This window comes from Rhopilema esculentum, chromosome 7, assembly GCF_057945365.1.
Source record: "Rhopilema esculentum isolate cy_ngs chromosome 7, ASM5794536v1, whole genome shotgun sequence".
Classification (NCBI taxonomy): Eukaryota; Metazoa; Cnidaria; class Scyphozoa; order Rhizostomeae; family Rhizostomatidae; genus Rhopilema; species Rhopilema esculentum.
The window spans coordinates 260,133-384,931 of record NC_142821.1 but is presented as its reverse complement, the minus strand read 5'-3'; the positions used below and the strand labels follow the sequence as shown (position 1 = coordinate 384,931).

The following is a 124,799-nucleotide window of genomic DNA, read 5'->3' as shown; positions in this document are numbered from 1 at the left end:
ATGACAAATCTGACCTATTCTATAAAAAAATATTTCTTATAAGCATACCTCTGCCAGAAATTTTCCAAACGCATTTTCAAAATAGCGTGTTTTCCCAAATTCTTAAGGCTGTGGTCAGCAAAAAGTTTCCCCCTTTTTGCCCATCCTATCTTTCAACCCTGTCTACGCCACTGTTTCTTATCTTCTTTACCTTAAAGTTACAATACGAATTTTAGAAATTGGCGTTTCCATCATTTACCAGTGACCTAAAGGGTGTGTACAGAAATCTAATTAGTGTCTAACACCCAATCATTGTTGCTTAAATCCGTCCCTGTTGACTATCTACTATAATTCTTTTGTTCTGTTAAGTTTTTATGTTTTGAGTTTTATCTAACGATTCCTTATATTTTGCGAAATATTTTTCCAGTTGGTCAAATTTTTGAAACACCACAAAATTAAAATCACAACACCATAAATCAAATTTACAACCCTATAAATCGGTAATAAAACCACGTTAGAATAACCCCTGTACTGTAATCTCATCATGGTAAGTCTACTTTTAATCTCGAAATTCGTTTCGATTACTGCTCAGTGTCTTAAGCAGCTTAATCATTAATTTGTTTTTCTTATGTTTTGAATTTGTTTCCATTAGAATTCGGTACGGTACGGTACGGTACGGTACGGTACGGTACGGTACGGTACGGTACGGTACGGTACGGTACGGTACGGTACAGTACGGTACGGTACGGTACGGTACGTTTCGGTACGGTACGGTACGGTACGGTGCGGTATGGTATGGTACGGTACGGTATTTGGTATTGAAACAATTGTGTAATATGATGTACTGAATGGCTCTTTTTGTCGTGATTTTATTGTAAAATCATTTTAAACGGCGCATTCCTATATCCTAGCTCTTTTGAACTATTCTGCTATCATTCCTATTCGAAGTGCCCTTCCAAATGACCAATTTTCTGCTCATATGACCATTCATCTATTTGGCAGCTTAGGCATTCGGCAATAGAGTCATTGAATTGTACCAAGAGTTGCCAGTTACCTGCAGGCGAGGAGCAAACTACTCTTGAAAATGGTGTACGCGATTAATAATCACTAGTGATCACTTTACGATTAAATCAATTTTGTGTGTGATTAATTTGATTTTAAGAGATAAATGTGATTAATTTTTTATCAATTTAGGATTATTTAAAAATTGAATCATAGATCAAAAAGTGCTCTCAAATAATTTCATGTGCAATAAACGTCGTTTGAACACATGACGGTAAACCAATTCATAAGCCAAGATAAACAACAATGTTTCATATGTTAAATGACAAACAATCATGCCAGTTTGGCAACGATTTTGCAACATACTATATGAAATTGAAAAATAAAATTAGCAGTTCCGCACAGGAGAGGACCCAGAGAAAAAATTGACCGTTGCAGATTTGCGAAAGAAAAAAGGTACAAAAGTTTAATAAAATTCAGGGGCGTCGCGACCGGGGGGTGTGGGTTTGTCACACCCCCCCCCCCCCAATAGTATCTCAACAGGAAATTTCAGGTAAAATCCGCTCGGTGGGAGAAAGGTTTTAGGTATTTTAGAGACCTTCATGTCATAAAATCAATAAAGGATCAAGCAAAGGTAGTTGCTCCGTTGGTTAAATATGATATTACTTAATATGAATGAAGGTAAACAAACTAATGATTTGAAGATTTCTTGTTGGCACTAAATCGAAAGATCCAGGCCATCTTTAGGTAAAATTGTGTCTTGTGTCCATTTCCGCGGTTTAAAGTTTCTCGGTAGAAGCGTCAACTACAATTCACTATGAGCTCCAGATTTTTTTTAACCTTCAAAAGGCATGCTAAGATGGAAAGAGGGATCTAAATTGACAACAAGTGCTGCTTGTTACCTAGATTTAGAAGTAACTGACAACATGGTACTTTTCAAGACCACGGCGAAATTGTACCTGTTGTTTTATCTGCTGTTCAATTTGTTTGCAAGAAAAATTATTTTCAATAGGATTAGGAGGATTGCTTTAGTGAAATGAACTTGAAAAATTGCATTTTCCAAGGAACTAGAAGCATCAAAATTCGAAAATTTCCTGCTCTTTCGGCGGCAACCATGGGGTAGTAAATATATAACCTCGGTTAGTAAATATATATCCTTTGCCCGTTCCGATATAGAGATTTAAGAAAATTATTAGGAAAATTCCGTTATTATCAAATTGAAATGAAAGTTGCGAATTATTTACAGAGTTAGATTGACAAAATGCATTGCAGAAATTTATGACAGCAACTAAAGAATTTCAGGCAAAATTCTTTTTATCAGGTAAATTTATAGTCCACCCCCCCACCCCCCCCCCTCAACAAGGCTAGCCTCGCGACGGCCCTGATAACATTGACAACTAAAAACAGAGTTATCTTTTCTGAACAGCAGCATAAGCGAAATATTAAATCGATATGATAGGTTTCCTACATTATGGATGCAGGGTGACAATAGCCTGAAGTGAAAAACAGTGAACAGTTGTTGAACACCTTGTAAGAGACATTAAGACAAATGCATGTGCTCTGTTCAGTGGGCCATCTACTTTCGTCATCAGAATTTAAATATGCATCAATGAAGCTATCTCTCCTGTACAGTAGCATTAATAACATGGATGGAAATAGCCTTGGATGAAAAACAGTGAACAGTTGTTGAACACCTTGCCAAAGACATCAAGGCAAATGCATGTTTTCTGTTGTGTGGGCCATCTACTTTCGTCATCAGAATTTAAATATGCATCAATGAAGCTATCTCTCCTGTACAGTAGCATTAATAACATGGATGGAAATAGCCTTGGATGAAAAACAGTGAACAGTTGTTGAACACCTTGCCAGAGACATTAAGGCAAGTGCATGTTTTCTGTTGTGTGGGCCATCTACTTTCGTCATCAGAATTTAAATATGCATCAATGAAGCTATCTCTCCTGTACAGTAGCATTAATAACACGGATGGAAATAGCCTTGAATGAAAAACAGTGAACAATTGTTGAACACCTTGCCAAAGACATCAAGGCAAATGCATGTTTTCTGTTGTGTGGGCCATCTACTTCAGGCTTTATTGAGACAGTTGTTGAACAACTTGCAAAAGACATTAAGGCACATTTATGTGCTATGTTCTTTGCCCATCGCTATTGGAAAATGAAACTGTCATTCCTGAAACTTTAACCGATAGAAAAAATTCCAAGTTCCGGAAAGATCGAACTTTATTTTGGGAAATTACAAGAATCTGACATAAATCATTTCCCATAAATGTAACAAGTGCAACTGCAACAGCCGGAGCTGTCTGGATCCACCCCTGTAGCAATGGGTGAAAAATGACTGCTATCAGGCGTGGTTTTCGGTCAGATCAACTTCAGTGGCATTTAGGCAACAAAAACAGCAATGGTTGTTTCAGTGACCCTGACATCATAACGTGGCCTCAATTTTTGCTCCATAGCAGGGTACTTAGAAAAACTTGTTGTTGTTATGTTCATGTTCCTTAGCGTGCGTTTGCAGATTTTCCAAAGTGTTCATGAAAAGTTTGGAAAAGTGCGAAAGGGACATTTTAAATATTGCACTTTTCAATAACATATGCCGATAAACGTGGTCAAAGATTCTAATATTTGTTTTTCAGTAATTTTTGTGAGTAATGTTATACTGTATGATTACTTTGAATTTTTATTAATGTGATTAATTTGTGATTACGTGATTTTAAGCAGTGATTTGCCCCTCGCCTGCAGGTGTCTAACGCTATCCGACTGGGCTCGTCCTATCTGTCACCCCAACACCTGTGCATTGTGTTAACCATGACCACCTTCAGATCACTGGTTGATCATTGGTTTATTGACTCCAGTGTCCTTTATCCAAAACATTCCAATGGAGTTTCAGCAATAAATTGTGGAACTAGACAGGTACAGTTTTGAGTCCTGCAGACTAAAATATTGACTACGCTGGTGAGTATTATGTCACTTGGAGTTCTCCTACGGACTAGGATGAGGCAAGGGAGGGTGAATATATTACGGGTCGGGATACTAAAGCCCTTTTAGCCCCCATCGCCTCCTTAGCCTTCAGGTGGATGACAAGTGCCTCTATTTGGAAGCGGGATTGGATGTAAAAGCACATTGGTGTGGTGATGGACCATTCTTATTAACATTAAAATATGCGCACCTTCCTTAGCTGAGCACAGGTTGTTCTTTCTAGGTTTGTAGTGATGAGATACAATAAAATTAAATTTTGCCAAGAAATACGTTTTCAAGAAGTTCAAAGTCACACAAACCCTTTGTTCAGATTGATTTAGCGAGACCGATACCCCTTGTTCAGATGGTCCCAGCACGCCTGGCCGAAGCGATCAAAATTTTACAAATCTTGTTTCGATCAACAGATTTTTTTTTCTAGACTCTTCTATTAGAAATATAACCGCAACTGACCTGATGACCTGAAATACGACCTTAATTCGACTGATCGAAACGATAAAGTGAAAATATTCCGTGAAAACAAAGTAAAATAAGGAATATGATTGTCTTCTAGACGTTTTACTTGGCTGATCTTTCAGATAATCGTGACTCAGTTTGGTATAATTAGTCTGGCTGAATCATGAGAGTTTTTCTTATGATTCAACGATCGGAACCCGTTAGATGCATGACTGAGGTCCACAGGAGGAAAGAAAAGCCATCTTGCCAAGAACTGTCGAAAAGGATGAAAAAACAAATGAGCTTTGTTTTTAGCTTTAGTCAGACAGATAAAATATAAGTAAAAAGATTCAAGATCCGTTCAAAAAGTCGTTCGAGGGTATGGGGTTAATTACCCCCCCCCCCATTTTTGTCAAAATAAGGTCCACATATAGTTTCTATAAATTGATTAAAAGCGTTAGGTAGGGGTGGATCATATTTTCACCTAAGGAAAATTCTCCTGGCACAAAGCACCGAAGCGAGGCAAAAGGGCTTGGTCTCGCTGGTCACGTCCAATACCCTCCCACTATGCAGTAGCTTCCGCCACCGCTGATTGGTGGTATCGGTGTCTTTTAGCCTACGTCGAATCTTCATTTGAAGGTGTTCTTTGGAGCTTGGTGTGAGATGTTCTTTGGAGCTTGGTGTGGGCACAGAATAGAAATATTCTGTGATGTAGGGTTTACCCCGCTAACCTTACCCCAAGGAAGGCTTTCTTGTGACATTTTAAAACAATTAATCAAACGAATGAGAAACAAATGCGGCATGAATAGCCCAACAAGCCAGTATTGAACAGAAGTAAGACCAAAACTGCTCATCAGCCCCAGTTTCTCATTCAATTCAATAAGATTTTTCATTGAAAGAAGTTTTGTTAGCCTGCGTCACAGACCATCACCACTCTCCTCCCTGGTTTTGTTTGTGGCTAAGTTTTGTTTGAATGTTCAGAGGCACTTTATTATTGTCAATTAATCTCTTTATTCCAGTTTCAAATATAACTTCTGCTAGCCTAAGAGTAAAAATGAGCGTTATAAAAACCACAATAATGAATAAAAGCTATCAAAAGCCGTGCTGTCAGTCGGAGACATAACAAAGTGTTTCCTCCCTTATCTCAGATATAGCCTGGCAAGCGGCCGCATTTTTCCTTTTGCCAATTTCGAAATGCCCTGTTCCTGTGTGTGGCGCGGTCGAACCATTTGGAACCACTGAGATCAGTGTTTAAAATCAAATGTCAAATTGCAATGTCAAATTGCAAGACAGATGGAGCTAAATCCCTCAACTGTTAGATCGAAATCGTTTGTTTTTCACTTTCAACCTCAAGATTCTCTTTTCTTTGAACAGCGAGAATCTAATTCGTAGATTCGTCGAGGAAAAAAACCTAGCAAACATGTTATTTATTGAGCACTCAACCACATACATTCAATAATTAAACTTGGAGCAGCTATGGGGGTTTGGGGCCCGCCTGACTGCTAGAAAGACCGGGGATATACGACCTATTAGCTGCAACCACAACGACTTCTTCTACCCCCTTCCTAAACGGCCTCTTTGGTCCGCAGATTTGCAGGTTTCATAGACATTTGACAAGAATGCCACAAGCTACGGGGTCAATGTTATTGCTGAATTAATCTCGGCTAACTTAATAGAGAAATAACTTATTTAAAAGAATGCTTAGGGTAAAGATTTGCTAATACTACGAGACTTTATTAATGCTTTGAGTGCTTAGATTGTCTGTATTGTTTGAGTTTCTAATGGTGTCTGTTTTTGACTTAATTGAGATTAAATATGCGGATTGAAAGCCTTTTCAAATATATTATGGAATGAAGACAATGTGATTCTGCTTACGTCAAGTATCAACAAAAGTTTCCTGGCAAATTCGCAAAGCCGTGCTAACCACTACAACAGCTATCGCCATAAAAGTGCGAGAAACGGAACGGGAGGTGTGGTTTCAATTCATCTGACAATCCTTAGCTGGCAAATGGAGGATATCGTTCTGAAAGTAGAATTTCTGATGTTTATGTGCTGCTATTTCTAGTTTCATGGAACAGTTTAGAAATGGCAGGCGGACTCGATGTGCTTTGTTGACCTGAACGAACGCCACCAGGCATGGTGAGATATTTGTGGTTAAGCCAGTCTTAACTGCTGTTGCAAGGGTAGATGGACAGAGTCTTTTATTTTTGTTCGTTTTAACTATCTTGATGCAAATAGTTCTAATGGATTCGTACCAACCCGCCGCGAAACCAAAGCTCAGGCATCACAAGGTAACGATCTCACTATATTATCAAAATATTACAGATAGTACAATCATCTCTTTTAGATATTATTTAGTGGAAAGAAATGTTTTTAAAAAGTTTATCATAATAATATTTTCAGAAGAAATTACTTTGGCTAAGATTAACAAAAATGGGAGATAAGGACGTTATCTTCAATTTATTTTAAATTTCTCGGGTTTTTTAGAATTTCATACCCCAGCACCAATGAGCACCTGAAAAGAATTTGAAATGTAAATAATGAAGAAAGGATTTTCAATAGCGCCTTTGTGAAATGAGAGGAGGAAAGGCAAATAAACACTACGATGTGTTGGGCCTGTAGTTGTTTCATGAACAAAAAAGTAGCTAAGCTGCTCTGGAAAACTTATCGTTTACATATCTCTTTATATGAAAGACTATCGTTTACATATCTCTTTATTTGAAACCAAACATAGCATCAAATTGAAATTACCTTTCAAACGAGCTCGCAATTGCAGGTAGTCTTGAAAGTACGCAGTTATTTAATACAGTGCCTATTTAAAGGTGTTTCATGGTGCTTCAGGCTATGGGATCTAAATTCAATAACCCAAATTCATGAATTCTAAAAATAGATTTCTGTGACGTCATGACTTTAGAACTCTATTGCCCAAACTGTTGTTTCCCTTGGAAATGGAGAAGATATTCAGCTGGTTGTAACCTTATTTGTCAGCCATCGCATCCAAAATATATGAAATATTATTTCTATTGTTTGAGAATTGAAGTACGAATTAATAAGAATGCAGGACTGTACCTACTATCTTTCTTCTGGAGAGTAAGGGGCCTCATGCCCCTTAACGGGGGTCATAATCGCTTAAGAATTAGGCCAGCTCTCAGTGCCTTGCTTTCAAGGTATCAAAATTTTTGGAAGTAAAATGACAAATTTCCATTCATCTGCAAATCATCTGCAATCTCTCCAGAAAGTTTAAAGGGCATTTCAAAATTGACAGTATATAAAATTCTTGGAGATTTTGCTATATGAATATAACATAGTCGTCAAAATCATCCCATGTTGAATTGCTTTTCGCTGGGTTATAGAGGATGCATACGCCTCTCCTTCGCTTCTTGACATCTTCAAAGAAGATTCCTTTCAAACATTTTTATTTCAAATAGGGAAAAGAAGAGTTCCCTTTTTTGGACAAAGTTAAAAAAATGATTTTTTCGACGTAAACAGCGATTCCAGTTCTAGAAAAAATTAAATTAAGACTAGAAATGGCATTTTGAAAATCTTTATAGCCAAAGAGCATTTTCAAAGAAGTTGCCTTTTCCAAAGAACAGATACACCTCGCAATGAGGACGGATAGAATTGGAGAAGCACCATTGTTTGAGAACAATAGAAACAAAAGGAATTGTAAATTGAAAACAAAGGACTTCTATTTTCTTAACTTGGGAATCGATGCTTGTCCCTACGCACTGGACTCGGTCGCTTTATGGGTGGTGCTGATGTTGGTCTATTCAAATGGTCGAAACCAATCAAATCACAGAGACTAATCAGCAGTTTTAACGATCGTGCATGCACATGCAACTGCAAACGAACACTGCTTTGAACGCTGCCTGTAAAGTATGCAGTTTTTTCAATAAAAAGCTAAACTATGACAGGACAATATATTGATCATTTCAGCTATTGCTTGAGGCTTAGAATTGAGTCCTTGCCACAAAATGAACTAGAAAATTTCACCTCAGGTTTCATGGGGGCTTCATGTTGCTAAATGGTGTCCTGTTCCCGGCGCGGGTACTCACATTATGGCCATTCAGGGTCAAAGAGGGCCAAAGCTTAAGTGTTAAGAAATAACCCTCAAATGGAAGTCTTTTGGCAATAACCCTCAATTGGTAGCATAAGAATCGAAATTATGCTCTTGGTAGCATCATTTCTTTGTGCTCGCCTGGTCGTACTTTGACAAATTTCTTCGCCATGGACTGTTATTAATTCTGGAAAGAGGGTGATTCGTGAGCATCAAGATCATATTTCATCATATTTCATCTCCATTGGCCCGTCATTCGATTTACGTAAACGGTTGCAAAATCTGGAAGTGGTCACATATTCAAAGATGTTTCGGCACAGATTAGCCATTTTAACGTAGGTGCAAGTCTTGATTCAAATTTCATGCCAAAAAATCAATTGAAAGGAACAAAGTCATGATGACTAGGTGTTCTCTCCTGGGGTTCATCTTCATTCGGCAGTTCGTGTGATCTCGCCAGCAATAAAACCAATACCAAGTGATCACTTTCAGGTCTAACAATCGTGCAATCTTTTATCATGACTCAGTGCCATTAACACGCAGGTGTTACCTTCTTTTATCATGTTTTGGTAAATCGTAACACTCTGGTTTTATAGTAAAGTATGAACTACATAATATGCCGTAACTATGATTTTGTGATTGTTGGAGGCATAAAACAATGTCCTAGACCGATAAAAGTGGCCCATTATAACCGATGTCACTCCATGAAAATCTCGTACGCCTTTGGCAAAAAGTTTTGTTTTGGAGAAAATCCGCCTAAAATCCCTAGAAATCCTATTTTTCTAAAAAATCTCGTACGTTATTTGGGAAGAGTGATACACCCCTCGATTTTAAGTATTCGGGAAAAGAAATGCGAATTAATGGCTGTTCAAAATAATGTTAGAAAGCAGTGTCAGGAGCACAGGCTAATATGACAGTGGCTCTCGACATTTGACGTACATTAAACTAAAACAGAAATTTGCTCGCCTAAGGCGCTTCTCCTACACGAACTTATTTTAGTGTAGCTTGTAAACAATTAATAATAGTTGCAGTGTATTCCTTAATAATTAGTGTAGCGTATTCCTGATTAATAGTTGTTGTAGTTGTTGTAGTCACTAAATATGCGTATTGAAATATGCAATTAAAAAATAAGCTTTGAATTGAATGAGATTAGAAAAGACATAGAATTAGTACGGATCGAAGTTAGGATCTAAACTAGAATTTACGTTATGATCGATCGAAGTTATACAGTCCTCTATTGCAATTAGAATTGGAGCCTAAACAATAAATCTTTGTCTTTTTTATCCTGCATCTGTAGTATTGAACTTGAGCCACCAGCAAATATTTCGCATATAGCTTGCGACTTTTTTGGCTGATTCGAGTTTAAATAGTTTGTCATGGTTGTATGGGCGTAGTGGATGCAAAAAAATTTAGGGGGGGGGGGGGGTGGCTTAGTTGATGAGGGGGTTGGGCTGCAGCCGTCGCAGCCCCTACCTCTCCTACGCCGATGCTTGGTTGCATATCAGTACCAATAAAGTGTTAAATAATAAAGTTGCGTATCTTCTCTTTTCATCGTTTCTAGACATGCTCAGTAATTTTCTATTTTTTAGATTCAAAATTGAAACGTCTTTTACTTCTATATTTTAGATCATGTGTTGTGCGGTCATTCGGGCTTCTTGAGGTGGCTTCGTAGATACCTGTTACCAATAGAACGGCAACTCAAAATGATGAACATCTACGTAAAGGTACTGTTTGGGTCTGCGTTAACATTCGCCGCACTCCAGGTTGTTCATCTAATATTTTCAAACTCACACTATATGAGCGGTCAAGCATCACTTGAGTCTTTCCGCGCGGGAAGCTGGTCATGCGAGCTGGACAAACAGTTGGTCCTACATCTTCGAAAAGAAATTAAAGAGAAGGAAAAACTTCTGAAATATCGCGAGAAAGTTATCAACACGCTGCGGAAAACTGTATCACAGCTTAACAGAACGACACAAAATGAAATGGGACCGTTACCGTTGCCTCAAGTTAAGAGTGTTATACGAAAACGATCCTTCTCGGAAAATTATGAGACCCAAAATACGTCAGAGCATGAATCTAAAATAAGCATTAAAGGAAAAGGAGTGAAGCAGGACAAAAGTCATACACCATTTCCCGATAAGCTGGACGAAGTGGCGAGAAATGGCACAAAGCCATGCTGCATGGCTCTGAAGCGAATGTCGGACATTCTTCGTCAGTACATCGACACCATACGGGACTTGAAGAATCAAGTGGCAATTTACGAGCAAACCAATGTTACTGCAAAACTGCTCCGCTACGGGGAGATAGTAAAGCGACAGACTATTGCGAAAAACTGTTCGACGTACTTTATTCCAAAACGAGTGGAAAAGCAGAAAGATGAGCTCTTCCTGAGTAGCGATTTGCATTCGATATTCGAGGCACAGCCGTTGTACATGGAACCAAAACAGAAAATTGGAAATTTCGGTGCAAAACATCGTAATATTGACTTGAAAACAGCCTGGAGTTGGGCTGTTAAAGAACTGAAAAAATACTCAAAAGATAAATCTGAAAAGACTCTAGAACCCCTTGATATTCTTTTCAATGGAGATCCTCTGAAAGGAAACCAGTATATATTTACAGCTAGGACGAAATCGGGGAAGGTTTTTACTGTGCCTGTTCTAAGGCCGCTTGGTCCGTACATTAGCGATGGGAAAATAATGGAACAGACAGCAAGGCTGAAGGAGCTCATCAATATTATAGTTCCTCTTTCTGGACGGTCTCATTCCTTGGAAAAATTCCTTCATATGTTCCATGAAGTATGTACAAAGAACAAAGAGAATGTCTTTCTCACAATTGTAATATACGGAAATTCAACTACTGCTGCTAAATTGAAACATACGATTAACGCGTTTGCAAAAAAGTCGCGCATTATAGGATACGATATTATGAGACAGGATTTGCCGTTCTCGCGTGGCCGCGCGCTAGATGATGGGGTGAACCGATGGAATGGCAAGCGAAACGTATTGATGTTTTTCTGCGACATTGACGTAACTTTCGATCGTAACTTTTTGCGGAGATGCAGAGCAAATACGAGAGCTGGTAAACAGGTTTACTACCCGATATTGTTCTCGCAATACAACCCGCAGATATCCAATAAGAATAGAACGGACAAGCATACTGTAGAGATTGACTCAGAGTCGGGCACATGGCGGCCGCTGGGTTTTGGTATGGCCTGCATTTACAGGGCTGACTACCTCAAAGTTGGCGGATTCAACTTGAAAATTAAGGGATGGGGAGGCGAAGACAACGATTTATTTAACAGGTAATTTCATGATTACCCAAGTATCTTTACCTTTTTTTACTCACATGTAGTATCATTCATTTCATTGCACGGCTTTTGCTTAGGTTTATCGATTTGAGCAGCATGTACTATTATGACACACTGGCCACACCAACGTATAGTATAAGCCAAGAGCGTCCAACATACGGGCCGCAGGCGATTTGATTTCCTGTGGCCCCTGCTAAATCAAATAATCTTTTAAAATTTAGCCCATGAGCTATGTCGATCTCTGTATCTGTATCTGTATGTTACTTAGCTACTAACTCACTAATGAGTACATACGCTAAGGGTCTGTTGTTGATTCCTGATTTCCACTGAACGCCTCTATTCATGCGAAGCTGTCTCGACCTTCAACATGAGCATAATTACAAAATTTTGCTGCAAAATGAAGTTCGGCCACTTGCAAGAAGCTTGATTTTCACGAAATTAGATTTACAGCTTAATGATGAAGCCAGAACATGGCGGTGGAGTTGCATTATGCTGGCTTCATCATTAATGATGAAGCCAGCATATGTCGATGGTGTGCCATTCCCCTCAAAATGCTTTCTAATCATTGGGGCGTTTTCTCTTATGAAGCTGAACAAATCAAAGCTACCAGTTTAAAATGTGGTATGATAAAGACTCTGCAACCAAAATATATAGCATTTCGCATTCATAATTTTCTAATATATCTATTTGTTTAACTTTTCATATAAAGTTTTCATGTTCAATACAAAATTTGTCGATAGGTTTTGCCCGCCTTTGCAGTAAAGTTTTTTTTTTGGCCCACCTAAAAAATAAGTTGGGCAACCCTGGTATAGGCCCTTAGCAATAGTCACAAAGGGGAAGAATTTGTGACATAGAATGGCTAAATTGCCTGGTGCAGATAGTGGCAACACGCTAATCTTCCGCAAAGGCAGGAAAAACCTGAGGTCTTATTTATGCAGAAAACCCAGTATGCAGACATGGCGTACCTGAAAATGGTATCTGTCAATTTATATACTGAAAAAATTAAAATTACTGGCGCACCTGGCATTTTCAGACGATATTTCCGCATTCACCTAAGGTGTGTCCGCAAGGATGCTGCTGCCGAAGATCTACGTCACGTCAAAATCGGTAATGCTCTGCAAACTGGACCAATAACACTTGACAAGAAAAATGGATCCTTCCATCCTGACCTATTAATTTTATTTCTTCAAGTCATTCATGCTAATAATTTTTGCATAACCAGCTTGACTCGTGGGGAAACAAACTCTCTCTAGAAATTAGACATGGGCGGATCCAGCAAAAAATCTGACTGAGTTCCAGGCCAAGGGTAGGGTCTTTCATATGATGCATTGATAATTGTGCCTAAGACAACATTATTATTCATATTTATGCATTTTGGTATCAGGGGGGAGGGGTAGGTACTATCCACTCACTAACTCTAGATTCTAGATTTCTTTCCGACAGAAAACAGGGCCTCTGTGAAAATTTCTGCAACCCCCACCCTTTCTGAATACCCTCTTGTTTGTCTTGGATGCCACAGCAAAGTTTTCCCTTTTGTTTTGCTCGCAATTTGTTGTTTTGCCTACGTAGACACCAGCCTATTTTTCAAACTATGGTGTTCCGTCTGATAACAGGTATCCCTTGTCATCAACGACTGCAACTTAAAATAAAGGTAGTTAATGCTCCTGGAAAATTAACGATACTTCCTGGTTTTACCTCAAACGCTTAATAATCTGCTAGAATGATGCGAGGGTCGTGAAAATAAGACATCTGCAGTCGCCATTTCGAATTCAACGTTTTGCAGTTCCAGCCACAACAGATCAGAAATAATAGGTACAGCTCTCTACTGGCTATTGTACAGCTCTCTTACAAATATGGTATCATTTCCGAGTTCCAGATGCTGTTTTGACTGAGTTCCATCAGTGTTCCAAACAAAAATTTTATTGTTTCAATTCATTCACTTCCGAGGCACAAAACGTTTATTTCCGAGTTCTAGGATTGACTGCTGTTGTCCTCCACATAATCTGGAAAATCGTTTCAAAATCACGACAGAGAAAAAGGAAGGAAAAGGGCGAATGAATTACATCAAACTGGCAATTTTAGGATTTTGAAGAGACTGCGATAAAACTTATAACTTCTAGGTTTCACTTTTTTAGTTTAACTATTACTTATTTCAGGCAACACTATTTTTAGCTGTATGTTGGAAAACTGACTGAGTTCTGTGCACCAAGGAACTCACTCTGGATCTGCCTCTGGTAGATACCCTTTAAGTAAATGAAGTGTTGTAACTAGGACTGTCGTCCGTCACGATCAGGGGTGTAACACTTCCTTGAGAAAAAACATTCCACTTCAAAGATGACGAGTTTTTCCACTATCTTGGGCAAATAAAGATGGCTCACCCACTTTGACGGCTATTGGGACCTGGAACCCCCACCCCCCCCCCCACCCCACTTGATGAGAACAATATCTAGTGATGTCCCTGGTTTGCAAGAGACAGTTACATGTCGCAAATCTAACTTTTTTACCAAGTAAAGTTTTTGCGAAAATAAGCATTTCAACATGGAATTAATTTGCTTTTATTTTGATTTTAGATTATCAAAAAGTCCAATAAAGACAATACGTGCACCAGACCCAGGACTCTTTCACAAATGGCATTTTAAAGAATGTGATATATCACTGGATAAAGTGAAATACAATCATTGTTTGGGTGCAAAGGCAAGGTATGAAGGATCCCAAAGACAGCTAGGGCTCATTTTATTCAAACAACCTGAAAGGTAGCAAAATAAATTAAGCAATAGTAATATTGGCCATTAAACAGGCCAAAAATAACTGGTAGACCATCAAAAGATCATAAAAACACTCTGTTTTGGAGACAAAGTAACAGCCAAAAAGGTACAGAAACATAATTTTAATTACAAAAGTCTTTGGTTACAAAATAATTCTTCTTGTTGTGAATCTAAAAGGTGCAGGGAATTTTGTTCAGGCTTCTATTTAATTGAGAAAATTTTTTTTATTGATGTATGTATTGAATATCTGAAATTTTAAAATCAAATTTTGATATCAGAAATAACAAACAGATTTTTACAACATGTTTAAAATAATAGTGCTGTCAATTTTAATAATATGCAATAAATGTTACCTCAAAGTAAGACAAAGCCTTTGTTTCTGTCAAAATTACATTTAAATAGTTGTGTGCACTATTTTATTTTACTGCACTTAATTACCTTTTAAATTATTTGGAAATGAGTTTAGGAAATAATATTTATTGCTATCTTTTGGGTCAGGCTTCTGCTCTCCCTGATGGTGACTGATAACAATTATGATAGTTGGGGACAATGACAACTAAAATAATTTTTACCTAGTTTATATAATTGTTTTATAGATCAAATTCCTTGAAGATCCCATGCAAAAGCTTAAAAAAGATTATCTGAAATTAAAAGTATTTCACATTGAGATAAAATATTTCACATTGAAATTGCAAAATATGCTATTGATTATTGTTTTTGGTATATAAAAAAATATTTAGGGCAGATTTGAGTTTTCTTCAAGAGGCACATTTTGAGGGAAGTTATCAAAGTCATAGTATTTGTGATCTATTTTGTCTTCAAAAACACGAACAATTCTCATGCCTGACAAATCATCACCAATTTGGCAGCCTATAGCACTTGTAACAGTCATCTCAAAGTCACCATCTTTTCCCCCTGCATTTCTATGGTAATGACCCGCGAATGCATGAAAGATGTTTGCTTCTTTGAATCTTTTCAGGAGCCCTCTTCTTTTTTCTGGCTCAATGTTGAAATAATCTTCTGCTTCATCTGGGTCATCATGAAACCATGGGATATGTTGCAGCATTATGCAGTGTTTGTACTTCCTTGATTTTGCTATTTGTAGTTGATCACTCAACCAGTTTTCATGGTGTTGAAGGGAATGTGGGACATTACTTGCATCCTTGTAAAATTGATTATTAACAACAATGAAATGAGTACCTAAAATAAAGGTGTACACAATAGTTACAATGTGTTTTCAAAAAGACAGTCAACACTATGTATCTATGAATCTATCCAAATAGTACCACATTTTATATTTGCATCAATTTATAGTAGGGGTCATTTAAAAAGTATCTAGACCATGGAGGAAGAGGAGGTGTCTCAAAATCATACAAAATGAACTCCAGTGTACCTAAAATGATTTTTTCAAGCCTTAATGAATTAAATTAAAGGACAAAAAAATTTCATCAGATAAAATCACGAACAATAAACTTTAGCAAAATATTTTCAGGGGCAGCTGGGAGTAGAAAAATATTGGTTTTAGTCTGATGAAAATGAGGCATAAGAAGCCCCTACCCTCACCCCCCCCCTCCACCCTTGAGGTCACAAAACTATTTTACAGGAGTTACCTTAGAAGGTGGGAGAAAAAACTATTAGATATGATGCTTTGGATTTCAAAGACTTCAAAGAGGTTAAGGAAAGCTTTCATTTAATGAACAAAAAAGTAAAATATAGCTTGGCTATATGAATAGAGCTGGTGATTTTAGGGGAACCAAAGTCTTTTTTTTGAAAATAAAATGGTATTAGAGTAATACCTTCAATACCCAGGCCACCCCTGGACATATTGTTGGCATTTCGGAACAATAAATTTTTGGATAAATGTTGATTTTGAATCTGATTCATGTGCTGTTTCTTGGGAAATAAGGTGTCAAGATAAGGTTGTGGAACAAACAGTGTTTCATGCCCCCTGTGACATATGAAGGGGGTCTGTGATAGCTTTGACTGTTAACTGTACAATATCAGCAAAAAACAAAAGATTAGATTTTGTGGTAAAATAAAATTGTGATAAGTCACTTCTTGAAAGCATTGATACTGTTTAGTCAATTTAGAAGAGAAAGGAGAAGTGACAGTGACATTTTGATAGTCAAAGAGAATGAAGATGTTGCATGCATTATAAAAAAAAGTAGCCCAAAGCCTACAATGCCTACTAAAGTATTGAAACACCCAGCAATTTGTATTCAGTTTTATATCTTTCATTCCTTTTTAAAAAAGAATTACTACTTTTGCCCCCTTCCCCCTAAAACAATGTCGATAGATAAGGCAAATATCACAAGAGAAATGCAAAAAAGATACTTCCTAATCCCTTACCCGTTTTATAGTAAACCAACATTGTTCCGTATGGGAGAGGGGCATGTCTGAATTTGACTTTGTAAACTAGCTTTAGTGTTCCAAGACTTTTGGCAGGCATTGTAGTTCCTAAGACCTAAAGTTTTTGATCTGACCACAGCTTTGCTAACTATTATATACCAATCATTTTGTATTTTGGAATATTTTGCAAATGCTGTCTCACAGTGAAAAAGCCTAATGGACACAAAGATTGAATTTTGCTCATAGCTAGCTTTTGCAAATTTCTGCATCCAGGTTATAAAAATTACACATACTAAATTTCCTAAGGGCTTGGTGCTTGCACAAAATAGAGATTGGTCTTTCAGTTTCAGTTAAAGGTCCTCATAATAAAGAGCAATATGTTATCATACCTTGACAACATGTCATCTCAAACATCAAAGATAACCAGTCAATTGTTATGAGTTTTTCATCGAACTGTTATGAAGTTTTCAGATTAATCATCATTTCTTAACTTTAGATGCCTATATCTCAAAAATTGCAGACGTGACAACAAATAGCAAAGCTTGTCCTAGCTGAGCTCTGCTTTAAAAAGGTTTTGTTTACCTCCAAAAATAAAACTGTAATAGTCATCACCAAAAGTTTCTGTATATTCTTGGATAGTCTCTTGCGTTGGGGCATTACCAATGTCATGATTGCCAGGAAGACACACCAGAGGAATGTCACTCTCAAGTCGATCGAGACATTTGACCAAATCCTTTATTTGTAACCTATGTTTTTCAGTTCCTGGTGCTGCATCAACAAGATCGCCACAAATAGCAACAAATTTTGGCCTTGGTATTAGTCGATTTATACAGTCAATAGCTTTGTTTGTCAACTCTATTTCCTTGTCCCATGTCACTTCCTCCGGGGGAACACCATTCCAGCCATCTATCAGGCCCAATTGTGGGTCCGCAGCTAAAATAAAGTAGAATGAACCTTTCCAAGTGCCATACTGTTCCTCTGTTAGTCCTGGGAAGAATCTTTCATGCGGTTTTCGCATTTTCCAGGCCCCTTCTATAGAGTTTGTGTCTCTACCTTTGGACTCCATCTTGGCAGAATTTTAACTGTTGTTGTAGATGTTGTCATCGTTGCTGCTGCTGCTGGCCGATGAGCTGTAGCCTGTAGCTATAGTCACAGAATAAGAATATCAGTTATGCTTATACTTAACAGTTATTTTTAGCTAGTGGATCCCATACTCTATGTGCTCTCTTGGGTAACTTAACCACAACAAGTTTCATCGCTTAAAATTTTCGGCAGAGAAACTTGCCAATTAAAATTTTGGCCAACTTTTCAGAATTTCGTCATGAAATACATTCGCCGTGGATTTTAGCACAGCAAATATAAGACCATACAACCAATACTCCAAAAGCCATACAATTTTTAAACAGTATTTTTGTGCTTCGCTTGAGAAGAAGACCACAACTTCAAAGTCGTTGGGTGTTTTGTTTACGAAGATACTCGCTCTGAACAGTCTCAGAGGTTACGCAGTCTCTTCCCACGTGTCAGGGTTGCAGCACTCCACAGAAACATCCAGCCCCTTCTGCCCTCTTCCAGGAAGAAAAGGTTAAATCCTAAGAAAAGATTATAGAATCTTGTAGATAATTGATGATTAGTTTAGCCACTCTCATTATGGTAATCTCCTTTTTGCTGTTGGTCTTTGATAAAGGAAAATTCTTTTTCAGCAGAGGATAATAACTTTTGAGGTGGATGCAAGCAATTTAGCACACTTGTAGAGCTTGATATACTGATTACTTTAAAATTCAGACCCACTTTAAAAATTCGACATCATGATGTCACGATGACGTCACATTCAGATGATTTTTTATACATATTTTGCAAGAACATGATTTGTTTGAATAAAAAAGAGCTGTAGTCTAAATTTATAAGCTTTCACTATGTAGTAACAATGGCATAACGATGAAAGTCTATCATAATCTATGCCACACTACAGAACGCTATACACTGTAGCTTTGCTTTAAGGCATTTGCATCAACCCTACATATTATTGTGATACTAATTGTTAGTTATTTTAATTTGTTGTCTTTTTATTCAGTATTTTGTGGGAATATATGTTGTGGAATTTAAAATACAATAAACCTGAATCCATATACATGAAAATTGTTCAATTTGGTTTCTAATTCATCAGTTTCTCGACGTTCCTAAAATAACAAAGATATATTTTTCCAAACGATTGACGTGGATAAAAGGTCAACTAAGTGCCCTTATCGAATGAGCGTGCATGGACATGAGAAATTCACGATTTCTCATAGAATCAGACAAAGACTGAGATACAGTTTTTTTTTGGGGGGGGGGGGGGGTCAGTTCTCATAAATAAGTGGAAAAACAGCGATATTTTACAAAATAAAAGTACATTATTTATACCACTTAAGGTTTTTTGACCCCCAGCCCCCAGGTATCTTGGTCCTTGGAATCAGACAATTAATGAATGAGCGCTCATGATTTCTTCATTTAGCAAATAGAGAAAACCATTGATGTTTTGAAGAAGTCAAAATAGAGTCTTTAATGAGATTTTGAGATGGGTCTGAGTTTTTAACTAATCAGCATGTCAAATTGTATAAGTGTGCCAAATTGCGTGCTTTTACCTCAAAATCCACAATTCTACCATTATTTGACATCATTCTGCTGGGCTAAATGCATTCTTTGTAATGTAATTTGGTTCTTAATACAAGGTTATGGCTTTGTTGTAGTTGCAATTATTTTATTTCATTCAATTAGTGTATATTATAATGAAAGTTTATTATAATGTATCCCATTAAAATCAGCTCTGCTTAAGGGCAAACCTTAAACATAAAATGATATGAAAAAAAACAAATTTATCCAGCAGTGCCTATTATATTATTTCTCACTTCCGCAATTCACCTCAACATGAAAAAAAACATAACTGAACATGTGTAAGTGGCGACTGTCATGTCTGCCATTCCAGCCAAAGGCATGACATTTTGACTTGAGTTTGGTGTTGGCAATGTACCGGAACATCGGTAATCTTCTGCCCAAAATTCTCTATATGGTTTGTGGTGCTTTGCTATGCATGATATACAACGACATTGCTAGGGACAAGGATAGTTCAAATTTATTTCTTTCGAATGCTGGAAAGGAAGAAAAAGGTGCTTGCAACTGCCCAGGTTCGTTGCATGGGATGATGGAGCGGCAGCAGCGAGTATTCGCAGCTGAAAGCAAATTAAGCAAAGAGAAAAGTGACATTGAAGGGCTAGTTCAAAATATTAATGGCGATTTTGATCAGGAAAAGCATGCCCCAGAAAAGACTCATTACTCAAACGAAAAAAGCGAAGTGGACGACACAAGGCTGCCCACATGGGCATTTAATCAAAAAAGCATCTTCCGATCATTTGCTAGTGGTGGTGATCCAAAAGTTAGAATGGACGGGGAGAAAGATAAAACGATGAAAAGACTAATAAGTTCTGCATTTAAAAAAGCATGCATATACGCAAAACAAAGGAAGAAGATTAAAGTTTGTGATCTTTGGCATGGAAGCCTTAGTATTGACATTGAAAAAGGCATTAAAATGTCCTTTATTTTATCTGAAGAGAATAGAACATCGTTAAGGGTTGTTGGCAAATTCAAATTACAAGATTTGTTTACAATTGAGAGTGGCAGAACTGTTAAAAATCAGCAAAGTGAAATTCATGTGATAACAATGATGTCAGACTCGTTGCCCATATCAAGGCTGACAGATTTTCTTGCAATGATAAAAAGTATTCATTTGAAGCAAAAATTGTTTTTCTACTTCTCTCTTTATGGAAAGACACAAAATGTCAGACAATATGAACATCTCATTATTGATGCAAGTAAAAACCTGAAAAATGCAAGATTTAAAGTTTTACATGTGAAGGGCAACTTTGAGAGAGGTGCTGCAAGACATAATGGTGTTTCGATGTTACCTCCAAAGAATGTGCTTATTTTATTTGTAGACATAGATATATCTTTTAATAGTGGCTTTTTGCAAAGATGTCAACTATACACTGAATCAAAGCAAAGTGTTTACTTTCCAATAGTGTTCTCTCAATACAATCCAAAAATTGTTGGACAAAGTAAGAAACCTTGGGTTATTTCATCAAATCATGGAATGTGGAGAGATCAAGGCCATGGCAACTTGTGTGTTTTCAAATCTGATTATTTGGAGGCTGGCGGTTTCAGTTTGAACATCACTGGTTGGGGATCAGAGGATGATGAAATATATCAAAGGTGAATAAACATGGTTGAAGTGTGTTTTTAACTGCCCACATACACCCATCATAAACATGTTTTAATGTGGCACTGAGATAAAAATAAATTAGATGAATGATTCTTTTGGTCATACAAAAACAAAGGGACCCTGGGGACAATACAAGCATAGAAAACATTTGATGCAAAAATTGATGGAGTATACTGCACACTTTGGACATTCCACATCCCATGTTGGTTCCAGAGATTTCATACTACTTTCTTTTTATTTCACATTTTCATTTATCATTTATCATGATAGGATAAGAAACAATACTGCATCACAAATGATATCTTGCTCTCCTTGCATTGCAGGTTTCATGCAAAAAAATATCTCACAGTGCACAGATTTCCTGATCATGGTATCTTCCATCGTTGGCACAAGAAAGAATGTGATATAAAATCATTGGACAGAGTAAGGTATCAAAGATGTCTTTCAACAAAGTTTACATATGAAACCTCTTGTAGGAACTTAGCAATTCTTTACTTTAAGAAAAGCAACAGGCATTGATAATCTCATTCTGGATTCCCATTTAAAAATCAGTGAAAGACCCTTGGGGGGGGAGCAAATATTTTGGAAGGTAATGGTCTTTTGTTCTAAAAATATGGGGAAATGTGATGCCATCTTATCAAAACAATAGGCTTGCCCCCTTCCCCAAATATTTTACCGAGTGTCCACCCCTGTTAAAAATTAAAAAAAGATTTAACAGTCTCCTATAATCTTCATTTCCAATTAGTGAAGGGAGTGGTTAGTTTGTGGTTTTTGTGTAACAAAGGCCCAAATATCAATATGCAAGTTTTGATAGAAAGGAGGATCTGGACTATGCTCCCAATTTATCGAAATAACAAAGAGTTTGTAATAAAAGAATGGCTGGGATAAAAAAACCTCTCATGTTTGCATTGATATAACCTATTGTGTAAGGTGCAAGCTAGTGTAATCCTTTGGGCCCAAGCATATATTTTTTCTTTTCTATTAAAAAAAATTATTTTGAATTTACATTTGTTTGACCTAGAGTGTTCTTAGAGAACGACATTGAATAATAGAAATTTGTATTCTTAGAAAATTTTTGTAGCAGATGAATTTTCAAAATCTATTGGGTGAAAGTATTCTATATTATAAATCATTTCCTAGTTTTGTTTATTGTTTGCTTATTTTTTTACTTTATCAATGAATTGTGATTTTTCCTATTTCTGTTTTCTTCACCTAGCTTTTCTTAATGTCTTTAGAATGAATATATATTTAGTTCTATTTTGTAAGGAGTCTGATTGAAAATTTTCACAATTTAGCCTAGCTATTTTTTCATGCAAACATTCTTGTAAATTTTCTTAGCAGTCAATTCTAATCACATATTTTTTTTATCTTTGTATTTATTTTTCCCAACATCAAAGGGTGATGGCTTTCATTAAAAACTGGGAGAAAATAAACAATTCAAAAGTTCTTCCAGAAATGGAAAGTATGAGGCTGAATAAGGCAACATTACTGCACTTCATGTGAATTATGATTGGATAACCATACAACTGAAAAACAATGCATAGTTCTGATGACTAGGAAACATGTGGTCTTCACTACAGAAAGCATTGCAACTACTAAGAATTCCTAGTCAATTTGATTTCTCCTTTACAACTGAACTGAAATTCATAGTATTGTACATCATTTTATGCTTACTGTTATGCAGTTATGTCAAAAATATATTGTCACAAGAAAAGATTTGAGTCCTAGCAATTTCTGACCCAAAGAAAGGCAGATAAACCTTATTTATTCCAGCAGACAGATAAAGAACTTGCACCTTGGCTTTAAGTTTGCAACTATCATTTCATGTTTTTGCTGCTTTGCAAAATTCTTACAATTCACTTTCAGGTTTTGGATGAAGTATGATAACTCATAATATTTATAAATTCTAGATATCTGTATTGGTCCGATACATCGTTTAGGATTCTTCACCTGGTCAGTCACACTAAACTTAAGCCCTGTTCATCTGTACATGTTGATTCTTTCATCTAAAAGGAACACCTCTTTGATTGTCATTTTGGTCATGAACAAGGAGTCATATTTTTCCTTGGTCCTTGAAATCTCTTGAGCCATTTGCCTCCATTGATTTGACTCACATTATTAAACATAATTTTTTCTGTTCTTTGCCTTTGAGTGTTCTGTGAGTGCAAGTGTGACTATATATCAAGTCCGTGTAATCTCCACATGCTCCATGATTTCCAAACAGAGTGCAGGTCAAGGTATGAAAACAGCATTGATCACCACATTTTGGCATCCTTGCCATTAAATACCAAGCCTAGATAGCAGATCTCTTTCACCATCATCATATGGCAGGCCTGTTAATCCTCAATTTCTATGTGCAATTCCTCATCATTTCCCCAGGTTATATTCTCATCCTCAGCATCAAATAAAGTCAACTCCGTATTTACACCGACTTCAGATGTGGATGGTTCATTAGCGATGTGGGGTTCCAAATGTCTTTTTACTGGCCGATCTATTGCCTCTATTTCTATTGTGCTGCTTTTGTTTGAATATTTTGTCTTACATGAATCTTGAAGAAGTTTTATTTTTGCTTTTAAACATTCTTTGTACTTAACTAGTTTTGCTTTCTCTGACTGACGCATCATATCTTCTTTCCTTAATTTCTGCAAAATTGACATAATAATAAGAAAATCTAGAGGGATCATGTGTGAAGGTTTAAGAATTTTAAAACTGATGAGTTGAGGAAACCCTGCGACTTAAATTCATGTGGGTTCTTTATTTATGTTCATTTTGGACATCATTCAGAACCTCCTTAGTCTTTCAAGTTTATTTCTCTAGAGTTTATAACATATATTGACAATGGGAGAGGACTTTTAAATGAATTTTTCAACAGTTTTTGACAGCATTTGATAGTATTTTTCAAATTGTTAACACAAGGCAATAAAGAAAGAAGATATATTGTATCTGCTTTCATGTAAACACGGAGAGTCAGGACGGTTCTCAAGCTTCCCTGGTAGCACCAGTGGCTGAGTGTCTAAAAATTTTTTAATAGACTGATGAAGTAGCGAAAATTCCAGGAAATATTTTTTGCTAAAAGAGAATTGGAAAAGCTGACTATCAATATTACCAAAATGACATCAGTTGCTTCTTTAAGTATATTCACATTGGATGCTTTCTGACCAGCCAGTGATGGTAGCAGGTCTTGTAACATATTGAAATTACATCTCATTTGAGCTCGTCTGAAACAAAAAACAACTATTTATTTTGTCAATCTATTATTAAATAATACTTTTTTAAAAAAAACATATTGAACCATAGTGATAAATAACTGATATGCTAGAATTTCAGAAGTTGTGTACTAATGTGAAGAAAATGCTAATTTTGAATGTTTTCATTTAAAACTGAAGCAATAGGGTTTTTGGTAAAACTGAAGTAAAATCGACCAAGTTGAAGGCAGTCTGTCCCCTCAATGATTGGCTTATTTGAACAATTGGTCATCCCGGTTTAACAGATTATGCTGCTCGCTTTGGCTGGCCTAGCTGCGGTAGTGGACAACATTTGAAACTTCCAGCAAAAAGGTATCGGAAATGGCAAGAAGATTTAATAACTTGAATTGAATGATGCTAATGGAAGCATTTCCTCTGCTGTTGACATATCTGTCACACAAACCAAACCTGGAACACAATTTTTCTAGCCACAGCTTCACTTGCACAGGAACACAGCCATTTGAATCAAATACTCTGGAATCAAAGTTGTCTCTGTTTGGTTTAAATCGTTTAATTATCAATCAAGCTCAACAGTGCCTGAATTTCACCCCCATGAAAATACAGTTGAGCACAATGGGGGACAGACCGCATTTAAAGGTCAGCTGCAAATAGGTAAATGAAATCAGCTAAAGCCATAGGACCTCACCAAAGGACCCCACTCAAATGGAGTGTATGAAGATTGGGAGGAACAGTGTTTTTCTAAGGTCTTTGAGAAAGCTAGAAAGCCTTGTTATTCAAGAGATCGCCTGTGAGATATGAAGAGTAGAACAACATTACAGATCCTTCCCAAAAAAACATGAATGATATACTTTCATGATTCAAAGTTATGGTCACCAATAGCTTCAAATGCAGCTCTAAATCTGCAAAAACTGTTCCCAAAATTCAAGGGCTAAATAACTTTACAAGAACAATGGCTTAATAGAAATTCAACCCAGTTAAGGTGGTGTTTTGTTCTTTTATGAACCTCTAAGTTATTTTAATACCAAACATTAGCAGTTAAGATGAGTCTCATATACCATTTACATGTAAGCAAGGAACACACTTTTGAGCTTTCCCTATCTTAACATCTAAAGATTTGTTACTGTTACTGTTTGTTACTGTTTTATTTACTATTTATGTTTATCTATGTTTCTTTTGGGTGACAAAATAACCAAAAGAAGCTGATAAAGAGAACCTCTGTCTTTTAGATAAATAAACCATCTCTATGCATTATATCTTTCATTTTCAATGCATTCACCATCTTTGACAATAGGTTTTATCACAGCTACTTGCTGTTCATCCTGTAATCATTTGTTTTACAACTGCAATTATTTTTTCAACTGAACAATTTTTTTCATTATCTAAGTTATTTAATTATATTTAAAAGGGTGGTTCTAAAAATTTCAAAATCCTTAATAAATTCCCAAGAATTTGACTCTAAATTTAGCATGACTTCATTCTCATTTAAAGGGAATATTTCAACTTAATTTACAAGCTTGCAAAGCTTCAAAGTTTTTGTATGCCATTTTGATTTGGATGTTGCAATACGTTCTTCTACTGGTGTATGTTCAGATCAAAAGTTAACACTTTAACTTCAAGTCAAAAGAGACAAACCTGTGTCTTTCTAAAACATTGTGATTCTGTCTGTAGGCACTTCTATGACAAATTGAAATGGAAATATCATACATAAAAAAGCCCTTGATGAACCATGTTATATTTTATTGATCTACCTGTTGTCCTTGAATAAGGAATTAAATTCTTTACAAGTTTGCTGGCTGACTAATTTGTTTAGAAAGAGCTATCAAAAGCAATGTGTTCCTAATAACGCAAAAACAACAAAAATAACAATTATATAACCTATCAGAATCAGAAACAAAACTACAGCAAAGGTAATAAAATAGAATTAAGTGTCACTTTAAATGTGTCACTCCATCTAGGATCCTTATCTTTTAGCTTCCTGTTTCTAAATCTCAAATTTGATTGAATTTCACCTTTTCATTTGCAGAAAGAACCTTTTAAATGAGTTTGTCAAGCATACAAATGCAATGAGTGCCAGTACTGTTGAGTCTTACCCCCTTTTCAATACAATGCACAGATCGTTCAGTTTATTTTTCTAAAGGGTTAATATTTTGTTCAAACAGGTGGAAACTGTCCATAAACAACATATAATAATATTTTTGAACATTGGTTTGATTGATATAACCAATTATATTTCATATTGTCTGGTAATGTTTCATTATGCTTTACAAAATTCAATTTCATCAAAAAATTCATAAACTACATCTTTAATTCCCATGGTTGACAAACAATGTTTTGTTCACTCAGGGATGAATTTATTCGTGTCCTTCAGTAAAATGTGCCTCGGTTCTGTAAAAAGCATTTTTCATTAAGCCATTGTAACAAAATTTGGCCAAAAAATTCACTCTGTTTATCTTCTTATCTTCTTTATCATAAAAATAGAATCTGAATCTTAAAAATGGTCCTTTCCAACCTTTTCCAGTTACCTAAAGTGTGTGGCACAAACATCCAATCAGTATCTAACACCCCCTACCCCCTCAAATCCATTCCATCCATTCCTCCATTCACTTAATCAAACATTGCAGGTTAAAGCAAGCACAGTGCCTTTTGCTGTCTAATAAAAATATGGCATTTTCTTGTGTGTTAAATATTAAACTGAACTCTGAACTTTAACAAGGAGTACTGAGCCCCCAAAGCTCCTTCAAGGACACCCTGAAATCTCTTTGTTGGCAATACAAAATTTGCTTTCAAAATCTGCTAAACAAAATTTGCTGATTGATATAAAATGGTGGCAATGGACATTCTTTTTATAGTGAATAGAGGAGGGTAGGTATTTTCAGGGGCTAAGAGACCCAAGAATGTACTGGACTATCCAAGAGGCAAAATATTGTTCCTAATGAAATGCATTCATATATAACCTGGCCATAAACTTCTCTGGATCCATGTCTGTATTTCGCCAAAGAATATCACAAAAGAATCATAACTTCTCTTTTAGAAGTCATAACTGTGTGTAAACAACTACATTTGTTTGATTTGTTTGGAAGGATTTAGAAACGGTTCAAGCAACAAACTATCATTTGCTGAGTTTTGTAAAAATATTATCTCTGAGCGGGTTGAAGATCCAAAATAGCAAGATCTGAAAGTCAAAAACATTAATTTTACCAGGAAAGGTTGATACATAGAAATCAAGACAAAGGGAAATTTTCGCTTGGAAATTCTAGAATACAAGATGGATTTGAAAATCCCACCCTTATGGCTGCTTCAATGTGAAACAGACCAGCAGCACCATGATTGCATATTTGGGGCATGGTTGCCACACATGTGCAATGCAATGAAACAATTTACTTTGATTTTTCTTTTGGTGTATCTAAAGCTTGTATGGGGTACCAGATATTCTTTGTGATAGTCTGCATGAAGATTTTAGAAGGCAGTACTTGCTGCAAGGGTTAATTGGGTGATACAGCAACGGATACAGCCACCTGCATGCATATTAGCTTTAGGCCTTTGATCTCTCATAATTGCTCAAGTCTTGGCTGGTGAGTTCATGTGAAACAACAACAAAATAAAAATTTCTTATACCAACACTTTCTTCAGTCCCTCTAGATTTCAATTCAAAGCGTTGGGTATGACAGCAACATGTTAGACTAATTTTCATGTTGTTCTCCACTGCGATATTTGCCTCCGCTTCCTCTGCTGTTTGCACAACTGGGGCATTGTTTTTATAAGCATGCATGCTCTTACAACCAACTCCTGTTTTCTCCCCATAATTTTGAGTCCTCTCAGGCTGAGGAAACTTTTGAGCTCTTTCATTTGCAAAAATCTGTTGAGATTCATTGTGCGCTGTTTTTTCAATCAGCGACTTCCCTACCCTGTTAGAGCACAATACTTGACAGAAGCTTTTAAAAAAAGTTGTTTTTGAGATAAAAGACTAAGAAAGATTTTTAAGAATAAAAAACAAAAAGTTTTGAATACTCTTGTAATGTCCATTCAGGTAGTGATTAGTCACCAATAAATGCCATATCTATATGTAAACATAGGCCTATAGCAACTTCTTCACTCAATTTCTTACCCCAGTCTCTTGATGAAATTAAGTGCACCGATATCGAAAAGGTTGTATACCTTACAGACACACACATTTTATTGTTTGCAGCACCTTTATTGCAGTATAGAGTGATTTTCTTCTTGCCAAAAGGTTGCCAGTTCAAGCAAATGGCAATTCAAGCCAAATATTCTAAGAAACAAGATCTTGTATTAATGTAGCAAATATGCACTTGTACAAGATTTCATGCTTAAAATGCACATTTTGTCATTTTTTTAGGTTGAGCAACTGCACTTCTATGTCTTTCATGTATTGAAAATAATTGCACTGAGAGAAAATAAGATTGGGTGACACCACAAAAGCAGGACTCAAACTCGTGACCTGCAACCTGTCACATGCAACCTGTTTCTTTGTTTTTAGTTGCTTGACACCATTCACAATTCAAATCCTAGCCAAAAGCTGTGCCACCAATACACATCAACCCCTCTTTACCAAGTGTGCAGATGATCATTGGCACCTAATTTGCTATAAAGGAGCACTTCTTGAAAACACATTGTTTTTACCTTAAAGAATCAGTTATGGGGCTACCAGGGTTTCCAGATGACTGATCAGCCATTGCTCTTTGAAATATGACATCACTGCTTTGCCCTCCTAGAAATTAACATTGCAGTTGATATGTAAACCAGAAATATATCTGAAAGATTGAGAAATTTAGGATCTTTGAAGATGGGAAGAGAGGGTGACAAGCCAAGCTGAAATGAGATAATGTAGCTGTAAAATTTTTCAAACCTGGAAACAGGATTGACGTATGATGCATATGTTTCACCTGTGAGCAGTATTGTGAGAAAGACAGAAAAAAATAATATGCTGCAATATGCTAGATGCAAAGACTTGTCTTCCTTGCAAACTGCACCAAAAACTGTCTTATGGTTACATACACAAAGATTGAGTACACAATGTGCTGAGTTTAAGGCCACACATGTATTTATAAACATGATTAATTAGGGTGTCCCTTACGTGAAACAAGTGTTATTTTGGTGGCAGTCAAATGGAATATTTTTTTGTTTAAAAATGGAGGATTTTGGTAATTTGCAAACCAAAGGGTCTGAAGGAGAATGCAGAAAGACACTATTGACCTTGCTTTAGTTGTTGACTTCAGTCATTCATAACCAAAAGCAAAATTGTCAAAATCTTTTCAATGCACTACAATTATTTTTTCAACCAAATCTTACTTACATTGCTGCAGAGGATCCACCCCATCCACAAGCATTAACACAACAACATTGTCTCAAAGCCTTACACATGACCAAGCCTTTTAAAATAGAAGTGTTTTCATATACATTGGTCGATGGCAAGGCAACCAAATCTGTCTTGAAATCAGCATTGTAGCATTCATTTAGAAATAGCAATTGCAGGGGCGGACACAGGATAAAAGTTGACTAACACTACCCAGCAGGTGGTCTAGGGAGCCTCCCTCATGGTCAGGGGAGAACAATGACTGGGGCCCAGCCAAACCTCCCCCCCCCCCCCCCCCCCGGAACCAGAGCAACTAGGTCTAATTTTAAAGGCAAAAACCCTAAATCTTGCTATGTCGATTATTCCAACCATTATAAAAAAAGAATAATCTTGCCTTTTTTCAAGAAAGTCACCTTGTTTTTTTATCTAGAATATTGTTTCCATGTCTTGTAAGCATTTACTTTATAACTGCGATTTGTCCTGCTGAGCAAGATTGATCAATGAAACGCCTTAATGGATGCCCTTCTCTTAAGGAGCAGAAGTTGCCTCACCAACGAAGTTCCCAGGTCTTGTAGTAGTTTTGAGGGTGGCGACAGGACTGGGGCCCTGAAACGTTCACATTATTCAGTCAAACACTTTTCCCTTTTAAAGGTTTTCCTAATTTTCCACCAAACCCAACATGCAGTATAAACAAAATATCTTGAGATTCAGAAGTGTGCACTCCCTGTGCACCTCTTCCGTATAGATAAAGAAAATTGGGATTCTTCTCCTTCACAACTTCCAACCTCATCCACTTTCTTCCTTTGCCAGCAGTTGTGCGGCACAGAAATCTAACATAGTGTTTACAGACTTTTTGTGCCCCACAAATATGTGAAAACTTGAATTTTGATTTGTGAGATTTGGTAAAATATTTGCATAACAAAGAGCCCTGCATATTTGTGCGGCACAGGCGACATGCATAAAAATCATACTGTTTACGGTCTAGGATGGTCTTAGAATTTCTTTGATATTGAATTAAATCGTAGCATTGTGTGTGGGATTGATCAACTTCGGTCCTGTGTTTATTGTGTAAAGAGGGATAAATGTATTATCTGTAAGGAGGGAAATAAAAGATTGTGGTAAACGTGATTGCCTTATTTCAATGACTGAAGACTAAAACTAAATTCTGAAAATGTTACGGTCTTCCATGTGACCTGTATGACACTCTGAATCCGCTTCTGGGCAATTGACTTGTTTACAATGCTCTTATAATGATAGATTCAGAAAAAACGCACACAACGCTTTTTAACTTTTTTGTTTCTATAATTACATCAGATCAGTGAGCAACAGAATTGTTTGCAGAAATGCAGAACGGTAGAAGTGAACATTTCAGCATGAATTTCATTGTTTTGCAATACACGATTAAAATTGGGTGTAGTCAGAAAAATATTCCAAAATCGCAAAAGGATTTTTCATTATATAGATCAATTTCAAGTTCAAGACGTCAAACAAAGCACTAGACCAGTGTTTTCAAGCAAACTAAACCGATTTTCAAAAAGCCTCAGCTGTGTGCAAACTGTAAATGAAAGTAAATTTCAAGTGCGCACTTGCACACCTTTAATTTTGGTTTCGCACACTCGAGATCTCATTGAAAAAAACTACACTCTACCGACTGCCTGGTCAAGTTAACAATTGTCGAGGCCCGCGCACACCCCCTGTCCGCCCAAAGGAAAGTTTTCGAAAATGATGTTCTCTGCGTAAAAAAATCAATTCAATATGCAATAAATACATTTTTTTATATTTAGCCATGTGTTTATAATCATAAGTCCGAAAAATGAAAGAGTTGTCGCTAAGCAGCATTGGCCTTACCACGACCCCTCCGGATGCAGCATGGCTAAGAGACCGTCCACGTGCTTAGGCCGTTTGCCCCTAACCAAATCCGTTTTCGTGCAACACCCTTTCGCTCAAGCCTCTACCGCATCATTCCTTTGCCAAATAATCCAAAATTTTCAACAAGAGATTTTGGAAAAATAATGCAAACTTATTTTGCAAACTTTAAAGTTTAAAAATCTTTTTAAATGGATAACAGCGAGGGTGTTTTGGTGACGAAAAGTCAATATTTTGAAATGAAATAAAGAAGGTTGACAAGAAATTATCTACCAGCAAAGGTTTTAAATCACCTCTCGCTTTCTCGATCATATTTGCAGCTTCAACCAGATTGTCCAGGGATCTTTTTGTTGCCATTCCTCATGGGCATTTCCCCGAACTTCATTTCAACAATTTCCACTTCCTGTGATGTGGTTGGAAGGGCAAGATCAAACTACTTTCTCGCGTTGTTGTTGTTGCCTCGTCACTAGTGTCAACACGATTCTCCTTCACAGCGCTCAGGCGGCAAAGTATTGATTGGAATGGAATGTTTGAATATTTGAACTGCTCTCCAAAATGAAGAAAGGAAAATTTGAAAAAGAATAGATAATATGATGTGGGCAGCTAAGGTGACAAAACAACTGAGGTAACTTCACGAAGCTATTTAGATCAGGCTCTAACTGAGCAAGGTCTATCTAACTGAGCAAGGTCAAGCTATTTAGACCAAGAGAGGTAGAAATTCACATGTTTACTAGACCAGTTTTTTGAGCAATCAGAATTTCTTGGATCTAATTCTTCTGTCCATCTGTTATCAACCGCCTCGCCAAGCTGACTTTCAGGCTCCAAAGATGACCGCCATGGATATTCCTCGCCTAGTTGTTTTTCATCTCTAAAGCCCAACTTCTTCATCACCAAGTCTTACATTTTCAATCTTAGTCTTCCTCTTGCTCGCTCCCCGGCCATCTCAGCCTCTATATTCTTGCTTTTCTTCTCAACTCATGTCAAATAAATCCCCATTTCCTCCTCCTGATAATGTTCAACAGTTGTATTTTCATTCCAATCTTTGAAAAACTTCTTCATTTGTCATTTTTTCAATCCATGAGATCAACGTCATTCTTGTTCAAATCCACATTCTATGGTTTCAAACTTGTTCTCCATATTCTGACTTTCTGTCAATGACTCGCATCTTTACACTTTAACAAACGCTTTCTAATATCCAATCATATCTTCCTTGCAATCAAAACATTCCTCATATCCATAAATGCCTTCTTTGACTGACCAATTATGTATTCAATATCCAGATTCGATTTCCCACTGCACGTTATAAAACTGCCTAAATAATCGAATCAACTAACTTGCCCCTATTTGCACTCCATTCACCTTCACATAACATTCTCGTGCCCGTCACTTTTTACTGGCAACCATAACATGCATTTTTTTCACAGTTTACAGGCGCGGATCTAGACTGCCGCATAGAATACACAGGCGACAGTCAGAATTTGAAACATGCCTCAGATGAAATTATGTCATTCTCTGTAGTCCTCTTGTGCGTCAGTCAAAAATATTTCTGCATCCGCGCCTGTAATTTACTTGAAACCAATTTTCTCGCTTTCTGTTGTTACAATGTCCAACTGTCTTTGTAGCTTTCCCCACTGTCTGTAATCAACGCTCTATCATCTGTGCATCTTAACTTATTAAAGTTAGTTCCTTCCAGATTGTTACTGTCATTTATCCTGATTTTACTGAGAGCTTCTTCACTATACAAGTAAAACAAATCTGGTGACAGAACGCAGCCCTGTCGCACTCCTCTCTGTATGTCTACCCATTTACCCAATTCACCCTGCATCCTGATAGCAGCTTTCTGACTATAATACAAGTTTCTTATCAATCTGAATTTTTTTCAATCAATCTCTTACCTTTCTAGCAATTCCATCAGCTGCTCATGTTTCACACAGTCGAATGCTTTCATAGTCGATGTAACATATACAAGTCCTTTTGCTTTTCGGTAGACTTTTCTATAATCGTTATCTGGCACAGAATTGCATTCCTTGCTCCCTTTCCTTTTCAAGGTTTGTATCCAAACTGTTCATGCGTGCGACACCCTTTCCCTGATGGTACTCTTCTTAATACCATTTAACATTACTCGTAAGACTATCTTTGTTACATGACTCATTAGACTAATAGTTATGTGTGTCTTGCAATCTATTGTTCCATGGCGAGGCAATTAAAATTGATTCACGCATTTTATTAGGAATGTCTTCAGAATCATGCACATGATTAGCAATTTCAGTGATCTTGTGAAGCCCGAAATTTTTTAAATCTTCTATCAGCTCAAATGATATCTTTTCATCTTTTTTTTGATCTTCTTCATAACATCTCTAATTTCTTCTTTTGTTATCGGTGACCAAGATATCGTTATCCTTATTGCTGGTTTTTCTTTCCTATCTATATCTGAATATAGACTTTTGATGTACTCCGTTCACTTTCTCTTAACTCGATCTAGCTCTATTAACACACTACCATCTTCATCGCTTATATAACTAGACACAATATGTTCCATCTTGCTTGTCACTACTTTTATTCATCATTTGAGCATCCCTCTTCTCCAGGCCTTCTATCTCCACACACTGCTGCTCAAGATACTTTTGCTGTTCTACTCGTCTTCCGAACACTTCTATTCAGCCTTTTATACTCATCCGCATCTTTCTTCTCTATACGCCTCAACTCCATCTGATCAAGAATTTCTGATGTCATCCACTTCTTCTTAGTTCAAATGTTGAGCGATGTTCAATGGGGGATTGGGGGGGGGGTCTTGGGTGGCTGGAGTCCCCAGTTTTTCAAAAATAGAATTTTTTGACAGTTTTTTAATTGTTTTTTAATTAGAGTATGAAGTAAAATGAGAACTGTATCATTCTGTATCATTCCAACGTCTGCATTTTCGATGTGTGAACATGGCCTACTGAAAATACTTGAGATACAGAAGATGTAAAATTCAGGATGTAAAATTTTCTCATGACCTTTTTTTATATCACATCGATGTGCGTAATCAACGTATCTCACATTTTTCATGGTACATGAACTCTTGCACCAAATGGAAAGTTTTGACAGCTTCAAATTTGGATTTTTCAATAAAACACCTCGGACATAGCCTTCTTTCTATAACCTATAACTATGTTATTTTTTAAGAAGTGCTTTCAGGGCACTTCCACGCTTTGGCATAGATTTTGATTTGGTAATCAAACGAAGACTCCAAAGACTTCGTCCAGCCATCTCTATTATCTGACAAGTTATCGACATCTAAGCCCACTTCTTCAAATTCATCGACATCAATTAGTTTATTTCATCTTCTGGTGTTGCTCCATTGACAGCACTGTCAGTAGGACCTGTGTCCTTGCAAGAGTTTTGAAAAAACTAGGGATGTCCTTTTTCATAAAATCTCCGTTCGTTTCAATATTTCCGTTCATGTTTTCGACACAAATACTTCGATAACCCGGCGATTCAGTGAGAAACAAAATGAACAAGATGGATAGCAACGGTGCGCGTAACTACAACTACCAGAATGCATTGTATGTGGCAACACCTGTGACGTAATAATGGGATCGGTCTATTGAAATAGGCGTGTTCTAGCGTTCTAAAGGGCACACCCTCAAATTATTTTTGGGGTAAGCCCCAGCCTCCGTTTCAACCCCCCCTTTTTGGACTGGCTTGCATTTGATGGGGTAAAGCTGTTATTTCAAACTACCAAAGAAAAGAATAAGAAAATTCCATCATAATTTGTACATCATTGAGCGAAGATATTACTTGCCATCCTCGACCAGGTTCTCGTTAGTACCAAAACTCTTTGAAACAATGATTTAAAAATTTAGAGTATGAAGAATTTCAGAGGGTAATGAAAAAAGTACAGATGAAGATCGGGATGAAAGGGCCCTGGCCCCCCCTCATTTTTTGCGATACAAGTACTTTAGAAGCAGTAGTAAAAGAGGTAAGAAGCCTTGGCCCCCAACTTTTTTAGCCTTTCAAATTCGTGGCGCGGGCCCTGGTAGATTCAAAGATACTGGAATAGTATCTTTGGTAGATCGAGTAGATTCGGATTGCTCATAGTAAAATTCGGATTGCTTTTTTCGAATTTCTACCTCTCCTGGTAACACCTTGCTCAATTAGAGCCATTGGCCTTATGCCCCAAAATCCATCAACCACCAGTGACGCCTCTGCTTAACTTTTCATTGCCTAAATGACCCCCATGTTTTCAAGAGACTGTTGATGATATCAATCATTTACAATGAAAAGCAAACAAATTCAAAAGCTTTTCAAAGCATTATCATGGGCTCCGACAAAGGTTGAAAAGTGGGGGGCCAAGGGAAAATTTAACACCCATAACAAAAGATTTTGAAAAAAACTCTATTGTTTTGCAAAAAGGGGGGCAAGGCCCCCCCGGCCCCCCCTTCGTCGGAAGCCCTGAATATGATTCTCTTTTCAACCAAATATGACTTCAATTGCTGTGGTGGACCCACCCCATCCACAAGCATTAACTCAACAACGTTGCATTCTGTTTCATGATGTAATGTAATGTAATGTATTCATTGCACAGATCCTAAGTATAATATAGGTTTTTCACTGGCAGCAAAATAAATAAAGTCAAAACAATTTATTAAAGTTGGTTAGAATCATTGGCAAGATAAGTGGGGGCGCTTACCCTGGGGCTAACGATACCCGCAGCACTAACACTGCCCCTCCCGCCTTAATCTCTTTCAGGCGTCCCGGGGGGGGGGAGGTAAATGCCACGCTCATTTATGCCCCCTTTCCTGTTTAAAACGAAATTGCATTATGGGTACTCAATCCTATTCAACATCGATACCGAACCAAATCTGTGGTAGGAGATAGAATGAAAATTCGGCGAAAACAAATAGCTGGAGAAGATACGTGCAAAAAAGTTGACTCGATAGATCCAAAGGCCAATTGATATTCCGTCTAGAGTGTGCTGTTCGCACTAACAATTTTACAAAGAGCACTACAAACATGTTTGGTTTGTGCATTCCATGAACCTGCGTGACTTTGAAGACGCTGTGCTGTATCTTCAGTACGAGTATGTCATCACCTGAAAGGAAATCGGTTTATCGCAACTTAGTTGGATTTGTATACACAAGACCGCCATGGGTTATCTTTACCATTTTTCTTGGCGTTTTTGCATTTGGATTCTTTGCACTTGGTTACTACGTACAGCATAGCAATATTGTCGATGCAGATTCTTCAAAGGTTCATGTTGATAATTATTTTTGCTAGTTTAAAAAATACAAGGGACAGTTGTCTACAGATAACGGTAATAATTTTGCTTACCAATGACTGTAGACAACTTTACCTTGCATGATTTGACCATCATGGCCTTCTTTGATTGATTTCACAGTCATTTTTCTGCAGGTATCTGCTTGCAAAAGAAGCTGGGGGTAAGAAGATGTCTTGGAGGAAAGTTTGTAAAAAAATGAAAATGTTTTCTTCATTGTCAAAGGAAAACAGCAAAATAATTTTCTTAAATTTTAGAGGATGGAAAAGCAGTATGCAGAGTGTTGGCAATGTCACACTTGTTTTCCCACATCTAAAATGACGGAGACATGGTAGCCCTGATATGAACCCATAAATTAGATCTATTAAATTATATACTGGAGAAGCTGGCATCTTGACTTTGATTTCTGTACACCCACATATGAGGTGCCTGGGCTGCTGGCACACCCAAGATCTTATCAAAATCGACCTTACCCTGCAAACTGGGTAGAAAATATCTGCTTTCCTTTAGTACGTACTTAGGAGTCATATTTTTATGACATCTGCAAAAACTGATCAAAGTTTGAAGGTCAGAGGAAAGGTTGAACACTGGAAATTGTGAAAGTTGCCAAGCCCCATTCACTTGCAAAATAAAGCAATTAAAAGGCATGGAAAATTTCTAATACTAAGTGGAGGTAAATCTAAAAATTTAAGCAAAGTGTTCTAAAATAATATCAAGTTAAGCAAAGTAGACTTCAACTTCCTTAAAAATAGACTTCAGCTACTATATGAAGATGTTTGTTTTTGAGAGACATTTCTCTTAATGGCACCTGTTGTAATGTTGTCATCATTTTTAGCTTCATCAAAATATTCACCTTCTATGGCAAGCAATCAGCAGCATAGTGAGGGGGAGATTGCAGACACCCCCAATGCTCAGAATCTTGGTTTCTGAGAAAAGTGCAAATCTGCAATAAAATTAGTACCTCAGAGTGGGGAAAAATTGACATTCCAGTAAAATAGAAACTGAAATACTTATACACTTCAATCCTCAAAGAAACTGGATTCTAAAATGCTTGTCAGGATTTTGCAGATTTTGCTCCAAGGAGAACAGACTTAGTTTGAAACTTTTAAATACTGTCTATTATTTTTAATGTTTGCTTATAGTTTTTGAAAATCATTTTTACACATAGAGCTTTCTCACCGTACACAATTCAGAATATAAACATTTGAGGAATTGTGAAGGAAATAGACAGTTGTAGAATGAGGTCAGTCACAAAAAGCTTCGTATGACAGTTATTGTGTTTGATTAGCCAACCATTGCCACATAAAAAAGCCATAGCTTTTCCAAATGCATTTACAAAATGGGGCGTTTTCCCAATTTCTTGAGGGTGTGGCCAGCAGAAGTATTCATGGGGTAAACCCCAGAACCCCTGCTTTCACACTTTCTCATGGCCCCTCCAATCGTCCAACCCTGGCTATGACACTGCAGGCGTCGCAGAAATATGAGTAAATAAAAGCAAGTTAATAAAATACGAAAAAGGAAAAGGTTTTGGATTCTGAGCAAGAAGATCTGAGCGTTGTGTTTTACCCAACTGATAGTCTTTGAAAACTTGTCAAACAACCATTTTTCTGTCTTTTCATGCCTACCACAGAAACTGATTGTGTTAGTTAAAAGAATTCATTCGATCAATTCCTTCTAAGTGCTACATTCTAAGTTTGCTGTTTGTTGAGAAAGTCAATGAAGTAAAGCAGGAAGAGTTGTAAGAAACTGAAATGGCTTCCACACTACCAGCTACAATCAAAAGGAAAGTGTAAATACACTACTGAATCCATCAAATCAAGCATTATATAAACAAACACCTAAAGAATACAGAAATATCTTCATGTCTGTAATCCTGAAAATGTACCCCCCCCCCCACAAACCATCTGCAAACATCTGCAGAAGGGGTAAAAAACATGATATCCCCCTCAAGCAGGGTATCATAAAACTGTGAGCCATAACCTTTTAAAGTAATAGCATTGGACAGAGTACAGTTTGTATGTTTGTGAAATATTGAATTTTGTGCACAAACACTTAGATACTTAATTGAGTAAATTTGTGTTAAAAACTGATGTCTGAAATTGCCAGGATAGTTTTTATAAAGTTCTTTGATTTTGAGTCATATGCATTTTCTCTTTGAGTATTTGCTGTTATCTTCTCAATATCAACACATTTCTTATTCTTGTAGGGTTGGAATAGCCTGTACTCCAACTTGACATCGTTGGTGTTTTGCTTGAATTCCTCATCTACAGCAGACTTGCCTAGTTCTTTGACAGATGATGAATACAACCAAGACTTTGAATTCATCAATATCTCTTTGCCATTTGTGCTAAGAGTCAGGCCTTATCTTGGGTCCTTTGCAACTAACACAAGTGATTTGGTTGGGCTTTTACCAAACACATATTTCAAATTTGGTAGTAAGTCTCTTCCATTATATATAGTCAAACAGATTTTCTTTAAATAGCTGTTCTTTTAAATCAAAACTGCATTATTCTATAATTTGAATAAAATCTTAATTTTAATAAAAAGATATGGAGGAGAAAGATGTGTTTCTAACTCCAAATTTATATATATAAATTCTTCCTTTGAGCTCACCACATTTTTATAACATTTAATTTTTTATTAAAGTTGAATATGGTCTGCTTAAAATTTTCTTTACAAGTATTTTTTGTAAGGGTATGCCCCCCTCTACCAATCTTCCAAAATGCATGGCACAATCAGGCTAACAAGCTAACAACCTTTTCAGGAGGCATTTTCTGTGCTTTCCCTTGGCCTTGGTTATTGATTATTCTTTGTCAGTTGATTAGGACTCTTTCTAAAATAGTGCATTCCTCTGGGTCATGTGGTAACGTATGTTTTGAATTTTTTTTAAACATTTGCTGCCCCAAAATTAAATGTTCTCTAAAAAATCTGCCAATTGCTTATGTGTATGTAAATTTTTGGAATAACATCAGATATTGTTGTTTTCTACTGTATTGTGAATTCTCTTTAAGGGAAGTTTCAACATGAAAGTCAATTTTGGATTTCATTGGATTCCAGTTACTTATTCGGTAAAAGTATAGATATGATCAAATTTTCAATTTGCTTTCTCATGCTTTCTACATTATGCTCCTGTCACACAAACCTGTACATGCCTCTGTTTGGTCACGTTTTAATACACAATTGTTGTCTTATGATGTTTCCTTCTTTCCATCTGTATTTAGGGGTGTAAAATGTAACTTGAACTTGAGAGAGTATTTGCAATTTGTATGTTAAAAGAACGATATGTGAACAACTTGGTTGTTGTTGAAAAATGGGACAATAAGGCATGCAGCAGCCCATGCATTCTTACTATATTACCAATTCTTGGAAATCTGACGAGGCCAGATTCCATTGAAACCTGCATATAGGCCCAATCCCCCCCATTTTGCTTCTGATAGTATTGAGCACCAAATGTGTGGTGTCAATCTTCCTCAAGGGTGATTCAGGCATGCTTGAAAATGAGCTTTGATTTTGTTATCAGCAAAATGAATTTCATTTGTTTCTCATGTACTTTGTTGTGTGAAATAAGAACAGAATGATTTTTAACACTTATAGTGTCATATCTTGATTTGCCTTAATGAAACACATTGTTTTTCTTTCAATTTACTACTGCTAAATTGTTGACCTATGTCTTTTCATGTTTCTGGTTTTACTTTTGCAAACTTTGCCAAGGGCCTTATCAACACCAATTTGTCTTTAAGTGAAGATGCAACAGTTTATTGCATTTTTTATTTCTCATCTATACGAAAAGAGCCAATCTGAGATCTAAAATGCCAGGATTGAAAAGGCCTTGAAGTGTGGAATCATTTAAAAACAAATGGTTTTTATGCATTCTTCATAGAATATATTTGTCTTTATTAAGATTAAAATGCTGATAAATGTATCCTTAAGATATGGCTTCATGAAACAAAAACCTATATAGAAACTTTTTCCTGATTTTGCAAGCCTCTTATCAATGATTTGACCTCTGTAATAGGGCAGCTTACATGTAGGTTTTTAGTTGTAAAAGGCAGATTCCAATCTGTGCAAAACATCAATGTGTTTTCATTCAAGCAGGGCAGACTTTGCACTCATTTCTTACTGCTATAATGAATGATAGGAATTTTAATTTTCCACTGACTTGTTTTTAAGAACAATTTGAAATAATTTGTTTGTATTTCTCCCAAACAGGACACTGTGTTTTGGATGAAGATGAGGGTAGCACGAGGTGCCAGGAAGTCACATACCCTGCATGTGTCACAATATCCCTGCCAAGTGTTATAACACCTCTCATGTGAGTAAAATTCCCAAAGATATTGCTTTTATACAAGGGAACAATGGTTTTAAAGCACAAAAGTTTGAAGGTGATGTGACCACACCTACTAAGGAGCTCCTTTGGTTGGTATGATAAATGACCAGTGATTCTTATTTTGCACATCATTAAAAAACAAAATGACATATTGTGATAACCATGTTTTTGATTTTATTTATAAAATCGCCCCAGGTCAATTTTTCTGCCTGAAATGCAGTATTTGTTTGTTTCTGGATGTCTCAAAGGCAACTGTCATAGCTCATTCTTTTGGCTCCAAATTTCTGTTGCTGTTCAAATTATTGCATTGAGATCAAGTTTACAACAATATTGACTTCATTGAATACTAACCTACAAATCAATACCAATAATACATGTTATTATAATGAATTTTTTATTGTATGAATATGCTGGAAACTTTCAAGAAAAGCATGCATTACTTTTCCATGATTAAGGGAGAAGTTATGAAATCTGAATGTACAAAAAAAGAAATTGCAGGTTTTCCAAACTTGAAATATTTTTTGTTTATTCAGATTTCATTCTCCTTTCCTTTCATCAACTTTTCAAAAGTATGAACTCTCTTGGTTTCTCTGCAACCTAATTTTTAAGTGCTGAGAAAAGAAAAGATATATTAATCTTTTGATATTTTTTCCTTAGGAGACCAAGAAGTTGTAACAACACTATTAACTCAGCTGTTCCTTCAATAGCAGTAGCAGTTGGTAAAAAGAACATGAATGACCGTGATAAAAGGCAAGATGAGTCAGAGAAGTCAATCTGTCATGGGCAGATTGAAGTATCCCTTTCAAAAGAAAGGACATATGATTCTCAAGTGATGCTGAGCCTTGTGAGTTTTTTATTTGAGTAATAAAATGTTTCTTCGTTTTTGTGCTGTGTATAGCTTTGAGACAGCTTTATTTCTGTCACTGGACTTTTGTACTAGAACAAATTTCACATCGCTCTATGTAGTGAAAAACCAATGTTATTTGTTCTGTTGTGTATGCTTGTTGTTGTAAGGTGTTTTTGCAAGAGGCTGAGTGTTGTATATAGAACTACTAATCTTGTGAAGATGGATTTAGAACAAACTGGCTTCAAATGCTTGTAGTTTAGGGAGGCTTGTTTGGCAAAGGGGTCATCCTATTGAGACAAAGGGGTCATCCTATTGCTCATAAGAGGAAGAAAATTCATGCCACACTGAATTCGTCAATTTTATTCTTTTGTTTTGCAGGCTGAGAAGACCCGTCTTAATCTAAAACTTCAGCTAGCAAGCTACTTTCTCTTTGTCATCTTTTTGTCTTTTGTTCTTTTTGCTGCCATCAGAGGGAAACCTGTGAAACAACTAAAAAAGGTTAGCTCCATTAATTTTTTATCTGTTGTTTTAAAAGAGGTGCCATTGACACGCCAGTAGGCAAACAGGGGAAAAAATGCAAGCTGCATAGAAAGACTCTGTTTGTGGAGACAGTTCTTAAGATTAGCTGATTACTTGGTTTATGTTCTTCACATAGTTTGCACAATTATTTAACTAATGTTACTTCTTATCAATGCCTGCCAAACTGGACTTCTCAAATTTCTTCATTTTTTAGATCATCAGCTGACCTCATACTTACAATGATGGGGCTTTCCTTGGATTCATATGCCATTGCAGGCTGCTTGCTCTTTGTTTTTAACATTCCAAAAATTGAAATTTATGTTTGTGTGAGGTACACTTCAAGGCAGAAGCTGGGTGGAAGAGACTAATGATAACTTATGTTGATATGATTTCTCATAAGTAGTAATTGCCTTGTTTAATCAGTTGTTGTGGAACTTAGTAAGGTCCAGCTCGAATATGTTTTAGTTTCAGAAACTGAAGTATTTAAGTTTCATGATGCTGGAGTAATTGAGAACTCAAGTTTAATTTTTTTACATTTATTGCAACGTTTGCAACTTGCTAATCATTTATTAAATAAAACATTTTGATAGACATGATTGTCAGTTTAAACAAAAATGGCTATGAAGACTGGTGTTGCCTGTCTGAAGCCCGAGTTGTGCAACATCAAATTAATAATTATGTGGTAAAGCTACTAATTTCACTTAAAGGTATGAGGTTGTACGGAGCCCCTGAAAGTAGACTGAGGTTTTGAAAACAAAGCCTGTTCACTGCAAAAGATATTTAGTTTTTTCTCGATTTTATTACGGAATAGAATGCTCGTGTTGTTAATATATTTGTAAAACGTCTAAGGCGTAGGTTATGAAATGAAAAAGCTTAATTATGATCTCCTGATCCTTACATATGTTGTATCTAAGCTAACGGAAACAAACTTAGATTTCTTCACCCACCCTTTAAATTGCCACTCCAAAGTACACTAAAAGCTATATAATTCACCCCCTTCAGCATGTCTCTCTGATGCGAGCCCTGTGTTAGGTTGCCCGGTGTAAAATACTGCCAAATTGAAACATATTATGAGACAATTTTCATACTTGAGTTGAGTCACAAATCATTTCAATTACCTTTGATAACGATTCTTAGATATCATGTTGTTGGTGATAATGTCTAAGCTGATAATTACACTGGATTGAGAACTTTGACAACTTAGCTTTAATAAAAGCGTTATTGCTAATGTGTACGACATTTGTCTGTACGTTTTTGCAGAAACTTAGTTTAAAGACGCTTTGTATAGATGTGCAAGCACGAGGGCTAGTGAGACTTAATCGATTAAAAATGTCTTGCAATATAATTCTTGTCTCTGTCTTTTCTCGTGTTTTTTGGTGTTTCTAATATTTGCTACAATAAACTATATAATGTATCAACTAGAACTGCCTTCGTTGTCCATATTTTTATATTTTTGATCCATTAACATCCCAATCATGAATGTTGAAGGTGCTATGATAGTTAATGGAATGCTAGTAGACACAAGGACCAAACAAGTGGCTAATTTGGGGGTCGTGGAAGGATGAAAATTTCAACTTTTCGTAAGATGAAATACTCTCCTTTGATCAAATACTTTTGCTGCAGCTTCTGCAATGTTTTCTGGCTTCTCAGCAGCTTTATTACAGCAATTTATGATCAAGAGTTACGGATGTTATAGGCAAACCTAAAGATGTTGATGAAAATGTGACAACAAATCCAACTGTTATAGCAAATACCTTCAATGATTTTTTGCAAATATAAGCAAAAATGTCACACACAAAACACCTAGGACAATGAAATCACTCATGGACTATCTTGGAAGTAGCAATGAACATTCTTTTTTCATCACCCCCAGCAATTCCAATGGAAATATCTGACATGATAAGCTTGTTAAAAACTGGCAAATCTATTGGTCCTAATAGTGTCCCTACAAAGGTTTTGAAGATCCTCTCTCCCCATATATCAACTCCTCTCTCTCAGATAATTAATGAGTCCTTCCAGTCTGGTACTTTCCCTACAAAATGCAGCTCACTAATTCCTTTATTCAAAAAAGGCTGGCCACTTAACTCCTCCAATCATAGGCCAACATCTCTTTTGTCTAAATTTAGTAAAATTACTGAGAAAATTATGTATAAACGTCTTAATGATTTTTTGGAACTACACAATGTCCTGTACAGCCTTCAGTTTGGTTTTCGTGCTTGTCACTCAATAAATAATGCACTGATAAGTTTAACAGAATCAGTAAAAATTTCTTTAGACAATAAAAAGTTTGGGTGTCGCATTTTTATTGATTTACAATAGGCATTTGACACTGTTTATCATCAAATCCTTACTAAAAAACTTGAGCACTATGGTATTAGAGGGACGGCATTGTCTTGGTTTTGCTCTTATCTTAGCAACAGGGCACAGTGTGTTTCTGTTAACGGCTATAATTCCTGTAATCAAAGAGTTACATGTGGGGTCCTACATGGATCTGTTCTTGGCCCACTCCTTTTTCTCATTTATATCAATGATATTTCCAAGGCTTCATCCAAATTATATTTTTATCTTTTTGCTGATGATACCAACATTTATTATGAGTCAGGAAATTTAGAGCAACTTCAAAAGGTTGTTAACAACGAACTGAAGTATGTAAAGAAGTGGCTTGATGCAAACAAGCTTGCATTGAATGTTGCTAAAACTAGCTTTATTATTTTTCATTCACCACAAAAGCCCCTAAATGCCACTGTTGACATAATATTTGGTAAGCAACATGCGAGGAAGGCAAAATATGTTAAACTTCTCGGTCTTCTCCTTGACGAAAATATTTCTTGGAAGCATCATTTAAATGAACCTGTGGTATATTTTTTTAAGTTGAGACATCTGCTTCCCATAAATGTGTTGGTTTCCTTGTATAACTCCTTATTTGCTTTTCTCCGAATATAGAATTGTTGTTTGGGGTCTTACTTGTGACTCATAGATTAAACCGATTTTTATCCTACAAAAGAAAGATGTAAGAGCTATTGCCTTCGAAAATCGTTTTGCTCCATCTTCTCCTATTTTTACACTCTCCAACTTCTTAAGCTGCAGGATCTATTTGAATTGAAAATGTTGACTTTTGTTTACGAATCTGCAAATAAGATCTCCCCTTCTTGTTTTTATGAGTTTTTTTATTTACTTTCCAATGTTCATCAACATGGTACCAGACAGGCCTGTAAAGGTGACATTTTTCTGACGCGTAAAAGCACTGCAATGTTGCTTAAAATCTTTCAAGTATGCAGGTGCAAGATCTTGGAACGGCATCCCCACCTTGATCAAACAAGCCAATTCTGTAATTTCTTCCGTCGACAAGTTAAACTGCATTTGTTTTTCATCAACTATCAATCGTAAGATCTTTAAAGTAATATTTGACGCTTACAAACAACAGGGGGGCTTAGCATTTTCTAGCATTGAGAAGCCTTGAGAATTTTCTAGTACTAAAAGATTCTTAATTTTTTATTGAATTTCTTAAAAACTCTTATTTTTAAAAAATACCAACTTTATTTTTTTCTGATCAATACTGGGTACTATCATTTCCAAAACTGTAGGCTCTTTACTGATTTTCTTTGGCCTAGTCACAGACTATGACAGATTTCAGATATGACGTCATATCGGAAAACAGTACTTCGTATGTGCGCGCGCATCTGCAGCTAAATTGTCCTAAAGGTCGAGAAGGAAAACAGAAAGCGTAAATTTATTGTGAAACTGTGCGAAGTGCAGGAGTAAAAAGAGTGTTACCGAAGCATATCAAGAAAGATGGGTTGTGTCGCCAGCCTGGCGTGCTGCTTTACATCTGCAGCTTGCAGCTTATGCTGCAGTTGCTGTCCTTCGTGCAGAAACTCGACTGCAGCAAGAATGGGGTATTCGCTCCTTCTGTTTGTGTTCACTGTCGTATCCTGTATCATGCTTTCGCCTGGTATCGACAAGAAGCTTGCTAAAATAGACTGGTTTTGCGACAAGGTATGATCTAGCTAACTCAATCTTTTTCTTCGTATACGAAACCTTTTCCTGCAGATGAGAAGCAAAACTGCTTTTCTGTTCAAGCGTTATTAGAAAAAAAAGTCGAGGAATGATTTGGATGTCCCACTGCGGCCTATTAGCCACTCATGGAAATCAACTAATCAAATAATAAAGAAAAAATTGAAACAGGGTCATATTTTCTAGACTAATGTTAATCAGTGTTTCATATTTCTGCATGCTAAAATATATTATATATACTTCTTCAAAAATGTTTTTGAAAGGAGTAAACATTTTAGAACATAATAATAAAACCAAAAAAACTTCAATTATCAAGATGGAAAATGTAAACCAGAATCAGAATTGAAATTATCTTCGTACTCCAAAACACAAACTCCAAGTAAGACAAGATGACAATAAGGGCAAGTTAGTGACATGTAAAGCATGGATGAAAGGGAATTTTCAAATGAAGGAAAATAATTTAATCAAAGTCCTATCATCGGCCCATTTCCTGCTGATGATCATCTTCCAACTTGTACCAATAACGATATAGTTCAGGCTTTCAACTTGTACCAAAATTATGTGTTATCAGGGACAGCTTGCAATAAAAATATACTGTAACAGTTATTAGTCACCAACCAGCAGAGCATATTTCAAAAATGAGGGACAGATTATGAAAAAAATTAGCCTATAAATCAAGGGTATAGATAGCATTTACATGATTCTATAATATCTAAACATTTGAAAATGTCTAAACAATGAAAAGCATCTTATGCCTTGCAGTAACAAAATTCCTTCCGCTACTTTATGTATATGAAAAAATTTTTCTTCTGGAGGTACTAAACAGCCAACTCACCATTACCATATATTTGAACCATCTCTTTCTGTCCAAATGAAGTTGCAGACACAAACTGTCTTTTGAACAGTATAGGGTATCTTAAAATCTTCCTACTGTTACTTTTTTGTACTTTTACCTTCTGTTAATTTCTGTATTTTAAAATATTTGTAGCTGTTTTAGAGTTATTCACTCTTCAGTTTATAAAAAAATGTTGTCATACAATATAAGGGTAGTCATTTCCCCAAAACTGTGGAATTCCACAATGGTTTCAGTGCTGTGTACCATGTGGCTCTGGCCTTCTAAAGTTTATGAGGCTTGATTTTCCACATTTCATCTTGGCATGTGCTGTTGTCCTATGTGTTTCCCCTTGTTCTTTTTTCTTAATTTCTTTTTTCCTCTACATCAACATAACTTCTTCATGAAGTAGTTGATTAATTGTGTAGAAGTAGAAGTTTCCAAAGGCAGTTATTCCAAAAAGTTTGACACGAAAAACAAGATTACTTAATTTTCATGCCTCAGAATTGGCAAATACAAAAGGGTGATACTTGTGACATATGGTATTATGATAAATTGATTAAGATATTGTTTTGAAGGCTTAAGTACATTTCTTGCAAATATTAACACTATAATGGTTTCAAGTGCTCTCAAATATTTCAGCCAATCTTTGAATATTGCTATTTAAAGATTCTTGACAGCCCTGAAAAATTATATTGTTTAACAAAGGCTTGCACAGATTGTTGAGGAATTTCAACTTTTCCTATAATAAAGCTGTTTGTTAATATGTGCAAGGCATACTGACCTTTGTTAACCTTTCTATCTAATGTTACCCCTTGTTTCATTAAGAACGTTTTTCAGATAAAGTTTGATTTACACAGTATCAGATCATTTGATATTTGTCATAGTTGTGGTATTAAAGTAATAATTCTAAAGTTTTTCACATCTGTTAACATGCATCCTTCTGTTACTTTATTCTATTCCTTCCGTAACTTTAGATGCATGCTACAAACACTTTACTGGTAACTTTCTTTGTGGCTGACATTGGAATTTTGCCACTGATTTAAAAAGAAGGAGTAGCATATTTCATAAACAGTCTAACAGTGGCTATGCTGCAGCATTGAGATAAAATTTTCAATCTCCCATAAAGATTTTATTCTAGGAAATCTATCCCTCCTTCCGTTACCAAATAAATAACCTTTATCCAATTCAAATGACATTAACCTTTTTGCTTCAAAATTTGCCCACTTGTATATTTGTACCTTATGTATATTATCAAAAAGTTTTGTTGTTATTCCTTGCTTTACAGCATTTTTATGACATTAAACATCTATCAGATTCCTTCTGTTACTTCATTTAGACTTTTGAAATATCCCAAGCAGCAGAAATTCCAGCTACCCCACGTTATTAGAAGTTATTTCCCTGCTAATTCCTATAGCTATGGAAAATTACTGTTATTGGACCAATAACACTTTTTTGATGTGGAATAAATTTCCCAAATTTTATATTGGCCTTCATACGATGGTATTTACATCGTAGAAGAAAAATTTATATATCGAAAGGATGTAAAGGTCTTCAACAGCAACAAAAAAGAGGGACAGTTTTACACAATTCCAAACTATAAAGAGCTTAGACAAGAGTATGTTGCATATAGTAGTCAGTATGGATTGAAATATCAAGCTTCATCATGTAAAATCTAATTTAGCTAAAAGATTTAATCATGTTTCTTTTATGTTAAAACCTATTTTAGAACCTAGGCAAGCAATCTAGGCAGAGTGAAAATTGATAGCATCTTCATTTTAAATTTGAAAACAAACAGATGTAAATGCTCCTCCATTACGGACAAACAAAGAAAAGGTTTTCATTAACAGCCCCATAAACTCATTTAAAGGTTATGAAAAATTTGTTTTCAATCATGTTTCTTATAACACTGTAAGCAGCCCTTGGGTATGTCACCACAAAAATATTTAGTGAAAAATGTGGTAATCAGTGAGAGCCATGAACAATCCCAGGCAGGATTCAAGTTTGGGAGAGGGTAACAGTTGGAAAAATATATGCATGCTATCTGGCAGGTCTCTCCAGCTGAATACATGTATACAGATTTTGACACAAATAAATACCAAAACTGGTAAAACTGCACACATGCAGTATGTATAGTTTGTTTCAACTCCTTGCATGAGATCTTTCCAGGACTGCTGTATTTTCCAGACCAGTCACTTAAGGAAAAAGATTTGAATTTCAGGACAAGCACAAGATATAATTACTACCCAAGACAGGACCATGGTTGCCATGGAAAGAAAAGGGAAATTTTTGAATTTTGTTGCTTACAGTTTGCAGGCAAATGCACTTGTTTAACCAATTTTTACAAAAGCAATTTCCCTAATTGAACTAAAAAATTCATTTTGTTTTTGCATGCAAATTGTCTTAAAAGTACAATTTTGCTGTGTTACTTCTCAAGCCAGGTAACAAGCAGCACTAGTTGTCAATTTAGATCTTCTTTCCATCTTAGAATTCAGTTTGCATTAAAAATAAAACTGGTGCTCTTTGTGAATTTCAGTTTACGCTTCTTCTGAGAAACTGGGGAAAAATTGACACCTTTACACGAGAAATGCCTGGTTTTTTGGATTAAGTGCCAACAAGAAATCTTGAAATCATTAATGCTTATTTTTTACCTCCAAGGAAATATCATATCGTATTTTCTCTTGTATTCCTGCTTTGGGGTTATCAATTAAACCTCCTAATTTAATTCAAGATTATATGAGTGGTGGGAATATCAGAGTGGCGGAATTAATTTTTCAACATGCTTTTAGACAGCAGGCTGAAATTTTCAACATGTTTATCTGTGTTTTGGCGTGGAAACTTAACACATAAGTTGCACAAAGGGTTCACAAAAGTTGATTGGCTGAACTGTTTATTTATAATCCCCAAGGTATTTCATAAGTGGTATTTCCTTTTTGTGGCACACAAGGCAGTACATTTTGATGAAACCTATAGTGATACTGAAACAGTTCTTTAGGTGATAACGACTTATAAATATCTCTCCTGTTGCTGTTGATTTCGTATAAAGCACTCCTCTCAATGATGCTTTCAAGAAAATGCTATTTGGAGGTGTGAAAAAAGCATATTCAGTTTCTTAGGAGCTCTTTTTAAGAGTCACAGTAAAGCTGTAACTTTTGACACCCATCATCAGATGATTTGGATCCTAAATATTTACAGTATTTAGGTACATGTGATGAAGTACAGCTGTTTAAAATTTTTAGCTTGAAATTTCATTGAAACATACTAACTTAGAGAATACTCGGCTTTTCAGGCACAGTCACCAAAATAGATCATGTATTAGTCTTTGCAAAAATAAATACAAGAACCATTTTCAAAAAGTACAGCAAAAATAGCTTGAAATGCAGGCCCTGGAATGAGAGGCACTCAATCAAGCAGGAGCGCTTCCTCACTAGCCTCAGAAAACTTACAGGCTTGATTGTTTGAGCACCTAGCTGATTATTACATAATTCCTCTCAGTGATTGGTGAATTTACTTAAGATGAATTTTTAGGCAATGCTTTTAGGCGAGAAGGAGGGTTACGCTGATTGTCCAAGCAAAATGATCCAAGTGAAGAAGGAACACAGAAGAACAGATTATTTGACCTTCATAACAATAGTCTAACAGAATCAAAAAAGAGATATAAACTAGATATTAACAGATCTTTAAAACCTAAGAACTTGAAAACCTGTTTCTTTTTATTTGTTTTCCTCTTTTTTGATAACTCTGTGATAAGACATAAAGAATGAAAAATGTCTTATCAATTTATTTTTATACTTTAATTACAAAATAATCTTTCTTTACTGATCTCAGCTTTTTTTACAGTTTTAATGAAACTAGATGAGTCTTAGGGCCACCTCTCAACTCTGTCCATTGACATAATGGGTGTTGTGTAAGGTTAATTCAATTCAAATTTGTAGCATTTAGCATAAGTGAATTTAAATTCTTCTGTAGTTACATGGAAATTTTTAAAATCTTGAATTATCTTCACTTTGTGTTGAAAAGTTCAAAATGGTAGCCATTATAAAAAGGGATAAATTGTTTTATGAGAACACCAGTAGAATATGTACTGAAGAAGGATGCCACTGCTAACGTAAAGTATTCTTCTTTCTTTCACAGGCAAATGTTGATTGCCATCAAATTGTTGGCTATTTAGCTGTCTACAGAGTGATGTTTGCAGTTGCCTGCTTCTTTGTATTGTTTACACTCATTATGATTGGAGTTAAGAGCAGTAAAGATGGACGTGCTGGTGTTCAAAATGGATTTTGGGGAATAAAGCTCCTACTCATTATTGGTGGCGTGGTTGGTGCTTTTTTCATTCCTGCTGCAAACACATTTTCAACAGGTAAGTTAAGAAAAAATTTCTTGCTAATTATTAAAATCTTTTGGTTGAAGGGCATATTGCACTATTTGTTGATAATATTACAAGCAATGCAACACATTAATTAGGCACTTTACCAGTTTCTCTAAGCCTAATGATAAATACATGTTGCACAGTTTATACAAATCAAATATAAAACACAGTTGTATATAATGACATAATGGTATAGAAGTAGAATACCAATATTTAAATTAGAGTTTCTGGGCATCAGGGCATTTTCAGACTAGTTTTTCAGAATAGAGTTGTCAAGTGTTGACACCACAAAAATCTATTTTTAGAGTTTTTGAATTTTGTCCAGATGAGCACAAGCTCTGAACCCCATCAAACCTCGTCTGTTATTTGGTCTCAGTTCATAACTTGATGAACTGAGCCAAATTAACAGTAATCCCTTAGCAAACTCCAGATCTTTTATTGGCCATTGCTCACCTGATTTTTGACAAATTTAACTGATTTTGCAAAAAAGGGAGTTTTTATGGTGTTCTCTTGTATTATGTGGTCAAAATTCGAAAATTCTGAAAATAAAATTTTTTTGCAACGTCACACTTGAGAACTTTATTATTTTCAATAAAGGACCAAATTTGGAAATGTCAGTAAAAGGGTTTCTTTCCTCGTAGCAAATGTAAAACAAGCTTTGTAGATTATTGATGTACTTGTAGGTATATTTGCAAAAGAATGACAAAATGGTCCTTGAAACTACCAATTAACATGGGCCTAAAAAGAAAGAGCATCATAAATACAAGGAAACTTTGAATATCCCTGCCATCAAAAGCTTCTCTGGGGAAAAGTTGTTTGAAAATATGTTGATTAGAAGCCAATGTGGATGATGGGATAGCTTTACTTTTTTAAAAAGAGAAACCAAAACCCTTTTGAATGCTTATAGTATTTCCTTTTCATAGTTGATATATATGCTTAAAATGCAATCACTTCTAATGAACTAAGCCCTGAGCTCATAGTCAAGAAAGGTTTAGGTTATTTGCAATTAGCTTTGCAGTGGAAAGATATTTATACTTAAATGCAGCTAATGGTTTTTAAGCATATATACTGAAAATTAATAATGAATAAGGTATCTTGAAGAATCTTTTTTTCATGCAATAACTTTGCCAGCTTTAAAGCTCTGCTAAGAATTGTGTGAATATTCTGTGTAGCATGCAGATTGCAAATCTTTTGTCTATTTGGGTGTGCTAGGCCAGGCATAGCTCTCCTTAGTATGCACAAGATACATGTTTTTTACTTGTTTTGGTGATTTTTTGCAGCCTGGATGTACATTGGTCTCATTGGTGGATTCTTGTTCATCATTATCCAGCTTGTACTTCTGATTGACTTTGCTCATGCTTGGAATGAAACCTGGGTTGAAAACATGGAGGAGAGTGACTCAAAATGCTGGCAGGTCCTTTTACTGGGCAGCACATTCATCATGTATGCAGCCACAATTACGGGCATAGCACTGCTCTTTGTGTTTTTCACAAAAGCAAGTGACAGTAGCTGTGCTACGCAGAAATTTGTCATCAGCTTCCATTTGATTTTATGCATCATTGTTTCTATATTAGCAATTCTTCCCCAAGTCCAGGAGAGACAGCCAAGATCAGGTTTGCATTTTATCTATGTAACAATATTAAGGCTTTTATTAAGACCTAAGAAATTACCAAGACTTATTTATATCTAGTTTTCAGGAAACATGGCGATTAGAATTTGTATTGTTTAGCAGTTAGAATTTTTATTTCATTAGCCAACTATTTTGAAGTCATAAATACCAGGGTGTAAAAGGATCTTAGTTTTCTAGCATTTTTCTGTTTTCTTTTTAAGGCATAATAATAAATTTTTCTTAGCTTCGTGCTTGTTGAGGATAAATGTTCTAAAGAATATTATGGTTTAATAAAAAGCTATTTCAAAGAATTTTGGTATTTGCCAGTTTACGCTTCTATGAAATATATTAAACGGAAGAAATTTGATGTACCGTCTATTATAGTAAAAATTTTTATAAAGGAAGGACTTTTTAATGAGCGAAAGGTGCAAAGAAATGTTTCCTTAGGATGGACATGGCAGTAAAGCAGGCATCCACGTGCATCAATTGTTGTAAAATCTTACAGTTAAAAGAGGACTGAGGAAATCGACCGTTATTATGTATCAGAAAGGAAATGACGACACGTCAAGTTGAAGTTTCAGGAATGACTCTTTTATCTTGAGTTCCGTTATAGACTTGAGAAATAGAAAATTATAATGAGAGACAAGGTAGCTCCAGGTTGATTGTCGCTAAGATTTTACCAGCAAACTTTGATTGCTCTTGTTTTCTCTTTGCTTGATATGCATTCATTTATTTTTTCAAAGGTTTATTGCAAGCTTCAGTGATATCGCTTTACACTACGTACCTTGCTTGGAGTGCCCTGTCATACCAACCAGGTAAGCAATTGATTTTTGTTTCAAGCTCGTATCTAACTCAATTTTATACAACTTTAAAGTGAAAAATTGTAAAGATTGATAATTAGTTTAATTTTGTACATAATTGGCATGTCTTCTACATTTTTAACAATGCATTTTGTGAGTTTTGCCTGTTCTGGGTAACCTTGCTTTGCGATTGTGTTTTGAAATGAAGATAATTTGCTGAAGAAACTATAAAGAATCGATTTCTGATTTCTCAAGGCACATGCAACTCTATCCGTGGCGAAATTCTGGCAGCATCCGGTAGTATATCGCCAAACTTCGATGCCCAGTCAATCATTGGCCTTATAATCACCTTCATTGTTGTCATGTTTTCTTGCATTCGAACAACAAGCTCATCTCAAATCGGAAAACTTGGGCTTAGTGGAGGAGCTTCTTCCGCAGCAACGGAATCCACGATTTTGTCCGACTCAAAAACAAGTACATCGAAGGAAGACAATCTCGAAGAAGCTGGTTCTGGTAGGTATCCTTTACACCATTCCATAGTATTTCACCCGTGTATTATGTTATTTTCAATGTCGTTCGTAGTTTAAGCTTTGTTAAAAAAAATATTTATAATTTTTTATAATACTATGACCTGCAGCTTGTTAATCTGATGATTTTTTTTATTTATCTGGAGTTTTACCTTTCTGTTATTTCACAAGCATGAATGATGATTTAAACTGACTTTAAGCTCCCAACGTCCCCTTTTCAAACAAATTTTTTATTTTCTGTAAATAAAAGAATTTGATAAAAATATTGATGTTGAATTTTTTCCCAAAATCAAAAACTTGTTAAAATATTAATTTTGAATTTATGGCTGCCTCAAGGCAGAACTTTTGATCATAATGAATTGGCATAGTCACTGAACGTTAGCTAATGAATTGTAAAACATCAACAATTTAGGATTTTTCAATAAATAATTGTCATAAATATTTTCATAAGGAAATTTATATGGAAAGTTCTCGCAAATCTCAAATCAATTTTTGTTTTGCTATAAAGAAGGAATAGAAATGGTTGAAGCAGTTATTTATGGTTATCAGATTTTAAAATGAATAATTTCTGCCTATATGTCTTGAAAAAGTTGACGAATCCCAAGGAATTTGTATCAAGTATACATTTTCTTAAAACGTGATGACGCCAGATCACTATAGTGCGCTTTATAAAAACCCTTTATGAGGTAGGAAAAGGCCGAATGAGTTTTGGAATTTTACTGGGAGTAAAATAAAATAATAATACATATAATATAAAAATGGATGATATTAGTAATTTAATAATGATATAAGGAATCTTTATACAGGATGAGAATTTTCACCATGTATCCTGTAGAGGAAAAGAGAAATTTAAAAACCTTTAAAAACTCAGCGAAAAACCTAGCAGAAATGACAATGATAATTTCAAGTTCCGAACAAGTAAACATTTGATGTGTTTAATTGATTTATAAAAATAAACAAATAAATGAGTAATGTGTGCTGATGTGTACCCTGGGTGCCAGAGCCTCAGAGAGTCAAAGGATGAAGAACGGGGGAAGAAATTGCGAAGGAGAATGGATGAATTCCTCTTCCATTCTCCTCCGCATTTCCTTTCCTCCGTTCTTCATCCTTTGACTCTCTGAGGCTCTGGCACCCAGGGTAGCTGATGTGCTGCTCTTTGTTGTTACGAAATCACGAGTCAGTTCACTAAAATTCTCTTTTTTTATCATCGATATTAGTTAAAGCATTAAACAGTTGTTTTTTAGTGGAAAACCGGTTCTGTTGACTTTCATTGTTGAATTCCAGGGCAACGTGTCTACGATGACGAAGATAATACAGTGTCCTACAGCTATTCCTTCTTCCATTTCATGATGTTTCTTGCTACCCTTTATATCATGATGACCATAACTAACTGGTACAAGTAAGTGATCTTCGCAGCTTTTATTCTCTGTAGTTCTTGAAGCTGGAGCAATGCACCAGTCAGACAATTCTTTGGGCCAGTTGAATTGATTTACCATTATACAATTTATAGTTTCAATTATATATTTGTGAATATATTTTTATTGAATTGATGCTATTGCACCATTTCATACTCGAAAACACGCAAAGTATCCCGATCGACTTTGGTATTTTAGATTTGGCCCTCCTCTTTGAGTATACATTAAAATAAAAACCCCTAGGCCCTCATCAGTTGCCCGCTACTAATGAAGCTTCCAGTTCGTTTCTCTCTTTTTCGCCAAAGATATAACGTGTGTTGATATTGTATAGGAAATGTAATATAAATCCAAATAGTAATGTTTAATGCGAAATCTTGTGAGCCCCAAAATATCTTTGCTTTTTAATGACCTAGATTCGTAATTTTTGAATTTTCAAATTGATTCAGTCCTTTCGGAAATCTTTTCAACAACCTGTTTGTCATAGTTTCTTTCGCCAGTTTGCTTTGATCAAGTTACACGCGCTCGGCTAAATCTCACTTTTTTTGTTTTAGCTTTTTTTCAAAAATATTTTGTTTCCTTTTTGTTTGTTCTTACCAAATTTTTAGTTATTTTATTCTGGTATTTCATCATTGCATTTTATATCATAATTTTGCGAAGCTATTTCAATTGCCTCGTTCAATCTTTCCAAAGGACTCATTATATTTTGCTTTACAATTTTTCTTTGTGTGCATATCTTTCATCTCCCTTGAACATTTCAATTTGAAGGCCAAGTGGCGCCAGTCTGAAGAATCTCAGCAGTTCGGTCGCTGCATTTTGGGTGAAGATCAGCTCGAGTTGGATTTGCTTCCTGCTGTACGCATGGACCTTGCTCGCCCCAGCCTTCTTTCCAGATAGAGATTTCGACTGAGAAAACCTAAACAGTGGTACTTCATGTACAGCGGCACTTCTTGTATAACTTTCTTCTCTTTTTTTAATACAGTTGTCATTAAACTTTGAAGTTTTTTCTATTAGAATCGTATCCACATGGGCTGGAGCTAGTGACAATGACTATCGTATTGTATTCCATTGTAGAATTTATATAATTTATGCATTGCTTGAACTTTCGTGATTGTGTATTTTATTGATTTGTATTATAATTCTACCCTCGTAAACCAGACGTAATATTTCAATATTATTATATGTAGACGCAATCGTTGGTACATTTCTGCAGTCTTTCAAGTGCTGGTCCAGTCCAGTGCGCCGTTTAGTTTACCCAATGGATTATAAAGGACGATGTCAAGCCTAATATTGTTACTGTTGTTGTTTTGCGATGTTCGCGATGTGATAATTTTTACCTAATTCGCTCTATAAACAAATTGATCAGTGTAGACCAGCAAAGGCAAAGCGCTGGGAATAGACGTGGATGCATATATTCATTTATTTTTGTCAGTGATCTCGTAGATCTGAAATACTAGATCTCGCTAGCGTCAGTTCATCAATCCGAACGCCAATCACTTCAAACAGAAACGCCACTTCTCGTAAGTATTTAAAAATAGTTTGCAGCCTTAATCAATGAATCGTGGTGAAGAACGTAACACGTAAACGTAGGAATAACATTTGCACAGAAGCATTAAGTGTTTATCGAATTTCATAATTTTTGGATGGCTGCTAACAGAGTCTGGATTAAAAGTTTGTACAGGAGCAATAAATCATACGAAAATTTGCAAGATCAAACATACGAAAGATAGCTGAACAAACATTGAACAAGAGTGGTCGAAAGCGTGGGCGTGACTAGAATGATGGGAAATTAGGGTGTGATATCTGGTTTGAGAGGGCAAAACGTGTTTTGTAATGTGCGGTTATGTTCCCTAATTTGTGCCTTAATGGCACTTTAATGGCACTTGAAATAATAGTCTTGTCAGCAGGCCAAAGACATATTTCTTCATCCAAACAGTGTATTTCAAATGTTTTTTTTGTTTTCAAATTGGCTTTGAAAAAAGCAAACATTTTGAGTCATACTAAAGATTTTCGTCTGGCACTTTTCAGAGTATAAATGTTTAGATAGAACAAGTAGCAAGTACCTATATTATCAGAACATAGATCGAAAACTCTACGCCAGGAAATATATTTACCCAGTTGTTGATCGAAATAGGCCGAAAAAGATCAGATCATAAAACAAAGGAAAATCAACCTCATCAAAAAATTAACTCATAGGGACTTGACCAACAAGTTCTTCCTGGAGAACGGCTATCCAGAGGATGTCTTTGTTACTTACATTCAAGGAAAATCGCAAGCTTTTCGGCCTAAGTAGAATTTGCTCCTTAAAATAGTGCAGGAGATTAGTGCAGAAACAAAGCGAGATTGTGCAAATTTCGATACAAGCACTAAAAGTTCATCAAACACTAAGTTTGATACGCTGAGCAACATGTGATATAGACCCAAATCATTTCTTGCCCCCTAAGATAAATTTTTAGAAAGGGGTACTCTGGCCAGACCCCTAATACTACCAGTGGCCATAAACAAAGAACGCCATGTCCTGGAAAGTTGAAATTCACAGTATGAAGGCAGTTTGATACGCTAAACAACACGTGATATGGACCAAAATCATATCTTTCCCCTTGAGTTCTATTTTTAGACAGGCGCACTCTGATTGTTCCAAAGCGAAAAGGGTTTTCAATGGGATGCGGAGAATCTTTGTTTGGGGTTACCTTGCGCACCCCACCCCAAGAAGGTGTATCTTCGTGACAATATATAACAAATATAGAATTTAAATGATTGTCAAGAATGAATTTTTCTTGGTTACTACAGGGGGAGCAAAAATTTCATTAATGTCAACCTCGGTTACAAACCAAAACACTTTCAAGGCCCCTTGTTAAATAAGCGCAACAGAGATCGCGTTGAGCAAAATAAAGAGAGCAACCATAACAAAGCCAAAAAACGATTGAATAGCTTTGGAAGAAAACATTGAATTTTTAAAAGAAACTTTTGAAAAAACCGGCGGCCAAAGAAGGTGGAAATAAAATGTACCTCCTCCCCCGTAGAAACGCCACTGGGTTGCGTTTCTACCAGCCAAAAGAGTTCCTTTATCTGTGATTTCATGTGCCAGTGTGATTTTGGCTACATAGGACGCACAACCCAAATATTGAGAAATAGAATAAAACACTATGTCTCTTCCAACATTAGAAACTAAACCCTTCGCCAAAGAGAACAGCCACCTCCGTTTTGCAGATTAAAGACAACAAGTAAAACATGCTATACCGCAATCTGGTAGCATTTACTGGAAAAGCTAATTTGTGCAAAAAACTAAAATGGCAACATGTTTCGGATTATTGGCAAAGCAAGATCTCTGTTCCATCTAGCAGTTCTGGAATTTATCTACACAAACACGAAAACCCTGCTTTTGTTTAGACAATAGGTGTTCGTGTTCACCTTAGGACTCCATTGGTAACATTTTCAATGTGCAAGCAAAACTGATTGGGCAACCTGAAGAGTAATGTGCTTGCATTTCTGACTGGGCTATTTCAATCCACAACTGAGTATTTATACTTCCTAGCATAGAGTTTTCAATCTATGTTTTTTTATACTTTCAAGTTTTAGCTTTAAGATCTGTACCACCAAAAGGCTGTTTTCTTGCTTTTGCCAACCCCAATCTACACAGCCCTTCTCTAATCCTGGAACATAGATGCCTGTTCTGTGTCACTTGATGAAAGTGTTGGCCCAGATGGCCTACAGAACATAAGCAGGTACACCTGACTTCAGTGGCAACAAAGATAACACAACTATTGGAAATTTTCACTCTTCTATTATACCCATAAATATTGAAAAGTATTACAACAAAATACTGGACATTTCTTAAACATTCTTAAACAAAATAATAATTCATGGAAATTAGAAAAGTGTCTCCTCTGTAGTACCTTGTTATTTGTTCTTTTATTGATAATTTACAGAACAAACCAAGTTGTAAAAAGTGGTGAAACTTTCCTGTTACAAAAATTTGTTACATTCACCTTCTGTTCAAGTTGTCTAAAAACTGCAAGATGTTTGTTGCATTTTTAGAGATGTACTGGAAAGAATGGCAGCTTACATTAAGAGCCTTCAAGAGGTCATTAATGTTTTAGGAAAGAATTATCGCCATATCAAACAAAAGACAAGAAAAGACCAGTTAGATGGCAGGTCAGACATAAGGGAATATCTAGACAGGCAATTGTACAGGAGTGGATAATGGTGTTACTACCAAACATAAAAAACTAACTAATTAGCTAACTAGCTGGAGTGTGAGTAGGTTCAAGGCAAGTAAACATAAAACTGGATACTATGTTAAGAAATAATGGCATATTTTGGAATGAAAAACAAAACAATTTCTAAGAACATTTTAGCCGTTAATGAAAAAATTGAAAGCTTTTCATAGCTCAATTATTTTAGTTAACTTAATGTATGTTATTCAATGAACCAATTTCTTGTTTAAAGGGCTTTTGCAAGCACAAAGTTTTTCTCTGCAAACTGCAGATACAGGGAAATCAAATGATTTAATGATTCTTAACTTTCATCACCAATACAATCACAATAATTTTCCAAGTTACCCTGCATAATACCCTCTATGGGATATTGCTAATGCCAGATGTCCTCTTTTATTCCCGCTCAGTAAAGTTGAGATAGGCCTGCTCTCTACTACTGGCTCCCTATTTGATTAAATTGTTAGCACATGATCTCTTATCTTTTTCAGCTGTTTTACTTGAATGGATACAGCCAACCAGCAGGTCAATGTAATATTGAACAGCCATGCAAAGTTAGCGCGATTATAAAGGTACCCAACCGAAAAGAAGCAGATAAAATATTTTACTGAATGAATATTTAATGTGTTTACTCAACATTAGTACTTGTTAGATGCATTTTGTGTTGATTCGCGCAACAATCCGGCACTTTTTATAGCAGTATATTGGTCAGGTATCTCCATTAAGGCATTCAAAGCAAACGCAATGCCAGGGTTCTTTGCCTTTTTAGTGACACGGTGATAATCAACAAACTGGAAGTTATCGAATTTCCGTTTGGGCAGCTTCTCGTCGTACTCTGCCATTTGATCCCATGGTCCATCTCCAACACCTACAACAACAATTGACAGAGGATACGTCGATGCCTCGACAATAGCTTCCCTCGTTTCCATGTCTTGCTTGTCAATAACTTGTCCGTCCGCAATAACAAGCAAAATATGATACTCCATATTTTGCCTTGTTATTTCAATAGCTTTTCTAATAATGGGTGCAAAACTTGTCGGACCACTCAATTCTACCCTTTGCACAACCTCGTTGTAGAGTGACAATACTCCTTCAAAGCCTTTACAAGGCATTCCATCTTCGTCCAAAGGAAATACTGATAGGTCCTTAGTTATTTTATCACCAAATCCAAACGCAGGGATTAGATTGTCGCTGTCAAACGAACTGAGTGTTTCACCCATTGCTGTAATTACTCTTTGATACGGGTTTAAACGCTTGCTATTTTTGTAAAGATGGTGCAACGACTTGTGTTCAAACGTTTTTCTTCCTTGCCATTCGTTGCTTGCCGTAAAGTCTATTCCGATTACCAAGCCACAACTTTGCAGCCCAGCGTTTTTAATTGCCTTGGATATTTCTTCATAGCTATCAAATCGGTCCCCGATCGCCTCGAAATTCAAATTTTTATCTGTAATGGAATTGCCAATTAACTTTGCTAACTCTTTCCATAACGCTGTTTTGTGATATTTTTCTGCTAATTCCATTTGCTTGTTGATTCCTTTGTTTTGGTCCAAAAGCCATTTAATCAGAGGTCGGCAAACAATCAACAAACCAGCCAATATGCAGATTAAGGTGAAAAATACCACTAAAGCTTCCATTTTAACTAATATGAAATAAGCGTAGAAAATAAAATTCGTGGTGAGTCAGAGTCACCATAGCCAAATCAATAATAATGAGCAAAGAATGTGCTACGACTGAGTGACCAAAAGCGTGTCCTGCTGTACATAGTTTTATAAGAAACAAAAGCCTTTTCTTCAACGGTATTAATTATTCAACAGGAAGGCTCGCTTTGTTTAACAAAGGACAAAAGCTATTGAAAGATACATCCAAGAACAAAAACCCACTTCCGGGTGGGAAGTGTCTTCTCATGACCATGGTGTTTTTCAAGTGTGAGTTTATGTGTCAGTGCTTTTTGCAGTGGCAGTCTGGCCCACTGGCCAACCAGCCTCCTTCAAAATCTAGTAAAAAAGGGACCCATCTTTGCCGAAAAATGGCCCTATCTTGGGAGAAAGGGCCCCATTTTAGGAATTTAAGGCAAGGACCGAGATATAGGGGGGGGGCTGGGGGGGCCCTGGCCCCCCAAAATTTTAGTGCCATAAGTAAAACATTTTTGTATTACTATTTAGTACTTTGAGATCATTTTTTACCCCCTATCCAAGCAGGTCCTCCTTCTCTGACACTTTAAAGGTAATGTGTCCATATAAAAGGACTCAAGCCACCCATCAAAATAGCAGCTTGCGATTGGTTAGTATTCTTGCGATGGAAAACTGCTCACATGAAAAGCTAACTTCGCAGCAGGATAGATAAACAGAACGACCGTAATGGCAGGGGTGATGACATGAAAAATCACATGTTTCTAAAACCCCCGCAGAGTCGCTTGCTTAAGCTGGACACATTACCTTTAAAGTCTGCAGGATAATTTTCAACACGTATTACTTGGCCCTGCATAAACCAAAGTTTTTATTTACCGTATTTTGGCGGGAAATCACTTCCCTTTCCAATTCGTTGCCTAAATGGCCACCACGTCAAAGTTAGTGAAAGGAACTTTGAACTATTTTTTCGAAAAGCAGCGAGAAAGAACTGCTGTTTCCAGCAAGTTATCAAATAATCAAGATAACAATGGACTGAACGAATCCAGTAAGAATCAGAGACATGGGAATATTATTGCAGTTTCTGCACGCAAAAGCGTCTTACGCCTTGGCCCAGTGAACAAGGAAAGTGAGAAAAATCATACTTGAGTAATTGAGTTGATGGTTACATGCAAGGAAAATCAAAACATAACGATAATCTCTCCTTTCAGGAAATAGGAGAACGAGCGAATCAACCAGGCACAGATTAGGTTTTCCCAAAATGTAACATTGCAGGTCGCCAAAGGTCTTTTCAACACACCCCTCATGCCCCCTTTCATGCCGGCCCTGCTGGCCCCACTCCAAACAAAAAGTTGTATCTCGGTCCTTGATAGGCCTTGCGCGGTGGCGAAGCCAGCACTGGAGAGTTGGTCATGCACTTGGGCAAAAAAATAAACAGGGTTTTCGGCACCGAGGGGCAAATCACTCTTGAAAATGGCGTACGACATTATTGATCACTAGTGATTAATTTGTGCTTAAATCAATTTTGTGTGTGATTAATTTGATTTTTATTGATTAAAGTGAATAATTTTTGATCAATTTGTGATTTATTTGTGATAATTTAGAAATTAAATCATAGATTCAAAAGTGCTCTCAAATAAATTCATGTGCAATGAACGTCGTTTGAGCGCATGATGATAAACTAATTCATAAGCTAAATTAAACAACAATATTTTATAAATTCAATGCCAACCTATCATGCCAGTTTAGCAACGAGTTCAAAACATACTTTATGAAATTGAAAAGTAAAAATTAGAAGTTCAGCACAGGGATGAATCCAGAAAAGATTTGCAGTTATCTTTTCTGAACAGCAGCATAAGCAAAGTATTAAATCAATGTGATAGGTTTTCTTGTGATAGGTTGCAAATAATATCGCTATTGGAAAATAAAACTGTCATTCCTGAAATTTTAACCGATAGAAAAATGGAACAACACAAGTTCCGGAATTATGGAACCTGATTATCAGTGGCGGTCTGACTACCCTTTGACCCACCGGGGAAAGCAAGCAAAAGGGCGCTTATTTTTGGGGCTTGTAAAACGGGTCGGAAAAATTTTGCCATCTTTCATCCTTAAAATCCATTGCAGTTGAAAACACCCTATTTAGAATGTCGGAACAATTGGCATTGGTATGAAGAAGACTCTCTGTCAAATTGACTGTATTTGAAACGTCTACACGGCTGGTCAAATTTGTAGGTATCAAGTGACGTATTGTCCTCAATTTTATGTTTCAAATGATGTTATCAAATGATAGATTTTGAAAGTTGGACCAAAACTCAAATCCCGTTTTCAGTTAGCGAGACACTCTCTTTCAAGACTTTATAAAGAAAACAGCTTCTCTGGCCTAGGAGACGAGATTATTTTCGATTTAACTCGATCTCAAAATCTTTAAAAATTTGACGAAATATATGACTTTGTTCTCATCAAACGGCAACATAAAAATTTTTATCATTGAGAAATGTAAAGGGGTGCCTCAGCACCTGCTAGCCTAATGACTATGTTGCTCCTGCCTCCACGCTACAGTTACATATCATTTACAAAAGATATGATTCCAGTTCATCAGCGTGTGGAATTATGATAAAATTTTTTGAAAGTTTTGCAGCATATCATTGAGAAATGTAAAGGGGTGCCTCAGCACCTGCTAGCCTAATGACTATGTTGCTCCTGTCTCCACGGTACAGTTATATATCATTTACAAAAGATATGATTCCAGCTCATCAGCGTGCAGAATTATGATCAGGTACTGAACATGTGCTCAAACTGGAGACTTGTCTGAAAGATATCTGATAACATATCTTGGACAAATGTATTTTAAGAGATCTTGCTGTCATCCTTTTTGCGCAAATTGATGATTTTGCAGATTGGTAGGCTCCCTCTCTATGAGAAACTGTGCGTAGAAATGGTAAAAGGATAAATAATTTCTTAAGAAAATGCACAGTTCCTTCCTGGGACAAACATTTGAAGAAAGATTGGAAAACTTTAATAGCTAGTTGTGAATTTGAAACCAGGTTTTTTTCAAAACAGCAGGTTTAACTTTCCATTAAGTTTTCTAGAAGGTTCTTACATGAGGGTATCAATCCTCAGCAAATTCTGTATAAATTTTTTTAATAAATGGTCAAGATTTTTTGACTTCAGTTAGTGATAATTTCCTGTGGTACAAAACTCCTCGTTTTAGCGTACAAAAAGCAGGATGCCTATGAGCTGTTAGTTGAGTTGCAAAACATAATAGCTTGCCACTTTACAATTTGTGACAAGTTTTTTGATTGAATTTTGCTGCAACATATCACGAAGCGGCCGCTACGGTTAGGCCCAATGCAGCTCATATTCTTTACATCTCGGAGACTGAAATGTCCAGAAGACATTCATTTTGTGGGGGGAGAGTGTGAGGACCTCTCCGAAGACCCCCCTTTTAACCATTATTACAAGAACTGACTTACCCCCGGGAAGATGACTTTTTAGTTAGTTAGAGAGAGGGACTGTTCGAATCAAGTTAAGGAGTTGTAAAGAGTATTTGGTTTTTTTATAAAGGTTTGCGTTGGAAAACTATGTCGTGTTTTGTGTGTTTATTGCTTGAAGCTAATTGATTTGCACTCGAACCGGGCCACACTCAGCTAATTTTTTTTTCAAAGTGCGAGCCCTCAGTTATTGGATAACAGGCACTAGGATTAATTTGCATCAGCCATAAGTCAAAAAAACTTATATGGTTAGTCAGAAGTCATTGGTTTCATAAAATTATTAGTCATCAGTCAATTGGCAAACAGTCACAAACTAGTTAGCTAGTGAAAATCCCTACTACCCCCTCAACCGAAATCGAATTAATTCAAGTATTGTGCACTTGCTTGAACAAATGACAAGTTAACCAAAATTACAAGACGTTTAATACTCTGAGGAGTTTCAGACAAAAAAGCTTCTAGTATGTTTAAGAAATTTTCTTTCATCAAAGTCATTCTCAAAGCAAAATATGTTCTTTACCAGGTTTTCAGAAAATCTTGCAGAATTTGCAGATTGAGAAACTTTGCAATCAATCATTGAGAAACATATTAAGATATTGCTCAAATTAAAGGTGAAGCTAAACTTTTTATGCAAACGTACTTTGGACAATTGATGATTGTAATCAATTTTAGTTCTCTGCGAAGATTAGTTGCCCTTTGAAAGTTTTCATGTTTTTGAAAAAAATTACTTGGGTCAGAGGGCACACCGGGAAATTTCCCAGTGTCCCGGTGGGCCAGTCCGCTTCTGACTGATTATCAAACCTTATTTAGGGGTACAAGAATTTGACATAAATCATTTCCCATAATTGTAACAGTTGCAACTGCAACAGCCGAAACTGTCTGGATCCGCCCCTGTAGCAATGGGTGAAAAATGACTGCTATCAGGCGTGGTTTTCGGTCAGATCAATTTCAGTGGCATTTTGGCAACAAAAACAGCAATGGTTGTTTTAATGACCCCGGCATCATAACGAGGCCTTAATTACTACATGGCAGGGTAATTAGAAAAACTTGTTGTTGAAATAATGTCCTGAAAAGATGGTAAAAAAAGTGTCTATAAAATACGTTTAAATAAAGGGGAAAACAATTTCTTAAACTTATTGCATTGTACAATTAAAAAGAACGGTTTATTTAATTTATTAAAAACGTTGCGATTTTATTCTTTAAAAAGTCTTTCGACGACGATACAAATTTGCTATATACACTACAGTTCCTTATGTTTTCTGGCAAAGAATTGAAGAGTCTTGCTGCATTATCCTGGAAGGTTCCGGTTTCCTTTGGTATAATGAGTGTTTTGGCTCTGCTTGATCGAAGCTCTTTGGTAAATTTTTTCTCGTCTAGAGGCAAGTATGTTGGGCAGGACTTATCATTAATCGCTTTAAATGCAGATTTTAGGAGGTTTAGCTCCCTTCGTTCTTTTATTGGCAACCATCCCAATTTTAAAATCATTACAGGATCCCTTACAAAGATGCAGCAGCGAATTACACTGTCTTTGCGCTGTTCAATGCAAGGTGGTTTTTCTCTGACCAATCGCTCAATTGTGATAGCGCGTCGCTTATTGTTTTTCGTAGAAGGTCAAGGTTTTTAGGCTTGGCAGGAGTGTACAAAATTGTGTCATCTGCATATTGATAACCCTTTGTTGTCTGGTCAGATTGGAGGTCTGCTACGTAAATATTGAAAAGTACCGGGACAAGAATGGATCCCTGGGGAACACCAAAATTTACAGCAGACATATTTGATATTTTGTCATCATTTTGGACAAATTGCCACCTCTCCGTGACGTAGCTTAAAGTCCACAATAGAAATTTCTTGGAGAATCCCAATTTGCTCATCTTCATAATCAACTTTGAAAATTGTATGGTGTCAAAGGCCTTTGAGAAGTCCGCTAAGACCATCAATGTGACCTCATCGCGCCCAATAGCTTTGATAACATCATCTCAAATGGCTTGCAGTACAGTAATTGTAGACTGGCCTTTTCTATAAGCTGATATGCTGCTATTTATTATGAGATTTTCCCCTATGTAGGTATTCATTTGCCGAAAAACCAATCTCTCATACACTTTCGACATAACCGATACGATAGATATTGGTCTCAAATCTTGCTCTGAGCATACTTCGTTACCCTTTGGAATTGCACAGATGCGAGCGATTTTGCAAGCTGAAGGAAAGTGTCATTTCACTATTGAAGAGTTTATGAAGTCGGTTAAGGGTGATGCTAAGTACTCGGCCACAAGTTTTAATAGTTTTGCTGGTATGAGATCTGGACCAGTGGAGCAATCGCTGCGTAGGCTATGCAACTCAATTAGAACCTCTAGATAAAAAACTGGTCTGATTTCGAAGGTTGTGTCATTGTCTACTGGAAGGCTGGCTATGGTCTCTTCGATCTCACTGTATTGTTCCTATGGTCTCTTCGACTTCACTGTATTGTTCCTATGGTCTCTTCGATCTCAGTGTATTGTTCCTATGGTCTCTTCGATCTCGCTGTATTGTTCCTATGGTCTCTTCGACTTCACTGTATTGTTCCTATGGTCTCTTCGACTTCACTGTATTGTTCCTATGGTCTCTTCGATCTCACTGTATTGTTCCTATGGTCTCTTCGATCTCACTGTATTGTTCCTATGGTCTCTTTGACTTCACTGTATTGTTCCTATGGTCTCTTCGATCTCAGTGTATTGTTCCTATGGTCTCTTCGATCTCGCTGTATTGTTCCTATGGTCTCTTCGACTTCACTGTATTGTTCCTATGGTCTCTTCGACTTCACTGTATTGTTCCTATGGTCTCTTCGATCTCACTGTATTGTTCCTATGGTCTCTTCGATCTCACTGTATTGTTCCTATGGTCTCTTTGACTTCACTGTATTGTTCCTATGGTCTCTTCGATCTCAGTGTATTGTTCCTATGGTCTCTTCGATCTCAGTGTATTGTTCCTATGGTCTCTTCGATCTCACTGTATTGTTCCTATGGTCTCTTCGACTTCACTGTATTGTTCCTATGGTCTCTTCGATCTCACTGTATTGTTCCTATGGTCTCTTTGACTTCACTGTATTGTTCCTATGGTCTCTTCGATCTTACTGTATTGTTCCTATGGTCTCTTCGCTCTCACTGTATTGTTCCTATGATCTCTTCGATCTCACTGTATTTGTTGCATTAATTGCTTCACTCTACTGATTCGAAAGAGGTTTCAGAAGTGAACCGAATTTCTCAAGAAAAAGACCATATCGTTTTCGTACATCTTTAATTTTCTGTTTTATTCCACATACAATTATTAGGCGACTCTACGTTGCTCGTCTCTTACCTACATTTCGAGCGACTCTACTCTAACTCTACTTTAGTGTTTCTATTTAAATCTTTTATACGAAATTGCTCCATTTATCTAATAATACTGATTAATCTGCTTTACTTACGGTTTTTACTACGATTTAACCATGTGCCTGTGCATCATGCAGGATGTTGTGTGCATTTATGGTTCCTTAATTTCTGTTTCCACGAGTCTATTAATTTTACTGTATCTGTAAGTATCTAATTTGGTTTCTTAAACATGCGGATAACTAAATCTATACGTACTGATAAGTTACTAACTTCCCACAACACATGTGTGAGCACGTTTCCAGCACACACCCCCCTCCTTGACTAGTTCCTACGAGTCAAGCAATAACTTAGTTTTGAGACGTGCGTCCCTAGCGGCTGCCCTAGTAGCTCGGGTCCCTGTGGCTTGGTGTGCCTGGGATTGGTCCTGTTGCTCATTCTCACTTCTCCCCTCAACTGCGTTCCCTTTCTCTTGCTTCTTTCCTCCCTGATGCATTACGTTCCCTTCTTTTTTCGATTCTTTAACTTCCTCACCCGCGTCTACAAATGGGTACAGTTTTTGAATAGGTCTATTTAATATTTCATACTTACCCTTTCCGACTCTGCGTACCTTTGCTCCGCGAACATGTCCATCTTTCCCTGCAATTAGCTCTTCCACCTTGGCTACCTTCCATTCTCCTCTTTTCAAGTTGTCATCTTGCACCTATACTATGTCTCCAGTTCTGATCTCTTGCTGTTTATTACTCACCATTTTGTGTGACTCCCGAAGGTTTACAAGGTACTCTTTTTTCCATCTATTCCAAAAATGATTCAATAATCGGGTTAAATGCAAGAAACGTTTAGTTAAAGATGACTGATTTTCCTTGCACTTATTCCTATATTCTATGCCTGACGACAACAAGTTCAACCTCCTCCCCATGACTAAATGAGATGGGGTAAGGACTTCTCCACCAAGCTCATCATACAAGTAGGTCAGGGGTCTATTATTGAGCACACATTCTACTTCTGCCAGTAAAGTACATAGTTCATCATGGGATACCTTGGCATTTCCAAGTACCTTTCTTAAGCATCTCTTTACACTACGTACCATCCTTTCAAAGTGCCCTCCTTGCCATGGGCTAACTTCTAAATTAAATTTCCACTTAATTCTTTTAATCTCCAAGAATGTTTTTATCTCTTGATTATTACTCAATTTCTTCAAAAACTTTGCAGTTGCTTTGAATGTTTTGGCATTATCTGAATTAATGACTTCTGGCGTACCTCTCTTAGCACAAAATCGTCTCAAACAATTTAGAAAAACTGAGGCTGATAAGTCCTGCACCAACTCTAAATGTAAGGCCCTAGTTACACAACAAGAAAATAAGCAAATGTAAACCTTTGTCATTTCACTATTGCTTGCCTTTATGTAGAGCGGTCCAGCAAAGTCAATGCCAACATTTGCAAATGGTTTAGCCATGGTCACTCGGAAATCTGGCAGCTGAGCTGTTGGTGGTGCTCCATAAGCTTTACCCTCCAGTTTTCTACAAATAGAACAAGATTTTAAGATCTTTTTTACAAATTGCCTACCCTTTGAAATCCAAAATCGTGTTCTTACCTCAGCTAATGTTGCTCTTACTAACCCATGAAAAACTGCCTTGTGGCAATCCCTCACTACCAATTCTGTTAAGTGGTGTTCTTTGGGCAAAATTATTGGATGTTTAGACTCTAGTTTCAATTCAGAGTTGTCTAATCGGCCTTTACAAACTAATAATTCATCAACTTCTTGTACACCAAGTTGAAGTTTTATTCTGTCATACGACTTCTCTTCCTTTATTAGCAATTGTGCATCCTTTATCCATTTCTTTTCTGCCTGCACTATCTCTTCAGGGTCCAGCGGTGATTGATTTACAGGCTGCTTATTCAATTTAGCTTTCAAATTTGATATAAACCTGTAAATAAAGGCTGTTACTCTAAGCAATTTACGAAGGCTGCTATACCTGTTTATATCAACTACCTTGCCTATACCCTTTGGTTGTTCTGCAACTGTTATCAAAACACTGGTTTTCTTTTTCTCCTTATTTACTTCTTCTGTATCTTCTAGTTCTATACCCCCTGGCCATTCTGTTCTACCCTTTCGTAACCAGGTTGGACCTTCCCACCACAATTTGTTTTCTTTGAGCTGGCTAGCAGAGGTGCCCCTTGAACCTATGTCTGCAGGGTTCTCAGTACCTCTAACATACCCCCAGTCCTCAATTTGCGTAACCTTCAAAATTTCTGATACTCTAAATTGAACCCATTGTTTCCATTCACCCTTATGATGAATCCAACTTAATGCTGTCTTACTATCCAGCCACAGTTTTACTGTATCAATTTTTACTTGTGAAGCAAGTGCCTTTCTAACAGAATCTACCAATGTGGCTAAAATTCTGGCAGACAAAAGTTCTAAACGTGGTATTGATAATTCCTTTAATGGTGCAACCCTACTTTTAGAGCAAAGTAATATAGTATTTATCCCTGCATCCGTTTCATAAGTAAGATATACAACAGCACAATACCCTTTACAGCTAGCATCTCCAAAACCGTGGAGCTCTACATTTCTTATTTCCCCCTCACTCTTATCATAAAGACATCTTGGTAGGGTAATGTTGCCAACGGCGTTGAGGTCTTTCACCCAGCTTGTCCATTTACCAACTAAGGATTCTGGTAGGGGGTCGTCCCATCCTAATTTTAACATGCATGCTTCCTGAAAAAGGATCTTGGCAGTTACCACTATGGGACTGACTATTCCATGGGGATCAAAAATAGCTGCAAGTGTACTCAGCATACTACGCTTAGTGAGTGGAATAGCCTTTTTATCTATCCTACTAAAATTTAACTCTAACTTATCATTCTTATTGTCCCAAATAACTCCTAAAACCTTAGTCTTCTTAACATCAGTGCTTACTCCTCCTAAAGTTTCCTTAGCATAAGTGATGTCATCTGTTGCACTTCTTACAACTACTGCACCTTCGTCCTTCAAAATCTCCTGTGCTAAATCGTCATCATTTGTTTTCCATTTCCTTAACCTAAAGCCTCCCTCTAACATTCTTTCTTTTGCCTTATTAAATAGGGATTTAGCGTCTTCCTTACTATTCCCTCCGGTAACTAGATCATCCACAAAGAATCCTTCTATTAACTTAACAACAAATTGAGGGTCAATCTCCTTATACTGATTAATATGATGACGCAAGACTGCGTTTAACAGAAATGGAGAAGAATTGGCACCAAAAATTACCCTTTTAAATCGAAAAACGCAAACTTTAGGATTTTCACTTTCAATATCATTTAACCATAAAAACCTCAAGAAGTCTCTGTCTGCTGCATCTACTTCTATGCTTAAGAAGGCTTTTTCTATGTCTCCGACCAATGCTACTTTGTTTTCTCTAAACCGGAGTAAAATGTCAAAAATTAGGGGTGTCAAGGATGGTCCTACATGCAAACAATCATTCAATGATGTACCCTGTTTCTTATCTTTACTAGATGCATCAAAAACAATCCTCACCTTAGTAGTTTCTGCCTCCTCTCTGATGACTGCCATGTGAGGTAAATAATGCGTTTCTGCTGCAAGCTCCAAATCTGTCACTTGCTCTACTATGCCTTGTTCAACTTGTTCCCTTATTATATCATCATATTTCTTAAAATGTGATGGATTTTTCTTAAGCTTATTAACAAGACTGTTTAATCTGCCATATGCATTGTCAAAATTAGTTGGCAAGGTTTTGTGGCCAGTTTTCCACGGTAAACCAACAGAATATCTTTTGCCATCAAAAGTTAGGTTATCCAAGACCATTTCATATACATTATTTTCCTCTTTAATTCCAATAGAGTCTAGGTTCCATAACTTATCAATTTTATTATGCAAATCAAGATCCTGTCTAACAAATAATGTAGATGTTTCTTCTGGCACAAAATTTACATTGAATTCATAAGAAATCAACTTGTTACCTTCCAATGGACCTGAAAGTACCCAGCCCAGTGCTGTTTTGACACCAACCGGTTCTCCAGGCCCCCCTCGTTTGATTTCACCTTCCATGAAGCTCCACATGAAGTCTGACCCAACCAGAATTTCTACAGTTAATGTTTCCAGCCTACAAACATCTGAGAACCAGATTTCATGCAAGTGAGGATAAGATTTTCTAACAACTTCAGGGTGTACATTGCTAATGTTAGATATGTTATCAACAACAAAGCATTCAATAACAATTTTCCTCATTCCGTCCTGTGAAGACAATGGCACTCGAACAACTTCTCTCACTTTGTACTCTGCACTTTCACTCCCAAAGGGCTTTATTCCTAAGGTTTCCTCCCTAACGATTTCTAGTCCTAGCTTGCTGACAGTTTGCGAAGTTATAAACGATCTGTGGCTTCCTGAGTCAAAAAGAACACGTAATCTATGCCCGTTAACCTTCGCTGCAGCAGTCTGGAGTGCTACGTTCCCCCCTGAGCCGGTACTTCCTATCCATGACGGTGCATTTGGGCTTAACTGGGCAGCAGATGATCTATTCCCTTCGGTTTCCTTATCACTACGATTAAGCTTATCAAATTGCACCTTCTCTGCTTTAGAACAAATTGCAACATTATGCCTTCCCTTACACGTGCTACAGTTAAGATTACTCCTACAATTATAAGCACGGTGCCCTGATCTTAAACACAAAAAACACTTGGCATATCTCATAAGCATATTTCTACGCCTTTCTGCTCCTTTGACATTGTTACATGCCTCAGGGGCGTGTCCTTTTCTGCAAAAAACACAGCTACCTTCTTCAGTTTTGCTGCCAACGTGCAATGATGATGCGGTGCCGCCATGTCCCCTGTCAAGTCTAGGCCTTGCTCCAAACTCAGCGTTCTCCTTCTTGGCAAATGGCACTTGGCATTCCTTTATGTGCAGTTCTTGTTCCATATAAGCCAGTAAGTCGTCAACTGCCCAACTTAGATAGTTTTCCCTTGAATTCCTGATCATTTGGCTCCTCATATTCTCCGGAATTTTCTCCATCAGGCATGGCACGACGATCGAAGAATACGAATATTTGTTTACCCCCATGGCCTCGAGTCCACGGAAATGCGTCTCGATTTCATCATGCAGATTCCGCAACCGTGTGGTGGATTTTTCGTTGAATACCGGCTGAAGCCCCATAAGATGTCCGATGTGCGCTTGCTGTATAACTTCCTTTCTCCCGAATCGCTTCTGCAGCAAATCCACGGCAATCTTGTAATTTTCCTCCGTCATCGGCATTCCAGCTACAACCCGTCTGGCTGGTTCCTCTAAAAAACTCTTCAGGTATTTAAACTTGTCGCAGTCCGCGAGATCGGGGTTTCCATGCACGCTTTGAAATCCATCCCAAAATTCCGGCCATTCGTGAATTTTTCCTCCGAATTTTTTCAGCTCCAATTTCGGCAATTTGATGTTCACTTTTTTGACCAACTTGGTTTCGCTCGACGAATTGGAATTTAAGCTGTCCTGTGACAAACTTCTCATGTTGTGCGAATTTCGTTCTGGCGGTTTTAGAAATCGATCGATCCTGCTGATGGCAAATGAAATTTTTTCCTTATAGCTACTCGCCTCTTCACTTTCTCTATCCAATTCTTGCTCATCTGTTTCTTCGATTTCCAGCAGTGAATCCAAAATTTTATCGTCAACTTCCTTCAGCTCTATTTGTCGTTCCAGCAGCTCCTTACGCAGATGCTCGACCAATCCATCTTCCACATCTGGAGAATCCAATATATCTTTCACTTTGTTCACCAACTTCGTAACATTTCTTCTGAATAGACTTCTCTTCTTCTTGTCCTTTTCTAAATTCTCCATATTCACTGTAAACATCCGGCTCGGTGGACCACTTGTTGCATTAATTGCTTCACTCTACTGATTCGAAAGAGGTTTCAGAAGTGAACCGAATTTCTCAAGAAAAAGACCATATCGTTTTCGTACATCTTTAATTTTCTGTTTTATTCCACATACAATTATTAGGCGACTCTACGTTGCTCGTCTCTTACCTACATTTCGAGCGACTCTACTCTAACTCTACTTTAGTGTTTCTATTTAAATCTTTTATACGAAATTGCTCCATTTATCTAATAATACTGATTAATCTGCTTTACTTACGGTTTTTACTACGATTTAACCATGTGCCTGTGCATCATGCAGGATGTTGTGTGCATTTATGGTTCCTTAATTTCTGTTTCCACGAGTCTATTAATTTTACTGTATCTGTAAGTATCTAATTTGGTTTCTTAAACATGCGGATAACTAAATCTATACGTACTGATAAGTTACTAACTTCCCACAACACATGTGTGAGCACGTTTCCAGCACAGTATTGTTACTATGGTCTCTTCGACTTCACTATATTGCTCCTATGGTTTCTTCGACTTCACTGTATTGTTCCTATGGTCTCTTCGATTTCACTGTTTTGTTACTATGGTCTCTTCGACTTCACTGTATTGTTCCTTATTCGTTGGCTCTGAACGCACCGTGCGCTTGGCACTTGATGAAAAATATTCGTTCAGTTTATTTGGATTGATTGTTAGCCTAAAAACCTTGACCTTCTACGAAAAACAATAAGCGACGCGCTATCACAAGTGATTGTTTTGGGTTTGGATGGAGGATACAATGGATCACCTTCCAAACACCTTTGGATTTCTTTGATGATAAGAGTTTTTGGTGAATTCTCTTTTAGCCTTTTTAATTGATGATTTGAGTCGATTCCTAGTATCACGAAACTTTTGGCATTCATCATGATTTTTACTTTTTCGAGCAGTTTTCTGTAGAAGGTCACGTTCGGCTTTAACCTTCACTATATCAGGATCTTTTAGCCACGGAGGTGTGATTTTGGTTCGTTTCAGTGGAGCATGTCTGTCAATATATTCTTCAATAAGGTTGTTAAGGATGTGTAGCTTATCTTCTGGGTCAGAGATTCCATACACAGTGCTAAAGGGTAATCTCTTAAATTCTGCTAGGAAATCTGCCTCCTTGAAGTTTTTCTCATGTCTGATGAATTTATACCTTTTTTCGAATCTTGGTACTTGGATATTAATACAAGCGTAAACAGCGTGATGGTCACTGACCAAAGGACACGGCAACACGTCGGTATGAGAAATACGAAATAATAAATGCATTTGAAATAATATGGTCAATCAGAGTTGATGTCTTGTTAGTTATTCTAGTTGACTTGTTAACATGCTGGCTAAGATTCAAAGCAGACAGCATCTCCATATAATACTTTTTTTGTGGAACTCTTATTGTCGTTCAGATCGATGATCGATGTTCATGTCACCAGCTACTACAATAAGACCATCCCAAGTGGTAGTTAGTTGACTCAGTACTGTTTCAAACTTTTCAAGCCAGTCTTTGAGAGGTAAAATTTTCTCAGATCGATACATGGTACCGAGAAGAAGCTTACTGATTTCTTCCTGGTATTTCAAGCCATAAGTGCTCAAGGTCAGGTTCCAGGTTTTCTATGTCCCTTTTTCGCTTGTATTTCAATGACTTTCTGATGTAAGCCCCAACACCACCGCCTCGGAAGTTGTTACGATTCCTGAACTCCTGAGAATAACCTGGAATCTTCACATAATTGAGAAGCTGTGGGTTGTCTTTCAGCCATGTTTCTGACATCGTTATTATGTCAAAAGGATATTTCTCCACTGTTAATATTAGTTCATTTAACGACGATAACATACTTTGAGTATTTAAATGCATAAACCTTGTGTGTTTTGGTCGTGATGTTAATGCAACCAGATGACTATCAACTTCATCCTGAACATTAGAATCAAGCTCGGGTTGACATGATATGTCAGTAAAATCAGATTTCATGAAGAGTAAAACATTCAACAAACATCGTTGACATGTGAAGTCCCCTAGATTTGTGTTCAGCCTTTTATTCTTATTTTCGTTCCGTATACATTTGAGATGGGAATCGTCAAAGCAAGCTTTGCATGTGACATCTTGTTGATTTTTTTTATTGTCTTCTCACAAATGTGGCATTTTCGAGAAATTATTTTAGGGCCAGGATTCAGCACAATATCGCCGCTGCGAAGTAACTCGAATCAAGCCAAAAGCAAGCAGCAAACAGGTTCTGGTTCTCGTAATCATGACTTCTGGATGATGTTTCAGCAGATGATCAGTAAATATTAATACTAAGCTGGCAATTTTCTGATAAATAATTATTTCCTCCCAGCTTAGGCCTTCCACGCCTGTGAAACCAGTTGTGATGCTAAATTTGAATCCACTTGCATCGGCGTGAAGCTCGAGTATTGCTATCTCAAACAGTTCTTTTTGCTGCAGGAATAACTGAACTGTCATCCTAAAGGCAAAATTCTTTCCTGAATTAAGTTTTATGTAAAATAAAACCAAGAAAAACATTGGTTTATAAATACGTATGTTTGATTTAAGCGGTCCTTTAAGCGAATCGATCAATGTTTTTAAATTCTAAAACTAAAATTTCAACTTGTTTTTAATGTTAACTTGCTTTTAAACTCTGACATCCAATTTATTCATATTTACTATTTCAAGAGCAGTTTGATTCACCTGATTAAACTGTCAGATACTGAAGGAAGGATTTTTTAGATAACATAACACAGTTAGATTTGATTCTCACAACATTATATAAAATGTCTAAATTGTTTTGCTCTGATACATGACAAGATAAATACACTTTCGATGACTCTTCCCTAGCCCCTTACTTAGAACTATTGTACTTACAAGTACAAATAGTGCTATTTTTGCAAATAAAAAAATTAATGCCCCCTAGTCAATGTTCACGCTACACCTTATTTTTTTTAAATTCATTATTCTTAATTTGGCAAAACAGATAATAATCAGAAAAAAGAGTTCTTCTCTGAAACAATCTCAACACTCTCATCTCACACAACATCAACACTAATTCCATGCCTCACTGTAACTCAAACTTGCATTGCATGTCTCTAACGAGCAACAGCAATGAAGCATTTGCGATTCTTCTACTAACAACAAGTTCTAGAGACATTCATTCTGAATATTTCGAGCTACATATTATGGAAATTTAGCATGTAAGTCTACTAGCCATTATCAAAGCATGGAATACTTTGAGCTTGTCAAATATCAGCACAATAACAAAATGATATTAGAACCAGGCAGTTTGTTTCATTGTTTGTCTTGCAATATGAGCGTTGCCTGCCTTATCATCAGGCGCCATAGGCCTAGTTCGTGCATGTCAAATTCTCGTTGACACAGGCCTAAATATATGTGTTAGCAAACATAGTCCACAACAGGAAGAATCTGTTCCACTACCAACTTTTATTTTGCTGCATCAGTTCTTTAAAGCCTCGAAACTGTTACTTTTTCTCATTTCTCTGCTGCTATATTACTTGCAGGGTAACATTTCACGAAATCCCTTTCCTCGTGAACTAGCATACTTCCTCTTCAGTCTCACTTTTTGAACTCGAACAGGGAAACGATGCAATCAAGGTCATGGTCATGTATGGCGTGCATATCCCGCCAAAAAACGTGTCTTCTAAAGTTTCGACACTGTCTAAAGTTTGATTAACGCCTTTTCCGCTACTTCTAAAGTCGTTCCTTGTTATTCTATTTTACTTTTGTAAAGTATTTCCAAAAGTGCATGACTAGAACGTAATAATCATCATGTTTTCAGGGCTCTTTCCATTGTTTCGCATGGTTTTGCATGACCAAACATAGGGTTTTAGTCATGCACATTTGAAAGTGCATGACTAAATTGGGATTCCTGTGATATTTGCATGACTAAATTGGAAACCCTTGAGCTTTATTGAGCTTTAAATGTAGAAACCCCATGTTTGCGCCTACGGAGTTACAAAAAAGACGCAAAGAACAATTTTCTTTGATTTTGAAGAATTTTGAATGTGAAAAACCCCTATCTTTTAGAATATCTAGAAACTTTATCATAGACGAAAAAATTATTTTCTGGAAAATTTTTGGACTTCTAGCTTTGCCACTGGCCTTACGGTATCCGATTACAAATAATAAACATCCTGGGTTGCATCAAAACTGAGGTCAAAAATAGCGTCGTAGCATTTGGTTGTAAAAGGATTTGGTCTTAATTAAACAATGTATGCCTTCTGTAGGCTATGGGAGGTTAATAGGGATTTGGAAATTTAAAAATGATGAAATTTTCTGGAATTTCTATTTTTCATCTGCACAGCATTAGTTATAGAGTTCAGTTCACTTAGACTTTTGCCAGTGGCCAGGGCCGAAGCAAGCAACAAAGTTGTGATTCAGTAGTTAACTTTAAAACTAACTCAGCGTTAACTTTTTCATTTACTCAGCCATAGCATTAAGATAATGCAATGCGAATGAAAATTCACAGGGGGTTGCTGCATCGTTGTAAAGATTCGTCTACCGAATAATCTAGTTTTTTGTTTGCACTTGACTGTTTAGTATGAAACACGAACGGGGAAAGGTATTGTCCAAGGGAATGAAATTTGACATAAAAAAGATGTCAAGAAAATGACAAGAATAAGCCAAATTGCACATAATGGACCAATAAACTTGGAGTCGCAAGTAGTTCTCAGAAAAGAAGGCAAAGTTGATGCAAGAAAGGGACATGCCTGATCACTGGTTTCTTTGAATGCAAAGGAAAAAAACAAATTCTGATAACATTTGATTGAAATGGTTTTCGAAATGAAAAACCTAAAGGTTTTGTGGAAAATATCGTAAGTAAGTACGTAATATATCTGAAAAACAGACATCAATTATTTTAGCGGATGATTACCAAAGATTCATGAGAGCCTTCTTGTTATGATTTTGCTTTGATCTTATGACTAAGATATGAATTGTTGGTACAGCTTTATAGAAAATGAATTTGATGAAAATATCTGCAAGCTGACCTAATCTGTTACCAAGGAATATCTAATATCGGATATGATTTAACAAGTTAAGAGCAAACTGTAATAAACGTCTTATAGCCAAATATGTTCCTTGCACATCATCAGAATTTAGCAGTCCATGCACTTTATTGCACCTATTTTGCCATATGGTGCTGGGATGATGCTACCACAAATCATGTTTGATACATTGCACCACTTCATTGTTTCTTTTGCCTCTTCCCCTGATAGTCCTAGCCTTTTCAAGTTTCCCCTGACACTGATACTTGTTGCAATTCCATGTTCATTCAATAAGTTTATCAGTGATTGATACTTATTTCCTTTTTCTCGGTAGGATGTATCCATATACAAATCAAAGCAGACTGTGATTTCAACAACTTGGCAGCTAATGCATAACCCAGAAAATTAGTTTCACTATGTGTCTATCTAACACCACGTGATTTCATGTCTAATTCCAAGGATTTTCTTGCCAGATACCGTATGTTCTCCTCATCGTTATTCAACATTTTCATCAAATTGATGATTCATGTTGCTTTCTGTTTCCTTATTAGAAATGGAATCCCTTAGGAACAACAAACTTTCAAAATGTTTGCAAGTGGGAGTTCGTACCCTGGGTGCCAGAGCCTCAGAGAGCCAAAGGATGAAGAACGGGGGAAAGGAAATGCGAAGGAGAATGGAAGAGGAAAGGGAAGAGACTCTCCCTTTTACTATTTCATTCTCCTTTGCAATTCCTTCCCCTGTTCTTCACCCTTTGACTCTCTGAGGCTCTGGCACCCAGGGTAGGAAGTTCGATGTGCTGCAGACCCTGGCCGACTTGCAAGTTCCATTTTTTAAGGCATTCCATCATCCCATCCCGTAAATATTTCCATTTCTTTCTTATAACATCTTCTGCAATAAAAAGCTAAAATATATCTTAGTAGGCAACCTTAATTAGAATTTTGTTACTTTGTTACTTTGGCTTTCGCATCCCAAAGACACCTGCATGCCTTCACTTTATTTATCAGCAGCTCATCGTGTTGGTCTTCCTGGTTTTCAAGACTTTGCTGTTGCACCATTACTGATGTAAAGGCCCCTGGAGCTTGTGGGCTGTCGTCAATGTTCGAATCGTCTTCGCCTTCACTTCCCAGCACATCTCCAACCTGCACTGTTCTTCAGGGCTCAAAATCTCCTTTTGATTCAGGCCAAACATTAGTCCTGCTAAATTTTGTTCGGCAGCCATTTTGCATAGACAGAGTTAAAAAAGCGCGAAGTTTTCAGTCAGTCTGATTGAATAAATGTCAGTGAACAACAAGCGGCCGCTCTGAAAGTTGCCTTGAGTTCGATTGTCATACGTGCAGAAAACTGTCATTGGCGGCCGCCTGTCCTGTCAACCTGCTTATCAATTCATTGCCTTTGAGCATGCGCGCGGCGCGGCCAAGTGGAGGTCGGCCTTAAACATGGCTGTTTGTGTATTGGTTTTCAATAATTTTATGTGTGCAGAGCCGGGGCTGGTCATCCGCGGCTGTTTAGCCGCCCTGTCGCACTCTGGCCGCCCTGTTAGAGTCCCGCGTTTTCAAGATTTTGTCCTGATAACAATCGCTTGAGACCTCTTGAGGCCACAAGAAACAAGAAATGATAGACCAGCCGAAAAGCCTTCTAAGGCTAATAAGCCGCAACGCGCACTGTCATTGCAAAGAGGACATCATGGCTGTCAAGTTTTTCAAAGGAACTTTTTGAGATTAAATGCATAAATTTCGACTTTGCAAATGGAGAAGAGCAGTGGAATAGAGTGTGCTGGCTGCAGGAGGCAAATCAGTTCAAGTAGCCAGTCTCTGTTTGCTCTTAATGATATATGGCATGTCAGTTGCTTTCGGTAAATAATAGTTTATTTTTTTATTATCGCATTAATGTTTGGTCTAATTTCCGTGTCCTGTATGTTATTAAAGAATATAATTGATAATTCTTTCTTTATTGCCATTGAATAAAACCCTCGAAGCTATCTCCAAAAGCTCTAACGAAAGTTAAGACATCGCTGACTGTTCCACGAAATATTTCCTTGACCGTATGAAACCAGTTAGGACAAGGAATCTCAACAACCTTGATCTGTTGCAGGGAGATTAAAAACATTGCATTTCTTATTTGTTTGTATTTTATAAAAAATTCTGTAGATAAAGAAGCTTGTGCTCAGCCTCTAGCTGATAAGGATGACCAACTTGTTTACATTCCTTTGATGAACCTCCTTCAGTGTGACCGAAGATTGGCGATGAACTTTGTTTGGTGAAACTGACTAAGGATGTCGTGTTTTTCTTTATGAAATTGAGATGAAGTTCATTTGAGTACTAATAAAAAGGGTTCTTTTGCAACACCTTTGGCAAGGCCAGTCCGTCAAAACTGGTTTTAGTGGGGGAAATGATATTTCAAAGTTCTCCCTACTTTCCAATAATTTTTAGTTTTTGATCAAAATTAATAACAAATCTTTGTTCAACACATTTTTCTTGCCATATAAACCACTTACATTTGCCTTAGTTTAAGTTTTTTTCTTGAACTACCCTCACCAATTTATGAAAAGGCTCCCCTAGCAGCTTGATAAAATTATCATCATAATCTTTTGTTTGTGTATTATGTAGAAAATCTAGAAACAGTTTCTTCCTTGAATTGACTTAACCAGATCAGCTGTACATACAGACATCCCTTGTTAGGCCCTGTTTAGAAGTGTTGTTATAATTTGTGTCTGCAAATAATGGATAAAGCACATTGCTTTCATACAAGTTACTTGTTACTTGTTAATGAATTTCTTTTTTGCGCTTTATGCATTATGTCATGGTTTATCATATTTTCCAGGTGCTCAGTATGTTTAAAGCCTTTGGAAAAACATTATTATATCAAAGACAAATTACTCTTTTGCAAAGAAGACTATGATCTGAGGTTTTCCCAGCTGTGTCTGAAATGTGAAATTAGGATCACAGGACCAGTAATGGTTAGTTTTTTGTTTGTGATATGTTCACTGCAGTTGAAAAATATGTTTTGAATGGAACTTTCCAACAAAAAAGGGTTTATTCTCTGCTTGCTAGGTCTGATGGGAAGGAAACAAAGGCTCAATGCTGTGTGACAAAATGTCCCCAATGATAGACAGAAAGAAGATGCTAAAGGTACAAGAATGATTTCAAATGCTGATGTTGACAAAACTCAGGGAAGTTTAGTAAAGAGAATTATATAGCTCTCAAAAGTTCAGCAGGTTGGGAGACATTAATTGCACTGCTTTGAGCCTTATTTCATCTATTGTAGTATGCTTCTTCTTATAATCTAATCTTCTTATCTAAAAATTACATTTTTAAAGAAGCATTAAAACAGTAAGGGGAACAAGAAATGAAATTCCAGTGGGAATTTTTTGCCAGTTTAGTTTGCTTATTTGTCGGAATAATTCTGATCAGATCCCCTCTGTCTAATCAATTTTTGATCGGATCTTATTTGTTTGACCCATTTTGATCAGAAAAGTGTCTTTTGTAAGATCTCTTTTGTCAGAATAGTGTATATATTAGTCAGATCCATTTTTGTCAGTTCTCTCTTGTAAGATCTCTTTTGGTCAGAAATGTGTCCCTTTTGTCAGGATAGTGTCCTTTTTGTCAGAATAGTGTTGATATTAGTCAGACCCATTTTTGTCAGTTCTCTCTTGTAAGATCTCTTTTGGTCAGATAAGTGCTCCTTTCGTCAGAACAGTGTCCCTTTTGTCAGAAAGTGCAGTGGTGGATCCTTAGGGGGCAAAAGGAGGCAGTTCTCCCCAATATTTTTGAAGGCAATGGTCTTTTGTTCTTAAAAAAAATTGGAAAATGGGATGTCATCCTATCAAAACAATAGGCTTGCTTTGTCATAAAAAGTGCCGCTTTTTGTACCTTTTCTCAGAATTAAGTACCCTACCTATCTAAGTCAGTTTCTTCTGAAGGGCTGTTTCATAAGATTAAATAATCAAGACTCTCTTGAATTATTTGAAAACCTTTGTGATCCTTTTTCAAAGTGTTAGCAACTTTAAAACTAAGTGTAACGATCAGGGTTCTTGCTATGACGGTGAATAGCCCGTTAATAACCAGCTCATTGATGGAGCGAGGGGCTAGGCCAAAGGGCCAAATGGAGGAGAGATACAAGAGACTTCTATTTGTTGAATCCAAAGTAGACAGCCTGGATCTCCTTAGCAGAAAAATTTTTTTTGGTCTGCTCAATTGCTCTTTTTTGCTTCATTTTTTGTATGTTTTTAAAAGAGGTTTATTGTTAAATTAGGTACCCAAAAGTATCAGATCACAAGGCAAATTCTTTCGCATAATTATCGAATGGCCCCCCTTAAGATGAATAGTTCCTGGAAACTTGAACCATTCATGCATTCATGCATGTCATACAGGATCACACATTAGCTGCTTTGAACTTCCCACAGTCTGTGTTCACAAGGCTCAATGAGGGAATTTACAGCATCCCTGAGGAGACCAAACTCAGTGTTTCTGCCCTCTTAAATCATTATTTATTCGAAAATTGCACAATTATTTCGAGGTAATAACTCTATTGAAATTCTTGCAAAGTATTTATCACTTCAGAAAAGACTAGCTTTTGTCATGCATTTAGATAAAGACTAAATGACCCTGCACATGCTAAACAATTATTTTTCATAATTATAGTTTGATAGCCAGTGGGCTTTCAAAAAGAAAGAAGGTGACAAAACTTTCGCAATAACATAGGCGCTGCTAACCAATTTAAAATGCGTTTTTAACGTGGGTTTATATTTCTCGATATCACGCGGTCAAATGCTAAACACAGTCAAAGTACTTGGAGATGCTAAACACAGTCGAGTTTTTTAGATATGTAAGTAGAACTCAATGATTGTTTTGATCTGTTCGAAATTATGGAAGCTAATATAAAGTGTATTTGATGGGAATCCACGATCTAATCTCAGCGGTAACTTTATTTTTTATATGTGGTTGGGGGGCAAGGGGGTTATAGCCCCTATAGGTACAAGTGTGTCGAGAAATCTCGAAAATTGTGCTACGTTGTCGGCATGGGTAGGAACATTTAGTTATTAGCCTCCAAATAGTGATCTTTGCTGGGTCCTTCCCATCCTGCCCACCAGAACTTTTGGTCATTCGAGAAAAAGTAGCTCGACGTCTGATGACAGAAGTTTTGCCCTGTGGCTTTTCCTAAATTCCAGCAGACATTTTTTTGTTTAAGAGACCTTCTCGAATTTAGCTTCCTCGTACAATTCATTTCCTGTTTCATTTTTCAGGTGGCCGGGGATGTCAATTTTCATCCAGAATGTTTTATGTGCACCACCTGTAAAAGATTTATTGAAGACGGCGATGAGTACACTTTGGAAGAAAGAAACTGCTTGTACTGGTGGGTTGATTTTACGTTTATGATTGTGCGGGTAGCTTATATTAATTTAGGCATTGAAATAGTCTTGAATTACGGAAATATTTTGATTCATGTACGTTCACGGGCTTGGTTAGCAAAAATTGTGTTTTAATTAGCAGTCTTTAAAACTATTCCATGGACAGGGCCGCATTAAGGATTTCGGGGGCCTGGGCGCAGGATATAATGGGGGCCCCCATGTCACAGATCACACATTCCTAAAGAATTTTTTTGGCAAAAAAATGCAACAAGCGAGTTAATTATGATAAAAGGCCAACACATACGTGAGATTAAATTAGGGGTAAAATGAGACATAACTGACACTTACAATAACTGTGGGTTCTCTCCATACCTGGCGACCAGAAAAGATTCCAAGGGGTTTACTGTGAGGTTCGATGCCTTTTAAGTTTAAAGATAAGACTATGTTTATTCCAACGATTTTTTTTGAAAAATTTGATTTGTTTTCTGTGTCTCATTTTGCTCCACTACCTTGCATTGAGTCACTACACAGAATGCCAATTACTCTATCATGTCTCTGCAGCAGCAAGTTACCTCATACCAAGTTACATCGATTTGAAAAATAAAAATACACTTTCTCTAACGGTGAGAAGAATGAAAACTTCGACTGAAAACTTGTTACCAATCAGTTTGAGCAAATGAGCGGCACATCAATCGCAGCGTGCACATTTGCTTATTTCTTTAATTTTCGTTTTCAACCTAGAATATTTCCCGGACATATCGGCAGCATTGTCATATGATTGTCCGGAAGCGTTGGGATAGTTTCAACAAATAGACACGAAGTAAAATATGCTTGTTCAAAAATTAGATTTTGACTGTGTTATAGATCCTTTCCAAGAAAAATTTGACAATTCCAAGATATTTTGGGCCCCCTTAACGCTATGGGCGCTGGGCACAGTGCGCAGTGTTCCCTGTGGTTAATGGAATGTTTTGACGTAGAAACGATTAGGGGTTCCTCAAGCGGTGGAGAGGCAAGCTATAAAATGGTTCTTGATTTCCCCTTCCTCTATTTGCGACAATGATTAAAGTAGTTTTGTTTGAAGCGGAAACTTCTAGAACAGTGTCAATCAACAATTATTCCTGTGGCAAAAATCTAACAAAACATTGCAATAAATCTATATAACTGATATTTGCAATAATTTCAAACATCGCGAGGTCCCAACGATTACCTTCCCTGTTTTATATCTCCCTGTATACGACTGAAGGTCTAGCTACATATTTATCTTTAATTATCCTCAATCTTTAAAAGTAAATATTTGATTTTTGCAAACTATTCTTGTTGGTTGGTGATCACCACTGCTTTATTTCTTTCCAGTGGCAATTGTTACGGTTCAAAGCGGGAAAAAAGATTGGAAGAGATAAAGGGTATGATTTGGAAAAACCAGCATACTATACGCCATATGCAGTTGAAGCCAGAGCAAATCGACGAGCAAGGAATCCCACTTCACATTGATAGAGCTAAAGCTACGGAGCCAAAACTAAGAGAGGAAGTGCTGAGACGAGCTGGAAATTATCCTGAAAAGCAAGATAAAAGTGATACTGAAAGCTCTATCTCAGTCAAAGGGTATTTTTTAGCCATCAATTTCTCTCTCAATGTTAACAAATCAAACAAAAGGTTGACGAGTAATTTCAAGAGAAACGTCTGTGTCGATGTCATGTTTGATAACGAAAATGAATTACTTAAATGCGTTATTCAATATATCGCTGGAATACTATCTTGTGGTGAACGTTCCAACGACCTAGCTCAAAGCTTTCTGAATTCATGCATAACTCTTTTAAAAAAAGCCTCGTTTTAGCCCTTAACACTAACGGAAAATTTTGATCAGCTATGAAACAGACTAGATCAAACTAAGAATATTCCTACTAAACGTTACAATATTATTAAGGATAGTATCACAAAGCCAACAATAGAATATATAAATACTTTCTTAAAAATGGATGACTGCCTTTTTCATGCTAGTACCTGTAAGGCCTCTATTCGGTCACGCGCCATGCCAATGCAGTCTCTTTGCCATGTCCAGGCAGAGGAGAAATGCCCGTTTTACCTGGGCTTTGTTATTTGTTATAGTTGAATTTATATGGTATTGTACGCTATGTCGACCTTAGATCGCTTTTCTAGAAGCTCACGCCTCCAAGTGAATAATCAACTCTTGTTGGTATATGAGTTCCAGGGCCGCACATAATATTTGTGTGTGGAGAAACAATTTTTAAAAACCGGAGTTGGCCACAAGATTTCACCCTGTCCCTAGGATCATGCTTTTAAACTATGACATATAATTTTGCCTCCTGCAAGCTTTTTTGGAAGCAGAGCCTGATTTCTTTTTTATACAATGCTTGTTTTGTTTCGTTACTTATCTTTAGCTAAAAAGAATGCATTTTCTTTACAATATTTGTCTGTTCTAGTGCCTGCGAATATGGACAGCAACTGCCATTAAAAGCTGGCGACAAAGTCATTGAAGTGAATGGCGTCTTCGTTACAGATGAAACAATACAAGAGGTATTCATCCCCTCTTCTCAGCATTTTCTGTCATTATGCAAATTTTTCGATCAAATGAGCGACTTATTTATTTATCAACGAGTTCGTCATTTTCCAGGCTGGAAAATTGGTTTATACCTGAGCTTTGAGAGGTGCTGAACAAAACCGTTTAACCATTTGGTATAGGTTTTCAATTTCTCATTGTCGAGAGTCGAGATTAGGGATCTAACTGGGTAGCAGGGATAGGCCATAGCAGTAAACAAATCAAATCATTCGCCATATCTTAAGAGCAGTAAAAGTAAGAAAATCGTGAGATCGAAGGTGAATTTCCTGCCATTTTTGTATACAGTTTCTGCAAACTATTTTTGCAATATTTTTTTCCGGCGCCCATTTCCAGTTAAAGTTTTTTGATTGCCAAGACCGTCAGAAATTGGCTAATAAAATCTTGCAACTCAACGCTTTTTCCTTAGGTCAGTAAACTTCTTCGCTCCAAACCGACCGAAACTCTGCATGTCACCATAGAAAGAAATTTAGAAAAGAGGCAGGAAACATCCAAAGTGGTTAACAAATCGCATTGCAACAATAACCAGACTGTGCCAGAAGAGAAATTGGCCTCAGGAACTGTTGATGCATACGACAAGCGGAAAGAGCGCAGTTTGTCCTTTTTCAATTTTAGCGTATTTAAGCGCACAACCAGCGATTGTTCGGAAGCTAAAGAAAAGGCGATAAGAGCCAGACAGAAGAAGAAGGCCCAAAAAACGGAAACGGGTACACGGTCTAAGTTGTTCAGCACTGGGAAAATACATCAGTTAAGGAGAAGCCGTTCGCTTACTGAAGTAAATGGGTGCGTTTCACAGCTCTTGTATTCTATTTCTAGACCTTTTACTGTTATTGCCCTCTGTAAAGATAGTTATTATCAAAGAAAAGAAACTTTTTGTTAGAGCTAAACCGTTCGAAACTTCAATTTTTGCTATGGCTTTCTCCAATCAGTGATTCTGTGTAATGTATTTCTTCAGGACACTTTTTGCATTTCAAACCAAATCATAATGTGCCGACAATCTTAGAAAAATTAAAGTGTCGATGATTATAAAGATGGTTGCCGACATATTTCATGAGTTCCCCTTTACAGTATCTTTAAATCTTAAAATGTTTTGAAAATGAATGAAAAGAATGTTTTGATCCGTCAATCAAATCGCATATACCTTCTTTTAAAAAGATCGACGACGACGTAAAAGTCAAGCACCTTGCACCGCTTTGACTGAATATCATGGAAATATTTTGTTGACAGTGAAAATGGCTGCGCATTTAACAGTTATCATAAGCCCTGGGGCAAGACATTGGAAAGATTTTGCGACCTCGCCCTTTAGTTTAGCTGAAAAGACATTTTTTAAATGTTTTACTCTTCTAGAGCATAATTCTTTTATGCTTGAATAATCCCATTCTTAAAAATTGAATTCATTACTTCAAAAGGCCCCATAGAGCCTTGAAGCTCTAGGGAAATTTCCCCCTTTGCCCCTTGGGCCCCTCTTTGCGGCCCTGGCTATTTGATGCCTCCAGATTCCTAATAAACCACGGAGCTGGGCGACAGTTTTTGATTGAACCTTTTACTCAAAATGACATTTGATAAAAACAAGAGCCTCCAAATTTGTTTTTTTAATTGAATCAAGTTGGTCAAGTTGACGCTGAATTTTTTAAACTTTGTTTGCAAATGGTGCCTGAACACTCACCTTAAGCACAATATTTAGCAGCTCACTGCTTACACCCTTATCATTTAAGACCAAGTTCTCATAGTTCTCATAGTTTTAATGGTTTTACTGAAAGTAAAAAAGCCAGCCTGAACTTCAATTCAATGGTTCTTATAAAAAAGTAAATTCCTCACTCGGCAGTTTCAAAGTGCCGACAGTTCTTTTTCTTTACTTTTATTGGGCTGCCAATGGGGTGGCATTGGGAACTTTTAGGGGGCCAGCTGCCCTCCCCCCCCCATGACGCTTCATAGCGCCAACCAGTCACTAAGAATGCAAACTTATAGAAAGAAGAGGTATACTTTTGTTGACAAACAAAGCTAGGTTTTTTGGTCAACTTCGCTATTCAATTTCTCGACCTTTTCTTCCCAGGCTAGTTGGCCCGTAACATCGAGCAGCTTGTAATGAATCGTGTTAAGAAAACTCAAGAAGACTGGTACACCCGAATATTTTTTATTTATTGTTTTATTGTTTTAAGCGTTTACTTTTGTTTTTAGTGAACAAGAATCATGCATAAAAGATATGGTCAAGTCCTTCAGCACCTTGCATCGGGCCCAGTCTTTCAAAGTGGAAGAACAGCCGGTCAGTAAAATATTCAGGCCATCTGAACTTATCTATGGAGAATTGATTGGACGAGGATTCTTTGGTGATGCTGTCAAGGTGGGTTTAGTTGCTACGTTCTGCGGTTTTTCCCCGAAGTTCTTGGAATTTTTTAATTGTGCATTGCTGACCACGTCACCGTCAATGTGATTTTCGAAATGTTCATTATCTGAAAAACCTCGCATTTGAACTCTGCCTAGCATTTCCATTTTGAAAGTTGTTGGAAGTTTTGCCAAAAATTTGTTGCTAAGTTGGGTTATCTCTACAAAAATTTAAATCTGACAAAGAATGTAATGAAGCTGTAGATATGAAAACTGAGTTCTTTTCGCCTTGAAAAATCTTTTTATACACAGGCTTGATATACCTTTAATGAGATGGTCTGTGAAACATATGGAACCATTGCTAATCTCTAAGCAAATCCTAGGCAAAAGGTAACTGATTTTGGTAACTGACTTGAATACAAACATATTTTTTCTTACCAGCGCTGCCAACTTTTTACCTCATAATCAATTTTTTTCAAAACTAAGTTTGCCTCTTTATCAGTTTGGCTAAAAATTACTCATAGCAAGTTCATTGTCGCTTAAATTTTTACAATCTCTTTGGCTAAAGTAGTAGTTTTATAACATACAGCAAGTAAAGTTATCGAAACTGTGTAAATATATTATTTGATTTGAAATTACGAATATTATGCAGAACATCACGACTTTTTCGAATACACAATATCCAATGTTTCTCCAAGTTAAAATGAAAGTTACTAAAGCACAGTTCTCTTTAAAATGAGTTTTTTAAATTTGAATGACGCACTCACTTTCTCGAATATTTCTATCAATTCCCAACTGCCTATTTTGTGCTGTTCTTGTTGCATCACCTTTGGAAGGCCTTTTTTATCGTCTGTTTAAGTCGTTAAGCAAGGTCCTTTTTAAATTTCTCTTGATATTTTCCCCGGTATATTTCTATGAATAATCCATAATACTCACTGATCCATTATACTTTGTCCCCTTTCTTTGCGAGCTCTTTGCACAACGTTCCAAAATAATGCTTTGTTTCCTTCTAGGTAACGAGCAGTAGAACTGGTGAAGTAATGGTAATGAAGCAATTAAAGCAAGTTGACAAAGATGCCGAAGAAACATTTCTAAATGAAGTAGGGATTTTATAAGAGCAATCTTCGAAATCTAGTTGAAACAGTCTTAAATGATTGTGATTTTGTTGTTTTAATGATATATCTTCCCTTTTCTAAGAAGTAGAACTGTGACATAAACCATGAAATTGGATAAGAAGATGATTAATAATCAGTTTATTTTCAAAATGTAGTGGAAATTGTCCGAGCATTCCATTTTTGTTTTTATAAATATTTAGTCAGCCTGTGCTCTAACTATGCTAATCGGTGCCAGGGTTAAATCGACAAAGAAGGAAAATATTTCGATTCACCAAAAGTTTAGATTAAACTACGTTATTTTGTGACAAAAAACTTGAACTTCGCTTTCTAGGAAGAATTATTTGCAAGGTTTAAGAATATATAAGAGAAAACAACTTCCCGGAATTCTTCCTCCCCACACCGGTATCTTCCTTACAAATCATAATTTGTGCTGTAACTGGTCCATTCTGCAGTTCATTTAACATTTCCCAGCAGAAGGTTCTGTTACTACTTCTTCATTTTCTTTTTCTTCTTCTTCCTCTTCTTATCTTTTTTTCCTCATCTTCTTAATTCCTTTTTTCTTGTTCTTCATCATCATCTTCCTCTTTCTCTTTTTCATGTTATCCGTTTTATCTTCTTGTAAATGGTTGAAATTGTGTATTGGTGTAATATTCCATCGTTTGGTTACCTCTGGGTCACCTAGATATGCAATGAAAGCAGGGTTAATGCCTGTATCTTACTAATTTTGTCAGGTCACATTATCTCTCCTGTTCGTCATAACTAAATGGTTTGCTTTCTTCTGCAGGTACAACTTCTTAAAAGCCTTAAGCATCCAAATGTCTTGCATTTTATTGGGATAATGTATAAAGATAGATCATTACACATAATAACAGGTAAATTTTAGAATTTTTTCTTTACAGATTTATTCCTATCTTTTTCTTCACAAGGCAAATGCAGTGGAGAATATAATGTATGCGCGGATACAACGTTGCAAATAATTTATGCGACATTAGTATCCCGAAACACATGTTTAAAATGATGTTAATTGATGTTTAAAATTATGATGTATATGTCATATTAAAAAATATGTTTAAGAAATGCGTCTATTTTCTTTCATTTTCACGCAAATGTTTGAAGTGGATCTCCCTTGTTAACACCCTGCATGCAGATTTTGTAAGGCATTGCCTGTTCTGTTATCTTTTTCTAGAATTTATATCTGGTGGTACACTGAGGAAGCTTTTGAAAAACAAAGTAAGCGGCCTTTGTTATTCAACAATCAAGCGTGCAATATCGTGTTTAAATTCTGTCAACACAATCTAAAGAATGCTAGGCTGCTTTGATACAAAATTCAGAATTATTCGTTGAACAGGAAGAGTTGCTAATCGTTTAAATTTGGCTAATTAGTATCATATATTTTTGTGTGTGATACAATTAAAGGAGATTGCTAGAAGAACCTTCATTTTGATAAATACCCCTGTAAAAATCTCAATAAAGCTTCTCAACTGTAATAAGCATTCACTTTCTACTTGTAGTATCGAGAAATTTCATGGAAGCAGAGGATTCAGTTTGCCAAGGATATTGCATCCGGAATGGTACAGGATATTTCATTCATTTCCACACTTGCCTTTTCTTTTTAGTAACTAAGTCTCATCATATTTTCTTGTGCTTAGTTTATACCGTTTTGGTTTGAGACTGCAACTAGGGAATGTACCGGATATCCGGTAGGCAAGATAATCCGGCGCCGAATCCCTCATTTTTTATAGTCTGGTTCCGGCCGGCCAAACAGCAGCTTTTTAAAAATTGAAGTCGTCCAAGATTATGATGCAAGAAAAGAAACTTTTCGCCATTCCTTAGAAGATGTCATTCCTTAGAAGGCCGCTCTGAATCAACACTAGATGCTGTTGTAGACAAAATTGCTAGGCTAGCTTGACAATGCGGGGGAAGGTTATTTTGTACTGCTTCCACCATAGGAAAGGACTTTATTTGCGTGGTATGCATGGCATGTTGACATACCCCTCAAGCTTCGTTTTTAACCAATCCTCACACCATATCCACTTTACCCGATGAAAAGCCAATTTGCCATGTAAATCATACAGAGTTTAACCAATGTTAATTTAACCCGTCTTTAACCGCCGTGTAGATTGGACTTTTGAGGGTCTTGTTCATCAATGGATTGTATCGAAACGGATAGTATAAAGTTGATAGTGTCTTTTCAGAAAACACCTCGAAAATAAGCCGACTAAAAAGTAGGCCAAAAGTTTTATTTCAAGCAAACTGTTCACTGCGGTATCCCCCAGGGATCGTGCTTGGGGCCGCTCCTGTTTATCCTGTATGTCAATGATTTTGAGCAGTGCCTCAAAAATTGCACCTCAAACATGTATGCGGACGATACCAGTGTCACCTGTTCTGCCGAAGATATCTACGATCTCTGTAATGATCTAAATGCTGAGATCGACAATATTGCAGAATGGTTACGTCAGAATAAGCTTAGTTTGAAAACTGATAAAACAGAATGTACAAACCAACCGTATCCTTGGTCCACTAGAAGTAAATGTAAATCGAGAGCCAATCAAACGAGCTCAAAAGGTAAAGTGCCTTGGAATTACGGTCGACCAAACCTGACATGAAATGAGCAATATAAAAACCTTAAAGGTAAAATAAAAAATGCTCCCTCTTCCCTGTGGAAGCTAAAGAACATATTCCCGCAATCGAAACTTGATCTGGTCTATAAGGCACTGCTTGAGAGTCATTTGATGAACTATAGAGCAAATTGTCAAACACAAAGCTCGATCATCTTCAGCGATTACAAAACAGAGGGCATACGCTAATAGAAGGCTCGAGATTAAAGGACGGGTGGAGCTGCGATTGGCTTTCGGTCTCAAATTTGACAGGGCAGTTATGATCTACAAAATAATAAATGGTCTCTGCCCCGACAATTTGAAAGGAATACTTGTCACTAGATCCCAAATATCTAACTATTCAACAAGAAATTGCCTTCACATAGACATCCCAAGGGAAAACCTAGAATTCTCCAAAAGGAGTTTTTCTATTGTGGTGCATAGACGTGGAACGAAATCCCATTACAAATAAGAATAAGCTCCACGATTACCACGTTCAAAAAGAATTCTCGCAAAATTAGCATCCTTTCCCGAAGCACGATCCCTAGGAAGACCAGCATTATATGCAAATTAATCTTTTTTTAACTTAGTAGCTGATAGAGTTTCTGTGTATAAATATGACAAATAATATAAAATAATAATAAGCCGTGGCTTCGGAACAGGAACAGGAAGACTGGGTGGTATATTCATAAAACTGCTCTCTTCGTTCTTCTATAAAACTTTTTTTACAGAAAAATCTTGTAATGGCCGGATATTCCGGCCGGATTCTGCGAAGAGATCCGGTAAATCCGGTTCCGGCCGGATTCTGGAAATCTTTATCCGGTACACCCCTAACTGCAATGATGGAAAAGCTTAACGAAAAGATTAAATTTGGTTTGACCATTGCGATAATAAGAAATAATGATATCCCTGTAAGAGATCCGTATTGTATCATTTTGTATATTATACAATATTGATGCCATTTCAAAAGGGCTTTCTTTAGACTGTACACATCCATTCATACGAAAGCCTGTATTCCGAAAGATAACGAAAACTCATGAAGATGCTTTAATCTCTAAGGGCTTATGATCAACTGATTGTCCAGTTTTTTACACATACGTTTCCAAAGCAGTTCTCAGTTGTGTCCCAAAATTGAAAAGTTCGTTTGTGTTATATTCCTCTCTAGGATAAAAACGTAGCAACTGGTATTGTTTTCCTATAAAGATTTATTTTGCATATTTATTCCTAGGCCTATTTACATGAAATGAACGTCATTCATCGTGACCTGACTTCGAAAAACTGCCTTATTAAAAGCGATTCTGTGAGTAACATTAACATGTTCAAATTTAGAATTCCCATTTCTTAAATTGGTATTTAGTGAGATTAGGTCATATTAATTGCACGCTGTTTAACTAATTTTTTGTAGTAAGGCAACCATTTTAGGCCAAACAGTTCACCTTTTGTTTTGGACCAATTTAGGTATTCAAAATTGTAGTAATTTAAAATGTGAAGACAAATTTGGAATTCTAAAGACCCTTTTGGATAACTAAAAAAAGAAAAATAAATTTGGAATTTTTATACAATGTTATGTTATGGAATAATTTCTTGATATGAACATCTTCTGCAAAACAACTGTAATTAGATAATGGGCTTTTCCTGATTGAAGAAACCGGCTGAAGTATGTTTAAACAAACGTATGATATTTCACGTTTTCTTTGAATTAATTTGATGCTGTCGCTAATTGGGCTGACCCACATAACAAGTTCTTGTCTGAGAAGGGGCACTTATTGCAGACGGGATGTTATTGCAAAGATCACAGCAGGGAGAGACGGGATGTTCTCTTCATCTTTAACTAGGGTTGTGTGTGTCATTGTGTACGTCTCCTTTTGTATTCTTTATTAGGTATCAAGATACCTTAATAGCATTTTCTATATCTGGTATTGATGGCATTCACTATGTTTTCACTGCAGCACGGTAAATCTGTGATTGTTGCTGATTTTGGTTTAGCCAAATCTCTTCCTCAAGATAGCTCCTGCAGATCCCCCAGACTGTCTCCTAGTCCAAATTTTCTTTACGGCTCCGGACTTAGCCCTTCGCCAACTTCGCCGTCGTCTTCACCCACACCAATAAGTCCAACTCGACCAGCCATTCCAAAAAAGCGGTAAGGACCCAAAACTTCTAAACTAAACTGGGTACCAAAAGCTTCAATACAAATTTTTGTTCATTTTACTAAAGCATTACAAGGGAAGACGAGTTGTTCTCGTAATTTGTACTTATTGAAGCAGATGAAAGGAACTTAAAAATGCAAGGGTTCAATTGGAACATTTTTTAAAATGAAACGTTAGAAGATAATTTGACAAGTTTAGTCTTATTTGCAGGACTGACTGCTCATATGCTAAATTTTTCATTTCATAAATCTTTGAAGTCATTTTGATAGTCCTTTATATCTGCTGATTTGATCAAACATCGCTTCAATGGAGATTAACTTCTGATATAATTGTCTTTCAGATTGACTGTTGTTGGCTCTCCGTTCTGGATGGCGCCAGAGATGATGAAAGGTGGCTACTTCAATTCATCAATCTTGATTTATACATTATAAGCCCCTGTCTTTCTATAGTTCTACTACCTTTTCCACTGGTATATTTGTTAATTCACTTACGGCTAGCTTCTTATTCACTAAGACATTAACTGATGTATTCTTACAATTATTTTTTCCCAACAGGAAAAGGATACGACGAAAAAGTCGACATATTTTCATTCGGCATAGTTGTTTGTGAAGTAAGTCTTATCTTTTTCCCTGCTGTCCATTTTGTAAATTTGAAAAATTTGAAGTAACATGTTGTTTAATTTTAGATGGAACCTTACGGTCTTGCATAAACTAAATTTTTGCAAGATAAAATCATTTAATTCGCTCTTTCTATATTTTAGACCTCATCTGTTTTGGGAATTGTGAAATTGTCACAGTACTGCTTTGTTTTTAGATTATTGGTAGAGTTAAAGCTGATCCAGATTATTTACCAAGAAAATTTGTGAGTTTATGCCTTTTTTTCATTTTGGGCACAGCTATGAAGGAAAACCGTTAGTGTTTAAGAAAAATCTATGAGTCATTTGTGTCGGCTTAAGCCCGTCGCCCGTAAACAATGCAAAACATTGTGAATGATTGTTATGTTTTCCAGGCGCAGGAGGCAAGAGGGCTTTCAGGCTTAAGCTATCTTTGCCCCCTGTTCCTGCATCCACCCTTCCCCCTTCCTAGTACCTGAATTAAATTTGTTGCTAGCCACTGATCTGTGTTGCTAATGAGGAAATAAGAATGAATCGGTTATGTCTACACAAGACAAATTCATTAGTCAAGTTATCCAATGCTCCTCCAAGACGAATAACAGCATTTTAAATCAGAAATATGATCTCATATTGCCTCTAAGACAGCATGAAGGACCAAGAAAATAACTCAAGTACTTTAGATATTGTTGTCCTGTCTGGAAAAATGCAAGCATGACTGCCATTGAAATATTGCTGAGAGTTCAAAACAGAGCTGCAAAAAGGTGTTGCAAAGGTCCCCTTGGCGCTACCACTTTACCAGTTATTCGGATGCTTAACTGGCCCACTGTCAAGTAGCTTATTGATTCTAAAGGGCAGAAAATGGTCTTCAGATCCCTTAATTGGGACGCACCTTCTTTTTATGAAAGACATGCTGACGAGAGTCAACAACTCTACTGTTCGTTCACTTAGAAACGATACAGTCAATCTCAGGTTACCATTTGTTAACATTGTTAGGGGAGGGGGTGCAGTAATGCTTTGCGTACAGAGGCGCCAAACTTTGGAACAGTCTTCGTACTGAGGGTAGAAGCTCTTCCACCATAAGATCTTTTAAAAATAAGGTGCAAACATTGAAATCAAGCATTTTTTTCGTTGTTTTGTCTATCATAATTTATTAGTTATTGCATGTTTTTAGCATACCCCCTTTTAAATCAGTTATTCTTTATTAGAGGCTACCACTGGTAAAAAAAATCAAATGAAATGAAACGAATGAGTAGATTTATTGTTCGCTAAAACTCATTCTATCACATTTGCTCCAAGATAAGCTAATTGTTTTAGTATTTTCCTGTCAGAGATTACCCATTTTATATCTTGTATAGATTTTTGTTATATATTTAGAGGATATCTTATTGAACAGATTTCTTTAATGCATCAATCTCTTCACAAGGATTTCGGATTAGACGAAGAGGAATTCAGGAAAATGTTTTGTGCTGAGTGTCCTGAGCCATTCTATAGGCTAGCATTTCAAGCATGCACCACAGACCCCGAGAAAAGGTAACTTTATCAACCTGAGTGTTCTTTAGCAACGTCATACTTTATCTGCTTGATGGCACTCTTACACTAAGTTCTATCCAGCTCTTTGCCTAATTCTATCCAGCTCTTGGCTAGCATTGTTGTCCATAGAGTGGATATTTTTCTAAAGCTTGGTGCCTCACACATTACCCTGACATTTAAGATATTCTCCTTTAGGCTTTCGGACACACTTTTGCGGATTTTAATTTTTTGAATTTTTGAAGCTGTTCAAGAAATTGCAACAGAGAAACAGAGAGTGAATAATTTTAAAAAAAAGGTTTTTTAACATTTGTACTTGCCAAATGAACTACTTGTGACACTTAACAACATATTCCTTTTTAGGCCACCATTTGTAATGCTTGAGAAATGGCTAGAAGCAATTTTTGTCAACTTGGAATTCAAAATACCATTGCCACATGAAATTGACTACCTTTCGATGCCAAAGCCTTTGATGTACAAAATTGAAGAGATGGCAACTTAGTAAAAGAGCAAATGTTCTCAACAGTTAAATATGATGAACGTTCATGCTTGTTGGCGGCGCTTGGTTGTTACTCAATCTGAAGTCGCAGAAATATGAGTTATATAGTTGCAGAAAGAAGCTTTTAACAGATCCTTACAACCCTTTGTTCCGATCTGCAGTTCTCCATCTAATTTTCCAAAGTGCTTAGCACACGCGATAGTAAGATAGTAGATTTGCTAGTAGATTTTCAATTATATGTTTTAAGAGCAACTAAAATGAATTTTGACGTAATTTTTTGAGTGGGTGTAAATTTTTTTTCACTATGAAATTTTGAGATTTAGAGGATATTTTTAACAATGGACGGTATGAAGTTTTGATCGGAGTCATTTTCATTTTGAAATGAATAGTCAGCGTTTTTATTGAAACTTTCTGCATTTCACTACCTTAATTCGTTTATTGCACACTGTTTGAATATTTTCATAGAAGATTCTGTTGCAAACTGAATGTATGACGTCGACAGTAAAAAGGCTGGAAGACGGCCCCCTACAAAGTTTCAAAAAATCAGACCACAAACTGTTTCTCTCCTTAGCTATAATACAGGTTAAAATTTACCGTTCCTTTGGAAAACTTCTTCTTGAGAACTAGAACTTGAGAATCTGCTACTTTTTGCAAGAATATGATCCTGTCTATGCATCTGCAAGAATATAATCATGTCCAAGCGTCTGTAATGCGAAAATCTCATCGCGAGTGCTATTCCTTTCTACGTTCCCTCGTGGAATTCTCAGTGTTTGATCACAACTGATAAAAGTGGCTTGACACAAGGGGAAGAAGGGGCTCGGCTTCCTAAATGGTTGAGCAGTTTGGTCAAGTCATTCGAAACACAGTGTCTAAACCTAGGGGGCAAGAATTGAAAGACCCTCTGCCCTCAAAACTGCGGTATTGTGCCCATCTCTATTCTGATAGGAAGTTAAAATTTTCAAGTAAAAGACAATGCCAAGAATGAGCTGAAAAATATTTCTTGTGCAATCTTCATAAATCGATAAAAGGCATCCTATTCTCGTCTTTTTGCTATTAAGGTGCAGAATTTTTAATATACTTGGCGGATATCCACTGAAATACCAATCTTCAACAATGGAGAGTATCAAAAATTTAACCTTAGCAAATGTTCTTGGATCTTTAGCTTCCTAGCTTCCTGCTATTGACATGACTTACAAGTGAAATTTGGAATGAGTCTCCTGCAAAATTATGATCGAAAATACACCAATTCGACTTGCGGCCTCGTTTTGGAAATTTACCCAAACTTTGTTACAGTAAATCCTCGAATAAGCCCCCACGCTCGAATAAGCCCCCACGCTCGAATAAGCCCCCCCCCCTCGAATAAGTCCCCACCTAAAAATCATTTTTGCAAATAGGCCCCCCTTGGTAAACGACGTTTTCAAGCTCAGATTGTGTTTTACAAAAGTGCTTCTTTGATTGTTTCTTTGGTTGGAGCAAACTGGTTGGGGGTTGGAGCAGTTCAAAGGAACAAATTTCTTCTTCGATTGGAAACCGTTCTGCTGCAAGCACCAACCATTTCTTTAAGGTTACAAAGATAAATTTTCAGACCGAAAAATGTCACAAAAAGCTCACTCTTAACATAGCATAAACCAGAACACCTAATCAGTCACAAGACGTTTTTTAATTTTTCTCAACTGACCCAAGAACAAATATGGAGCAAACAACTAATCCTCTTGAAGAAAAATTTCCATCAATTGTTTATCTTTAAAATCGTTTTCGAGATTCTTAAGTTTGAGGGGTGATAATTACTGTGATTTTTTCATATTTGTTTATCTTAGTTCTCAGATACTTCAGGCACCGCGGAGCGTTGAGAAAAGTAGGGGGTCTAAAAAAGTGGGGGGGGGCTAAAACGTATGGAGAGGCTTTACTGGTAGTTTAATACATAATATTTGGCATTTTTTGCAAAATGTGGTGCCTGTACTTCCAGGCAATTTTTTATTCAACAATTTTTTTGGTCACGAATTTTTTCAGAGTGGTTGCCATTTAAACCTCGATGGAGGAGGCTGTAGTACGAAATCAGAAGGGCGGGAGCACCCGTTTTGCAAAGGATGCTGGGAGCTATTGCCGTTGGTTGACTGCTGCTCCTTTTGATACTTGGCTAGCCTATGTTCAACTGTAGTGTGTTGAAAATTGAGCTTTTAGAATTGTTCACAATTACGGCAGATCAAAATAGCGACACTGGGGATTTAGAAAGGTGAGCGTTTGCAAAATTTTTATAGTTTCATAGCTGTTTACAGGAAACCCTTCTACCTTTTCACAAATATCAGGACTGTGCCGATGGCTTGCTTCTGATTGCATGTCATATTAGTGAGAGAGGGTGACAGAAAATTCAGTTTCTGTAACCTTACGCTTGAAAATACAAGTTTGGCAGATAATCGATATTTAGCAGCTTATTTCAACCATGATTAGTTTTCGTCGAAGGTTATTGCGCTTCGTTTGCCTACTTGGGCCTTGGTCTAAAGAACGTTTAATGGAGTTATTAACGTTGTAAAATGGGCCTAAATTGTTGTCCTCTTCTTTCACAATGGATTTTTTGACAGAATTATGGAGGAGTTTGAGTTACTTAAAATGAAATTCGTGGTGGTCTGAATATCCTCTCAAACAAAATTTAAGCTATATGAGTTTAGACACCCACCGAGAAATATGACATTGGATCTACCCAAACCAGGCCTTTAGGTAAGGCTGTTCTGCTGAATAATACATCACATGAACACGCCTTAACAAAATGTCTAGTATTAAATTGAAAACATTTGGCATGTATAGCCCTTCCATCCTGGTTTTATGTATTACGTTTGTTGGTATTTGTTATTAGTGATTTATCTACCTCAAGTCTTCCACTTTTCATTCGATCGCAAAATTTATCGTCCGTGGCACTACCGTTGGGTAAAGGGTACCGTTAGATACACCATAATGTGTCTTTACAGTTTGTTAAAATTTACGAGTAGGATCTTAACTATAGTCATACCCAACATCATTCTAGAAAATTGCTACAAACTTAAAGTGGGGATTCGTCTAGGTTTGTCATGAAGTGCTCTCAAACTTAATGTCAAGTTTATTTGTGGAAACTGTTAACACCAAGCAAATTTCAAGTAGTATTTCATGTACACTTATATATATCTAATAAACTCTAAATCTGTTATCTTCAGGAACCTAAGGCTCTTAATTGGTGTTTCTGGGTAAATTTTAGAAGAAGTTATTTTCCTCCAAAAAATACCTTCTTTAAAGTCCTTATTGAATGTCACCTCTCAAAGTCAGTTAGGTTTATTTCATATTAAGATTTCACTTATTACTTGTGTATGTTGAATTAGAAGAACCACTGCATACTGCATCAAAAAAGCAAAGTACTATACCAAAATTGTATATATAAGGTACAATGTTTCTTTGCTACAAAATATTGCAATATATTTGAAGTTCCATACATGTTGTTCCTTGTGCTCAAAATGTGCTATTTTTAATTATGGTTATTTTATAATCCTATTTTATTACTGCTTGATTAGTTGGTAAGGCTTGTTTTAATATAATGCTCTATTTTTTACACAGCAACATTAAGAGAGAGTGTCATATGCCCTTTCTGAAAATCCTCACTCTTACTTAAGGCATGCTGTTGTAGAGTTTTACCTATATTCTGTAACATTGAAATTTGAACATCCAAGCATCTGATGGTTTTGCAAGATGGCTTTTTCTCAACAATTAGAAGCATCAAGACACACAATGCCCAATGTCTATCAACCTTTTTGTATAGTCTTTTATTATATATATAAAACTTATAAAACTAGTTTCCCTGTGTACTCCAAAAGTTTAAAAAGGTAGCAAACAACCTTATTTTTCTTAATTGATATGTAATCTTTATGAAAATGAATAAATCATATTTGAAACTTGCTTGTATTCACAAATCCTTTCTGTGGTTACCAAGCCATGCAAGTCTTTTGTCCTCAGTTTTATTTGATAACTCTTGTGTATACAGTTTCTAAACAGGTTTTTCTTAATTCAAACAAAGTTTAGGTTTTATGTAAGCCAACTCAATAAGGTTGGTTTTCCATTCAACTTCTCATTGCATCTTAGTTCAACATTCTTTTGTTTTTAGGAATTTCCTATGACCATATTGGTAGCTAGGAAACAATAATGTTCAAAGGCTTGGTTCATCTTATGAATCTGCTTGTGCTGCAACAGTATTATGTGTATATTTGAAGATTTGATGGTTTAGAAAAGAAAACAAAACCAACATGGTACTCACACCAAAGCAAAAAGATGAATTGTAAGTTCACTTTTTCAAATCCTACTTTGCCAAATGCTGCAAACAAATACTGTTTTTCTCATTTGTCAGTGAATAGAGTGATCTCATTTACCTTTTTGTTGTGGAGATTGTTAAGCTAGACATGAAAGTGGATAAACAAGGAATAAAGATGTGATAATGTAGGCCATTTTATAATACAACACAAACAAAGAGAAGTACATGAGGTAAAGTGTCAATACCATAGGGTTACAAAGTTATATGACCCAGTCTTTCTAACAACAACAAATCTTGTCGACATAATTGTAAAATAAAGTTAAATACTTAACAGATATTAGCAGTGTTGAATAAAAAGTGTTCTGTTTTCAAAAACCAAAAAACCGAGCACTTCTTACTATTCACAGATTTTTTGTTTGAAAGATTAGACATTCTAATAGAATGTCAAGAGATAAAGGGTGATTTAGAGGTTGCTCATCTTTTTCCTTTTAAACTTTTTGTCTGCAGTGTACTATTTTTGCTTCGTGGATCTTGAATATGTTTACTGTGAAGTGTTATTACAACAAAGGAGAAAGTATTCTTTTTATGTTTGAAATGAATGTGATGAAAATACAGCACAAGTAATGGGTCATTCCATATCAAAGGGGGACACCAATGTAACCCACCCTCTCAGAATTGTCCAATTTTTTGTAGTGTTGTTCACACTAATGAGATAGGAGCTTCCTGCAAATTTCAGCTCAATACCTTCATTTGTTCCAGAATGAGAGCCACTTGAAATTTGCACCAAATTCGCTCGAACTTCTCAAATCCGCCATTTTGAATTTTTGCCGCAAGTCTTTTTGGCAAAATTTAATGTCTCTTTTGGAATTTTGCACTGAAAATGTCTCTTCTGGGTAAATCAATACTTAGGAGTTTGAAAATGACATCAGAAACCTGCTAACATCTACAGAAAAGCAATGAAATGTCTGTATCCAAGGGTTCCTTTTGTCCTTAGCAACTACGCTACCCCCATTCATGTCACTTTTTGACAATGTTGCCAAAATGTGACAAATCCCAACTTTTGTATATTGAATATATAGTGTGTTAGCTTGACAAGAGCAAAAAATCAGAGATAGTATTTTTTCTTTTTTTGAGATATCTTTGTTTCAAAATGTCAGATTTTAATAAAAAAGTTTCAAAATTTGTATGGTCTGATAAGGAGATTATTCAGAACTGAACATTTTCTTAAAAGTCCAAATACAAACTTATTGCTGGAAGTAAGTGGGAATGGTTTCAATATTGCAAAATAACTTGCCACTAATAAATTTTAATAACTAAAAGTACTTAATAAATGCTTATTAATTAAAGTCTAACAATGGATTCAGTTCAAATATTCTTCAATTTTTACAGTGTCAGCAGTTTCTAAGGAATAATTCCTTCCTGAGTTTGTCAGTGGAAATGGTGCACTCACTGTCATTAGAATATTCACATTTGGAACCCAGCAAATATCATCTCTGTTTGGCCATTCAAAATATTGTGAGGGAAATTGAGGATGCATAAAACGGATTTGGACATCCTCGGTATCCTTGTCTGCTTGACAAACAACACCAAGCCAAATAGCTTCATCGTATCGTGAAATGACGAATTTTCCTGGATTTAAGTCATCTAGCATTTCAATTATTTCTGGCTGGTTGGAGAAATTGAACTTGATTCCATAGTTGGCATCTTCAGACAACCTCTTTGCCCCAATTTCATTTATTCTTAGAGGAACAAATTGGTGGTAGCTTCTTGTACCAGGCACTGTTCTAGAAAACGAAAAACGCTCCTTCAGTTGTTCTCTTTTTTGATCTACTTCACCTCTACCTATGAACTGAAATTGGATTCCAATAATCTCCTCCTTGCAAAAATCAAACATTTCCCTTGCCGTGAGTATTTGGTTCTCCTTGTGTCGCTGCAAACTTGCCTTAGCCACAATTCTTTTCACCGTACCACCTATGCCATCACAAGGTGATTTACCGTGACTGGTGGCAAAAAAATTCCATTTACAATCCATTCCAAAATCATTCTGATGGTGGCATAAGTTTAAGAAATTTTTACAATTCTTATATTGCCCTGCGCAACCATCAGAAAAATAATGAATGGATTTAATGGTATCAGAAATGTTTCTTTTGATATAATCCACTGTGCAGCTCATTATTTGATAAACCATTGTGACGTCATGATCCAAGTCATCAGAGATGAAACATATGGAGTCCGAAACAAGAACAGAACTATCACTGAAGCGATGGTAAACCACTATGGGATGGAGTGTGCATTGTTTCTGATTCCAGTGGTAACTTTGTATTTCATCCTGAATCAGAAACTTGTAATTTTCAGCAAAATCGCCTAACACTATAACCTCAGTATGTTCCAAATTATCTTTCAGTTCTTTTAAATAATTTGCTTGCGACTTTGCAATGTAGGAGTGTGCTGTTATTGCATCTAATTTTTCGCACAAAACTTCAATGAACTCTTCCACTGTTGCAGTAACCGAAATCAATTCTGCACGATCAGTGGTGGTCCATTGTTTGTATGTTATGCACTCTTCCATATCATCAATGTTTTCCCTTTCAACATCACTTTCTTCATCACTGTCATCTACACTGCAATGTTTCTCTCCTTCGAAAAAAATGCTTGTAAGGAGATCTTTGACGTTGCTAATGCCAGGGCATTTCTGACACCGATGAACCATGCACATATTTGATTGCCTATCACAAACGATCAAATCAATTAGTTCGTGGTAATTTTTTTCAAAATTGACTGCACCTAACATCAGTTTCAAGTTCTGGTGAATCATGCAGACACACACAGAATGCGTTCCTTTAGGCCCTACTGGGATACACCATTTTGGTCTTAAACTTGCAAACTTTGAGAAACCAATTTTCAGTTGCGGATTTCTATTCTTGAAGGCTGTATAAAGCTCTTTCATGTTGCATAGCATCAGTCTTTTAGAAACATGGACATTTTTGCTGACGCTAACAAAATCCTTTTTACCAGGGAGCTGCCTTGTAAATTCATCATCGTTATACATTGCATCTACAGCATCAATCACATTATTGTCGAGAGTCTTCCCAGCAGCTAAATCAGGCATTTCAAGAATCCCCTTCTCTTCTTTAAGTCTTTGGGCCTTTTGAATTGTCTTCTTGGACACCTTGAATTCTCTTGCAGCTTTTCTGATTGACCAAGACTGTGGAATCAAGGTCAAAATCTGTATACGTCTCCTCCTGTTACACACTTTCAGCTTTTTTTTTATTAATTCAATCATGTGTTGCAAATCTTCAGAATCTCTTTTTAACTCTTTAGAAATTTCTGATTGGTCCTTCTCTTCAATCAAGTCTGAAGTGTCAATATCCAGCACAGAGGCTACCTTTTTTGAAAATGCATGTGTTGCCTGTTTCAATTTCCTCTTCCCCTGCATTATTTTCGAATGAGGGGGGATAGAATGGAGCTTCAAAGGAGACACATCGATCTCACTAAGCGCTGAGTCAATTGATTCCTTGTTTGAGGAAAAAGATAGTTCATTATCTAGAGTTTCGACAAGATTCACTTCCTCATCAGACTGCACCAACTCCTTTCCGAAAGAATCGATCTCGGTTTTCACCTTTATTCTACAAGAAGGACATATTTTTTGGCCAGGAACAACATCAATACCGAGTGTCACCACGTCTTTCGCCAGCAAGATTGTAACTTTGGACAGTCCACCCTTCACCTCTTTCTTGTGAACATTAAATGGATTGAAACATCTTGTGTATGACATCGGTAATCTTCTAGTCAGCACATGTTCGTGATGAAAACAGATATCAGCATCAATGTTCAGTAAAGAAACGCCAGATGTCCAAAAAACAACTTCTCGAACTTTCGAATCAAGCGATTCTATCATTTTAAAGCCAGTTCTTCTACAATATGTGGATTTATGACAAGGATCTTTCATGGTTGCGCCAACTGTGCATTGTCTGTTTTCGTCCATTTTTATATAAAACTTCGAAGCACATTTACTTCGTAAATTGGCATTGCGAAAATGAAGTGCTATTTCAACAGTTTTATTCAAGTGGTGACTAATGGTTGTCGATGAATAGCCCTGACATGCATTACGCAATATTGATTTACGTCGTAATTATATTTTAACACATTTCAATAATCCTGTTATTCTAGCGTGACTTACGTCATAAAATCATTAGAATACTCTCAAAAAGAATGATTGTTTGCACTTACAACAAAATCATCCACAACCACACAACAGATTGTTGTGAATATTTGTTCACACTTCTGTTTAAAAAACAAAGGTGACAGTGCATTAGTGTACTCAGTGCTGATTGGAAAATTACACTCATCTTTCTGTAAGAAACTCCATATAGCTTGAGTTTCCGACATTTAAGACGTCATCAAAAACCTGCGTGACGTCATCAAAAACCTTTTTTTAGAATTTTTGAATTTTAACCACATAGCGTAAAAGATCACCATGAAATACTTTCAAATACGCAAAATTGGCCAAATATGTCTTAAATCGGTTGAGATTTGGCTAATGAAAGATTTGAAGTTTGCTAACGAATCACTGTTATTTTGGCTCTGTTCATGAAGTTATGAACAGAGACCAAAAGACACCAGGTTTGATGGGGAGAGAACCAATAAACATGTGGCCATATCTCTGACCTTTCGTAATACACTTGCCTGATTTTGCAAATTTAGAGGTATTTCATGATGCTCTTTCAGGTTATGGGATCCAAATTAGAAAATTCTAAAAAAAAATTTATGACGTCATCGCTTTCGAACTCTATTGTGTTTCAAAGTAAATATCTTCCAGATTGTCTTTTGTTTTTAGATAATTTCCCCAAAGGTACTATCTGATCTAACCCCACCCACTGTTTGCATACCATAAAACCTTGTCGTTTTTTGCATACGGTAAGTCTTTAATTGGCCCCGGATGAATTTTACAAAATAAGTTTGGGCTTATTCAAGAGAAGGCTTATTATTCAAAGGGGGCTTCTACAAGAGGGCTTATTCTAAGGAGGTTTATTCAGTTGGTCATACTTAATTTTGTGGTAGATATAAACAAAAGTATAAATACTGACATTACTTGCAAAATTCTGTCTTATCTAAGAAACTAATTGGTTATTGCCAACTTGCGGGGTTGGGGCCTCATTAACAGGTAGAGGCTTGACTGAGGAATTCAGTATATTAAAGATACTAATTAAAGATACTGGGTTCCATATGTGAATATTCTAATGACAGTGAGTGCACCATTTCCACTGACAAACTCAGGAAAGAATTATTCCTTAGAAACTGCTGACACTGTAAAAATTGAAGAATATTTGAACTGAATCCATTGTTAGACTTTAATTAATAAAGCATTTATTAAGTACTTTTAGTTATTAAAATTTATTAGTGGCAAGTTATTTTGCAATATTGAAACCATTCCCACTTACTTCCAGCAATAAGTTTGTATTTGGACTTTTAAGAAAATGTTCGGTTCTGAATAATCTCCTTATCAGACCATACAAATTTTGAAACTTTTTCATTAAAATCTGACATTTTGAAACAAAGATATCTCAAAAAAAGAAAAAATACTATCTCTGATTTTTTGCTCTTGTCAAGCTAAGACACTATATATTCAATATACAAAAGTTGGGATTTGTCACATTTTGGCAACATTGTCAAAAAGTGACATGAATGGGGGTAGCGTAGTTGCTAAGGACAAAAGCAACCCTTGGATACAGACATTTCATTGCTTTTCTGTAGATGTTAGCAGGTTTCTGATGTCATTTTCAAACTCCTAAGTATTGATTTACCCAGAAGAGACATTTTCAGTGCAAAATTCCAAAAGAGACATTAAATTTTGCCAAAAAGACTTGCGGCAAAAATTCAAAATGGCGGATTTGAGAAGTTCAAGCAAATTTGGTGCAAATTTCAAGTGGCTCTCATTCTGGAACAAATGAAGGTATTGAGCTGAAATTTGCAGGAAGCTCCTATCTCATTAGTGTGAACAACACTACAAAAAATTGGACAATTCTGAGAGGGTGGGTTACATTTCCAATATTTTTGTCCCCCTTTGATATGGAATGACCCTAATGTCAATGTTTGCAAAAAAGTTGAAATGGTTTCAAGGAAGTCAGGATATTTTCAACCATTTTGTCAATTTTCAAATATATGTTTGATTTTGTAATGATGAAAGGTTTCAACAGCTTTGGAGCATAGCTAAAATACAGGGGCAGCTGGGAGCAGAAAAGTAGGTATTAGCCTCTAAAATTAAGACATAGGAAGGCCCCCACTCAAGGTCTTTAAACTATTTAACAGGGGTGGAGCTTATATGTTTTGATTCAAGGAGATGGAAAAAATGACCTTTTCATTATGAACGTTTAGACTAGCTTTTGGCAATACCATATCTTACAAAATCAGTTGAAAGCACTGGCCCTCGTTGTCTCTCCCCCCCCCCCCCCAGACACTGATGATCCTGTGGCGATGTAGCTCATCCAACTAGTTTTGGGTGAAGGGAAGGATGGGCCCTTTGAAATACAAGTGGATTATGACTGCGGCAAACTATTTGAGCGAAATCTTACTTTGATACAGCAGTTTGCTGCCCAGTGATGGAGCCCTAAGGTATTACCCCATTAATTCTAATACCATGAGGCTTTTGGCCTGCGAGTGAGACACTATTATGATACAGCGAGCGATTTACTATAGAGATACTGCCTTTAGCTTCAACAAACTGTTTCATGACTGTTGCTCTTTACATTCAGTGTATAAAATTTGTCAATCAAATTATCCATCCAAAGGCATAGCTACCAAAAGTACAGCTACATTTTGCAACTTCACAAAGTTTATTTCCAGCAATGTTTTTTCTATAAGCTGAGGCTCTGTCCATCCTCTCTTCCGCTGACAGTGACCCTCATAGTATTAGAAATGAAAAATTAATACCTTACTGCTGTTCACCCATTCTTCTATCATGGCTCAACAAAATAAATTTACAACATGCAGGCCACAACAGAAATTTCTGAGCAGTGGTATTAGTTTTCGGAGGCTAATACCATGACTAGGGCTGTTGATTAGCACACAGAATTAGGGCAGGGATTAAACAATCGCACTTTACAAAGATTTCAATGAGGATTAGGCAAGCTTTCATTCAACGAGCAAAAAAATAAATATAGCTTGGCTATATGAATAGAGCTGGTCCCATCAATAAAATTGTTGTGAAAAAGTAGCAGCATATAAAAAGCAAAAGAAATTTCTTGTGATCTTAGAGAACCAAAATACCCTTTCTTTGAAAATTGAATGGTATTAGAATAATATCTTTAATACCACCTTTAGCCGCCCCTGCTAAAATACATTTTCATAACCAACCAATTAACTTTTTATCCATTCTTTTTATGTTTCCAACTAAAAAAAGAAATTAAAAATCTAGAATTTTAGGTCTTGTTTCTTTGTCCCGCCGTTTGGCAAAACTGTTTAGAAGTAACAACATGAGACCAAAAACAGTATTTGCAAAAGTCAGGATGCCCAAATAAACTGTGATTGAGCCATAGTTCAAAATTTTGTGCAAAAAGTCAGATGCAACAGAATAGATGTTACAATCTTTGAAATTTTTTGGCAAGCTGGGTCATCTTTTCATTTAGGCATCTTCAAATTTTTGTTTGCAAAAAGTTTTTTGTCCCTTGTGCTACGTATTTTTGATATCCATTTGATTACAAATTCCTGCTTACCAACATACGGTTCTATATATGTCTTTTTGCAACTGATTACTGATAAAGACTTAAATCAAAACACTTATGAGATAGTGTTTTTCAAAATATTTTTATGTATATGTATTTGGTGTTTTTTTGACATGTATTAAAATGCTTTAGCAAAGCTAGAAATGACAGAATTGTTTTTCAAAGAAAGGAACGAAATTGCATTCATTCCAATTTTGTAACTGCTTTAGACAAAAAAGTTACATTCTAGGAGTAACATAAATTACCTTAAGAACTAAGAGCTTGTTTCAGAATTCATTTATCTCTTTTACAACTTCTTTGTCAAAATTGGCTCAGATTGAAGGGTTGTATTAATGGTAAGTTTTTTTGATAGATAAATGTATTTGTCTATCTACATAAACATGAAAAAACGGCTGTTGTGTAGACAGAAGGAGTTTGTTTTCACCTTAGGGCTCCACTGGCAACATTTTAAATAAACAAGTGGCACTGATTGGGCAACTTCAACAGTCATGTGCTCTTGTTTCTCATTGGCCTATTTCGATCCACAACTGGGTATATATATGTATTTCTTAGTGTTGTGTTTTGATCTATGTTCTGACGTTTTATACTCTGAAGAGTGTCAGACAAAAAAGCTTTAGTATAGCTCGAAATGTTTGCTTTTTTCAAAGCAATTTCAAATTTTGTATTGCAAAGAGTTTGCTCAATACAATTTTTAAGGGGTTTATTTAATTTGTCATTGTTGTATAAATATGTTTATGATATCTGTCCCCTCCTCCTAGACTGCAATTTAGAACACTTTCAAGTTTTTTGTTCATAATAGGGTATCAAAAAGGTTGAAAGTGTGAACTATATTTGTGACTTTGAATAGCTGTGAAGTTTTGAATACACTTTGCAGTTTTCAGGCTGGAAAGCATCTAGCTTTTTGACATTTTGACTTTGACATTACCTCTAGAATAAGCTATACTTTATGTTGTTAAGCTTAAAGCAATTCTACCTGTGATAAAGAATACCTTGATACCAGATGCTCCAGAACTATTTCTCTGACGCTGTTGTGAAAATTCTGGCTGAAGTGTTATCTAATGGGCAGTAATATTCAAATACAAATAATAAAAAATTCAATGACATTGTATTTTTAGCATTTAGCATTTAGCATTCAGAAATTTATGGGGAAATTGGAAATGTTCAGGTTTTTATTTATTTGCTGCAAGCAATAGAGTTTCCAGAAAACAAACCAGAGGTAATATAAAGTTAAGACAGGGGGGGTCATTTTATTGCTGAAATTGCAAATAAGAAGTCAGTGGGTACAAGTTGTGCAAATGATTTTTAAGACCAGGCTTAACCAGGTATAAAAGAGCCTCTTCAACCAAAAGTTTAAATAATGGCACCTCAAGCCAAAAAATTTTCATGTAAGATGAAAGTAATCACATAAAAGGAGATGATACTTTCCCTGCTAAAATTAAACTTCAATCAGTGGCTTCCCAACCAAGTTCCATGCACAAGCATCACCAAACAGTATTGTGATGATGTTATTCTGCTGAGTGTAGAGTTTAGTCAAAGTAAATAACCGAATAGCAAAAAAGATCAACAATGAAAAGGTCAACAAACCAATTTTTGGATTCCCATTATTTAGTATTTGTTATGTTGTGAGGTGTGTTTGGCCTAATGGCAAGTGTAATCTGGCTTTGAGTGTATGGTCATTCATATATCAAAATATTGGTGGGAAGCCTTCCTTATATGGCAATTTTGTGTTGCTCTGATAACCTAGGCCTTAAAGTATGTAATCGAAAAAGATTTTATAAAAAACTCAATCAATTACAATGCTCTAAGAAGAAAAACTGAGGCACTGGAAGGAATTTTTGATTTGCTCCTGTATCTTTGGGTATTAAGTAAAACTCACGAGTTCCATTAAGAATTGCAGCTGTTTTGAATGAAAATATGAAGCCTATAGCCTATAGTAGTCCAACAGAGAAAAAATATTTTCAAATTGTATTTTTTGTATGTCTGAATATTCTAATTTTTTCAGGAACAAATCAATTGCAGACTACTTGCAAGCATGTGGATTTCACTCAACCTTAGAGGCATTCAAAAATGAGGCAGACATTGTACGTGTCATTTTACATGATTTTTATATCTTCTGCTGCCTTCAGGTATATCTAGCAAAGTTGGGTTTGTCCTATTGCATTAAAGCATAAGAAAGTGCAGACATAAAAAATAAGGTAGCATGAATTAAAGTCTTGGAATATTGTCAATAATGGTCAATAATGGTTAGACATTATCACTTTCCACAAGGCCCATAATGTCTAACTTAGCACTCCAACTTGTACATATCTTCTCTATACTTGTACATATTTTCTAGCCTAACGTTATTCAATATAATAAAAAGACTATACTTACATTTGGTGATATTTACTTATAGGTTTTTGTTTTATTAATTATTTATTTATTTTAATGCCAGTGAAAAACCAATATTATACTTAGGATCTGTGCAATGAATACATTGCATTTCATTACATTTCATTACATTTCATTACATTTCATTACATTTCATTACATTACATTACATTACATTACATTACATTACATTACATTACATTACATTAACGACTAAATGTGATCTTGCAAATGTTTTTTCTGAATCTATCATTTCCTGATTAACAGATCCTGTTACAAAACCTTTTGATAAAGTTTTAGCAAGTCTCACTCAGATGAAAAGTTAACTTTTCACTTTTTAAAAATTATTTTTTTTCAATGCTCAAATCAAAAGTGTTGCTACCAGTTTGAAGTTAAGTTTGATTGGTTTTTAACTCTAAAAAGATGCCTAATGACTTCACTAAGGTGGCTTTGTTTTCAGTCGCCAAGTTGTTTGCAACGGGGTCACCATTACTCATTTGTCCAACCTGTACAATACTTTTGCTCCCTAAAAGTGTAGATATATATATATAGATAACAACAAACTATATATACAACAAGATAAAATAGCTTTGTTATGCATATAACTGTGTACTAACTTTATATAAGTATATAGTTTATACAATAGCAAGTAATTTGAGATGCTTGTTAATAATAATCTTCATCATTTCTTGTTTTTGTTTTTTGTTTGCTGTCAAACCTGATTGAACCATATCCCTTAAATGTTTTTTGCAGAAAGGAGAAATAGAAAAAAAATATGCAGGCCTTTTGGAGAAGAAATGGACTTCAGTTATCAGACTTCAGAAAAAGGTTGGGATTGATTATTTTTATCACCTTTTATAAGTACAATGAAAAATGTCTATAACAAAGCTATTGGATTAAAACCTTGGTTTGTTGATAGTTGAATTGTTAAATCTCAAGTTGGAGTAACTTTTGCTTGTCTCAAAATATCCAACTTTCCAATATTCTCCTTTATGCTACACAAATGTTAACTAAATATAATTATCAGTTGGCTAGGCAAGTGGAGATAAAATTATGTTGGGTAGGGCTATAATTTAGAAACAGATACTTATCCAGCGTTGGACAACAGAAGGCGTAATGTAATCTTTCAATCAGATCTTTCATATGTCTGATGCAGCTTATTCTAGCTCAAGGGAGTGTTACCAACCCAGATTTTTAAGTTACATACTCCCCCTTTCAGGTCATGGAATTAGAGTCGAAACTAAATGAAGCTGAAAAAGAACTGGAAAGTGGAGGTAAGGCAACTTACATGGTCAGTTAGCCAATGACTCGTTATTAAAATGTTCATATAATTTTAAGTCTTCCACTGAAAAAGAAGTACATATAATCAAGTTTTAGTTACTTCCAAACTCTTTTTGTCTCAGAAAGTAGGTCTTTGGCCAATGTGTTTATCCAGGTATCTTTGGCAAAGTTATCTAGGTAGGAAGCCAAAATAAAAGGACCTTTATAGGAAAGCCCATTTGTTTAGAAAGTACTAAGAACCAAGTATCTTTGAGGTCTAGCAAATAGAGCAGTTTTCAAGAAATGTCAAAACTCAAATGATGTTATAAAAAGATTGCTGCAAAGGTTTCTTAAAGAAGTGTTCTCACAAGAGACTGCAGAATGTTGTATTGAAATGACTGAAGTGAAGTATTCTTAGGGGTCACTCTTTACAGATCTTTATCTTCCATTATGTTCCATCCGGAAATTGAGGATGAAATATATTTATTTATATTTATACTAGAAATGAACGGTTAATTTAAATGTTTTAATGGTCTTTACATTTAAAAGAATGTTGTTTGTTTCATAGGCCCCTTACGGAAGAACCGACAGCCAACAGACTGGATTCCCAGACCACCCCCTAAGTACACCCTAACTGGTCATAGAAGCCCAATCACGAAAGTTTTATTCCATCCTGTGTACAGGTAATGTGCCTCCCTCAATTTCATATACTTCCTAGTGTACTTTATATTTCCCTGTCTACATCTATACCGTAAATCCTTGAATTAGCCACCTGAAGGCTTATTGATTTAGGCATTTTTTACAGGGGGGCTAATTGAAGGTGAGGCTTATTCGGGGGGGGAGGGCTTATAAAATCGTCTACAACTTGTCATACGAGTAGCTCGTTTCGTAACTTTGTTAAGGTTTTTAAAATAGTTTTGTTTGCAATTTATTTAGAAACTCTTTCTAAGATATCATAACAAGGTATAAGTCAAATGTCAAAAATACATGTTAGTCCAAAGCATGGATATTTTCAATGTCTTTTCGTCAATTTCTCGTTTTTTCAGTTCTTTCATTCGCTATTTAATGTGTTATCAATCATGTACTCGAATGGTGCATCTTTTAAGCCCACATTGATCCATGGGAGCTTATTATAATGCAGAAATTGGCTTTTATGAGTGGGGACTTATTCGAGGTTGGGGGCTTATTCGAGGTTGGGGGCAAGTTCAAAGCTGGGGGCTGATTAAAGATGTTTACTTCCAGGCTGGAGGCTAATGGGAGGGAGGGAGCTTATTCGAGGTTGGGGACTTATTCGAGGTTGGGGGCTTATTCGAGGTTGGGGGCAAGTTCAAAGCTGGGGGCTGATTAAAAATGTTTACTTCCAGGCTGGAGGCTAATGGGAGGGAGGGAGCTTATTTGAGGAGTGCGAATTTGAGGATTTGGGATTTTTCCATTGACAGCTTCGATTCTTGTTTGCGCCATTTCAAACTGTCCCTGCTCGCAGAAGCATTTGGTTAAAATGAAAATACAAGATTGAATAAATGCTTTGACTTTTTAATCTTCTTGATCGAGGGTGATATTTTTATCTTCAATGTATAAGGACTGATTTGAGATATCAATACAGCCATGCCAAAAATAACACCTTCTCTCTTTTGTATTATTATCCGCTGTTTAAAGTATACCAAAGTGACTTTGCATTGAATGTTAGTCAATTATTTTGTGTACTTCGAACAAGTTTTTGTGTCATTTTGTTTACAAGCAACAGGATTTAAAAGATAATTAATAGAGAGTGCGGCAAAATAACCGACCCGAGCGAGGCTCGAACTCACGACCCCTGACTTTGTACGTCAAGTATCATTTTGTATTTCTGCGGGATCATTTGAATTCACAATCGACGCCACTACCTGAAAACGGACCCTTTTTGGAGCAGCTTTATTTGACTCTGCCGTTTGCTGCTTGTTTAGGCAACTAGCAAGTTTCGTTTATCAGACTGATTTTTTTTGCAGTGTCATGGTTACCGCTGCCGAAGACGCTACCATCAAAGTACGTGTTTTTATTTGTAGCTGAAAAATCATTTTTTGACTATGTTGCTAAAAAAGTCTTGAAATGTAGCCTTGCTTTACACCTGTGTATAATGTATAAATGATTTTTAAAATGTACTTTCTGGCTAATCGAGCTGGGATTATTTTGAAGCCTATCAAGACTGTTACTAGCTGCCATAATGTTACCCTGGGCAACAGTGCCACAGTGACATGAAAATGCAAAAAAGGAGCGGAGAAGCAGAGGTGCCTTGCACGCGAGTATCTTAGTTGCCGTAGTGTGGGGTACCTGTCCTGTTAAGCAGTGTTTTTGTGACCAAGCAACAACTTGAGTGCAGTATGTATAGATAGCTCGATCCATGTTCTTCCGTGTCGTATCAATGGGCAGCGCACCTGTAAAGCAGCTTACAGGCAGGGCAACTGCTCGCTTTTTTAATTCGTTTCTATGTTATCATTCTGATTTGCAGTGCTGCTGTAGATATTTTATATGTCACAGGAAGCCCCCGTGTTATGCATATGTCAACTCATAGAAAGTTTCACAGACTTTAGTATACCGACTAATAGACATGTGTAAAATTTGCTTTCTATTACGAAAAAACGCTCCTTTGCCTGCATTGGTAGGTTTGGGACTACGAGACTGGCGACTACGAAAAGACTTTGAAAGGCCATACAGACATCGTTCAAGACCTAGCATTTGACCATACTGGAAAGTTTCTTGGTAAGTTCGCTTTGTTATATCAGCTTGTTTTTTCATATGTTGATTACTGTTTTGCTTAAATGATATCCCATCCACCTGTTAATGATGAGGTGGGTTGCGTTTCTTAATTGCCTGTTTTAGTCTTTATTTCGTTTTGTTTCATCTCTTGAATAATTCATTTACTTTACCGAAACCGAGAATTCTTTATTACAAATGGTTTGCTTCTTTGCCGTAAAAATTATTTCTGTCAGGAGGTTCCTGATCACAAATTCGCTGACTTGTGGTCCAGCTAAAGGTCAAAGATAGCTTGCTTGCTTGTAGAAGCTTCTTTAAGAATATGCTGTGGCCCCAACATCTGAAATTTTTTCCTGGGCAACGGCATAATACATCACCCCCATTTTATCGCTTCTTTTGATAAATTGGAGAGGTACGATCAACTGAAGAAGTATAACAATTATTTTTATTGCACATTGGCTAGGTCCACCCTGGAAGGATTAATCTAAAGAAAGCGATGCTTTGTTAGCTTTTTTTTGTTTAGTTTATTGTTCATGTGATTTAATCCAATCATAACTTTTATCGTTCCAAATATGTGTTTACGCAAATAAATATGCAAATGTTTAAACGAATAATTTGATCAACTAGTTTGGAAGTCTTAGAATTTTACCCTATCCACTGTTGTTTTCTCGCCCTCGTTCATATTTATTCAAACTCTTACCAAATTTTTGCTTATTTAGCAATTCCATATTAAAGTTTCTTAAGTAGGGCTTCATCATGAGTTTTATAGCAAAAATTGTATTTTCCTGATTCTAGCTTCAGCGTCGGCTGATATGACAATAAAGCTATGGGATTTCCAAGGATATGAAAATATTAAAACACTTCATGGTAAGTTTTCTTAGCAGCTCCACTGTCTACTTTCATAACAGCTTTGTCGTCCGTAATCAGCCAATGAGCGTTAGATGTTGCTTGGCAGCTGATATGTCAATTTCCATTGGGTAAAAACCGCATGCATATGGCACGCATGGCTCTGTTAATTTATCTAGGGTGAGGTCGGACTGTTTTTTGTGTTACTTTTGCCTGTTACTCTGCAGCAAATTATTTTTCACAGGGCATGATCACAATATATCTTCGGTATGTTTCATGCCATCTGGTGACTACATAGTGTCCTCGTCGCGAGATAAGACAATCAAGATGTGGGAGGTAGCTTCTGGGTAAGAATCTTTCATTACCAATGTAAATTCTTCGTCAATTCCTCGATTTACCAGTTTGCAATGCAGGGCTTCCGATAAAGGGGGGTCAGGGGGGGCATGGCCTGCATCGGAGCCCATGGAATGAATGCACCACGTGATATCTAAACTTCCAACTTAATGTACTACCCGGTTCAAGTCTTATTATGAATATTTTCCAGCATTACATTTAAGAAATAATGTTGAACTTAGTTTGGAGCTTACGTTAGGTAGTATTGAACCGCAATTCTGCCAATCTTCTTTCAACACTACATTTTATGTAGGTTCGATAGACGATTTCTCTATAACCCAATTAATTGTGAACAATTTCCAATCTTTTATCTTTAGCTGTACTTTAAAGTTTTTTTGAAAAATAAATCTCTTCTGTATTGAATTTCATATTACGGAAATATGATGATTATATCTAGAATGAATGTCTGGTTGTACCTCTTTGTTTGGCAAAACCATTTGCCATTTAACCTTCATACTAGCGGCAGGCAGGGAACCTTTTCCTTCTTTTGCGTAAAACTTGTTCCTGGAACAGCGTTGAACGAAAGATTTTTTCAGCTCATCGCTATGATCACTCTTGAGTTCAACTTGGGTATTTGGTATTTTTTTTTGCGTCAGCATTTTGATAATGCAAGGGAAAAATATACAGCATTGTCTTGAACAGTCGCTAAACCAAGTTCAATTGCTGATGAATCTAGAAACCCATTTAATAAAATGCTTTCGGTGAATATTCATGTGGAGAATCTGTGCATGTGAACAGCTGTGTGCTTAGGATGAAGTTGCTTCAATTTAGTGTGAAAATTGCTGCCATTTCGTTTCACTGGTAGTTGTTTGTTCAAATTTTATTTTTTTTAGACTATTTTTCCAGACTATTTTTTGAGATTTTTGTGGTATGTTGTAGATTGAGAGGGCCTTTCTATTCCAGGTATTGCACAAAGACCTTCACCGGGCATAGAGAGTGGGTCAGAACTGTCAGTGTTAGTCCTGATGGTACGTCATATTCCTTATATCATGCCTTTGTTTCTTTTTGGCTTGCAAAGCAAAATGTACAAGACAGCGTTGTGGATGAACCCTTTGCTCATTTTTGCTTACAACCCCGATGCATCCTAAGCATTGCGTTACCCGGACGCTATCTTTTGCTGATGATGAACACTTTGTTGCAAATTGGAAACCCTTGTTGAGCTTCTACCCAAGAAAGTATACTTCTGTTTTAACGCCATTTGACGATAACTGTCGTTATTTACGCGATCTTCATAATGAGATCTGAGTTGACCTTGTATCTAAATTGCTAAGTTCTTGCGAATTCATTTAACAGTTACTTGCGTGTTTTACGAAACCATTTCCGCTCTTATTTCAGGAACATTGTTAGCAAGCTGTTCAAATGACCAGGTATGGTTGCGTTTTTAACACCATAACACAGTATCTTAACATAACACAATAGTCTGAAGACCTTACTTCATCGGTTGATTTTAACTTAGCTTCTGAATAGAGTTTCTTTTTACTTTCACAAGTCATCCCTGACTGCTAGTCAACTAATTTGCAATAACTTCATCTTTGCTGGATGTATCGAAACATGAGACCGGCATTTTTAAAAGAGTTTTTCTTTTTAATATAACTGTTTGTCTTTCTTCATTATCTTGCTGCAAAGCCCCGAAATAAGACTCTGTGTTGAACATTTGCTTTGTTTTCAATAAGGAATTTGAACAGTGATCTAAGTTTTTATTGGCATGATGGAAAATATAATTTTAAGAAAGAAGTATTGTAAAAGAATAATTGGCACATTCCATATCATTACACTGCCCACAGTTTTGATTACTTCTATGCATACAGAGTCCAAGGAATAGCCTAGACGAAATATATTTTTAAGTTAGGACTCTGCCTGGCTAAGAGAAAAAAAATTGAACTGTGGAAATCTAAAGGTGATTTGAAATCATAGTTATTTATTTATTAAGAGTGTGAGTAAAATGGTTACAAAGTAATCAACAGCTTTATTATAGTATTTTATGTTAACCCTAGTGCCGATTAAGTATCAAATTTAGAAGCTCATTGAGGATTAAGAGACTACGATGGTGGACTGCTTTTAATTAGAAAGCATGATCCGTTTCATACACTAGGCCTGCCCCTTCCCGTGTATGCCAAGGCTAGCTCGTGCATCAGACACTAAGCCTGGCGTGCATCATCCGTTTTATTCACTAGGCCTGCCCCTGCCCGCATATGACAAAACCCTGCATGTGTATCAGACACTGTAGGCTGGTCTGTGCATTATCTGTTTCATAAACTAGCTAGGACAAGGCCTGTCCTTGTCATGTTTTGCTAATCGCAACCTAGAGGTAGTTAGTCATGCTCTCAAATTTTGTTCTGCTTCTTTTTCAGTCCATTCGAATTTGGGTTGTAGCGAGTAAAGAGTGTAAGTTAGAACTAAATGATCACGACCACGTGGTAGAATGCATCGCCTGGGCGCCTGAAAATTCACATCAAACAATTAATGAATCCATAGGAAACACTGTGAGTTGTTTTATATCTTTCGTTTTGCTATGTTTTTAAAACAGTAAAGTTTTGTTATCTTGAGGCCAGAGTCGACTGCAAAATATCTATCAGCAAAACTGAATCATATCTTTTCTTGCTGTTATCCTAAAATTGTAATCTAACCTTCTGTGCCTTTTTTCATATCTAATGAACTTGTGTAAAAGATCTTTATAGACTCAACGAGCTTTTGTCAACTTGGTTTGACTTTTCTATCAAATTTATATGCCTCAACCGGTTTCATTCACCCACATAATTTTTGTGTAGTCTCTGCCTAATATGGTAAAAAGTAAAGATATGTTGCGTCATTGACATATTTTCCATATTCCTTTTGACAAAATAATCTTTGCATTAATTCTCGCTTTTATTTTTACCTCTAATTGGTAGGATTTCATTGAAGATTTTGTTGAAGAATTGATTCTGAACTTTTCGTTGCAGAAAAAAGCACCCGGTCCGTTTTTAGTGTCTGGATCAAGAGACAAGACTGTGAAACTGTGGGACATTGGTGCGGGTGTTTGTCTCTTCACTTTGGTACGAAATTTGCTTTTATAAATTTGATTAATTGAAATCTCTAATGCAATCTGTATCTTCATCGAATTTTAAAGCAGCTTGCAATTGACTTTATTATACTGTCTTAGTGTCGTAATTATGCGAAATTTGAAGATAAGTCATTCAAACCTATATTAATCTGTAGACGGTATCGCCGATAATATAAGAATTTAAACTCTGTTTGTCATAACTTCAACTGATATAAATTGAATTGCCCTTTGAACAGTCAAGGGATAGGCCATCCTTTAGTCAGGTTGATGGATGTCGACCCCTGCTTGTCGTGTTCCGAGTTTTTTCAACTTATCCCATCCAACTTAATCTCTCTGTAATTAAAGAAATGACAGCATGTAATGTCTGACACAGACAGGTACTTATGTTTCAGATCGGCCACGATAACTGGGTGCGTGGAATACTCTTTCATCCGAGTGGCAAATACGTGCTTAGTTGTTCTGACGATAAAACAGTCAGGTCATGGGATATCAAGAACCAACGCTGCCTCAAAACTCTCAATGCCCATGAACATTTCTGTACTTGTTTAGGTAAGTTAGTTGCAGTTTCCGTTCATATTTTTCTTTCAAACACGCTAAGAAAATCCGTATTTTCGTTCCAGTATCAGGAATTCTCAAGAATACAATGTGTGGGCACAACGAAGATACTATATTTCTGTATTGAAATTGAAACTGGACGATATTTACATCTCCTCTTTTCATACATGTTGGGATACATTCTAAAAGTTAATGTTCTGCAGCTGTTCGACAGTATCAATAATTTAGCAGTATTTGCGCCAGTTTTAAAAACGTTTTTGATAGTTTAAACTTCCATAGATACCTTAGTTTCTAGTTGAAATTCAAACACAGTTTAAAATTTGTTTTCAAATATGCAAGTTCTGAATTCCAAAATGACTTCTTTGTAGACTTTCACAAATCGTCACCATTTGTTGCGACCGGTAGCGTTGATTTAACAGTCAAAGTTTGGGAATGTCGCTGAGGAGAGTCTTACTGTTATGAATAATGAAATAGAATTATATTGGCAAGAGGAGTGAAAATGAAGTCGGACAACGAGGTGCCTTTGCTGTTGATGCGAATTGTTTGCTGCAAAACTGTTTCGTAAATGGAGCGAATAGTGCTTCTGTTGTATCTACAGACCGTGAACACTGGTGACTGTTTCATCACGGTGATACTTGTTTCTGCGAACCTGTTAATTTGATCATTCTATTGTTGCTATACCTGTAATTCAACCGTCGTATCCTAAATACCAGTTCTATGCGTGTACAGATAATGCCCATCAACTTTAGGCAATGCTGTTACCCTGTCAAACCTTGATCAGATGGCTTTTGACTTCGCATGGTCGCGTGGCTTTAGAGACGATACCATATTTAAGAGGGATATTCACATGCTGCCAGCTCTGACTCGTCATGTGTAGTATGCCTACAGTTCATATTCAACCCTGGGCGGTACTTCTCGTGTATTAGATAACACCCTTGATGTAAAGTGTTATAAACAGCAATAAACGTTCCCCCTTTTGACTTTTCTACCTCACTTCAATTTGATTCTGAAGTAAATGGTGATTTTACATCGTTGGAAATCCAGCTCTAAATTTCAATTTCTATTTATTCTCGACATACTAACCACTAACGAAACACAATTCATCCTTGTTGTCTTCTGTGTAGTTGGGTCTTTTTTCTTTGTTCTGTGCAATAAAGGAAGTCACGCAAAAGAAAAAGGGTCACGAATATCTTTGTGAATATCTCATTTGATCGCAACTTTTCTTGTTTAATATCTTTGAAATAATGCCCATGTTGAAATAAAACGGCTTATTAGAATAAGCCTACGCGCCTTTCCTAGATCGTTCATTGTCAAAACTGTGGCATTTATCTGTAATCATTTATCTTTAGCCGTTTATGTAAAATTATTGTCAAAATTAACAGAAAACGGACTGAAATATGGGTGATCTTGTCTCCCTTGTAAGTAGCATGGCACGGAGTTTGCGGGCGCCAGTTTGAGAATGGGTTGCTGGAAGCCTAAAAGAAGCATGCAGATTAAGTTGAATATACTGACACTCACAAAGCCCCTTCCTGTGAGGGATCTGTTTTCACCCTCCCGATTGACGAAAGTTGTCACCAGTATTGTTCTGCTTTCCATTGTGTTTGTTAGCCTATCCGACACATCACCTTCAGAATCAATCCCTTGCAAGGTTGTCTCCGTATGTAGCTAAAACCAGATTTTATCAATACACATAGAATTATTTGGTTGTCCAAAGAAACATTTGCTTTGCAAGAGGCCCTATGCAGACGCTTTGTTAGGCAATGCAGTTGTGCTGTAGCTCGTTCCTTCAACAACAATATCTCAATGTAGATTTAATTCAGAATGTTCGAATGCATTATTGCTGTCTTGGTTGCTGTAGAATTTACTTTCCATGAATGTCGTATAAATGTTAGAAAATCTGTTGCTATTTGTTAAGTAGTTCTCTTTTTTAACACCTTTGATGAATTTTCTTTTTCAAATGACGTCAGTCTTAGGAAATCACTAGAAAAATCCATATCGTATATAATATTTTATTCATTAATATCAGCATTGTTTTCTCTGTTGCTCAGATCTGTTCATGTTTCGCTACTTCGCGCAATGTAAAGGCGCGTTTAGTAGCATGTAGCGGATTCACCTAGCCATTCCAATTAATGGGTATTTTAAATGCTATATCTGGCCTCGCAATTTAAACAGTTGGCAATACCTCCGCATTTATTTCGATGCACCGGTACGCATCATACAAAGTTCTTGTTTTGGTGAAGAAGGTTGCGTTTATGTTCTTCTTTATCACGACGAGACTGATTTTGTCGCGAAGACGTGTGCAAAGTAAAATTATATTCTATGCGAGCCCGTCTGTGATGAATCTGTGAAGGGGCTTACTTTTAAGGTATGGGAGACAACATCGCCTCGCAGAGGAAAATAAGCTCGGTATACAAGTTGAAGGGGTTTCTTGGCTCATTGTTGTAAACGTGACTCGGTATACTTGATGTTGCTGCCTATTTCGCATGTAAATGCATCGCAGATGAGGAGGGCTTGAACGCGGGCTTGAGCACAGCTTAAATGTTCAAGAGATGACCACCCTTTGAAATTGCTCAGCGCTGCTCGGAATGAAATGAACGCTAAAGAAAATTCGATGTTGCGTATGGAGAGAAACAGCAAAGTTTGTTTTTAAAATTTCAATTGTGGCTCGGGATATTTGTTCATTTTATTAGTTATAGTTTGTAAAATTTGATTTCAAATGAGCAATCTGGTACAAGTTTGAAGTGATTAAGCTGATGGCGAAATACCGTAAATACCGCATATAAGAACCTGCATTTTTGCAAGTCAGCCTGACTAGGTTCTTTTTAATTGGGAATTTCATAGGAAATGAGGTGGTTTAGGCTCTTAAATTGGTTCTTACTTGATGCAGGGCTTTCATCAATCACTTTTGTTCCATTTCAAAATTCAAGCGTATTACATACTGGGGCTAAAGGTCTTTAAATTCCAGTGGATTACTTATTGGTGGAAATCCGTACTACCTGAAAAAAGTGTTGATAAAGTCGAGCAAAAAGGAGTCTACCATAGACTTGAATATAAATAAAATATGATTACTACATGACTTTGGCTGGGGAATTGAAAATATCGATACACTGAACGGAGTATTGAATACTGCATTTATATAGGTAATTTAAAGCATCTATAATATCAGTTCAAGATTCATTGGCTATGGCTAAGCAACAGTTCAGTAGGTTCTAAATCTTCTAGACTCTTCTATGCAGGTTTTCACTGTATGCAACGTGGGCAGCGTATGTGTTGTAGGGCTGTTGCCTGTGACTGTCCCTGCGAAAAACCTAAGGGTAACACCTTTCCCACCAA

At 36.5% G+C, this 124,799-nt stretch overlaps 11 protein-coding genes across 16 annotated transcripts; 6 read left to right on the top strand and 5 right to left on the bottom strand.

Moving 5' to 3' along the window:
* Nucleotides 1-6,004: 6,004 nt before the first annotated feature.
* Nucleotides 6,005-14,521, top strand: LOC135683170 (uncharacterized). The gene is made up of 3 exons (XM_065198352.2): nucleotides 6,005-6,694; nucleotides 10,084-11,758; nucleotides 14,335-14,521. Exons 2-3 carry the CDS (start codon nucleotides 10,161-10,163, stop codon nucleotides 14,519-14,521), a joined length of 1,785 nt encoding a protein of 594 aa, XP_065054424.2. The 5' UTR covers nucleotides 6,005-6,694; nucleotides 10,084-10,160.
* Nucleotides 14,522-15,265: 744 nt separating this feature from the next.
* On the bottom strand, nucleotides 15,266-17,944 carry LOC135683172 (serine/threonine-protein phosphatase CPPED1). Its single transcript, XM_065198354.2, has 2 exons — nucleotides 17,461-17,944; nucleotides 15,266-15,729 (listed from the first exon to the last, which is right to left on the bottom strand). Exons 1-2 carry the CDS (start codon nucleotides 17,942-17,944, stop codon nucleotides 15,266-15,268), a joined length of 948 nt encoding a protein of 315 aa, XP_065054426.2.
* Nucleotides 17,945-19,317: 1,373 nt separating this feature from the next.
* On the top strand, nucleotides 19,318-27,145 carry LOC135683171 (uncharacterized). The gene is made up of 2 exons (XM_065198353.2): nucleotides 19,318-21,120; nucleotides 21,454-27,145. Exons 1-2 carry the CDS (start codon nucleotides 19,880-19,882, stop codon nucleotides 21,647-21,649), a joined length of 1,437 nt encoding a protein of 478 aa, XP_065054425.2. The 5' UTR covers nucleotides 19,318-19,879; the 3' UTR covers nucleotides 21,650-27,145.
* On the bottom strand, nucleotides 22,620-31,965 carry LOC135683175 (protein max). 5 transcript variants are annotated; one of them, XM_065198356.2, is made up of 5 exons: nucleotides 31,807-31,965; nucleotides 28,975-29,062; nucleotides 25,969-26,010; nucleotides 24,237-24,348; nucleotides 22,620-23,772 (listed from the first exon to the last, which is right to left on the bottom strand). In XM_065198356.2, the coding sequence occupies exons 1-5, from the start codon at nucleotides 31,868-31,870 to the stop codon at nucleotides 23,467-23,469; spliced, it is 612 nt and encodes a 203-aa protein (XP_065054428.1). In that variant the 5' UTR covers nucleotides 31,871-31,965; the 3' UTR covers nucleotides 22,620-23,466. The 5 variants fall into 5 exon arrangements, with proteins under 5 accessions (XP_065054428.1, XP_065054429.1, XP_065054432.1 ...); XM_065198357.2 differs by having other exon boundaries at nucleotides 25,969-26,007; XM_065198360.2 differs by having other exon boundaries at nucleotides 25,969-26,007; nucleotides 31,787-31,923.
* A 4,374-nt stretch (nucleotides 31,966-36,339) lies between these two features.
* On the top strand, nucleotides 36,340-43,822 carry LOC135683246 (transmembrane protein 248). The gene is made up of 7 exons (XM_065198455.2): nucleotides 36,340-36,745; nucleotides 38,977-39,205; nucleotides 39,782-39,838; nucleotides 40,980-41,082; nucleotides 41,755-41,941; nucleotides 42,323-42,442; nucleotides 42,678-43,822. The coding sequence occupies exons 1-7, from the start codon at nucleotides 36,578-36,580 to the stop codon at nucleotides 42,687-42,689; spliced, it is 876 nt and encodes a 291-aa protein (XP_065054527.2). The 5' UTR covers nucleotides 36,340-36,577; the 3' UTR covers nucleotides 42,690-43,822.
* Nucleotides 43,823-46,143: 2,321 nt separating this feature from the next.
* On the top strand, nucleotides 46,144-57,132 carry LOC135683244 (putative serine incorporator). The gene is made up of 7 exons (XM_065198453.2): nucleotides 46,144-46,459; nucleotides 51,444-51,669; nucleotides 52,959-53,291; nucleotides 54,031-54,102; nucleotides 54,343-54,600; nucleotides 55,899-56,013; nucleotides 56,795-57,132. The coding sequence occupies exons 1-7, from the start codon at nucleotides 46,256-46,258 to the stop codon at nucleotides 56,934-56,936; spliced, it is 1,350 nt and encodes a 449-aa protein (XP_065054525.1). The 5' UTR covers nucleotides 46,144-46,255; the 3' UTR covers nucleotides 56,937-57,132.
* A 222-nt stretch (nucleotides 57,133-57,354) lies between these two features.
* On the bottom strand, nucleotides 57,355-62,022 carry LOC135683245 (uncharacterized). The gene has a single exon (XM_065198454.2). The coding sequence runs from the start codon at nucleotides 61,872-61,874 to the stop codon at nucleotides 60,879-60,881; it is 996 nt and encodes a 331-aa protein (XP_065054526.1). The 5' UTR covers nucleotides 61,875-62,022; the 3' UTR covers nucleotides 57,355-60,878.
* Nucleotides 62,023-68,606: 6,584 nt separating this feature from the next.
* Nucleotides 68,607-77,577, bottom strand: LOC135691349 (uncharacterized). 2 transcript variants are annotated; one of them, XM_065209190.2, is made up of 2 exons: nucleotides 72,012-77,577; nucleotides 68,607-70,214 (listed from the first exon to the last, which is right to left on the bottom strand). In XM_065209190.2, exons 1-2 carry the CDS (start codon nucleotides 74,528-74,530, stop codon nucleotides 69,398-69,400), a joined length of 3,336 nt encoding a protein of 1,111 aa, XP_065065262.2. In that variant the 5' UTR covers nucleotides 74,531-77,577; the 3' UTR covers nucleotides 68,607-69,397. The 2 variants fall into 2 exon arrangements, with proteins under 2 accessions (XP_065065262.2, XP_088965379.1); XM_089109253.1 differs by having other exon boundaries at nucleotides 68,607-69,488; nucleotides 70,070-77,573.
* Nucleotides 77,578-81,114: 3,537 nt separating this feature from the next.
* Nucleotides 81,115-98,287, top strand: LOC135683152 (LIM domain kinase 2). The gene is made up of 17 exons (XM_089109260.1): nucleotides 81,115-81,394; nucleotides 82,363-82,498; nucleotides 84,785-84,894; nucleotides 86,243-86,491; nucleotides 87,331-87,424; nucleotides 87,874-88,247; nucleotides 89,643-89,805; nucleotides 90,800-90,886; nucleotides 91,686-91,773; nucleotides 92,088-92,131; nucleotides 92,413-92,472; nucleotides 94,727-94,798; nucleotides 95,448-95,638; nucleotides 95,986-96,038; nucleotides 96,200-96,255; nucleotides 97,682-97,788; nucleotides 98,149-98,287. The coding sequence occupies exons 1-17, from the start codon at nucleotides 81,288-81,290 to the stop codon at nucleotides 98,285-98,287; spliced, it is 2,130 nt and encodes a 709-aa protein (XP_088965386.1). The 5' UTR covers nucleotides 81,115-81,287.
* A 2,070-nt stretch (nucleotides 98,288-100,357) lies between these two features.
* On the top strand, nucleotides 100,358-123,488 carry LOC135683153 (lissencephaly-1 homolog). The gene is made up of 16 exons (XM_065198329.2): nucleotides 100,358-100,517; nucleotides 102,408-102,578; nucleotides 112,275-112,353; nucleotides 113,396-113,470; nucleotides 113,862-113,916; nucleotides 114,471-114,585; nucleotides 115,888-115,924; nucleotides 116,542-116,638; nucleotides 117,428-117,499; nucleotides 117,723-117,825; nucleotides 118,775-118,839; nucleotides 119,207-119,238; nucleotides 120,223-120,354; nucleotides 120,811-120,903; nucleotides 121,304-121,460; nucleotides 121,835-123,488. Exons 2-16 carry the CDS (start codon nucleotides 102,547-102,549, stop codon nucleotides 121,906-121,908), a joined length of 1,218 nt encoding a protein of 405 aa, XP_065054401.1. The 5' UTR covers nucleotides 100,358-100,517; nucleotides 102,408-102,546; the 3' UTR covers nucleotides 121,909-123,488.
* Nucleotides 103,897-107,136, bottom strand: LOC148959902 (uncharacterized). The gene has a single exon (XM_089109186.1). It carries the CDS (start codon nucleotides 106,534-106,536, stop codon nucleotides 103,912-103,914), a length of 2,625 nt encoding a protein of 874 aa, XP_088965312.1. The 5' UTR covers nucleotides 106,537-107,136; the 3' UTR covers nucleotides 103,897-103,911.
* Nucleotides 123,489-124,799: the final 1,311 nt, after the last annotated feature.

Excerpts from the sequence above, each read along its gene's own strand:
- LOC135691349 (XM_089109253.1), bottom strand. The coding sequence starts at position 74,530 with ATGTTTACAGTGAATATGGAGAATTTAGAAAAGGACAAGAAGAAGAGA. Across the intron at positions 69,489-70,069 it reads GCAATAGTGAAATGACAAAG|ATGGAAAAAAGAGTACCTTG; the intron begins GTTTACATTTGC and ends TTTTTGGAATAG.
- LOC135683245 (XM_065198454.2), bottom strand. The coding sequence starts at position 61,874 with ATGGAAGCTTTAGTGGTATTTTTCACCTTAATCTGCATATTGGCTGGT.
- LOC135683244 (XM_065198453.2), top strand. The coding sequence starts at position 46,256 with ATGGGTTGTGTCGCCAGCCTGGCGTGCTGCTTTACATCTGCAGCTTGC. Across the intron at positions 53,292-54,030 it reads GGAGAGACAGCCAAGATCAG|GTTTATTGCAAGCTTCAGTG; the intron begins GTTTGCATTTTA and ends ATTTTTTCAAAG. Across the intron at positions 56,014-56,794 it reads ACCATAACTAACTGGTACAA|GCCAAGTGGCGCCAGTCTGA; the intron begins GTAAGTGATCTT and ends TTCAATTTGAAG.
- LOC135683246 (XM_065198455.2), top strand. The coding sequence starts at position 36,578 with ATGTCATCACCTGAAAGGAAATCGGTTTATCGCAACTTAGTTGGATTT. Across the intron at positions 36,746-38,976 it reads TCGATGCAGATTCTTCAAAG|GGTTGGAATAGCCTGTACTC; the intron begins GTTCATGTTGAT and ends TTATTCTTGTAG. Across the intron at positions 39,206-39,781 it reads CACATATTTCAAATTTGGTA|GGAAGTTTCAACATGAAAGT; the intron begins GTAAGTCTCTTC and ends ATTCTCTTTAAG.
- LOC135683175 (XM_065198356.2), bottom strand. The coding sequence starts at position 31,870 with ATGGCAACAAAAAGATCCCTGGACAATCTGGTTGAAGCTGCAAATATG. Across the intron at positions 29,063-31,806 it reads TATGATCGAGAAAGCGAGAG|GAGGGCAAAGCAGTGATGTC; the intron begins GTGATTTAAAAC and ends GTTAATTTCTAG. Across the intron at positions 26,011-28,974 it reads CCCATAACTGATTCTTTAAG|AAGTGCCTACAGACAGAATC; the intron begins GTAAAAACAATG and ends AATTTGTCATAG.
- LOC135683172 (XM_065198354.2), bottom strand. The coding sequence starts at position 17,944 with ATGGAGTCCAAAGGTAGAGACACAAACTCTATAGAAGGGGCCTGGAAA. Across the intron at positions 15,730-17,460 it reads TTACAGTTTTATTTTTGGAG|GTACTCATTTCATTGTTGTT; the intron begins GTAAACAAAACC and ends CCTTTATTTTAG.
- LOC135683171 (XM_065198353.2), top strand. The coding sequence starts at position 19,880 with ATGTACCGGAACATCGGTAATCTTCTGCCCAAAATTCTCTATATGGTT. Across the intron at positions 21,121-21,453 it reads GATGATGAAATATATCAAAG|GTTTCATGCAAAAAAATATC; the intron begins GTGAATAAACAT and ends CTTGCATTGCAG.
- LOC135683170 (XM_065198352.2), top strand. The coding sequence starts at position 10,161 with ATGATGAACATCTACGTAAAGGTACTGTTTGGGTCTGCGTTAACATTC. Across the intron at positions 11,759-14,334 it reads GACAACGATTTATTTAACAG|ATTATCAAAAAGTCCAATAA; the intron begins GTAATTTCATGA and ends TTTTGATTTTAG.
- LOC135683152 (XM_089109260.1), top strand. The coding sequence starts at position 81,288 with ATGGAGAAGAGCAGTGGAATAGAGTGTGCTGGCTGCAGGAGGCAAATC. Across the intron at positions 87,425-87,873 it reads CAGATGAAACAATACAAGAG|GTCAGTAAACTTCTTCGCTC; the intron begins GTATTCATCCCC and ends CTTTTTCCTTAG. Across the intron at positions 90,887-91,685 it reads AAGAAACATTTCTAAATGAA|GTACAACTTCTTAAAAGCCT; the intron begins GTAGGGATTTTA and ends TTTCTTCTGCAG.
- LOC135683153 (XM_065198329.2), top strand. The coding sequence starts at position 102,547 with ATGGTACTCACACCAAAGCAAAAAGATGAATT. Across the intron at positions 112,354-113,395 it reads TCAAAAATGAGGCAGACATT|AAAGGAGAAATAGAAAAAAA; the intron begins GTACGTGTCATT and ends TGTTTTTTGCAG. Across the intron at positions 117,500-117,722 it reads AAATATTAAAACACTTCATG|GGCATGATCACAATATATCT; the intron begins GTAAGTTTTCTT and ends TATTTTTCACAG.
- LOC148959902 (XM_089109186.1), bottom strand. The coding sequence starts at position 106,536 with ATGGACGAAAACAGACAATGCACAGTTGGCGCAACCATGAAAGATCCT.